The sequence below is a fragment of the Bubalus bubalis genome, chromosome 19 (assembly GCF_019923935.1).
Source record: "Bubalus bubalis isolate 160015118507 breed Murrah chromosome 19, NDDB_SH_1, whole genome shotgun sequence".
NCBI classification, from domain to species: domain Eukaryota; kingdom Metazoa; phylum Chordata; class Mammalia; order Artiodactyla; family Bovidae; genus Bubalus; species Bubalus bubalis.
Genome location: NC_059175.1, coordinates 37,705,870 through 37,808,976, shown reverse-complemented (window position 1 = coordinate 37,808,976; position 103,107 = coordinate 37,705,870). Strand labels below are relative to the sequence as shown.

General features: G+C 38.4%; 1 protein-coding gene across 2 annotated transcripts; it reads right to left on the bottom strand.

Moving 5' to 3' along the window:
- Positions 1–4,240: 4,240 nt before the first annotated feature.
- On the bottom strand, positions 4,241–62,715 carry RANBP3L (RAN binding protein 3 like). 2 transcript variants are annotated; one of them, XM_006074873.4, is made up of 14 exons: positions 61,909–62,710; positions 34,589–34,647; positions 33,883–33,922; positions 33,304–33,381; positions 24,122–24,193; positions 23,225–23,364; positions 18,807–18,910; positions 17,601–17,685; positions 14,750–14,852; positions 14,263–14,393; positions 12,323–12,443; positions 10,322–10,464; positions 6,369–6,558; positions 4,241–4,311 (listed from the first exon to the last, which is right to left on the bottom strand). In XM_006074873.4, the coding sequence occupies exons 1-14, from the start codon at positions 61,988–61,990 to the stop codon at positions 4,268–4,270; spliced, it is 1,392 nt and encodes a 463-aa protein (XP_006074935.3). In that variant the 5' UTR covers positions 61,991–62,710; the 3' UTR covers positions 4,241–4,267. The 2 variants fall into 2 exon arrangements, with proteins under 2 accessions (XP_006074935.3, XP_044788378.2); XM_044932443.2 differs by lacking the exons at positions 12,323–12,443; positions 14,263–14,393 and having other exon boundaries at positions 61,909–62,715.
- Between the last annotated feature and the right edge of the window lie 40,392 nt (positions 62,716–103,107).

Below are 103,107 nucleotides of genomic sequence, written 5' to 3'. Positions count from 1 at the left end.
GTACAATGGTAAAATTATACACAGGGTGTTATAGAAATTTGAAGGAACATGTCTTAGCTTAGCCTAAGAGGAGTTAGGGAAAGCTTTCTGGGAATGTCTCAAGCTAAGTCGTGAAGAATGAATTAGGTATTAGGCAGAATCAGCAAGAGTAAGAAAGGAATTCCACAGAGTAAACAGTGTGTGCAAAGGTATGAAGTAATAAAATAACAATTCTGAAAACCTAGAACATTTAGAGGGAGGCAGGCAATGGTGGGAGGTGAGGCTAGAGATTTAAGACAGAGGAAAGACATGAAATGTTATATCCATGCTTAGGAACTTGACATTTATCTTCTGTATGCTAGGAAGCCATTGCAAAGATTAGGAACAAATTTATTAGAAGAAATACAAGCAGTGAGTACATATCTAAAGGATCCTCAGCCTTATTAGAAATCAGAAAAATACAAATTAAGGTAATACTGAAATCGTCTTTTATGTCCATCAGATTGGCAGATAGCAAGAAGTTTTGGTGATCCACTGTTTGAAATTATTATATTATCAAGTATTTATTAGGCTAAACATTTGCCAGTTATTTCAGTAACTCCTCCAAAGCTGTAGTTTCCAAATATCATCTTAGAAATTTCAACTACGTTCAAGTATTCACATCTCTGAATTCCACGTATGATGTCAAAAATTACCATTGTGAATTCCACGTATGATGTCAAAAATTACCAGTCCTGTGGGTATAATCTGGCCATGCAAAACAAACTAAAGTGTTGGCATTTGTGGATTTAATATCAGTTTCAGCTACCCTCCCAATCATTACAACCCCTCCAGCTCACTTCATGTACATTCTAATTCTGAAAGATACATACCACCGCCCTCTGCTTTTTGAAACATGACATCCACATACTCTAATATAAGATATTAGTCCCTGACAACTAAGGGTTCCTGGTTTTGGCAGTAATGGATGTAACAAATTTGAGAATATTTTGCTGGTTTATAATTAAGCTGAATAACTTGGTATAAAATTACTCTTGAGGGGCTTCCCTGGTGGCTCAGTGGTAAAGAATTCACCTGCCAATGCAGGAGATATGAGTTCTAGCTCTGGTTCAGAAAGATCCCACACACCATAGCCCATGAGCCTGTCTTCCAGAGCCCGGTAGCCACAACTGCTGAGCCACACACCTAGAGCCCATGCTCCCCAACAAGAGAAGCCACTGCAGTGAGAAGCCCATGCACCTCAGCTAGAGAGTAGCCCCTGCTCCCCTCAACTAGAGAGAACCCAGGTAGCAATGAAGACCCAGCACAGCCAAAAAATTAAATAATTAAACAGTACTATTGATAGATAAGAATGTTTTCTACCAGAATGTTTAGATTAAAAGAAAAGAATTTGTATTTAGAAATCTAAATTTAGAAAATTTGGAAAAGAATGTTTAGATTAAATGTATAATTGGATATCATATTAAATATATCTAGAATATATTTAGAATAATTAATATTCTAAAATATATTTATCTAAGTAATTTTTAATAAAACCTGGTTCTATGAAAGAAGATGTGTGCTTTGGAGTCACCTACCTAATAACTTGTGAAAATAACTATCATTATATGATTGATCTCTTCACATTAAAGAGAAGGATGACAAAGGATACAGAAAAGTCAAAAAGAAGTAGGCTAGATGAAGATATCAGGGAGATCCCCCAGAGAAGGGAATGGCAACCCCCTCCAGTATTCTTGCCTGAAGAATTCCATGGACAGAGGAGCCTGGTGGGCTACAGTCCATGAGGTGGCTAAGAGTCAGACAGGACTGAGTGACTGACACTTTCACAGAGCAGAGATGAAGATATAGGACAAGGAGAAACTATAAGATGTCCCTATTTCTATTATCACCCCAAAATATTACTAAATATATGCATAGAGAGTATAAGGAGGAATAGCAGAGTGGAAATGGGTTGAAAATCATAAGGTAAATATGTTTCTACTTTTAATAGCCATGCCATAATCCTCAGATAAAACGTTTGAGGCATTGAGAAAGTTCCTCTTCACACTAAACACGGGGCAAGGAAGAACATGTGAGGAAGGTAAAGAAAATCTGTTTCTCTGCTTTACTTTAACAATTTAGTATAATCCTAGTGTTCCCATACCAGCTAAGATCTTAAAACCAATTCTTTAATATCTTTTCAGATGTCTCCCAATTTATGTTACGCTTCTAAAGAAAAATTTCCTCTGAATTCATTCTGCATCTGAGTCACTCTTTTAGAATTAAAAAAAAAAAAAAAAAAAACTTAAAATTCCTGATTTTCCATTCTTTTGACTTTTCCTTCATGTTAGAGCTCTTCTTTATTGTTTTTTTCCTTCTCTAGACATTTTCTCTCTTCCTCTCTCACATTAACTTCTCTTCAGTTCCTGAGTCATTGCTTAATTGAGAAGTAAAGGATTTTATTTACTGTATTTCTTCTATAGTCACTGGAAGAATAAATGAAAGTTAGATACTCTTAGTAGTTACAGAGTTACAGGGAAAAAGTAAAACTTGCAACAGTTGTAACATACTACCTAAATTATAGTCTAAAAGAGTAATTTAACTTTCATATGCTAAGCTTTCGAGCCTGAGTTCAGATTTGACAATAAATGCACATATATAATTGCTTTTACTATTATATATGGTACTATAATAAAATAATGTCGCTTTTTTTTAAAAAGTATATTCAAATGTATATTTCCAAATGAATATTATTCTCCAACAAAGAAATGAAGCTGTAATGTTATGCCAAATATGTTTGTTTAGAACATTTTAAGAAATAATTTTGTGAGTGTGAATTATTCCTTATTATGGACTAAATGTTTGTGTTCTTTCAAAATTCATCTGTTGAAGGCTACTTACAATGTGGTGATATTTGGAGATGGGGCTTTAGGAGGTAATTAGGGTTAGAAGAGATTATGAGGGTGGGGCCCTGGTCTAATGTGATCAGTGTTCTTGTAAAAAAAGACACCAAAGAACTTGCTCTCTTTTTCTCCCCACTCACTCTCTGTACTCCCACAAGAAAGAGGTCATGTGAGGTGGTAGACCCTACAAGCCAAGAGAAGAGGTCTCAGGATGAAACCAACCTGTCAGCGTCTTGATTTTAGACCTCCCAGCCTCTAAAACAGTGAAAAATAAATTTCCGTTGTCTAAGTCACCCAATTTGGTATTTTGTTATGGCAGCCTGAGTAGATTAAGATGCCTTTAAAGGAATATTGTTTAAGGGAGATAATCAGAAGTCATTTTGATGCCATGGGGTGATCATACTGGATTGAAAAGTAACATGTGGCCATAAGTAGTGATACTGATTTTCTTGTGTAACTCCTGAAGTGTCTCTGAAGCACATCTCAAAGGAGAAGCATCAAAATTCTGTTGTGTGCAATTATTGAAATTACTGTGGCTTACCTTAATAATGGCATTTAAGAGAAAAAATTAATTTGGCTACATATGATATATTTGTTTTTTAAAAGGTCTTTGTACAGCCACACCTACTAGAATATTAATGGAAATTTAATTATATAAGTAAAGCAAAGAACACATTAACATATTTCACTTTTTGTATACTTACTATTTTAATACATAGGTAATGTATTTTGCTCATTCTTCAACAAAAATTGGATACTGACCTTGAGCCAAGCATATATCAAAGTGCAATAGACATAAATGCACGAATAGATATTCTCTTTAAAAGAATTTACACCATGAATAAATAATCTTTTAGAATTAGGGAATCCAAAGGTTAAACAAAAACATACATTTCCCAGAAGAAAAAACATGATAGAACATGTTATCATGCAGTTATAATGTTTTTCAAAGAAATGACTCTGAAACTTTTGTAAAATATGTTTTATGGCCAGACAAAATATGACTGAAAAATAAATACCTTAGTGAGATATTTATCAAATCGCAATTTACTGTATTAACTATTGTATCCATCAATGTGATGAACAGTCCAAATTAGTAATCAAATCTTATTCTAAATTAACTTCTTTTAAAATAATAAATTTTGAACTTTCATAGGCCATGTGTTTCTTAAAGTCTGTCATTTTCTTCACAATAATCAAAATATAAAACCTCAGAATTATTACATTACATCAGAGAAACATTTTAATTGCAACAAATTATATTTCTTAAATTTTTCTGTTAAATTGTTCAAGGAATGAATAGGATCTTCTCATTTAGTGATTAGGATGGTCTAGTTTTTTTCAGTAAAGTGATTTTTTTCAGTGAGGTGTTTTCTTTGTAGATGTTGTCATGTTCATAGCAGTATTCATGAACAGGCAACCGACTGTCTGTGGGTCCGCCTATAAGAATCTGTGATATAAATGTAAAATTGAATACAACTGAACATGAATATTCATGAATATGCATGCTATCAAGGAAATGAAACATATAGAATCTATATTTTTAAGTAATATTTGGAAATGTTCCTAATTATAAACATAATATTTTCACATAATTAAACCTTCCCTTAATTCACAGGCAACAACGTTTAAAAAGTCAGACATTTTATTGCTTCCGTTACATTTAGCATTTGTGTGCAACACTCCTGGAGAAAGTGCTAGAAAAGTTAGCAAGAAAAGATGGGTTCATATGATTGACATTTACTTTCCCTTATTCCCACTGTTTCTCATTTTGTTTGAAGATAGTCACATATCACCCCTTTCCTGAAATGAAATATGGTAGAATACAGGATCTATTCATAAACATGACATTTGTTGATGAAATAACTTTGCCACTTAATCTTAATTACAAGTTAACATTTTTAATGGATCAGTTCAATCGTTCAGCCATGTGCAACTCTTTGCAACCCAATGGACTACAGCATGCCAGGCTCTGTCCATCACCAACTCCCAAATCGTGCTCAAACTCATGTCCATCGAGTTAGTGATGCCATCCAACCATCTCACCCTCTGTCATCCCCTTCTCCTGCCTTCAGTCTTTCCTACCATCAGGGTCTTTTCCAATGTGTCAATTCTTTGCATCAGATGGCCAAAGTTTTGGAGTTTAGCTTCAGCATCAGTCCTTCCAATGAATATTTAGGACTGATTTCCTTTAGGATGGGTTTCCCTGGTAGCTCACCTGGTAAAGAATCTGCCTGCAATGCAGGAGACCCCAGTTCAGTTCCTGGGTTGGGAAGATCCCCTGGAGAAGTGAATAGCTACCCACTCCAGTATTCTTGCCTGGAGAATTCCATGGACAGAGGAGCATGGCAGGTTACAATCCCTGGGATCACAATTGGATAAGACTGAGTGATTTTCACTTTCACTTTTAATGAATACCAGCTCATTTTCTAAAAGACCTCATTCTATTGTTGACAATATAAATGTTATAATGATTTTAATTTATAAATTTCATACAGTTAAAAAATAATTAAACCTTTTATTTGATAGTAACAAGAAAAGTCATATTCGCTTAGGTCTCTGGCTCACTGAGTCTAGCAGTTTATGACCCTGCTCTGCATGTTTCGTGTATTCTTCCTTTTGATTACATTTTTAGTACTAGGCCAAGGAAGCTATTTCATCAAGTTTTGCACATGTTCTTTGATAGATTCTTAAGTTATGTATGATTAAAATAGCTTTAAGATTTAAATGATCAAAAATTGGGGAAATGCCTGCTAATACACTATTTTTGTAAGTCCTTTGTCAGTCCTCCTTAAAGCAAAATTCAGGGCTAAATGAAACTATTACTGAAAATACTTGGATGACTTTATTGGAATAGCTATATCTGTATAATAAAGCTGGGCTTATTGTTTCCTTGACAAGGTTTTTCTCCAAATATAATGATGGATTTTAGTTTTAAATTCGCTCATCAGGACAAGCACTAAAACCTAAAAATCCATTAATCAGTGGTTCCACTGCTTGTTCAATTTACCAATCCTGATGTAATAAAAGAAACAGCACTTTTTGCCCCAAGTAAAGAAGGTCTTTGAAAATAAAACAGTCAAATTCTGGAAAGGGAATAAACAGGGTTTATCAGTCTTTCAAACCAGATTTGCCTGTTGGCTCCATTACTAGTATTTATAATTTCTCTTATAATGACCAATAATAGAAGAATGAGAACAAGTGAAGAGAAATATGAATATATAATTAGTTTCAGTATAGCAATGAATACTTAACATTGTAAATATGGTTTTTTATGAGATGTATATGCAGATGATATGCAGGTATTGCAATAAGACTGACTTCTGGTGAAATCCCAATACAGGCCTCTGTAGAAGTCTGATTTCAGATCTGCTTCTCAGATCCAAACATCTAGGGCTCTAACCCCCACCCACTTTGAACAGACAAGCTCCACTTTCTAAAAATCTGTTTCCTATAAAGGGTTGTGAATAAGATCTTCTTAAACCTCAAACCAACAGAAGAAAATACCTGATCTCGCTTTAGTGGCTTGGATGAGATCCTCTTCATCCTCATCACAGCTATCATAGTTACACTGTTGGAGGACTGTCTCTGACTGGCTTTCAGTTTGATTTGCATCTGTCTGCTTGTCGAAGCTTCGAAGTGCAACAAGACGGTGATGGATGGCTGCATGCATACGTCCTGTGTCTTTGGCACTGGCCTACAAGAGGTAAATTAAATTTGTTAAGAATATAAATAACTCAGTGATAGCCACACTTTACAAATTTGTAATCTTTCACTTTGAATAAGGAAAGAATTATATGACACAAATCTAGAATGTAAATAAGCCTAGAAACAAAAGGGTAAAGAGCCAATTCATCTTGAACAAAATTGAATCCTAACATAGATAATTGGATAAGAGGTCCCAATCTGTGCCTTTTAAACTGAGAAAATGAAATTTTGTGATTTGAAGTTTATATTTGAATTTGTTTGTTAAGACCATTCTTCCTCCAAACTATGTTACAGTGTAGAAAATTAGAGAGTTAGAGGGGGGAAAAAAAGACTTTCATTTCCTTTACATCACTTGCTTAGACAGCCCTGAAAGCTGCATTTGGTGGTTTAGTCACTAAGTCGCCCCCAGGCTCTTCTGTCCATGGGGTTTTCCAGTCAAGAATACTGGGGTGGGTTGTCATTTTCTTCTCCAGGGTATACAGGGGATCTTCCTGACCCAGGGTTGGGACCAGAGTCTCCTGCATTGCAGGCAGATTCTTTACTGACTGAGCCCCCTGGGAAGCAAGCTGCGTGGCTCCACAGAAAGCTCATTCAAATGGTCTATGATGTTGTACCATAAATACATCAGAGGTCGTTGCTTTCTACACTTTTCTATTTTTCCTTTTCAATACTTTTTCTATTTTTACTTTTGCTATTAATATAAAAAATAACGGTGAGAATAACATTGGTATAACATTCACTGTTGTTATATTTTTATTTTTTTCAATCCTTATAATAAAACTGTAGGTTAATTATTTAACAATAATTTATTTGCTAATTTTTATATTAATGAAAGCATATAGTACAGATATTAAATAAATACTTGTTTCGCTTTCCCTTTACAGATAAGAAAATTATGGCTCAGAAATGCACAGCTTGTCTGAATCTACACAGCTAGTTGACGGATTGGCTGGGACTTGGTTTTTGTCATCAAAGTCAGCACTCCTTAAGTTAACATGTCAGTGGCTTACATTTTTGGATCTTTTCACAGTTTCAAAGAAAATCTGGGAAAAGTTTTCTCTTTGCTAATCTTTCGAAGAGCTACCAAATATTTCAAAGCCAAGAACTGAGGAGTGAACCAACTACATGCCAACTTTTTGGGAGAAGAGTCTTAAATATAGTTTTTTGTTAGTATGTTGCTAAGCTGCCTTAATTATTTTTAGGGAAAAAGTACAAATGAAATAAAATACTTTTGTGTCTCATATTGATTTAGATATATAGCAGGTGTTGAGTAAATATTTGTTGACTTTTCACTAATTTAATTTTTTATATTACGTGAAGTGAAAGTCGCTCAGTCGTGTCCGACTCTTTGCAACCCCATGGACTGACTATACAGTTCATGGAATTCTCTAGGCCAGAATACTGGAATGGGTAGCCTTTCCCTTCTCCAGGGGATCTTCCCAACACAGGGATCGAACCCAGGTCTCCCTCACTGCAGGTGGCTTCTTTACCAGCTGAGCCACAAGGGAAGCCAAAGGTATAATTTTTCTTCAGTAAGTTAATTAACAAAAAATATTGAGAGAGTATTTGTAATTGAAACATAAATACTGTCCTGCTGCCTTGATTTTTTTTTTTACATTAAAATTTAAATGTCTTTCACTGGTGTAGAGTGTGTATATATACATATATATGCATATTGCCAAATTCATTCATGTATTTTCATTCAAGAAATTCAGAACAAGAAGTAAAAACACAATGATATATATTTTTTGAACAAATCTCCAAAGCTTAAAAAATTTTTCCAGGAAGTACCATAAGAAAATGCTAGTGAGAATGAAAATAGGTTCAGTCTTTATAGAGATAAATTTGTTAAGACAGTCAAAACCTTTTCCCAAGAAAAATAACATGTATGTACATAGAGGATTCTTTGCAGAATTTATAATAATGAACACATTGAATTACTTAAGTATTTAACAAAGCGGAATTAGTGGAAATAATTATGGCATATAATAGAATAAATTATTTTCACCTATAAAAGAATTCTTGAATGGACTACAATTTAATAACAGAAAACACTCATTTTCATTGATAAGTGAAAAAGTTACATATGTGTATTTCACAATCAAATGTTAGCTATTTAATCTTCTCCATCAGTTTATCAAGTACATTGTCTTCCATTGGCAGATGAGTAAAATCAGGCTGAGGACGGTTAAATTACTTGTCTGAAAGTCATACAGTATGTACAATATGGTACGCGTATATATAAATGTACCCACACATATATATATATTATAACATAAATACATATTATAAAACTAAAATATAATACAAGACCAAAATGTTAATAGTGACCATCTCTAGGAGTGGAATTTGGGGTGATTTTTATTGCATTTTGTTTGCTAATATCTAAAAATTACCCTACAGTTTAAAAAGTCAGAATAAGCCAGATATTGAGCAGCAGAATCTAGTCATAGTTTAATCTAATCTAATCATAGTCTCAGTATCAGACTTGGTCTCAGACAGGGTGCTTTAGCCATTCAAAGCCAGGGGCATCTGGTCTAGCAGAGTATCCAATATTATCTGCCTAAATGGTAAACAGGGTTTAGGCATTTTACTCTAAGATTTCAATACTCAACATCACTTATGCCTAACAGTGCACTAAAATCTTTGGTTTTTCACCAGTGGCCTCTTGCCAACTTTTTTTTACCATTATTATGTGGAAGCCAGTTTACTTGTATTATCATCTTCTACCTGAGTCACTTGGATACTCAGGCTTCTCACATCTTCTGATTCTCAGCATGCAGGGGATATCCAGCCTTTTTTCTCACCTGACTCATGTCAGCTTTGTCTTTTTTGCCTGGATCTTATATTTGAGGTCAAGCATTCCTGCTGCCAGGATAGCTTAAGCTGTTGTGAACCTGTTACCTTGGAGATTGACTCAAGTCCAGAATTGGAAATTGCTATTGGACTGGTTCTTTTAACTTGCTAGCCCTGTGTTTTTCCATTTCTCACTGGTTCCTTTCCAGTGATCTCAAAGCCTCAATTTCAGCACACAGTGTAAGCACTGGGGTGTGGATTATGCTGGCCTCCTAGGAGCCAATCCTGACAGTAGTATCTCTGGTAATTTAGTAAGATTCCTGACATAATTTTAACAGTAAAGAAAAATGGAGACATTTGAAAGCATATACCAATACAGCTGTCTTAAGACTAGTACCAATTGACTACTTTAAATTGATGTTAATCTCTAAACTTCATATCAAATTTAGGTCTGGTATAGACTGGCATGCTGCAGTCCATGGGGTCGCAAAGAGTTGGACACGACTGAACAACTGAACTGAACTGAACTGATTAGACTATGCTATGCTATGCTAAGTCACTTCAGTCGTGTCCGATTCTGTGTGACCCCATAGACGGCAGCCCACCAGGCTCCCCCATCCCTGGGATTCTCTAGGCAAGAACACTGGAGTGGGCTGCCATTTCCTTCTCCAATGCAGGAAAGTGAAAAGTGAAAGTGAAGTCGCTCAGTCGTGTCCGACTCTTAGCGACCCCATGGACTGCAGCCTAACAGGCTCCTCCGTCCATGGGATTTTCCAAGCAAGAGTACTGGAGTGGGGTGCCATTGCCTTCTCCGGATTAGACTATAAACAACCATAATAAATGGCTGATTTTTTGCCAGTGGTACAGGTTAGTACAATAAAATGAAAAAAAAATTAGTGACTGCAGAAATCTATAAATAATAGGATAATCCTCTATCACTGAAATTTGTCACTTACCTGAATTAAAAACACTTTGACGTTACAGTCTTCTAAATCAGTAGCTGTTATTTGTAAATTTTTGTGATTTGCTCTTTGAATCTCCATCTGAGCCCAGAGTTTGCTGTTGAGAATCAGCCTCAGGCTGCCTTGATTGCGCATAACTAAAATAGGAAGGTGAATTTATCAGGCTTTAGAACAGTTGATTCCTTAGCCTTTCAGAGGAATTTGCCATTATGAAAGCAAATAAATCTGGTAGTTGTTTTTCAGACTCTGTTTTCACTACTAAATTGAAATTTAATTGACTAGATTATAATTTGGTTTCCAAACTGAGCTTTTATTTTGTTGGAAGACTCTAGCTTAAGTGCTAAAAATGCAATATTCTTTCACTGTAATATTTTAAAATGGTTAAATTTTAGAATTCCATTGAGGACCTAATGGTGAGAAGAATATTTACCCAAGAATTGCTCACAATGGACAAAACTTGAAGCATTCAAAAAATGAAATTACTTAAATGATGGTACAGCTATTGAAGATATTATGACCTCATTAAGAATACTGAAAAAAGGTAATTATTAATGTGGAAAGATGACCATGGTATACTATATAAAAGAAAAAAATCAGAGAGGAATATAAACACCATGTATCACAAATTTTTCAATGTTGTGTATACATTAGTAGCAGTGTTAGTCACTCAATTGTGTCCAACTCTTTGTTACTCCATGGACTGTAGCCTGCCAGGCTCCTCTCTCCCTGGAATTCTCCAAGCAGAATACTGGAGTGGATTGTCATGCCCTTCTCCAGGGGATCTTCCCAACCCAGGGATTGAACCCAGGTCCCCTGCATTGCAGGCAGATTTTTTTACCATTTGAGCTACCCAGAGAGCCCCACATTCACTGTATACAAAGTCCTTAAGGATATATTTTGTTAGCAAAGGCTAGCTACTACAGGAAGACAGGCCTATGAGTAATTTAATTTTTTTTTTCCTTTTTGTCAGTCTATATTTTCTGTCTTCTGTAATGGACATGTATTACCAGTATAGTTTTTTTGTTTTTTTTTAAACTTTACATAATTGTATTAGTTTTGTTTTTAAAAAGTTGTTTTGTCCATTTTTTGGCAGGTAGTGGAAAGAGAGAAATTAAACCAGAGTAGAAAACAACTAATACCTGCCTTGGGAATTATACTTAGGTCATTTAGAAACCTGTTTCCCCATGATCCTACTCTCTTAGTCTGAATTCTATTTCTTACTCCCTTCTTGAGCTTGATATCTGAAACTCAACAAATATCCATTTACCAGCTTCTACTTGTAGTCTCCCCACAAGCTTTGACTGTTTAATATTGACCAGTAAACCCATCCCTGCCCAGATCTCTGCCTGTGCTCATTTTCAGTTTGGACCTCTGAACAATGCCCAGTGTGTCTCTTGGATGCCAGAAACCTCCTCAACCTTGCAGTGTGGCTGACCAGATTCTGACCAACACTCTGCCTACAAGATTCGATAACTACACACCTTTGTTTACTTAGAAATTGACCTTTCATCCCAACCCACATTCTGTACTTAGAATGCCAAGAATGAATTACAGGACAAATACTCTCTTTAGAAAAACTATTCCACTTCAAAACTAAATCCATCATATTCCTTTAAATAATAATGAGATCACTATTTAGGTGTGTGCTGGGCTGGTCAAAGGTGCTTTATGTGCATTTTCTCACTGAATTCTCACACTCACTCACTAATTCATGGACTTGCTGTTATCTGCATTTTTAACTGATGCAACTAGAGTAGAAGGAGATTAAGTAATTTATCCAAGGCCACTAGTTAGTAATGGAGCCAGACTTGGAAACGGTGTGGTCTGACGTCAGAGCCTCCTTTAAACAGGAAGCTCCTATAGTACCTTAAAAATAATATTGTGTTCAGCAGTCTAATCTATTGACACATAACACACCTCCAGAAAATGATGTGTATCTATATTGGGAAATCTTCCCTGAAAATTAGTGACTTGCTTTACAAAATGATTCCTTACTTAATCTTGACTGGAATGTTCCGCAATCACTGCGTGCTGTGTCATTCAGTCTCAAAGCTCCTCTGCCCCTTTCAGTCCAGGACTGTGTTGTTTTGTTGAATCTAAAAAGCTTGCAGTTGATCTAAAGGAAATTTTTTTTTAATGTCAAAATATGAAACATTTTTCAAAGTGATTTCTTTCCTATGCTATAACACTTTTATCTGATATCTTATCAGGATAGCCTTTGTTAATGATTTCTAAACCAGCTTTAAAATTTTATTTAGTTTCTAAAACAATAAAATTTTTGAATAGTTCAAACATTAAAAAGCAAAAAGATGTACAAAGTGAAAAGTAGCTCCACCAATACTAGTTCCCATCTACCAATTTTCACGCCCTACAACAGTTGATCACTGTTGCTAAATATTTTGTTTATCCTTCTAGAGATATTTGTATGTATATGCATGTCAATATGTATATATTTTCCTGTTTTTTTCTATAAATGGTAGAATACATATGTCTGCATCTTGCCTTTTCACTTAACGATTATCTATGTACACCAACTTTTAAATTAAACAGTGTTATTTGAATCAGGTAATTTATCTGAAAATTAAGAAATCATGGAACTATTTGTATGCTTTAAAAATTTTAATAAATATAGCATCAGAACTAGGATGTGATACCACAGAGTACCATACTATAATTTAATGCTTACCAGTGGCTCTCAAATACTACTGCGTACAAAAATCCCCTAGATGACTTGTTAAAAATATAACATGTCAGGGCGTCACCCCTAGTGACTACTTCAGTGAATCTGGGATTAATCTGATCTGAGAGTTATGCTGTGAGACACACTTGTACAGTAAATGTATCAGTAGATCAAGGGGGAAGAAAACAGGAATGAAGAGAGTTTGGGGTAAAGCAGATGGAGAAAGCCTAAGGGAAATCTGTGCTTTGTTGAACATGATTGAGGTGTAGTAATTACATTTCATATGCCAAGACTGATATCTACACCACTCATGGTTCAAATCCTATGCTGCTGCTACTAAGTCACTTCAGTCGTGTCCAACTCTGTGCAACCCCACAGACGGCAGCCCACCAGGCTCCCCCGTCCCTGGGATTCTCCAGGCAAGAACACTGGAGTGGGTTGCCATTTCCTTCTCCAATGCGTCAAAGTGAAAAGTGAAAGTGAAGTCGCTCAGTCATGTCCGACTCTTAGCAACCCCATGGACTGCAACCCACCAGGCTCCTCCATCCATGGGATTTTCCAGGTAAGAGTACTGGAGTGGGGTGCCATTGCCATCTCCTATGTGTGAGACTATATACCACATCTTTGAAATTCTTGATTCGTGTGCAATTCAAAACTTACTTAAAAGAACTTTTAGGATAAACAAGGTCCTACTATATAGCACAGAAAGAACTATAGTCAATATCCTGAGATAAACCATAATAGAAAATAATATAAAAAAGAAAATGTATATATGTATGAGTCACTTTTCTATACAGCAGAAATTACCTCCACATCGTAAACCAACTTTACTTCAATTTAAAAAAGAGCTTTTAAAGGAAAAAGAAAATTTTTATTATCTTGAACTGAAATCAGTTTATCTCTCTGCATTTTTAACGTTCAGTGTAAATAAAATTTTAAACCATTTGATAATAACTGATAAAAAGCTGATATGAAAAGTATAAAATATAGGTCTGGAGTTACTTTAAGACTGAGTCCTTGGCTGTCTTCTTTCTAAGGGACTAATATGAATGTGAAGCCTGTAATCCATTTTCCTGCAAATTACACACACAAATGTAAGAATACAACAAAATATTGGTTTAATATTTGAAAGCCTCAAACATTTTAATTTTAACAGCCAGGTCTTTATGAAAACTATACTTCTGCCTTTATCTTTAAAGTTGTCTCTGTTGAGGGTAACTTTATTCCAGAAAGAGCAATAACACAATATACAGACCTCTAACACATTGTGTTCTGCCTCCTCCCCTGTTATAACATCAATTTTCTCCAGCAAACATTTTGGTGATGGTTTAAAAGAGAAAGCAGTAGCTGATTCAATTAGGGATATATTTTCAATAGTGTCTGTTCCTAAGAGAAAATAGGGGGAAAGAACACGTAAAATGCCCCATTTTATCCACTGTGAAAGTTTTTTTTTTGCCCCTGTTAACATGCACGTCTCCTTAGCTTTTTATAACAATGACTGCTTCCAAAAAATCAAACTGCTCGTGTTTAGGCATATCTCTTCAATGATCCCCCATATCATGAAGTCCAAAAATTATGGAGGCTTTTATATCATGTAACCAAATTTATATGCTTTAATCTTCACCAAAGATTTTAAACAGTGGATTTTGGCTTTTGTATTTTACAGATATTAAACAAATGACATGGAAAAACAGGAAATATACTAGTTGAATCAGATGTTTTACAAATGAAATAATTCTTACTTGAGTTTGGAGAGTTGATAGGAATTTTTAGAGTGAATTTGAATGGTTTTTCCTTGATGTATAAATCACTTTCAAGTTGAGGCTGAGTGAGTTTTTGAGTACCCTAGGTGGAAGAAAAAGATGTCTTGCTTAATTTTATCTCCATATATTTGCAGTAACCCAAGAGATACTTTTGTTCTTCTGTCTCAATGTGGCAAACAAACCCAACAGCTCTGTTTTTGTTTTGGGATCCTCTTGTGCTGAATGGGAACTCCTCCCCATTGTTAGAAAACCTTGGTTCTGATCTAAGGAAACAATCTGGTTACCACCAGCCTGCTTCAGGTGGCATCTAGTTCCAGGGACAATGGGAAACTTTTCAGAGACCCACAAGGAGGTAGCAGCTGTTCCAAGCTAGCACTACGACAACCTAATGCCTTGAAGGAAGTGCAACTGATGTCACTCTTTCAAATTATTTCAGTATTCCCAACAGTTCCTTCTTTCTATCCATTTAATGTAAAAAATTAAAAAGTTGTCCAAAGAACCCACTAGCTGTCTCATCAGATCATCATTACAGAATGAATCCTAACTTTTCCTCTGACACAGCAATCGCTTTTAAGGCTGCACACCTGGGGCTTTTGCACATGTGTTGTAATGGACACCTGCGTGAAAAAAAAGACCAAGTAATTGCCAGGATATTTACAACCTCCCACACAGTGCTTGTATAGCTCCCTGCAGAACAGGGAGAATTGAAGGATACTTCAGAGCTTAGTTTTATATCTTTTCCCTTATGAATCAAGATTCTTTCATTTTCTTTAACTGGGCCTCAGGATAATCTGTTAAAATTGGTAGAGATGGGTATAATTATTTCCATTTTAAGAAAACAGAAACTAAAGCACAGAAAGTCTAATGACTCACTCTAAAAGCACATAACCAGCAAACAAATCAGGAGGCATCATGGCCTTCAAATCATAGGGCCACAGGATTACAGGATTAACTAAAGGACAAACACAGGTGATCTCTTATAGCTCCTGCCATCCTAGAATGTTATCCACTTAAGAAGACAGGAAGCTCAGGTTCCTTTGTAAGCCAGCCTTGAAGTGCTCATAGGGAATGCACACAGGTACCTACCTCCTCACGCCAAATTTATAATCCCCATCGTCGTTCATTTGTACTGGTATCTCTCTCTCTCCCTTCTAGACTGTAGACAACTCTAGAGGACAAGGTCTTCTTTAGCTTTGTGTAACCAGGTGGTTTTCAATCCTGGCTGTACGTTCAAATCACTTGACATCTGACCTCACCCACTGAGATCCTGATCTAATCGGTTTGGGGAGATGACCAGGCATAAAAAGTCCTCTGAAGGCTTACCAGATGATTGTAATATGCCACCAAACTTGAGACCAGTGCCAATGCTTTATGTACCATAAAAACACAGATGGTGTGTTAACCATGTGTTAAGTGAGTCAAATGTTAAAGTTGATCCCATGAGGTTTGAAGAGTATTGTATTTGTGTCTGTGACATCTTACAGAAGCTATGACTAATCTAGAATAAATGTGCTTAAACATACTGCCTGCAACTTCATTTTGGAAGTTGGTCCATTCTGGTTCAAACCCAAAGATGTGGGTCAACAGCTCTAGGATTGCTGGAGCCGACCTTCATCTTGGGAGTGACAGAAAGGCACTGCTAAGTTGAAGAAGTGTGATGCTTCTCTTGGAATTGGGGTTGAGCCTGAGGCAGGTATAGAATAAGTGAGATCTTAAAAGTGACTGGTTTGATTAAAATCTTGGAATAAACAGACCTCATGAGTTGGTCCTTTTGTTATTCTGAGTCATAGCACAGGTTTTAAAATCTGTGCATCTTCCATGGGATTCTTCATGTAGCTAAAGCCCTAAGACAAAATAGCATCCTTGTCTTATCTCAGCTAAGATTCTGGTCTGGATGAAAGTGCAAAGAGTATTAAGATGTGTTGGGCCAAATAAAACCATGGGCATACTTGCTCCACAGCTTCCATTTGACTGTATAATTCCCCACTCTACATCTTGCTCTGTTTTAGAAACACAGCCTGCGGAGGACAAAGTAGCAACTGCCTCACACAGGAGGATTGTTGTTGTTTAGTCGCTCAGTCGTGTCTGACTCTGCTGTCAGACTCTGCTGACCCCATGTACTGTAGCCTGCCAGGTTCCTCTGTCCTTGGAAATTTCCAGGCAAGAATACTGGAGTAGGTTGCCATTTCCTCCTCCAGGGGATCTTCCTGTCCCAGGGATCAAACTCATGTCTCCTGCATTGGCAGGTGGATTCTTTACCACATGGGATGCCCCATGTAGGAGGATGCTTAAGGAAGATGGTAGTAATAGTCAGGTGGTTCCACTTGGCAAGTATATTCCCGTAGGCAAGTAAAATACTATGATTCCCTCCTACAGCTAGCAAGAAAAAAATCTGTCAGTGTAAAAACTTGAAGGGGAAGGTTGTGATTAATGAGAAAAAATGCAAATCATTTTAAATCCATCTTGTTATGAAAATGCTATTGAAAAACTATATTAAAATATCATGACCAATTGAGCTTACTTAACCATTGCATATAATTCTAGGATTTCCTTGGGTTCCTTTGATTTAATGCAAATCAAAGAAGTATTTAATATTTCTTATCAGTAATAATGTTATAATTAGACAATTCCCTTCCTCTGTGGGCTCTTGTCTATTATTCTAACAACTAGAACTTGCTTCCCAGGAGAATCTCTCCAGTTAAAGATAGGAAAATGTGCCTTTGAACTCAGTAGTTAAAAAGTATGCTCCAGTTTAACATTGTTTTAATTAATTTGCCTTTAGAAGTGACAGCTCTCTATATAGTAATAGAAACATTTGCCAAAATCTTACCAAAACTCTTTCTACCATGTTTTCTCCAAAAACGAAATCAGAACTGCAGCTTTTCATAGAATATTTATCTTCATTTGGTTGACATCTATGGAAAAGAAGTAAGCATTTGCTATTTTAAATGTAGTAGCAATGGATATAGCCATATTAAACCTTAGTGAAATAATCAGATGATTTAATAGATTTATGTAAAGCATAAAAACATCTGCTAACTTTTGTCTATCTGAAGTTAATGAGAAATGAAGGAAAAGATGAAATAGGTACTTCTGATGATGAAAGTCAAAATATCTGACAGCTGTTACAACACTGGCCAAGACCAGTGCAGAGAGGCTGTGTGATCAGCCGGGGAGCTGCCCAGTCATTATCTTTGTGCTTTTCCAGCGCTGACTCTCTGGTCTCCAGTCTCCACTCTCCTCTTCCCCAACTGGCCAGTGCTTTTAGCCATGCAAGGTCTAAGGGCAACAGCAAAGGCAATCTCTCTTCTCGGTTACACTTGAGTGTGCAGTGGTTCAGTTCAATTTTTACCTCCCAGAAACTTGAATGTTTAAAATGTTTTGCATAACGACAAACTCAAAGACATGCAGCCCTCTGTTGGCAGACATGCTTCAGGATCCCTACTGCACCCACAGCATGCACAGTAGGTAAGTGCTGAGGTACCTGTATGGGCTCCGGTCATGAGACCAGTATGTCCACAGCTAGTTGCATTCCTCTCTCAGATCAAACATGCCCCCATCACTGGCAATGCTAATAAATATTCACTTTCACTTTGCATATTTCTACTGCTTTCTTTGTTGTCTGTCCGATTTATGTTAATACATAATAATGCCAGAAATAATTTAAAAGAGGGAAAGAGAGAATACCAGGGGAAGAGGAGGAAAGGCTAATTGAGTAGCCAGATATTTAATGCCTAACTAAATAAAAAGTTTAGCTCTACCTAATTGAAACATTCTTACCCAAGTCAATGAATATTGTCTTACCCAAGACAATGAATATTGTCTTACCCAAGACAATCCAATACCAGGACAATAATATACAAATACTAGAGACATTTTTAAAAGCATTTTAAACTTGTATTTTATAAAATCTCCTCTCAAGCAGAAATCTTAGCAATTTGTCTGTACAATGTCAGAAAATTATTTTCCGTAAATAATTTTATTGACAAAAGAAAGAAAATGAAAGAACATTTCCATTTCCTCGTCGTTAACTTACCGTAGTGATGTAGTACCTAAAGCATTCTGATTAGTAGACAGCTGGATTGAAATTCTGGCATTTGGTAAGTTTTCACTTAGCAAATAGGAGTTCCCCTCATAAATCTGAAAGAAAAAAAGTCCATCAAAAAGTTCATTTAAACTGCCTTTCTATATATAAGAGCATTAGACAAGGAAACAATAGCTATAGCTAAATTCTGTAGGCAAGAATACTGGAGTGGGTTGTCATATCCTTCTCCAGGGGATCTTCCCATCCCAGGGATCGAACCCAGATCTCCTGCATTGCAGGCATATGCTTTAACCTCTGAGCCACCAAGGAAGCCTTAGCTATAGTTAAATGAATAGAAAACTTACTATGTTCAAGTACAGTCCTAAACATATTCTATACACTATCTCATATACTCCTCAAAACAACTCTCTACACTTTGTACTTCTATTATCCACACTTCAGGTGAGCAGACTGACCTAATACGCTTAAATAACGGTCAGAACTGGGCAATCAGAAGAGGGCTGACATTCAAACATCGGTCTGCCTAAAACCAAGGATTGTGCACTAGCATTCAGAAATCCCAGCTTCTTTTGTTACTTTTACCTTTTTAGGCAGTGGACTTAAATCTCGTTTCTAGACTAGTAAATATGTGTTTCAGGACTATTTAGCCCATGGAAACCCCTAAGAGCTTCACCATCATTGCCACCCAATGTGAGGGGAAATTCCATCTCTTCCTCTAGAAACTTTTGGTGATCTAATTGGTCATTCCATCTGCTGTGTATATACATATGCACCTTATCTGCATTAATGTGTAAATGAAGGAGTGTGCAGTTTTAGAACTGGAAGGAACCCAGTAGTCTGATCTAGTGTCCTCAATGATTGTGGACATATCCCTTCCTCCACCAGGAATTTTCAAAGATGTTGCAAGGACGTTTAGTCTTTAAATAGGGTTGTTTCCACTTTAATTTTATATCAATCAAAAATAATTTTGAGTAGTTTTCCATATATAACAGAATTTGAAAGCTGAGAAATGTGTGTCAAGAGAGTATGTGTCATCGGTTAGCAAACAGCAAAGTACATGCTTATGACTCAGTCACTCAGATGATTTATCTGTCAACCAAAATGGTAGTTTTAAACTCTTTAGGTTGCTTAGAATAGTTTATTAGGAATTTGTTATCTACAACAAGTAACCACTGATTAATGACAGAATGAAATAAAATAGCTCTAATTTAATATACAAATTTAAAAGGAACATAAAAATAAGGATTCTACAAAATTTACCTGGAGATCATTTTCACTGTATCTATACATTATATCATTGTGTCAGAATTCTGACATAGTGTCTTATACATAGCTTACCTTTAGATCTTCAAAAATCATTATTAAACAGAAAAAATCAATGATGGGCATATCCAATTAGACTTTTCACCAATTAGGAATAAATTCTATTCATGCCCTAAATAAGTTATTTGAAAAGAAATTTTTGCAAATGATAGTCTAGTTATTTCTCTTATGTTTTATTATTGAGGAAGAAAATACAGGAAATATATTAATAAATTTTATTTTAAAACCATGCAATTTTGCAAGATCTTAAAAAAATCATGCCAAGGAATAAATATTAATCAGCTTTTGATATAATGTGTAAGTAAAAATTTTCATCTATAATTTATAGAACATGCTATTCCAAAATCAAATGCAATATAACATTTCAGAAATTAGTCAACACATCATAGTTTTTCTTATACACTTTAAAACAAATTAAACAACATGCATCACTTTTAAAATAGGTAAATAATTTATATAATACGGTGATTATTATACTTAAATGAAAATATTTAATAATATAGTGATTTGACATTTTTAAATATTTTAATTTAAAATCACATATATAACATAAATGATTAAGTGATTTTTATTTATTTATTATTAATTTATTTATTTTAATTGGAGGCTAAATACTTTATAATATTGTAATGGTTTTTGCCATACATTGACGTGAGTCAGCCATGGGTTTATATGTGTTCCCATCCTGAACCCCCCTCCCACCTCCCTTCCCATCCCATCCCTCTGGGTCATCCCTGTGCACCAGCCCTGAGCAACCTGTCTCATGCATCAATCCTGGACTGACGATCTCTTTCACATATGATATTATACATGTTTCAATGCCATTCTCCCAAACCATCCCATCCTCTCTCTCTCCCACAGGGTCCAAAAGACTGTTGCATACATCTGTGTCTCTTTTGCTGTCTTGCATACAGGGTTATCATTACCATCTTTCTAAATTCCATATATATGCATTAGTATACTGTATTGGTATTTTTCTTTCTGGCTTACTTCACTCTGTATAATAGGCTCCCGTTTCATCCACCTCATTAAAACTGATTCAAATGTATTCTTTTTAATGGCTGAGTAATACTCCATTGTGTGTATGTACCACAGCTTTCTTATCCATTGGTCTGCTGATGGACATCTAGGTTGCTTCCATGTCCTGGCTATTATAAACAGTGCTGCGATGAACACTGGGGTACACGTGTCTCTTTCAGTTCTGGTTTCCTCGGTGTGTATGCCCAGCAGTGGGATTGCTGGGCCGTATGGCAGTTCTATTTCCAATTTTTTAAGGAATCTCCACACTGTTCTCCATAGTGGCTGTACTAGTTTGCATTCCCACCAACAGTGTAAAAGGGTTCCCTTTTCTCCACATCCTCTCCAGCATTTATTGCTTGTAGACTTTTGGATAGCAGCCATTCTGACTGGCGTGAAATGGTACCTTATTATGGTTTTGATTTGCATTTCTCTGATAATGAGTGACGTGGAGCATCTTTTCATGTGTTTGTTAGCCATCTGTATGTCTTCTTTGAAGAACTGTCTGTTTAGTTCTTTGGCCCATTTTTTGATTGGGTCATTTATTTTTCTGGAATTGCACTGTAGGAGTTGCTTGTATATTTTTGAGATTAATTCTTTGCTTCGTTTAACGATTAATTCGTTGCTTCGTTTGCTATTATTTTCCCCCATCCTGAAGGCTATCTTTTCACTTTGCTTATAGTTTCCTTCATTGTGCTAAAGCTTTTAAGGTTAATTAGGTCCCATTTGTTTATTTTTGCTTTTATTTCCATTACTCTGGGAAGTGGGTCATAGAGGATCCTGCTGTGATTTATGTTGGAGAGTGTTTTGCCTATGTTTTCCGCTAGGAGTTTTATAGTTTCTGGTCTTACGTTTAGATCTTTAATCCATTTTGAGTTTATTTTTGTGTATAGTGTTAGAAAGTGTTCTAGTTTCATTCTTTTACAAATGGTTGACCAGTTTTCCCAGCACCACTGTTAAAGAGATTGTCTTTAATCCATTGTATATTCTTTCTCCATTGTATATTCTTGCCTCCTTTGTCAAAGATAAGGTGTCCATAGGTGAAATGATTTTTAAAATTCACAATGAGTCTCATGAAATCATAGCTTACAAATAAAAAGAATTGGAAATATAAAAATGTTGGCAAATGCTGACCAGATTCAACTCCCTTACTTCACTGATGAAAAACAGAAGGTTGGGAGCTTTGTCTAAGAATGTAAACACAGTAGATAGTGGTAGAGGTAGAATTAGTACTGATCTGATTTTTTTCAATGACTTGACTAAATGATTGGTATTTTAATACTTTCAGCTTAAAATGAGAACACTGTTCTCATGTTCAGTCCAGGAAAACAAAACCAACCTTGATCAACCCTCAGTAGTTTAGCTGGAAACGACTGGTGGCATAATTCAAATTCCAACCTATTGATCTGGTGTCCCCTTCCTCTCAAGTATCTGCTTCTGGAAGACACAGAACTATAGCAACAGAATATCCCCATACCCTTATCTGTATGGTGTTAGTAAAATGAGTGTCTCCTTGGAAAGGCCCACGAGGAGTGATTCAGTTGGAAGAGAAATTGGTTTCTGTCTCCAGGAGCTTCCCAAGCCCTCCCAGTTATACTGTGGAGAAAGTTCCTTGCTCCTGTTATCCATGAAGATGGGCTGGAGTGGATCCATAGTGTGATCTAAACTGGCAAGGCCACACCAGCATGTCTACCAGTTGGGGATACAAAAAAAAAATCCTTTTCCTTTTTCTGATTTCTGACTTCTGGCCCCTGACACCTCACTGCTCCCCTATTCTCATGTGGGGTCAGTGCACCAGATCAAGACCCCAAGGGTTCCCACCACACAGAACTCAGCTTTACAGCTTAGGAGAGACCACAAGACCTGCTCCTGGGAACAACCCTACAATTTAGGAGGACGAGTTTAGTACAGTCACTGAGGGCTCTTGGCTATCTTGTCCAGCTTTTTTTCCAGCCTGGTAGCTGCTTCAGCATCAGGTAGGCCAAAATTCTGGATGTGGGGACCCACAACAATCTATCAAAAGAAAGATGGGAAATTTAGATCAGTCCTACCATAGGAGGTTTTCTTACCTTACTTTTGTTTTTTTCTTTAACCTTACAGGATTCCAACACATTGTGTCCAAATGATTTTCTTACCTTTATATACCCTTGAGCTTGAGGTGGCTGCAAAATAGCAGGTCTTAGAACAAGCTCAGAATGTTTCACAGGACCTTAAAAGAACAGAATTAAAGGGTCAATATATCTTTAGTGAAATAATTTTCCTCTCAATTTCTTACTAATTTAATGCTTACTTTCTAAAGTCATGATTAAATGAAAGGTTAATGTCAACTGCCGCTGCTGCTGCTAAATCGCTTCAGTCATGTCTGACTCTTGCAACCCCATACACGGCAGACCATCAGGCTCCTCTGTCCCTGGGATTCTCCAGGCAAGAATACTGGAGTGGGTTGCCATTTCCTTCTCCAATGCATGCATGCATGCTAAGTCACTTCAGTCATGTCCGACTCTGTGTGACCCTATGGACGGCAGCCCACCAGGTTCCTCTGTCCATGGGATTCTCTAGGCAAGAATACTGGAGTGGGTTGCCATTTCCTTCTCCATAATGTCAACTAATCAAAGTCAAAATAGCCAGTGAGTTGCCTAGTACTGTCTTCCTGCCTAGCTTTTACCCAATAGACCTGGTTCAATCCCTGGGTTGGGAAGATCCCCTGGAAAAGGGAAAGGCTACCCACTCCTGTATTCTGGCCTGGAGCATTCCATGGACCACAGTCCGTCGGGTTGCAAAGAGTCAGACACAACAGAGCAACTTTGACGTTCACTTTCAATTTGATCATGGGACTTTGCTTACTAAATATATTCCTTCATGTTTTGTCACTCAACCCTACCACCATGCACGCACATACACATCAAGACATGGATGGTAAAACATAAAATTTCTTCAAGTTTCACTTAATAAAGGAAGCTACATACCTTGTTCTGCACTGTTCAGATCAGCATTCCTTTGCACAGAGTTTGATGTCATAAAAACATTGTTTTTCTTCACTGTAAAAAATATTTAGAATATTTTAAACCTGTGAACATGTCAGTTTCTACTGTTTTCACAGTATTGTACTGAACTCACCAGTAGATGTCGCTGTTGGCACTAATCATGCAAGCGCTGAGTCTACTTAAAAGTGCAAAAGCAAAATGAGTTTTGCTACGGTCTTTTTACTCTCAGAAAATAAGTGAAAATTAGATCGCTAATGAAATAGACAGTTTTATTCAGAATCATGAAATCGAATATTGAGAGAAATTCTACAGATAATAAAATCTGAATTGATAGTGAACCATCTATGTGCATTAATATATATTTCTTATAGAATGTTACAAAACTGTTAATAAATTCTGTCCCTTCCCCACTCTTTAATGATACCTGAAGAGAAAAGTAAAGATGACCATTATGCTAGGTTATCAACGTGAACTGATGGGTTAAGACTATGGTCTTGGCTGCAAGAATAGAATTACAGGCATACCAAAGAGATGTTGCTGATTGTGTTCCAGACCACTGTGATAAAGTGACTATCAGTAAATTGAGTCAGACACTCACTTCATTGGTTTCCCAGTGCATATAAAAGTTACATTTACACTATACCGTATTCTATTAAGTGTGCAATAATATGTAATTTAATTTAAAATACTTTATTGCCATGAAAAACAATATACCTACATTTAAAAATGCTTTATCACTGAAAATGCTAAACATCATCTGAGCCTTCAGCAAGTCTTAATGTTTCTGCTGGTGGAGGGTCTTGCTTTGATGTCAGTGGCTGCTGATTGATCTGGGTGGTGATTGCTGAAGGCTGGGGTGGCTGTGGCAGCTTCTTAAAATAACAATGAAGTTTTCATCATCAATTGACTTTTCCTTTCATGAATGATTTCACTGTAGCATGCAGTGCTGGTTGATAACATTTTACTCACAGAACTTCTTTCAAAATTAGAGTCAATCCTCTCAAGCCCTCCTGCTTTATGAATATTACATTTATGTAACATTCTAAAGCCCTTGTTGTCATTTCAACAGTCTTTACAGCACCTTCACCAGTAGATTCTGTCTCAGATAACAACTTTATTCATCCATAAGAAGCAACTCCTCATCTGTCAGGTTTCATCCTGAGATAGCAGCAATTCAGTCACATATTCAGGCTCCGCTTCTAATTCTAGTCCTCTTTCTATTTCCACCACATCTGCAGTTACTTCCTCCGCTAAAGTCCTGAACTCCTCAAACTCATCTGTAAGGACTGTAATCAACTTCTTTTATTTATTTATTTTTTTTTTCAACTTCTTTTAAATTCCTGTTAATGTTGATATTTTGACCTCTTTCCATGAATCGTAAATGTTCTTAGTGGTGTCGAGAATGATGAATACTTTCCAGGTTTTCAAGTGCCTTTGTCCAGGTCCCTCAGAGGAATCACTCTCTATGGCAGCTAAAAGCTTACAAAATGTACTTATTAAATAATTAGACTTGAAAATCAAAATGAGTCCTTGATCCATGGGCTGCAGAATAAATGTTGTGTTCTGTCTCTGTCTATGCTCAGTTGATCAGACATGTCCACTCTTAGGGACCCCATGGACTGTAGCTTGCCAGATTTCTCTGTCTGTGGGATTTCCCAGGCAAGAATACTGGGGTAGGTTGCCATTTCCTCCTCCAGGAGATCTTTCCAATCCAGGGACTGAACCCGCATCTCCTATGTCTCCTGTATTGGCAGGCAGATTCTTTACTGACCACTGAGCTACCTGGGAAGGTCAAATGTTGTGTTAGCTGGCATGAAAACAACATTAATCTCACTGTACATCTCCATCAGAACTTTTGGGTGACCAGATACAGTGTCAATGAACAGTAATATTTTGAAAGGAATCTTTTTCTGAGCAGTGGCTTGCAATGGTGGGGTTAAAGTACTCATCAAATCATGTTGTAAACAGATGTGATAACATCCAGGCTTTGTAGTTCCCTTTATTGAACACACAGAGTAGATTTATCATAATTCTTAGTGGCCCTAAACTTTCAGAATGGTAAACAAGCACTGGCTTCTATTCAATGTCTCCAGCTGCATTAGTCCCTAACAAAAGAGTCAGCTTATCCTTTGAAACTTTAAAGTCAAGCATTGACTTGTCCTCTCTAGCTATGAAAGTGCTAGATGGCATCTTCTTCCAGGATAAAGTTGTTCCATCTACGTTGAAAATCTGTGGTTTAGCTTAGCCACCTTCCTTAGTGATCTTAGCTAGATCATCTGGATAACTTGTCGCAGCTTCTACTTGCTGCTTCACCTTGTACTATGATGTCATAGAGACAGCTTCTTTCCTTAAACCGCATGAACCAGCCTCTGCTAGCTTCAGACTTTTCTTCTGCAGCTTCCTCACCTCTCTCAGCCTATACGGAACTGAAAAGAGTCAAGGCCTTGCTCTGGATTAGGCTGTGGCTTGAGGAAATATTGTGGCTGGTTTGATCTTCTATCCAGACCACTAGATCTTCCTTCATATCAGCAATAAGTCTGTTTCACCTTCTTATCATTCATGTGTTCAGTGGAGTAGCATTTTCAATTTCCTTTGGGGAGTTTTCCTTGGCATTTACATGTTTGCTAACCATTTGGTGCAGGAGCCCTAGCTTTTGACCTATCTTGGCTTTAGACATTCTTTCCTCACTAAACTTAATCATTTCTAACTTTTGATTTAAAGTGAGAGACATGCATAGAAATGAATGAAAATGAAAATACAACAACCCAAAACCTGTGGGACACTGTAAAAGCAGTCCTAAGGGGAAAGTTCATAGCAATACAGGCATACCTCAAGAAACAAGAAAAAAGTCAAATAAATAACCTAACTCTACACCTAAAGCAACTAGAAAAGGAAGAAATGAAGAACCCCAGGGTTAGTAGAAGGAGAGAAATCTTAAAAATTAGGGCAGAAATAAATGCAAAAGAAACAAAAGAGACCATAGCAAAAATCAACAAAGCCAAAAGCTGGTTCTTTGAAAGGATAAATAAAATTGACAAAGCATTAGCCAGACTCATCAAGAAACAAAGGGAGAAAAATCAAATCAATAAAATTAGAAATGAAAATGGAGAGATCACAACAGACAACACAGAAATACAAAGGATCATAAGAGACTACTATCAGCAATTATATGCCAATAAAATGGACAATGTGGAAGAAATGGACAAATTCTTAGAAAAGCACAACTTTCCAAAACTGGACCAGGAAGAAATAGAAAATCTTAACAGACCCATCACAAGCACGGAAATTGAAACTATAATCAGAAATCTTCCAGCAAACAAAAGCCCAGGTCCAGACGGCTTCACAGCTGAATGCTACCAAAAATTTAGAGAAGAGCTAACACCTATCCTACTCAAACTCTTCCAGAAAATAGCAGAGGAAGGTAAACTTCCAAACTCATTCTATGAGGCCACCATCACCCTAATACCAAAACCTGACAAAGATGCCACAAAAAAAGAAAACTACAGGCCAATATCACTGATGAACATAGATGCAAAAATCCTTAACAAAATTCTAGCAATCAGAATCCAACAACACATTGAAAAGATGATACACCATGACCAAGTGGGCTTTATCCCAGGGATGCAAGGATTCTTCAATATCCGCAAATCAATCAATGTAATACACCACATTAACAAATTGAAAAATAAAAACCATATGATTATCTCAATAGATGCAGAGAAAGCCTTTGACAAAATTCAACATCCATTTATGATAAAAACTCTCCAGAAAGCAGGAATAGAAGGAACATACCTCAACATAATAAAAGCTATATATGACAAACCCACAGCAAACATTATCCTCAATGGTGAAAAACTGAAAGCATTTCCTCTAAAGTCAGGAACAAGACAAGGGTGCCCACTTTCACCATTACTATTCAACATAGTTTTGGAAGTTTTAGCCACAGCAATCAGAGCAGAAAAAGAAATAAAAGGAATCCAAATTGGAACAGAAGAAGTAAAACTCTCACTGTTTGCAGATGACATGATCCTCTACATAGAAAACCCTAAAGACTCCACTAGAAAATCACTAGAACTAATCAATGAATATAGTAAAGTTGCAGGATATAAAATCAACACACAGAAATCCCTTGCATTCCTATACACTAATAATGAGAAAATAGAAAGAGAAATTAAGGAAACAATTCCATTCACCATTGCAACGAAAAGAATAAAATACTTAGGAATATATCTACCTAAAGAAACTAAAGACCTATATATAGAAAACTATAAATCACTGGTGAAAGAAATCAAAGAGGACACTAATAGATGGAGAAATATACCATGTTCATGGATCGGAAGAATCAATATAGTGAAAATGAGTATACTACCCAAAGCAATTTATAGATTCAATGCAATCCCTATCAAGCTACCAACAGCATTCTTCACAGAGCTAGAACAAATAATTTCACAATTTGTATGGAAATACAAAAAACCTCGAATAGCCAAAGCTATCTTGAGAAAGAAGAATGTGACTGGAGGAATCAACTTGCCTGACTTCAGGCTCTACTACAAAGCCACAGTTATCAAGACAGTATGGTACTGGCACAAAGACAGAAATATAGATCAATGGAACAAAATAGAAAGCCCAGAGATAAATCCACGCACATATGGACACCTTATCTTTGACAAAGGAGGCAAGAATATACAATGGATTAAAGACAATCTCTTTAACAAGTGGTGCTGGGAAATCTGGTCAACCACTTGTAAACGAATGAAACTAGAACACTTTCTAACACCATACACAAAAATAAACTCAAAATGGATTAAAGATCTAAACGTAAGACCAGAAACTATAAAACTCCTAGAGGAGAACATAGGCAAAACACTCTCTGACATACATCACAGCAGGATCTTCTATGACCCACCTCCCAGAATATTGGAAATAAAAGCAAAAATAAACAAATGGGACCTAATTAACCTTAAAAGCTTCTGCACAACAAAGGAAATTATAAGCAAGGTGAAAAGACAGCCTTCAGAATGGGAGAAGATAATAGCAAATGAAGTAACTGACAAAGAATTAATCTCAAAAATATACAAGCAGCTCCTACAGCGCAATTCCAGAAAAATAAATGACCCAATCAAAAAATGGGCCAAAGAACTACACAGACATTTCTCCAAAGAAGACATACAGATGGCTAACAAACACATGAAAAGATGCTCCACATCACTCATTATCAGAGAAATGCAAATCAAAACCTCTATGAGGTACCATTTCATGCCAGTCAGAATGGCTGTGATCCAAAAGTCTACAAGCAATAAATGCTGGAGAGAGTGTGGAGAAAAGGGAACCCTCTTACATTGTTAGTGGGAATGCAAACTAGTACAGCCACTATGGAGAACAGTGTGGAGATTCCTTACAAAACTGGAAATAGAACTGCCATACGACCCAGCAATCCCACTGCTGGGCATACACACTGAAGAAACCAGAACTGAAAGAGACACGTGTACCCCAGTGTTCATCGCAGCACTGTTTATAATAGCCAGGACATGGAAGCAACCTAGATATTCATCAGCAGACCAATGGATAAGAAAGCTGTGGTACATATACACAATGGAGTATTACTCAGCCATTAAAAAGAATACATTTGAATCAGTTCTAATGAGGTAGATGAAACTGGAGCCTATTATACAGAGTGAAGTAAGCCAGAAAGAAAAATACCAATACAGTATACTAATGCATATATATGGAATTTAGAAAGATGGTAACAATAACCCTGTGTACGAGACAGCAAAAGAGACACTGATGTATAGAACAGTCTTTTGGACCCTGTGGGAGAGGGAGAGGGTGGGATGATTTGGGAGAATGGCATTGAAATATGTATAATATCATATATGAAACGAGTCGCCAGTCCAGATTCAATGCACGATACTGGATGCTTGGGGCTGGTGCAGAGGGATGGTATGGGGAGGGAGGAGGGAGGAGGGTTCAGGATGGGGAACATATGTATACCTGTGGTGGATTCATTTTGATATATGGCAAAACCAATACAATATTGTAAAGTTAAAAAATAAAATTTAAAAAAAATAAAGTGAGAGACATGCAACTCTTTCTTTCACTTGAATACTTAGAGGCCACTGTAAGGCTATTGATTGGCCTAATTTCAATATTGTTTTATCTCATAGAATAGGGAGGCCTGAAGACAGTGAGAGAGATGAGGGAAGGGGCTAGCTGGTAGAGCAGTCAGAACATACACATTTATTAAATTTGCCATCTTACATGAGAGCAGTTTAAAGTGCCCCCCCAAATTACTATTACAATAGTAACATCTAAGATCACTGATCACAGATCACCATAAAAAGTATAATACTGAAAATTTTGAAATATTGCAAGAATTACCAAAATGTGACACAGAAACACAAAGTCAGCAAATGCTTTTAGAAAATGAAGCCCATAGACTTGCTTGAGGTGTGGTTGCCACAAACTTTCAATTTGTAAAAAATGTAATATCTGTGAAGCTCAAAAAAACAAGGTATGCCTGTACTACAAATCTCAAAGAGATTACCTCCTGGTGGCAAATTGCAAAGATAACAGCCTTTGAGAATTGGATTAATGGAGATAAGAAAAGAATAAGAATTGCTTTTTTGAAGTGTTATAACATTATATATGTTGGGGTACAATTGCTTCTCTAATTCAAAATTCAGTTACATAGTTTTTATGATCTTTATTGCTTCCCAGGTGGCTCAGTAGTAAAGAATCCACCTACCAGTGCAGGAGACCCAGGAGACATGAGTTTAATCCCTGGGTCAGAAAGATCCCCTGGAGAAGGAAACGGCAAACCACTCCAACATTCTTCCCTGAAAAATCCCAACAGAGGAGCCTGGGAGGCTACAGTCCATAGGGTCACAAAGAATCGGACATAACTGAGCGACTGAGCGCACACACACACACACACACACACACATGCATGATCTTTATAAGTGGAAAATAACATTGAATGAACCATTTAATTGTACTATTTGTCTCCTTCCAACACCACCAATATTCTGCACGACATAGAATGTGATGGTGCTTGGTAATATTTTATTCATCCTTTTCATATGTGCGTCTGATTTTTAGAAAATGATTTGAAGTGATTATCCAGATAATTTAAAGTCATCTCTTTGCTTTATGCACAAATAACACCAAAACAAATCCTCTGGTATTAGAGCCCCTATTCCTCTTAATGTCTATAACTTCTCAGGCAGGTACAGATGGGGCTTATTGAACTAGGATCTATCTCTTCTGTATCTGAAGGGTGTCTGATATATTGATTCCCAGTCACACTTGGCATTGTTAATAAGAATATAAATTCATTAGTTTCACGTGATTCCTGGGTAGAATCCATTAAAAGAAAGTGAATAGTTCGCATTTTCTGTTTCTTGTGGGTAAGCTTAACTTGGAAAAAGCAGTTTGTTGTTCAGTAAAAACAAAAATATGCAAGACTACAAATCATATTTCTTTTGGAACTAATGACAAAGAGACTTTAATTTTTCATTTTATACCTTCAGGTGCTATTTGAATTTGTTATTAAGGGTGGTTTTTTTAAAATGTAAAGATTAAATAGGTTGTAGAACAATGTGAATATACTTAATGCTTCTGAACTGCATACTTTCAAAAAAAGACACACAAAAAAATCATAATCTTGACATAGAGCATGTTTCAATCATTTCAAATATTTTATTATGATAAAATAATTTTACTTAGCAAAGCATTAAAATTTAAATAAAAAGAAGTAATATTTTAATTAGTGAAAAATTCAAAAGGAATGATATCCTAAACTTTAGAATATAAATTTAAAGCATAAAATTTAGAATGAGAATCTAAGCGTCATTATATATTTGAGTACTACAAATATTATAAACCATATAGATGGACAATAATAAGAAAAATAAAGCAAGTTATTTTACAGGGCTGTATTATATAAAAGAATGCTATCATAAACATGAAATCCTAAAGAACATTATAAAGTTTAAATTTTCTACCAAAATAAACAGATATACTGTGTGGATTTGTGGGGCTAGAATTCAGATGTCTTTGACAAGTGGCTTTGAAAAAAAATTATATACAAATTCTGAAATTGTACAGAGAATGTTTTTGGACGTATCCATGCATACTTTGCTAAGACCCCTATTTTATTTGCCACTAAAATGTCAATGTTTTACAGTAGCTGAAAAAGAAAGCCTATCATGAATGAGAATGGATCTTGAAAAGTCAGAGTGTCAGACTTGAGGTTCTAAGAAGTTCTTTATTATCTGGCCCAGAAGGAGGGAAGGCTGGGAGGTCCGTGAAGGATGACAATGTTAATCACTTCTGGGGCAAGGATGATGCTAAAAACAGATTGCAAACAAGTCAATAGGGTTTTGTTTATCTTTTCATTTGGATTTTTGCTGTTTTGGAAAATTTTCTTTGTCATCAGTTTAGAAAAATCTTTGCATCTTTATTGATTAAAGATAGTGTGCCTCTGGTGAGGATGATATCAATTTAGTAAATATTTCCATGCTCATCATGTACGAGACCCTCTGTCAGGCATGAAGATGACCTCAAGGAGCTCTTAGTGGAGGAGACAGACATGCATATAAACAGCTGCATGGCAAGAAGAGGGCCTGTGCTCCATCATAAAAGTGTGATCCATCATAAAAGGAGTCACCAGAATGCTTGGAGTGTAGACAGGCAAACTAAGTTACTGATTTATTCAAAACACAGCATATGATAAAGCTCTTAGAAAAAGTGTCTTTTTAAAAGGCAGACATATGTTTAAGGAGATGCTTACTTAGAAGGAAATAGCAGATTGCCCTAATTGTAAAGCTAATTCTGTAGCTAGATTCTGTAATGCAGAAACTTTGGGAACACAGCAAAATACAAAGGGATGGGGTGTTCAAATAACTTGTAATCCCATTTTATCTAAGATAACCATTGTTAACACTGTGGCTTATGTCCTTTCGGTCTTTTTTCCAATGTTGATAAGTTAAATTTTAAATAATAATTCACTGTATTCTATCGACTGCTGTTTTCACATAACAATATATTAGAAACACCATCCAATGGATATATTTTTAAACATTTACCTGTCTGAAAATTTCCTAGTAGTATCACACTCAGAGTACACATAGCAGTGAACACTCAACAGCCCAGACTATACCTACCTTCTTGGTTCTGAGAATCTGTAGTATGCCAAGTAGAAGATGAAGCCCGGACACGCTTTCTTGAAAATTCATTGCATTCTGTAAGAAATTCAATGTGAAGGGTAAAAGTGATTGCAATAACAAATTAGTTTCAATCCATGATATGAGAGGAGAAATATAATTTCCTTTTCTCTAGATATATCATTGTTTGACAACATGTTAATTCCTAAAACTCAGTTTTAAATATTGGGGTTAATAGCTTGGTCATTATAAACTGACAGGCATATCATCCTGCTGTGAAATAGTTAGAAACAAGTGGCTTTGACAAAAAATTATATACAAATTCTGAAATTGTATAGAGAATGTTTTTGGAAGGTTGGAGGACAAGCAGTGGAGAGTCATAGGCTTTTAGTATTGCTAACATAATATTCTCAGGGACCTATATGTCATCTTTCAAAACAAAAGCCAGTATATCTGTGTGCTTAAAAACAAGAAAAAATGGTTAGATTTTATATAGTCTGTGCCACATGCCAAAATGTTTTTGCCTACTTGTTTCTTGATAAAAATATTGCTTTTGAAATATAGGATACAAATCATTACCACGTTCTGCTGCTTCATATAGGATGTCTTCTGCAGGTCTCTGGAAGGAAACAAAGCTGCCAATGAGAGCTGAGTGTTTGCTATTTTCAAATCACATTTCCACCCTGTCACTTCATAAGAGAGTTCTCAAAAGCCAGGTCTTTTCAGCTAGGCTAGGAAAAGCAGCTCACTAAGGGTTGGGTTTTTCTTTAGTTTTGGGGGTTAGCAGGGTAAGTTGTCTCCATAAGCAATAATGAGTAACAACAAAATACTAGTTAAGCTACTAATACTATCATGTCTTTCAAAGCAAGTGCTTTTAGTTTGAGGCTGAAAAAAGCAAATGGAGTCCTTAAGATTTCTTTTGAGTCATATATTGAAGTTTAGAACTTATTTTATATCCATTTTAAGCTAGGTCAATGGTCAGGACCCATCATAAGCCTTAACTCTTCTAATCTCTTTCAGTCCCTCCCCCTTCCCAGTCAGTCCAAAAAAACAGATCATTTTGGTAAATATTATGTTATCCATAGTTTCAGGATAAAGTCTCTGGCTTCCCATTTCAGCCAAATTGCTATCGGTAAATCCCTACTATGTAAATATTCTCAGCTACAACTCTTGCTATGTGAAAAAATAAATTTATGCAACAGTGATATAATTTAGTACAGCTAGCTTCTCAAAATACAGTCTTCTTTGTCAAAGTAAAAATCAAAGAAAAGTAACTTGACTTTACCTTAGAAGTTTGTTCTCTCTTTTCAAAAACAAATATTGGTTGAGCAATGATAGATTTTTCTGTAAAAGAAAAAAAACATGCAAGAAATCAAACAACACATTGACATTTCTAACACCAACTAAAAATACTTGAAGATATTTTGGTTTTGTATTTTTCCCTGCCTTTGGGTAAACTCCAAACTGTTTTATATGAATGGTTTAATTGGCATATTTACAAATGATTCTAACAGTTAATTACAGAAAGAAATACTCGGGGAAAGTAATATGTTTCCATAAATAGAGAGATCACATCATTAAAGAAAATCCTTTAAGTGTTTAAGGAAAACAAAATACAATTACCTGCATTTAGAAACTCATCATGACACAGTGACTAACACTTTCAAAATAAACAATAAAATTTAAAAAATTTTTAACTTTTTAAATAAAAAATTTCAAAGGATGAAAAATCACATGTGAAAATAGTACTTCTACTTGGGTTGGATCTCAAATATAAATGGTATAGATATACTTAAATGATCCAGAATTAACTCATATTTCCTTGACTAGAGTAGATATATACCAAGTCATGTTTTCAATATTTAGACCAAGAATCTGTTTTAAACAGTGTTGTAAAGTAAGGAATTTGTCTTCAGCCCTTCCAACCTTATTAATCTTTCGTATTTTCCTATCCTAGGTAATGCTAGAAAGGAACTCATTCACTCTAGGGCATAAATGAGTGATGACTGCATTAAATATCAGCACTCTAAAATTCATAGGGGAGATCATATAGTTGTAAAAACTTGGGCTCTGGAGTTAGGGAAGTATGTGTTCAAATATAAGTTCCACCTGTAACTGACAATATACTTTTGGAAAAAATATGCCTGTACCTTTAGTTTTTTCCTCCCCCATCCCCCCCCAAAAAAGGTTATAACAGTACTTACTTATGAGCTTATGTGAAAATTAAATGGATTTTTAGATATAATTAGATTTTGACAAGACCCAAAAAAAGCCTGAAAGAAAGGATATTCAATACGTGGTGTGACACCAATCTTGATTCCAAAACTCACAGCTGACAGGCTAACTTATGACTGCACTTTCTGGATAAGCCTAAATATGACCTCAGAACTTTTCTCATTTTAGACTTCCCGCAGCCATTACTGATGTGTTGTCCTGGTATAGAAGCTGAGGTAATTTTCCATCACTGGCTGAATAAATAGAAGTCTAGCTGAAGAATTTCGAGGAACTACCAGATAATTATATCTTTTATATGCCAGAAAGGGACTCTCCAGTTACCCACAATCTTATCCCATAATAGTGTGTCAAAACTCTGCCAGACCACCCACTGCCAGCTCCTGGGCCCCTGTGAACTTGGGCGCCTTCTTTCAGTCCAGCGAGATAAGCTTCACCTTCTCTATACACGTGCTTCCGTGCTGTCTGCCCTTGGAGCCAAGTGAACCGCAGCAGAAAATGCTCAACAACACACTGGCATTGCCATCTAGAATAAACTGTAGCTCAAGTCTTGCTTCTTTCTTAGAAGAGCGTCCTTTTTCAGACAGTACATTGGATTGAAGAAGTGAGATCTCTAATGACTTTGAAAGAAAATAGTTTTTGTGAATGTGTAGTGGAATATTTATAAACTGGAATCCTAAGTGGGCCTCTTCTAAATTGGACTTAGGATAGTCATCCTTAAAGTAGTATGACTTGACCTAACTCTAAACAAATAACAAGTTGACTTTTCCTCTATCAAAAAGAGAAAAAAAAAAGAACTAAAAACAGGCAGAAGTGATCTTCAGTGGCAGCATTAAGTAGGAAATTATACAGGGTTACTTGTAGTTTGGAGGGCAAATGGTAAAGTAGGAAGGCAAATTTTATTCATCAGATCAACAAATATTTATTGATTATATATATATATATATATATATATACTTTTTTTTTTAAACTAGATACACATTGTCTGGCTGAAGGGTTATTAGCCTCACTGTAGCCATCTTCTCTCCCTAAACACTGTCCAGGCTCATTAGTTAGAAAGCAGGTTAGTTACCTGTTAGAAAGTTACCTGTTGGTTAGTTATCTATTAGTTAGAAAGGAGGTTAGTTATCTCCTCTCTCATCTAGATTCTCTTCCCCTCTCCCAAGGCAGTCCTTTGGCTCCAAAGACAAAGTTAAAAGTAAACACTTACCAAGCTGTTAGGTTCACAGCAATTTTCTAACCTGACCCAATAGGAAAACTTGAAAATAAGATCATGGTCCTTAAAGTGGTATATTTTAAACTTTATCCTTTTTTCTTTCTAATATGTTCATTGATCACTTGTTCATTAATCCACTTATATCCAAGACACTTTGCAAGGCAAGAGAGAGAAGACTGTGGTATAACATGAGGCTGAATATGAAAACGGAGTTTTGAAAAGCCTTGCAGTTTGTGCCAAGGAGTTTTGTTTTTATTCCAAGAAAGGCAGAAAGCCAATAAGAGATTTTAAGTGGGGGAGTGATTCACTCTGATATGTATTTTGTTTTTGAAGATCACTCTGCCTGCTGTGTGAAAAACGGCTTAGGGGGGAAAGAGTGAGGGAGAGGAAATAAGGAATCTAGGAGGCTGAATTCTAGAGGAGAACTGACAAGATTGCTCTTTATCTCTTTCTTAATCTCACATCCATGATTTTTTCAGGAAAATGGAATAAAAGTTTAAAATACAGTCTTCTGTTAAAGAGAATGAAAATAAGGAGATGGGGAAGAAAAATTTTAAAGACTTAACAAAATTTTGTTTTGCCTGTTTTAAGGTCCATGTAGCATTTAAAGAATGCCTATATTCATTGTTGTTTTCTAAAATGCTTTATTAAGAGAAGACATTCATTCATCCCACAAATGTTGTATTAAGTACTGGTAATGTAGAAGTGTGATGGTTTAGTCCCAAAGTTGTCTCCAACCCTTTGCGATCCCATGAGCTGTGTAGCCTGCCAGGCTCCTTTGTCCATGAAATTCTCCAGGCAAGACTACTGGAGTGGGTTGCCACTTCCTGCTCCAAGGGATCTTCCTGACTCAGGGGTTGAACCCGCATCTCCTGCTTGGTAGGCAGATTCTTTACCACTGAGCCCCCTGGGAAGCCTGTTACATTCAGGAGGGGCAGAGAAAGTACCATCTATGTAACTTAGTCGATCTCAGTTCACTTGTATTCTGCTCCACAATGGAGGAATACTGTGGCCAAGCACTTTTATCTGTCACTTTATCTAAATTAATTCTTTAAATTTATTTATGGATTAAATGTGGTTTCTACCATGTTTCCAGATACTTTCAGATGAGGAAACTGAGGCTCCGTTAAGCAACTTGCTCAAAGTCACACTAGTAGTAAGTGAGAAAAGCCTTTAAACCCAGAGAGTCCTCCTATAAGACCATTTTCTTAGCTCTCACAGGTCATACTAACATACCTACAACTCTACCAGCACAATGTTATGTTCTCAGTGTATAATACATACCATCCAGTACCACACCAGGGAAAAATCAGTATAAAATCAGAGCACTTACATTTTTTTAACCTTGTCAATGTTGATTGATTATGCATATGTATCTCTACTATGTCAGAAATCACAATGAAACAATAATAAAGGCTTGGGTAATTTTTTTTGGTTGGGGAACCAGAGAGCAGGGAGCAGGTACCACAAAGACAAGGAAAACTGAAGGCAAATAATAGTGACAGAATTTTGGAAGCTATAAAGTAGAAGAATAAGTGATACCCTTAAGCCAGCTGTGGGACTCCTAAAGAGGCAAGCTGGCTGAGTCCCCACAGAGCCACCAAAAGTCCAAGGATGGGTATCACTGAGTATTTCTGGAAGCAGAAGTGAAAACTGGCTGAAAATAGGAAGTAGTTTTGTCTATTTGAGAACCAAGCAACTGTCTCCCTCTCACTCAAGCAGAAGATTCAGGGGTTCCTCCCTAGAAAAGATGAAACAGCAGACAAAGCTTAAAGTGGAGGTTCTATAATGAAAAGATGGGCATTAGGTGAAAGTTTACATACTCTGTTAGTGTCCTGCTATTGCTATAGCAAATTAGGACACGCCTAGTTCTTTAAAACAATACAAATTTATAATCTTAAAGTTCTGGAGGCCAGAAGTCTACACTGGGCCAGCAGGTTTGTGTTCCTTCTGGAGGTTCGGGAAAGACTCCATGTCCTTTCCTTTTCTAGCTTCTAGAGGCCGCCTCATATCTTGACCTGTGGCCCTGCATCACCCCAACGTCTGCTTCTACTGTCCTGTCTCCTTCTGTGACTCTGACAGTCACCTCCTTCTTTGTCCTATGATGACCTTTGCGACGGCAGTGTGCCTATGCAAATCATCTAAGATAATCCCCCAGTCTCAGATCCTTAACATCTACTGGGTTTCTTTTGCCATATAAGGTACACATTTATAGGTTCTGGGCATTAGGATATTGACATCTTTAGGGGGCTGTTATTCTGCCTATCATGCATACAAAATATTAAAGTTCTGAGCAATCTCTACTCAGCTCACAGAATGGTAGCAGCCAGGTTTACTTCCTTTAGGCAGGAAATTATAAGATTTTTCTCTGGAGGGTCTGACTAATCCCAAAGAAGAGCAACAAAAGATACTGACAAAGGGATTTATTGGTGAAAGATCAAACCAGATGATGAGTCCCCAATTCAAGAGCACATAGCCGCCAATGAGCTTTTTAATGAGCACCCCTTTCTTAAATACAAGCAGGTAATCAAGGGTCACCAGACATAAAAATTCAGTGATTGAGTGAGTGAACAAGAGGAAAGGGAATTGGAAGGAAAAGACTAGACAGAAAGCTTAAGGTATATTTTATAAAATTATATGTATATAATTTATTTTCATACATAATATATATTTTAAAATTATATGTGTAATATGCATATAATTAATATTTTCACAAATATGAAACATCCATGAAGCAAAATCAGAATACTATTTTTTTAGAAAAAGCAACACAGAGCAAGAATAAGCTTTTAGAAATTTAGACTTTAAAATATGTATCAAAAGAATCAATACTGACTTAAAAAATCAATAGATTTGGAGAATATAATTGTGTAAATACCCCAGATAGCAGAGCAAAAGAACAGAAATGAAAAATATGAGAATATATAAGAAAACTCAGGTGATCAATCCAAGAACACTTCAATACCTAATAGAAGCTCTAGAGAAAGAGAATATTGGAAAAAGATGGGATGAAATCATCAACAAATAAGTCATTAAAATTCCCCCAAATCAAAAGACCTAAGTTTCCAGTTTGAAAGAGCCAATACAATACTTAGAACAATACATGAAGACAGAACAATACCTATGAAATCTTAGAACACTACAAAGAAAAGGTCCTACTGGCACGGCGAAGGGAGTAAAGTCACAAGGAGTCAGGTGTCAGAATGACTTTCGGAGTCACAACAACAATCCTGTAAAAAATTGGTATAGATGATTTTATTTACAAAGCAGAAATAGGGACACAGATGTAGGAATATGTATGGTTACCAAGGGAAAAAGGCAGGAGGATGGGATGAACTGGTCGACTGGGATTGACATATAAACACTTGGCAGTAGCGGTGTTAGTCGCTCAGTCCTGTCGGACTCTTTGTGACCTGGTGGACTGTAGCCCCGAGGCCTTTCTGTCCATGGGATTCTCCAGGCAAGAATACTGGAGTGGGTTGTCGTGCCTTTCTCCAGAGAAACACTTGATACTATGTATAAAATAGGTAACTAATGAGAACCTACTGTGCTGCACAGGGAACTCTACTCAATGCTCTGTGGTGACCTAAATGGGAAGGAAATGTTAAAAGCAGGGGATATATGTAGATGCACAGCTGATTCACTTTGCTGTACAGCAGAAACTAAAACAACATTGTAAAGCAACTATATTCCAATAAAAAATTTTAAAATAAGAAACCAAAGGAGCAATGCTTTTAACACTCTGAAAAGATTTCCAATCTAAAACTATGTGCTAATATAAAGTACTGGTTAAGTGTAATGACTTGATAAAAACATTTCCAACTGTAAACTCTCAAAATATGTATCCCATATACACCCAGTCTCAGGATGCCTCTAAAGGAGGTGCTTTACCAAAAAGAGCTGGTAAACTAAGGAACCAATAAACAGGGGCACCAACTCAAAAAGAGATGAAGGCAACCTCTAGGAAAATGGTAAAAAGATAGCCCAGAACGACCACAGTACACCAATGGCAGAGAAAAATCAGTCCACAGGGGGGGAGGTCCCTGAAGCAATGCTAGAAAAGAAGTCTCCAAAAAGATGGAGCTAAAGCAATTGAATATCTCGAGTAACTGAATATTTTGAAATGATATTTAGATCATTTGAAGAAAGTTTGGGGATTGACTGGCAACTAGTACGTGGAGAACTAAGAAAACAAAACAAAATGATGACACAATTATTAAATCCAGAGAAAACAAAAAGTTGAGCAGTAAAAGAAAAGTAATCAAAATATATTACACGGTTACAGTGATGTGAATACTGAATATTGATGTAATCAAACTTCTAATATAATGATTTTGGGAAGATGGGGGAATGAAAAGTATACATGTGTTGGTGGTAGTAGTTGAAGGGGTCAGAGAAATCTATGAAAGGAAACTAAATTCTTCCATAGTTTCAAACCACTAGCACCTAAACATAAATATAAAGAGGTATTAAAATTTTAAAAAGAGGTATTAAAAATAGAAGTATAAATATAAAGAGGTAGAACTAAATGCCTGGTACTTGGTTATAGGCCAGAATACTGGAGTGGGTAGCCTTTCCCTTCTCCGGGGGAATCTTCCCAACCCAGGGATCAAACCCATGTCTCCCACATTGCGGGCAGATTCTTTACCAGCTGAGCCACAAGGGAAGCCCAAGAACACTAGAATGGGTAGCCTATGCCTTCTCCAAGTTATCTTCCCAACCCAGGAATTGAACTGAGGTCTCCTGCATTGCAGACAGATTCTCTACCAAATGAGTTATCAGAAAAGCCCTGGTTATATGGAGGTTAATACAAAAGACGGCTGTGAGTTGGATGCTGTTACTTCTGGGGACCCAGAAAAAAGGCAGAGAAAGGAGCAAGGAGGAGATTGCAATTTTTTTTTTTCTAGAAAAGCTAGAAACTTTTTGTAGGACTATTTGGTTCCTTAAACCACATGGATATATATATATAAAACTTTGGAAAAAGAAAAACTAAATTTAAAAATAATTTTTTTCTACCATAGTGTCAAACACCCATGATTGAAGGACAATTCTCATGCTCCTGACCAATGATAGACTTCTTACTGAGTTATATTGCTTAACAAGCATCCAGTATCTTATTTCTTGGATCTAACTGTTCTTTGTATAGAAATATATGGAAATAAATGTGTGAGCAAGACGAATTCACTGGGTTCAGAGTGCAATAAAAACCTCTGAACGACTAAAGATCTGCTCTTCATAAAGCTGTCTGATCTATTGAAAGGTATTTTATGTATTTGTCCTTTACCTCCGTTCAAAACACTCCTTCACATCTCCAAACAAGAATGCAATCTTGTGCATGATGCCTAATGATGGAACTTTGTTCTTCAGGATTCTAAGGTAATGTATGCTGAGTGTTAACAGTAAATATACACTCTTTTTCTCCCCGTTCTAATGTGTACCATCATTTTCCTCAAAATTTTGGGTGAATTGTAAGGTCTTGTTTCTTCCTTTTTTCCCCCGATATATTTAATTAGCACTCAGTCTCTGACATGGAGAAGGAAATGGCAACCCACTCCAGTGTTCTTGCGTAGAGAATCCCAGGGATGGCGGAGCCTGGTGGGCTGCCATTTATGGGGTCGCACAGAATCAGACATGACTGAAGCGACTTAGCAGCAGCAGGAGTCTCTGACAAAAGGGCTTCTCTGGTGGCTCAGAGGTTAAAGCATCTGCCTTCAATGCAGGAGACCTGGCTTTGATCCCTGGGTTGGGAAGATCCCCTGGAGAAGGAAATGGCAACCCACTCCAGTATTCTTGTCTGGAGAATCCCATGGACGGAGGAGCCTGGTAGGCTACAGTCCATGGGGTCACAAAGAGTCGGAGAGGACTGAGCGACTCTGACAAAGCTATTTCATGTAGAAAAGTAAGTGGAGGATTTTCAGTCATCTCAAAGGAGGAGGTTTGAAAGTATCCACTGAGCCAAAAGCAGATCTGAAAGAGAAGCAAGAGGCAGAACGGAGTGCCTTTGGCTGAGAATCCCAGTGGGTACGGGGGCAGGCAGCTCCAGGGGCCCCAGGTTTCTGCTATATAGCTTCGCCCACCTAGAATCTGGCAGACTGCTTCATCTTGCTTGGTAGTTTAGAATAGTTAAGGTGAAAATCCAGTTGTCCAGATTGGATGCTGCTGCTGCTGCTGCTGCTGCTGCTGCTGCTGCTAAATCGCTTCAGTCGTGCCCGACTCTGTGCGACCCCATAGACGGCAGCCCACCAGGCTCCCCCATCCCTGGGATTCTCCAGGCAAGAACACTGGAGTGGGTTGCCATTTCCTCCTCCAGTGCATGGAAGTGAAAAGAGAAAGTGAAGTCGCTCAGTTTGTGTCCGACTCATAGTTCGTGTCTGACTCGTAGCGTTCCCATCTACTGCAGCCTACCAGGCTCCTCCGTCCATGGGATTTTTCCAGGCAAGAGTACTGGAGTGGGGTGCCAATAGAACCAGGCTAATGCAACTAGGGCCGAAAAGGTTGTGGAAACAATCTTGGCAGGAAAGACAGTGGCAACAATACCTCTGGGAGGACTGAGCATTGCCAAATAGGTCACCACTAATTGCTACTAGGGGAATTATCCACTTGGACTGGGGCCCTGCATTTTCCTCTCCCTTTCTTCCTGGATCTTCCCATGTGTCTCTGCCACATCCTCTTTTCTCATTTCTTCTCCTGTGCACAGTCTCACCCCAAACTCCAGTACTATCCTTTATGTCACTGTCCTCTTCTCCTCTTTCACTCGTATCTGGCTCTCTCAATTGCTCAAAGCATGGATTTTGGAGTTATGAAGTCAGATAATCCTAGAGATGTGCTTTAAAAAGAGAGACTTCCCTGGTGGCTCAGATGGTAAAAGCGTCTGCCTACAGTGTGGAAGACCAGGGTTCGATCCCTGGGTCGGGAAGGTCCCCTGGAGAAGAAAATGGCAACCCACTTCAGTACTCTTGCCTTGAAAATCCCATAGGTGGAGAAGCCTGGTAGGCTACAGTCCATGGGGTCACAAAGAGTTGGACACAACTGAACGACTTCATTTTCACAAGGCTTAGCTCTCTCATCTCTCTTGGTATATATTTTTGAAGGGTTATTATGAATGAAGAGTGAAGCAATGTGTGCATGTGTGACTACCTGGAACAGCTTCTTCAAACCTTTTTGGAGCAAGGCAGAATTTCTGTCCATCCATCTGCCATATATACACACATCTCTACACATATCTGCTTCCCTGGTGGCTCAGTCAGTAAAGAATCCGCCTGCAAAGCAGGAGATTCGGGTTAGATCCCTAGGTTGGGAGGATCCCTAGGAGAAGGAAATGGCAACCCACTCCAGTATTTTTGCCTGGGAAATCCCATGAACAGAGGAGCCTGGCGGACTACAGTCTGTGAAGTCGCAAGAGTCGGACATGACTGAGCGACTAAACCACCTACACATACCCTGGTATATACATCCATATGTATACATGCATGCCTAAACATATGGCAATACGTCAGAGCACAGATTGCACAGAAGACACTCAAGGTTAGCTTCCCTGCCCTCCTCCCCTCCAGTCCTATGACACTGCCATCACCTTGCTACCCTGTTAGCTCTGGGGAAATTTTCTCATTGTTCCGCGAAGTTCTTTCCTTTTCCTTTCACTTATCACCTTATTCTTATCCCTGGTTTTCGTCTCACTTCTCCTTGTTGCACTCCAATTTTTATTTTTTAATATCAGGAAGTTTCAGAATTTAGGCCATGGTCATGGTCCATTGCTAGTTTTAGAGGTCCTTGCTCCTCACAGTGTGGTCCACACAGAGCAGCAACATTGACTGGGACTTGCTAGAAATGCAGGCTCTTGGGCCCCATTCCAGACCTACTGCTTCAGAATCTGCATTTTTACAAAATCCACAGCTGGTTTGTGCTTATGTTTGAAGAAAAGTCCTCTTGAGCACCTCTAGGTGTCTGCCCACTGAGACCAAATCTAGGAAGATGGAAGTGGAGACTCTTGGAGTCTACAAGTCCTACAAGAGGTTTAGTGACTAAAGCTCCAGACATTTTGAATAACATGACAGTGAATGAGAAAATAATTACTAGTCAAACCACATACTATGATTATTTTGATTCAGTGTAAGATGAAGTCAAGGGCTACTCTGAAGACCTAAAAAGAAATGTCTGTAGTTAAGATATTGAAATCAGTCATTCAGATATTCTGCTTGAAACAATGAATGATTTCCTCTCTGATGCATTTTCTCTCTTCTGTTTTAGTAATATGTCTGAAATCTGAGTAAAGGAAATTTTTGTTTAGAAAATATTTTGGTTTGGGTTTATTAAATGTCCCAAATGTTAAAATGCTTATTTCTGCAAAGCAAAAATTTAGCCTGAAAGCATAAACTACATCAAAATCATTTTGTCAAAGATTTTTCAACAGGAACTTAAAATCTCTAAAGTCTCAACTATAAAAATATCTTGTAGAATAAAGATAAATTATGGCAGGTGATCTTTTTTTTTAATTTTATTTTATTTTTAAACTTTACATAATTGTATTAGTTTTGCCAAATATCAAAATGAATCCACCACAGGTATACATGCGTTCCCCATCCTGAACCCTCCTCCCTCCTCCCTCCCCATACCATCCCTCTGGGTCGTCTCAGTGCACCAGCCCCAAGCATCCAGTATCGTGCATCGAACCTGGACTGGCAACTCGTTTCATACATGATATTTTACATGTTTCAATGCCATTCTCCCAAATCTTCCCACCCTCTCCCTCTCCCACAGAGTCCATAAGACTGATCTATACATCAGTGTCTCTTTTGCTGTCTCGTACACAGGGTTATTGTTACCATCTTTCTAAATTCCATATATATGCGTTAGTATACTGTATTGGTGTTTTTCTTTCTGGCTTACTTCACTCTGTATAATAGGCTCCAGTTTCATCCACCTCATTAGAACTGATTCAAATGTATTCTTTTTAATGGCTGAGTAATACTCCATTGTGTATATGTACCACAGCTTTCTTATCCATTCATCTGCTGATGGACATCTAGGTTGCTTCCATGTCCTGGCTATTATAAACAGTGCTGCGATGAACACTGGGGTACACGTGTCTCTTTCCCTTCTGGTTTCCTCAGTGTGTATGCCCAGCAGTGGGATTGCTGGATCATAAGGCAGGTCTATTTCCAGTTTTTTAAGGAATCTCCACACTGTTCTCCATAGTGGCTGTACTAGTTTGCATTCCCACCAGCAGTGTAAGAGGGTTCCCTTTTCTCCACACCCTCTCCAGCATTTATTACTTGTAGACTTTTGGATCGCAGCCATTCTGACTGGTGTGAAATGGTACCTCATAGTGGTTTTGATTTGCATTTCTCTGATAATGAGGGATGTGGAGCATCTTTTCATGTGTTTGTTAGCCATCTGTATGTCTTCTTTGGAGAAATGTCTGTGTAGTTCTTTGGCCCATTTTTTGATTGGGTCATTTATTTTTCTGGAGTTGAGCTGTAGGAGTTGCTTGTATATTCTTGAGATTAGTTGTTTGTCAGTTGCTTCATTTGCTATTATCTTCTCCCATTCTGAAGGCTGTCTTTTCACCTTGCTAATAGTTTCCTTTGTTGTGCAGAAGCTTTTAAGGTTAATTAGGTCCCATTTGTTTATTTTTGCTTTTATTTCCAATATTATGGGAGGTGGGTCATAGAGGATCCTGCTGTGATGTATGTCAGAGAGTGTTTTGCCTATGTTCTCCTCTAGGAGTTTTATAGTTTCTGGTCTTATGTTTAGATCTTTAATCCATTTTGAGTTTATTTTTGTGTATGGTGTTAGAAAGTGTTCTAGTTTCATTCTTTTACAAGTGGTTGACCAGATTTCCCAGCACCACTTGTTAAAGAGATTGTCTTTAATCCATTGTATATTCTTGCCTCCTTTGTCAAAGATAAGGTGTCCATAGGTGCATGGATTTATCTCTGGAATTTCTATTTTGTTCCATTGATCTATATTTCTGTCTTTGTGCCAGTATATGGCAGGTGATCTTAATCTCTGTATGGAACCTCAGGAAGAAGAGGTGTAGAAAGTCTGAATCACAATCTTGATTTTAAAAAAGCTTCAAATCTATAAATATTAAATAAATTATTATAAGATAGTTTGAACAAATGACAACTTACAGCCCCAAAAGAAAAAGGAATCTGTGCCAATTCATGATGAAACTTTGTCATGAGACATTCTGTACTCATCTCTAGCTATCTACAGAGGAACTCTGTAAAATGCAAAAGCCATGAACTGAATAACAAATTACCCACCAAAATATTTTTTAAAATATGTCTTTATAAAAGGAGATGGTAAAGACACAATCATTGTTAACTATGATGGAACACTCTTGATTCTTCTTTATCAGATGCTTTGTACTGACTGACTTGAAGATAAAATAATCAGGACCCCAGGGGGAAACAGGCAGTTCATACCCGAAATTGCCAAGCTGAACCTCACAAAGCACCAGCTCAACTTGAGACACAAGAGAAATGGATGCTACTGGAACAATTCCAGGCTGGTCGTCCCTGCTAAAGTTACAGTCAATTGTGTACTATGAGTGCAAGCATGTTGTAATAAATACAGTATATGAAGTAAAAGGGAGCTTCCCTGGTGGCTCAGTTGGTAAAGAATCCACCTGCAATGCAGGAAACCCAGGTTTGATCCCTGGGTGGGGAACATCCTCTGGAGAAGGAAATGGCCACCTACTCCAATATTCTTGCCTGGAGAATCCATCAACAGAGGAGCCTGGTGGGCTACAGTCTATGGGGTCACAAAGAGTCAGACATGACTAAACATCTGAGTATATTATTATATCAAGTAAAAGGAGAAAATACTGGCTCTTTTCAACCCAATTGTGAATTTTTTGAACTATTCTAGACTTTTGTTGGAAATGGAGTTATAAACTGCCTGCTCTAAGAAATCTAACACTTTTTGATTCATTGTGAGCACACACTTGAGAAAAAGGAATAAAACAAAGGAAGCTATTCTTTTTCTCATCAATACCATGCTGATGAATGACTCATTTTCAGAATGGGGCATTCTAAAAAGGACATTGGAGAAGAAGATGAGAAAACTCTCTCTCAACCCACTGAAAACAACCATTACCACCAAGAACTTTGTCTAATCCATCCCACTTTCTGAATTCATCTGCTTTTATGCTGCTAATCTTCAAGAGATCTATTCACTATAAATTCCAAAGACTTTAGACTCTTTTCTCCACTGGTTTGTGTTGTTGCTGTTGTTCAGTCACTAAGTCATGTTTGACTTTTTGCGACCCCATGGACTGCAGCACGCTAGGCTTTCCTGTCCTTCACTATCTCCTGGAGTTTGTTCAAACTCATGTCCATTGAGTTGGTGGTGCTATCTAACCATCTCATCCTCTGCTGCCCCATTTTCCTGTTGCCTGGTTTGTATGTTGGTCTAAATATAGACACAGATCAGTTTTGAAAAACCAAGACATAAAAATAAAGTATCTGATATGAGCCAGAACCAAAAAGAACCAGAGATTGTATCACACAGAGACCTTACTACCCTTCTGGAGGTAGGCCTAAGGCCCTGAAACACCTCACCCCAACCTCAACACCAAATCATTCTGCTTAGTTTATAATCCAGTTATATGTGACAGTGGGCTATGGCCAGCGACTTGGTTTCATTTGCATTTTAGAATATGAAGATTTGCAGCAGAAACAATTCAGTTGAAGGCAAATTCTCATTTCTTTAAATCATTTACTTCACTATTGTCATTATAGGGCTTCCCTGGTAAAGGATCCATCTGCAGTGCAGAAGATGCGGGAGACACAAGACCCATCCCTGGGTCGGGAAGATCCTCTGGAGAAGGAAATGGCAAACCACTCCAGAATTCTTGCCTGGACAGAGGAGCCTGGCAGGCTACAGTCCATTGGGTCACAAAGACTTGGACACAATTGAGCATGCATGCATAATGTCATTATAAATATGGAAGTTCACAGATTTTAAAAAACAGAGAACATTCATTAGGTCATTTGATACAGAGCATCTGGCAATATCACTGTTGATCAAAATACAGTGATGACGGAGGAAACTGGCTTTACATTTTTGAGAGTTCTGTAATGGATCCCAAAAGACATGGTTGTCATGTGCAGTGTGCTTTATACTGGGGAATGATCAGTGAGTTGAATGGTTGCACGAAGACCTTCTTGTTTTCCAACAGATGTTTTCAACAGCCTACACAACATACTCCATTAAATTTTACTATTGTTTCACTGTCAAAACATGACTCTTTGAATTATTTCTTTTTCTTTCTTCTTAAAACAGTACCATATGGCATGCTTTTGCATATCATGACTATTTTTTAACCTTTTGCCTTTTGAAATATTTAGCTTTACATGACCTAAAAGTTAGACCTTGCTGATCTCCCATGGTGTTTCTTCTATGCATATGTGTAATGTGAAAATGTATGTTTGCATCACACTTCACCTGTTATAAAACATTTTTAAGTATATTAATCTTTGGTGACTAAGTAAATGGCTTCTGGTGGCAGGAAGTGTGTTTTAAAAACCTAAACTTTGCTAAAAACCAGACTGAATTAAATTTCCATCTCCTCAACTAACTGTGTGAGCTAAGGCAGGTCATTTGATCCTCTGAGCCCAAATTTATTCATCTGTAATTAAATAGGGATAGTAAGACTTGACAAAGTTGTAAGGATTAAATGAGGTAATGGAGGTAAAATGCTAAGCCCAGTACCTGGCATGTGAGAAATGCTCAGTAAACAGCAGCTCTTACATGATACAACCCTCAAGAGGTAAGTTATTAGACCCTTGGATCATGAGAGAACTAAGGTTTCAGAATTACAAAATGTACACAGGGTCACACAGCTAGTACTCAGAAATCTTAGACTAAAACACATGGGTGTGTGTGCGTGCTAAGCCACTTCAGTCGTGTCCGACTCTTTGCAACCCTATGGACCGTAGCCCACCAGGATCCTCTGTCCACGGACTTCTCTAGGCAAGAACACTGGAGTGGGTTGCCATGCCCTCTTCCAGGGAATCTTTCTGACCCAGGGATTGAACTTGGGTCTCTTATGTCTCCTGCATTGGCAGGCACATTCTTTACTACTAGCATCACCCAGGAAGCCCCAAAATACACGAGAGCCGACTCCAAACCTCTCGGTTTTTCCTCTAAGGAAGGCTCCCTCTTGGCTTAGTTAAATGTCTGCTTCACAGTTTTCCTTCTGATGCGGTGATGTACCTGGGCTGCAGTAGCCCTCCTGCTTCTGTAGTCTTTATGCGACGGGTCGATCTATCATCCCAGACTATGTGTATCTTCCTGCACTTCTGTTTTGCCAAAACTTGCAAGATGCTTCACTTACTCTTACCATTTTCTGTTTGTATTCTGACTTTTAAAAGGTTTGTTCGAGAATATGGGCAGGCAAATGGCATGGTGAGCCTAGCAATTTAAAACCTCCATGTCAATACTTTATTTTCAGCCACTGGCAAAAATGACTCAGAAGAATACATTACTTTTGGCAAAACATGCCCAATTTCTCCATAATTTGAAGGTGTTATTTTATCTATAAATATTACATAGAGAATATAGACTAAGTATGCTTTTGTGATCAGGTTACCTGTCATCTTCAATGACGTGAATGTGGTTGTCAGCAGCAAATGTGCGCCCTCTGGATTGACAAGGCCGGAAAGGGCTGCTGGCTCTTCCTCTCCACCCTTCCTTCCTTTTTGCCCTTGGGGTAATAAAGATGCAGAATGTGTCCTGCAATGTTCCTAGTCCACTCAGTGCCATTTGGAAATACATATTGCATTTGACAGCATTTATAAATCACATATTTTCCCCTCAGAATAACTTGCAGTGTGAAAATGCTTCCATATGTTAGAAGTGGGTCTCTCCATTTTACTGAGGGAGGAGGGAATGGAAATATAATCTGGGTTTCATGCCATGTTGAAGATAAATATTATACAGGTTTAAAATGGTGTCTGTTAATTTTAAGTAATTCTCTAGTGTTCTCTGCACTGCTAAAATTGAATAGGTGATTTTGACACTAAATATCATATTAGTAGTACTTAAATCACTCTTTACAAAGACTACTAATAGTCAACATGGCTGAAATGCCACTGCATAGATTGAATCTAGATAAACTGAAGCTGTTCCTTTTCAGTACAGAAGCACCCTATTTTTAAATTCCCCCATGGACTCTAAGACTGGATAGAGAGGCTTGACTGCTACTTCTTACAATTCCCAAACTCTTTTCCTTAAACGTACGTCTCTTTGCCCTAAGCCTTTGAGCTAGCAGGAGAAAAGGCTCGTTGTTTTCCCGTTTCACAGGAATAAATGGATCTTATTCCACTGAGAACAAGACCTCGGAGGCCTAACAAGAAAGGAGCAGAGCTGCCAGCCCGCTCACAAACCTGGAAGTTCCCGACCCCATTCTCCTCCTGGGAACTGGCAGAAGCATCCCCCGAGGTCAGCATTCACCTTCACCTTCCGCTGGTGAGAACTGAAGTGCCCTGTGACCCCTTGGGCACAGAAATGGAGCAGGGATACTGGGCTGCCTGTGGGTGGTTCAGCATTCAAGGTCTCACTGTACTGTATCAGAACAAGTTTGAGAGAAGTGAAGGCCAGGTAGCAATTTGTAAACCTTCCCAGAAACATTTGATCCTCGTGCTAAAGAAGATCACAGGAGAAAAACCTCCCACTTTTCAAATGCATATGATTTGCAAAAGTCTTAAAAGAAAAAAAAAAAAAACTGAGAACAATCTTTTACATGTATTCATTTTCTTTCCTTCAAGCTTTTATGATCATTGAGCTATTATGACAAGTCAAGATAAAAGGATGAGACGAAATATTATAATTATGTGACATTTTTTTAAAGCATTTTTATGGTGGGAAAATATACATAGCATAAATTTTACCATCTTAGTCATTTTAAATATAGTTCAGTGGCATTAGGTATTTTCAAAATATATTATTATCACCACCATACAGCTCAAGAAATTTTTCAGCATCCCAAATTGAGATTCCATATGTGTTAAATGCAAAGTCCCCATTCCACTGCCCCCACCAGCCTTTGGTAACCACTGTTCTACTTTCTGATTCTGTGGATCTGACTACACTAGGTACCTCATATAAGTGGAGTCACGCAAGCAAGATAACTATATCTTGAGCTTCAGCCTTAAAACGTGAGAAATGTTCACAATTATAGAAAGAAGTTTGCTGCGTCTATTATGGTCTTTTTTGGGTAAAATTTGTTTTCTCTTTTTCTTTCCTTATCTTTAAGTTTGTTTTCCACAAATCCCTCTAAACCCACTTTGCTTCACCACACTATCAAAACAATCACTTCTACTAATTAATTTTAGCTTACTCAATTTTCAAAAAGAAAAATGGCACATAATGCCAAAGATTGAGAATGAAGGTCCCTATAACAAAGTTGGTCTTGTGGTCTTATAGTCTGTGGCACTGGCATATGTCCTATCCATTCTCGGCTTATAAAAACACACATGCACAAATCTTTATCTGCAATTTCATCTCTTTGCAGACAACTAAGGTTTAGCCAATTATTCCTTTTTTAGCCAATTATTCTTGGCTAATATATAGAAATACTGACTTTTATCCTGTTATCCTGTGACCTCGTGAAGTCATTTATTCTAGTATTTTGGGGGGTAGAGGTAGATTCCCAAGGATTTTTCTACATGGACTATCACTTGTCTGTGAATAAAAAATGTTTTATCTCTTTCTTTCCAATATGTAAGCCTTTGTTTTCTTTTTAGCTTAGTACACTCTCTAGGACCTTCAGTATGATACTGAGTAGTAGGGATTACAATGGGTATCTTTGTTTTCTTCTGGTCTTAGCAGGAAGGTGTCCAGCCTTTCTCTTAAAAGTATGATGTTAGCTGTTGGTTTTTGTAAAGTTCTTTATTTGGTTGAAAAAGTTCCTTTCCATTCCAAATCCTTTTAAAATTTTTACATGATGTTGAATTTTTATTATGTTTTTTCTGCATCTTTTTTACATGATGTTGAATTTTGATTATGTTTTTTCTGCATCTTTTTGGCACGGTGTTGTTTATAATATTCCCTTATTATCCTTCTAATATTTGAAGGACCTATAAGGACAATCCATATCATTCTCGATATGTTTTTGTCTCTTTTTTATTGGTAAATCTAGTTAGGATTTTATTAGCTGTATTAATATTTTCAAAGAAATATCTTCTGGGAAGTGGAATATTTCCCCCTAACTTTGGTTTTAGAAGTAGAAAAATGAGTTGGTTTTTTTCATTTGTTTATTTTTACTTGCTTTTTTTTTTAAGTCTAACTTCAGAAATGTAATTAGGGATGGCTTTGAAAAGTCATAGTTTTTAAAAAAAATTGTGGTAAAATACACATACCATAAAATGTACCATCTTAACTGGTTTTAAGTATACAGTGCAGTAGTTTTAACTTTTTTCACATTGTTGTATAATCGATCTCCAGAATTCTTTCACCTTGCAAAGCTGAGACTGTCCTTAATGATGATCAGTTCAGTTCAGTGACTTCCCACTAACCCGTCCTCCTGCCACTGCCCAAGCCTCTGGCAATTCCTATTCTACTTTATGTCTTTATGAATTTAAACAACTCTACAAATCTCATATTAGTGGAATCATACAGTATTTGTCTTTTTGTGACTGGCTTATTTCACTTAGCATAATATCCTCAAGAATAATCTATGTTGTAGCAAGTATCAGAATTTGCTTCCTTTTTCAGTCTGAATAATAGTCCACAACATTATATAATAATCCACAATAACAATAATAATCCACAATAATCCAACAACAGGAGAAGACTCTACATATGGACATCACCAGATAGTCAATACCAAAATCGGATTGATTATATTCTTTGCAGCCAAAGATGGAGAAGCTCTATACAGTCAGCAAAAACAAGACTGGGAGCTGACTGTGGCTCAGATCATGAACTCCTTATTGCCAAATTCAGACTTAAATTGAAGAAAGTAGGGAAAACCACTAGACCACTCAGGTATGACCTAAATCAAATCCCTTATGATTATACAGTGGAAGTGACAAACAGATTCAAGGGATTAGATCTGATAGACAGAGTGCCTGAAGAACTATGGACAGAGGTTCACGACATTGTACAGGAGGCAGTGATTAAGACCATCCCCCCAAAAAAAGAAATGCAAAAAGGCAAAATAGTTTTCTGAGGAGGCCTTACAAATAGCTGAGAAAAGAAGAGAAGCAAAGGCAAGGGAGAAAAGGAAAGATATGCCCATTTGAATGCAGAGTTCCAAAGAATAGCAAGGAGAGATAAGAAAGCCTTTCTCAGTGACCACTGCAAAGAAATAGAGGAAAACAACAGAATGGGAAAGACTAGAGATCTCTTCAAGAAAATTAGAGATAACAAGGGAACATTTCATGCAAAAATGGGCACAATAAAGGACAGAAACTGTATGGACCTAACAGAAGCAGAAGATATTAGGAAAAGGTGGCAACAATACACAGAAGAATGATACAAAAAAGATCTTCATGACCCAGATAATCATGACGTTGTGATCACTGGACTAGAGCCAGACATCCTGGAATGTGAAGTCAAATGGGCCTTAGGAAGCCTCACTATGAACAAAGCTAGGGGAGGTGATGGAATTCAAGTTGAGCTATTTCAAATCCTAAAATATGATGCTGTGAAAGTGCTGCACTCAATATGCCAGCAAATTTGGAAAACTCAGCAGTGGCCACAGGACTGGAAAAGGTCAGTTTTCATTCCAATCCCAAACAAGTCAATGCCAAAGAATGCTCAAACTACCGCACAATTGCACTCATCTCACATGCTAGCAAAGTAATGCTCAAAATTCTCCAAGCCGGGATTCTACAGTATGTGAACCATGAACTTCCAGATGTTCAAGCTGGATTTAGAAAAAGCAGAAGAACCAGAGATCAAATTGCCAACATCAGTTGGATCATTGAAAAAGCAAGAGAGTTCCAGAAAAACATCCACTTCTGCTTTATTGACTATGCCAAAGCCTTTGACTGTGTGGATCACAACAAGCAGTGGAAAATTCTTCAAGAGATGGGAATACTAGACCACCTTATGTGCCTCCTGAGAAATCTGTATGCAGGTCAAGAAGCAACAGTTAGAACTGGATATGGAACAACAGACTGGTTCCAAATAGGAAAAGGAGTACGTCAAGGCTATATATTGTCACCCTGCTCATTTAACTTATATACAGAGTACATCAAGCGAAATGCTGGACTGAAGAAGCACAAGCTGGAATCAAGATTGCTGGGAGAAATATCAATAATATCAGATACACAGATGACACCATCCTTATGCAGAAAGCGAAGAAGAACTAAAGAACCTCTTGATGAAAGTGAAAGAGGAGAGTGAAAAAGTTGGCTTAAAGCTCAACATTCAGAAAACTAAGATCATGGCAACCAGTCCCATGACTTCATGGCAAATAGATAGGGAAACAGTGGAAACAGTGACTGACTATTTTTTGGGGCTCCAAAATCACTGCAGATGGTGACTGCAGCCATAAAATTGAAAGATGCTTACTCCTTGGAAGAAAAGCTATGGCCAACCTGGACAGCATATTAAAAAATAGAGATATTACTTTGCCAACAAAGGTCTGTCTAGTCAAAGCTATGGTTTTTCCAGTAGTCACGTATGGATGTGAGAGTTGGACCATAAAGAAAGCTGAGCACCAAAGCTTTGATGCTTTTGAACTGTGATGTTGGAGGAGACTCTTGAGAGTCCCTTGGACTGCAAGGAGATCCAACCAGTCCATCCGAAAGGAAATCAGTTGTGAATATTCTTTGGAAGGACTGATGCTGAAGCTGAAACTCCAATACTTTGGCCACCTGATGTGAAGTACTGACTCATTGGGAAAGACCCTGATGCTGGGAAAGATTGACGGTGGGAGGAGAAGGGGATGACAGAGGATGAGATGGTTGGATGGTATCACTGTCTGGATGGACATGAAATGGAGTAAGCTCCAGGAGTCGGTGATGGACAGGAAGGCCTGGCATGCTACAGTCCATGGGGTTGCAAAGAGTTGGATATAACTGAGGAACTGAACTGAACTGAATAACCCACTGTATGTATTTTGTTTATCCATTGATGTGTTGATGAACACATGGGCTGCCTATACCTTTTGGCTATTGTGTGAGCAAGTATCTGTTTGAGTCCCTGCTTTCCCATCTTTGACGTATATACCCAGAAGTAGAATTTCTGACTCATAGGATAATTCTATTTTAAAATTTCAAGGAACTACCATACTATTGTCCACAGCAGATGCATGATTTTACTTTCCCACCAACAGAGCATAAAGGTTCTAATTTCTCCACTCTTAACCACACTATTGTTTTCTGTTTTTTCTTTTTTTAAATAATAGCCATCCTAATGTGTATTAGGTGGGAAAAATGAAGTTAAAGTGACTACATTTATTTTCCAAATCCTCACATATGTGCCATCTATTAGGAAGGCTTATTATGGAAAAGATTTCTGTCCTGGGTGTGAGTTTGAACATGATAAATGAATAGAATATGAGTTTCCCCTTTCTGATAATTTTTAAATGGTCTATATTTGTTTCTATTAATACCAGTCTGTGACTTTAAAGGCTTTGCAGATAGAACAAAATTGTCTATTTGAAGTTCCTTTTTGGTGAAAGAAAAACAGAAATGTATGGAGGTCTTCTGGAGACTGAGTTTAATAATGATCAATAATGTAATCAACCATGCCCACTTTATGAAACCCTATATAAAAATTCCAGACACCAAGCTCAGTGGAGCTTCCTGGTCGTTGAACTTACTGATGTCCTGGGAGAGTGGTGCACCCATTCCTGTGCTCTGTATTTTGCACTGTGATATTGGAGAAGACTCTTGAGAGTCCAGATTCCTGTGCTCTGGACTTTCCTAACCTTGCCCTATGTATCTCTTCATTTGGCCGTTCATTTGTGTCCTTTATAATAAAATTGCAGTCATGAGTATAGAGCTCTCCTGAGTTCTGTGAATTGTTCTGCTGCTGCTGCTAAGTCGCTTCAGTCATGTCCGACTCTGTGTGACCCCATAGACAGCAGCCTACCAGGCTCCACCGTCCCTGGGATTCTCCAGGCAAGAACACTGGAGTGGGTTGCCATTTCCTTCACCAATGCATGAAAGTGAAAATTGAAAGTGAAAGTGAAGTCGTGTCCGACTCTTAGCGACCCCATGGACTGCAGCCCACCAGGCTCCTTCGTCCATGGGATTTTCCAGGCAAGAGTACTGGAGTGGGGTGCCAGAATTGTTCTAGCAAACTTTAAAACCTGAGAGGTTGTGAGAGACCTTGAATGTGTAGTGGGCCAGGCAGAAATGTAAGTATCTTGGAGACACCTGAAAGTTGTAACCAGTATTTGAAGGGGAGAAGTCTTGTGAGACTGAGCCCCTAACTCTTGATGTTTTTGCTAACTCTGAGTCATGTTAGAATTGAACTAAATTGTAGGACACCCTGCTGGTGTCAAAAAATTGGTATCAGAACATACAAAGAAAATCAGGAGGTATTCCAATGCCTCTTGGATCTGCAGAGGTTTTCTAATATGGACCAATGAAAAAAATTAATATTGTAATACTAGGAATTGTGAATTTTATAAGACAGTGACATAGAGCAAACAGTACATTGAACGTAGCTTTTAATAACCAGGTGACCTTGGAGAAATCACTTGACTTTGAAGATTCTCAGTTTCCACATCTTTAAAAATGAGGATAATGATGCTTTCCTGTAGCAGTTAATTTTGGGTCTACTTGGCTGCACCACAATGCCAGATAGTTGGTCAGACGTTATTCCCGATGTTTCTGTGAGAGTGTTTTGAACGAGACTTACTTTTAAACTGGTGAACTTTGAGTAAAGTAGATTGCCCTCCATAGTTTTGGTGGGCCTCATCCAATCAGCTGAAAGCCTGACTAAAACAAAAGATTGACCTCTCCTGGGGAAGAGGGGATTCTGCCAGCAGACAACCTTTGGACTTCAACTGAAACATTGGTTGGATCCTCACATTAGTCTCCAACCTGCTGACCCACACAACAGACTTTTGACTTGCCAGCCTCCATAATCGTGTGAGTCAGTCCCTTAAAAATAACCTCTCTCCCTCTCTCTATATCTGTGTCTTTCTATATCTACATCTACAAAAGTACAAAGTGGAAGTTGCTCAGTCGTGTCCGGCTCTTTGCGACCCCATGGACTATACAGTCCATAGAATTCTCCAGGCCAAAATACTGGAGTGGGTAGCTTTTCCCTTCTCCAGGGTATCTTCCCAACCCAGGGATCAAACCCAGGTCTTTCGCATTGCAGGAGGATTCTTTACCAGCTGAGTCACCAAGGAAGCCCATCTATATCTATATCTATATACAAATTTATTGATGGGGCTTCCCTGATGGCTCAGTAAAGAACCTGCCTGCCATGCAGGAGACCCTGCGATGTAGGAATCCTTGGGTCAGGAAGATCCCCTGGAGAAGGGAAAGGCTACCCACCCCAGTATTCTGGTCTGGAGCATTCCATTGACAGATGAGCACTGTGGGCTACAGTTTATGATGTCTCAGAGTTGGACACAACTGAGCAACCAACACACACATATACAAATATACACACACATATATACACATAGGGGCTTCCCCAGTGGCTGAGACAGTAAAGAATCTGCCTGCAATGTGGGAGACCTGGGTTCGATCCCTGGGTTGGGAAGATCCTCTGGAAGAGGGCAGCAACCCAGTCCAGTGTTCTTGCCTGGAGAATCCCCACAGACAGAGGAGCTTGGCAGGCTATAGTCCATGGAGTCGCAAAGAGTCGGACATGACTGAGCGACTAAGCACAGCACAGTATGTACACATAGAGTATGTATATATGTACATGCTTTGAGGTTAACAAAGTAGTTTCACAGACATTATCTTATTTAATTCTCATAATAATCAGGTGAGGTAGTGTATTGGTCAAGGTTCTTCAGAGAAACAGTACAATAAGATGTATACATACATGTGTACACACACATAGTCATACATGCCTGCATGTATACAGACATATTACATACATGTATACACATGTTTGTATATATACACATGTGTATAACTAAATAATGTCTGTGATGCTACTCTGTGAACTTCAAAGCACTGTAAAACTTATTCCCTCTAGGACATGTAATGTGTACTGAACCATACACATGTTTATATATATACACGTGTGTATAACTAAATAATGTCTGTGATGCTACTCTGTGAACTTCAGAGCACTGTAAAACTTATTCCCTCTAGGATATGTAATGTGTACTGAACGTTGTGTTGAGTCTTTATAGACATATAAATTAATGTCTATAAATGTGGTCTCAGATGGACGTTACAGACAGATGGATCTGAACTATCACAGAAGAAGTGACAGCAGAAAGAGTAGTTTTCTGGGCTTCCATTCTGGACTAGTATAGCACCTGTTTCCATGCAGTGGAAATAAAGTCTATGTGGACAGGAAGCACGTGGCTCAGTTAGCTTATTTCAGCATACTTCCCCAGCATCTGGCACAGCGTTCTGCATAGTCATTGTCCAGATAACTGCTGAAGAATAGGTGACTTTATTTATGTGATCACCGAAAAAAGCATGTTTTGTGAGTGACTAGGTAGAAAGCATTAAATACCTCAGACTTAACATAAAGATCTTTAGCCTCTAGCATGGAGGATTGGAAAGTGCATATGTGTTGAATCTGCTCATGCTGCAGAAGAGTTAAAGGTCCATTAATCCTAATCTGTATGCTGGAATCTTGGTCTGGCTGGGATAGGCCAAAGCCACTCACTCAGAATACCTCAGCAAATAAATCCACAGCCAGCCCTCACTCTGAAACAAATGGCTTTGCTTCCTTTGGCCTTTGCTGAATTTGCTTAAGAACAAGGTACAAATATAGCTTGATGGCAAAGTCAGAACCATTACACTGAATAAATGCTTATAAACTCCAGAACTATAACTGGAAGGCAAACTCTGCCCAGTATCTGCCCACTTGTCAACTCAGATCTCTAGACATTTCTTGTAGCAGTCAATGGCCAGTCTGAATTGAGCTAGCATGCTTCACAACTTTATGGATTGTGGTTTATGTGGGCAGATATCTTGAGACTCAGTTGTGGAAGAATATGGTTGCTTTCAAAATATTCTAGGCAAAAGCTTTGGTCTGAGAAATGAGACCAGACTTCTAATCTTGCTGATATTTTGGGAAGTATGTCATCACGGTGGTATTTCCAGGCTGCTCTGGATATGGCCAGTAAGGGAGAGACCATCAAGACAAACTGCCTTAAATTAAGACAACAGTGGGATCCTATTTTCCACTTACAAAATTGGAAAAAACAACTTGAAAATAATACCCAGTATTACTGAGACTATATCTCTACACTGCTGAATAGAAGGCCATTTATCCCCCTCCAAAAAAAAATCTTTAAAAATATGCACATCATTTGACTCCAAAATTCCACTTCTGAGAATGTTTTCCAAAAGAATAATCTCATCTCAGCAACAATTTATCCATTAGTGTATGTTAAACAAGTGTTTCTTGTAATAGTGAAAAATTGGAAATCACTGAACTATCCAGCAGTAGTGAATTACCTGAAAGAATTTACCTATATTCATGTGAAGGAATAGTATGCAACTGTTAAAAATAAGGTTGTAAAAGAATATATGATGATGTGGGAATTTGTTCATACTCAATTGTTGAGTTAAATAGTTTGCAAACTTTATGTACAAAATAAGTCTATATTTGCTTTTAAAAATTAAGTAAAAGAATAATCTATACATATGCATAGAAGAGAGGCTAGAAGACATACATTAAAATGTTAATAGCATCTGTTTAGGTTGTAATTTTTGTAGGTGATTTTTACCATCTCCTTTATGCTCCCCCTAGCAAGATTTCTGTAGTAAATATTACATCAACAATTGTGAGAGGTGGAAGGTAGCTTTCAACATCTCAAACAAAATGAGTAGCAAACAAAAAACCTAAAATGAATTAGAATTGTCCATTAATAGAGCAGCAAGTCCATTTTACAGTGCTGTGATTAAACCCTGGCACATCCTAAGGCAATTAGTTCAAAATGATTTATATGAGTCATGATGGTTCATAAGGGTCTTAAAATTTTTTGCTATTTTCACTTAATATGAAGTATTTTCTACCCACCCTGTGCTAAGCCTTGGACAGCATGAAGTCCAGGGGCTGAAGCAGGGAGGTAGCTTGACACATTCACGTGAATGCTAGCGCACAGATGCCACCTTACAAATGGGAAGTTTCAGCCCTTCAGACAACACACTCCATGCTACTGAAATCTAAAACTGTGTCTGTAGAAAAAGAAAGAGCTTGTAGCCAGATCCGTTTGCCTGTGAGGATATTGAGAAGTTAGAAATGTCTGGGGTAAATCCTTAACATCTGGATGGTGATGTCATCCATGACATCCAGCCTTTTCTACAACTGTCCTTGGTGTCCCTGACAGAATGGACTGAGGGATCTTCCTGTCTATTCATATCAACCATCTGCTGCTAATTGATGCAGCTGGCTGAGCAGTGGATCTGAAGTTTTAAGACTGATCGTGAAAATGGCTGCAAGGTAGACAGTTCAGTCTGAATGAGTGCCCATCTTGTGAAATGTGACACTTTCCCCTGTCTGTCTCCATTTGTTCCAGAGCCATAAGAGGGAAAGACCCAAGAATGTATTTATTTCGCCCATAAATGAATGAGCCGGAGATTTAGACAAGATTGGGCTCTAAATCCAAAAGGGTACCAGTAGTGGTCGGACAAGGGAAAATGTCCAGACTAACTTAAAGCCTTTCTTAGCAAATTCCCCCTGTAGATGATTCAGCCTTGCCTAGATAGGTGTTTTGAATTACACAAAATCCAGAATACTCTAGAAAAATGACAGTGGCTAGAAATGTAACCACATAAGTTTCAGAATGACAACTCCAAGGACTAGGCATTTTCTATGGTCTTCTGTAGCCCTTTAAAAACCAACAGTGAATGCAAGTAGACTCACCCTTAGGCGTCACTGTTATGTCTATTCTCAGAGTTTAAAAATGAAAGATTGCAAAGCATTTCACAACAGAGATTCACAACAGGTACTTCCCCAGCCCACCATCCTTCCAAGAATCCAAATGGACAGGAGGTCACAAAACACACCACCCATTAGCTTGACTGACTCACCTTGATGTTGCTGTTCCTGAGGAAGCTTCAGTCTACAGGTGTGCACATTGTTGAACAGGTGGCTACTGCCTTTTCTTTGCATGATAGACAAGGTACTGGCAGTATGGCTGCGGCTCCAGGATAGTAGGGTATCCCTTCTCTTGGCCTGTCACCTAGAACGGTGTCACACTTTACCCAGAACTACAGAGGTACAAGCAGATCCTGTCCTTGCCTGGAAAAACATTTACTTCTCTAATACATTTCCAAGTGCTTCCCAGTCATGATTCTTGAAATAAATATTTACCAACTTGTAGCTTCTCCTACACATGAAGGTTAAAAGTACAACTAATTCTTCTTTTATTTCAAAGCACATTGAAACTTCCCCTCTTACAGTGTAAAATCCTGTGAAGTAACCCTTTTTCTAACATATTATAGTTTTGCAATTATTGACTCCTTCTGCTGATGTGAATCTAATGTCCTGAGTATTTAGAGATGACTGCAGAGTAACACATACACAAAGGAAAGAAAAAGTGCTACTGAGTTAAATCAAGTGATTTCTAAGCCTGGTCTGACTTTCCCTCCGTGACAGCTGAAAGTGAACAGTTCTTAAGGGAGGCTGGAAGAAGGAGGAGCCGAGTGGGCTAGGCTGATTAGCATAAAGAGGCAGGCGAAAATGGCATTTAGAGTTGCTTTGAATGATAGTGACCAAAGCAGGATTCTAAAAAGATGCCCTGATGTTGCAGTAATCACATATCTGACTTCTGCTGCTTTGTTTGTAATTAAAAGGAAAGCTTAAAGCAGGAGTTTTTACTGCATGGCTATTCACTTGTGTACGTGAAATCTAAGAGAACTGCTAATGAGCTCATGGAAATGTACTGCTAGAACTTTTAACTTCTGTAAACACCTCTGAGTCTTCAGAAGGGGGCAGCTTTAGAGCCGCCTGCTGCCAAAGCAATTATTTGGAATTCGGGAAGAAAAATAAACACAGAAAACATTATCTTTCCACAGATCTGTTTCCCCTTAGATACTATTTTCAGATCATAAGACAAAGCTATTTCCAGTGTTTTCTTGTGCTTAAATAGCACACTTTACTGAAATGTTGAAAATCGTTTATATTATAGCATATAATAGCATATTTCATTACAGCTTGAAAACAAATCCTGAACACCCTTCATGGAACTTGGGAACTGCTACCCCTGAAATTTTAATGAATGCTGGTAGATCCTGCCCTTCAAGACTCACAGGTCTTATATATTCAGAAATGAGGTTGTGGGCCAGGACAAAGGAAAAAGCAGAGCTGTTTAGCCACAGAGTCTGGAACCTGCATCTTCCAGGGCACATTTGGAAACTGGTGCTAACAGCTAGGGTATCTAGTTGACACCCTAACTAGAAGTTTACCTCGTAGTCAGATCTTGGTGGGAATCCTCATTTTACTTTGAGGTACCTAAGAGCTTCCCAAGAGTACTCTGAGCTATGAAAGCTCTTACAGAATGTGTGATTGCTCTTTCATAATTCTTATGATTTTTATCAAGCTGCTTTTACTATGTATATATATAATTTCAATATATAATTCATCTATTGCAGTTTTTTAAGTAACTCAGAGTGTAACAGCTTATAGAAGTGCTTAGCTACACTGAAATAAAAGGATTCCTGTTACTAGAGAACCATAGTTTCTGCTTTAAATGGCTGGTATTTATTTCCTGCTTCACAATGATCATGGTAGGGGACTGAGGTATTGTTTGCTGAGTTACATAAAGCTATTGATATTCTATCAGATTATGGGTCTCACTAAACCTATTATTATATAAATAAATCAAATTCCCCACAAAACTACAAGCAAGCCCTTGGGAAAAATTAATATTTTTAAAAGTGTTTTATAATGAGAAATATTTTACCTACCTATCTATCTGAATAAGAAAAAAGAATATAGCATAATAAGTCCTATGCACGCATTGGTTAGAGTTAGTCATTAGTAGCTTATGCATAATCTTGTTGCAAATCTGTGTTTCATCACAACCCCCTTCCACCTCACTCCACCACTTGAAGCATCCCAGACATCATTGCATTCATACATATTTCAACATGTCTTCCTAAAATGCTAGGACTTTGAAAAATGGAACCGTAATAAAAGTGTCACCCCTTTAATAATTAAGCATGATTCCTTAGTGTAATTAAATATCCAGGTATTATTTTGTTCAAATTGGGACCCAAAAGTCCACACATTGTATTTGGTTGCTATGTCTCTTAAATGTTTTTCATTCTGTAGGTTTCTCACTGAGAAATGTTGCTTGGAGACTAGGATCTACATTTATCCTAATGTAAGGTTTAGTGTTTCAACGAAGTCTGCTTGATGCCTCCATCATTCTTACTCATGAATGGATGTAAAGCTGGAAAAAAGACAAGAAAAGGAATGCTCATCTGACCATAGAGGCTATCAGCCAGCTTTCTAGCCCTAGAGCTTGTACTGCGTAACCTTGAAACTGGTTTCTCCGTGTCCAACTGTCGTGCATCATTGAGTGAGTCCTGGGCAGTGGCTCTGCAATTGAGTCAAGAGCATGCTCTTACGCTGCGTGTTTAGTTACACTTCTGCTCTCAGAGGACTGTGTTTTGACTCTCCAATTTCCATTGGAAATAAGCCAGTGCAGCTGAAAGGAGCATGTCATAGGAGTACATGAAATAACGTCAGCTGTATCAGCCATATGCCCAGACACACCACCAGGTTAGTAATTCATAATGGGCATGTTGTACTTTGCTTTTTGCTTATAAGAAAAAGCAAGAGGTCAGAATGCAAAAGGTGAAATCTGGTTGGGTCAAGAAACAGGTGAATAATATTTGGCATTTTTGCTTGCAGATTGTTTAAAAATGAATTAGAATCCTCTGAAAGCCAAGCTTCTTCATTTATCAGCTCTCTCTGATGCCACAATGGTGCTACCAGTTTCCTTGATTTAGGTTCTTCTCTCCCATATCCTTTCTGCCTATCCTGTGGCTTTGTACTCCCAGAAGAATAGAGTAGAATGGCATGTCACACTTAGACAGTTGATCTTGTCAGTCTTATCAGACAGTTGATCTTATTGCTTTGGGGTGATACTGGAAAAATTGATATTTTATGATTAGAATTCTCAGAAAGCTATGAATTCTAATAATAAAATATCAGTTTTATAATCTAAGTGGTTCTCAGTTTACAGGAGAAATTTCCTTATTCTTCTTTCAATTGAACCACGTTTAAAAAGCATCATACATTATACATTAGCTCACAAGTGAGTTACTTGTTTAATAATAATCTGCCTTGTTTCAAAAGTATGTATGATATCTAGTTGACAGGTTTACCTACTCTATGAGGGTCTTTAGACTGTTCTGACAGAGAAGGCACTGGCAACCCACTCCAGTACTCTTGCCTGGAAAATCCCATGGACGGAGGAGCCTGGTAGGCTGCAGTCCGTGGGGTAGCTAAGAGTCGGGCACGACTGAGCGACTTTACTTTTACTTTTCACTTTCATGCATTGGAGAAGGAAATGGCAACCCACTCCAGTGTTCTTGCCTGGAGAATCCCAGGGATGGGGGAGCCTGGTGGGCTGTTGTCTACAGGGTTGCACAGAGTCAGACACAACTGACATGACTTAGCAGCAGCAGCAGCAGCAGACTGTTCTGAAGCACAAGTATTATATAAATACAAAGCCGTAGTATTCATCACTCTCATTGCCAGAGCATAAGACTCAAGGCCCTTGATATGATAGAATGCAGACACAGAAAACTATGAGACACAGAAACCTTAATGCAATTCAATCTGAACTAGTGTTAAGACTTTAGATTTTCTATGCTTTTAAATAACAGATCCTTGCTCCTTTATATCAGCCAGTGGTAGTTTTTTTTTTCCCCCCCAAATAACTCTTCCTTCCACCAAAGATATTGTGTGGATGAGAATGTTGAGTTTCAGAATCTCACAATGGCTTATTTAACATGTATATCCAAGAATCTGCCTGCAATGCAGGAGACCAGGGTTTGGTCCCTGGGTCGGGAAGATCCTCTGGAGAAAGGAATGGCAATCCACTCCAGTACTCTTGCCTAGAGAATCCATGGACAGAGACGCCTGGTGGGCTACAGTCCGTGAGGTCGCAAAGAGTCGAACATGACTGAGCGACTAACACACACACCCTAATGTACCATCAAGGCAGTATTTTGAAGCAGTTCAGAGTCGTGTTACTCTAAGTTACTGCACGTCTTTAGCGCAAAGAATTTCCCAAGTAATACAGTTGGCTGGACCCTGTGATTGCTATTTAGAAAAACAAAAGAGAGGCAAATGGTTGTATTAGAGATTGTTATGCTTGAATACTTGCTCCTGTCAATAGGTTCATGAGGCTACACTGGCATGGCACCAGATTGCTTACTTAAGTTGCTTGCTATTCTAAAATTGCTACTATTGAATGCCAACATGTGAGTTTAGGTTATCAGAAATGTTGCCACACTCCATAAATATTGCCTTGGTAATTCAAACTAATTTTGACCTTTCATGGGTGAGTCTCAGATTTGACTGCCATAGGGCTCCCTCTAGAGGTCAGCAGAGTCCAAGGTCAATTAGTAAAACTCGCCTTTGCCTCAGGATAAACCCATGTGTTTTTACCCAGTGACCACAAGAATGGGGTCCTTTATTTGTGAACTGAGGGAATGATTACCTGTATCTGAGACTATAGGAAGGTTACCTGATTATGGATGTGATTTTAGCCAAAATGAAAACACAACAAAATAAAGCCATAGGTAGAGAAATACTGAGTTTTATTTTGTTTGTTTATTAAGTGGCAAGGAAACTCAGAGTGCAATGGTTCTGGTTCCATGTTGTCCACCATTCTAGGTAACAGCGCATACTCCTACAGAGTCTGAATTCCATCTAAATTCCATCTAAACACAGGCATCAGGGTCAGTGGGTTCTCAGCAGAACTGAACTCTTTGAAGGTAAATACTCATTAATTGGGATCATTTCCAAATTAAAGCAAACTAACTTGCACCAGATCAAACTCTTGTTATTCGTTTGAATTTACATTTGCAAGAATAAAATAATAAACAAACTATGCTTTCATCCTCTCCCTCCCTCCTTTCTTTCTTCATTCATTTTCTCTTTTTCTTTCTCAATTTCCCTTTCACTCATTTTTTTATGTTATGTGGAGTATAATATAATTTAATTAAAATTTTTATATGTGGGATTTGTCTCAAAATAATTTAGACGAGAGATATGGGGGTAGAGATGAAATAAAATTGATCATAAATTGATAATCATTAAAACTCAGTGATGGGTACATGGGATTTATTGCACTTTCATGCCTATTTTTTTTTTTTTACATTTCCACTATAAAAAGTTTTAAAGTATAATTACTGAATGAATCTAATTAAAAGGTACAATAAATAGGCAATGTGCTAAATTTATTAGGATGTAGAAAGAAATTCTTCAAATTTCCCATTCAGTCTTTTATTCCACATTTTATAAAACATACACAAATAGGGGAAATGTTAATATTCATAATGTATTTATATGGCAGTACATGAATACAATTTATAAACAATGGTAACCATACTGGGGTCCAGTCTCAAGTATCTGGGCCATGATCATCAAGAGACCTCTATGGCAGAGAAAGAAGGCAGCTGCTGCTGCTGCTAAGTCACATCAGTCGTGTCCGACTCTGCAGGACCCCATAGATGGCAGCCCACCAGGTCCCGGTCCCTGGGATTCTCCAGGCAAGAACACTGGAGTGGGTTGCCATTTCCTTCTCCAATGCATGAAAGTGAAAAGTGAAAGTGAAGTCGCTCAGTCATGTCAGACTCTTAGCAACCCCATGGACTGCAGCCCACCAGGCTCCTCCATCCATGGGATTTTCCAGGCAAGACTACTAGAGCGGGTTGCCATTGCCTTCTCCTGAAAGAAGGCTAGATTTATGTAAAAATGACACTCTCATTTAAAGAGAACCAAAGAGTCATTTTACTCATGACTTCTCAACTGTATACTTCCCTTCTATACCAGTTTTTTATTTCTATTTCTAAAAATTCAGGTAGATTGTGTCTTAGCTTTGGCTGCTAAAATAAAGCATCATAGACCAGTGGCTTAAACACAACAGAAATCTCTTGTCACAATTCTGGGAGCTAGACTTCCAAGATCATGGTGCTAGGATGTTTAGAGTCCAGTGAGTGTCCTCTTCCAGGTTGCAGACAACTGACTTCCCACTGTGTCCTCATGTGGTGGGAAGAGGGGAAGAGGGCCCTCAGGGGTCTTGTTTATGAGGTCACTAGTCCCATTCATCCTGGAGGAGGCAGCCCACTCCAGAATTCTTGCCTGGAAAATCTCATAGACAGAGGATCCTCTTGGGCTACAGTCCATGGGAGCCACATGGACTTCCAAAAGAGTCCAAAAGAGTTGGACACAACTTAGTGACTGAGCACACACAAAATCCCATTTATAAGGGCTCCCCATTGGTCCTACTTCTATCACCATCATACTAAGGGGATTACAGCATATGAACTTGGGAAAAGACAAATATTCCTTCCATCACAGGTTGTGTTTGCAATGATGGAAGAGAGTTTTCATCCAAATTCAGCTCCTCAGTGAGGCACTGAGGAAAAATGTCTATGAACTCTTTGTATTCCTACATGTATGACTTCAGAGGCCTGGCCACAGTATTCAGTGGATATCAACTAACTTCTTACTGTAGAACCCCAACCACTTCTTGCCTCCCACCAGAGAGAACCATGAGTGTGGAGCACAGAGACTAGAGATGGCCGTGAATTTCATCGGAAGGATAATGAATTCATGAAATCACACTAGGGTCTGAGCCTAACTGCTGAGACTGACATCAACAGCAGAACCCAGAAGTCCTTGCCAAGTTTTTCTCTGATGACGTCTTTTTAAAACCTGCATAATATCACGTTGGAAAGAAGTAGGGCTTCGTTCTTCTTGACTTTCCTTAGTGCAAGGAAATCTTTGTCAGCTCGGTGGCTGAGACAGCCAGCTTTGCGGCTGTGAGAATTTTCCGATTGCATGAGAGAGCTTCATTAGAAATCATCTCCACTCTCACCCTCCAGAGGAAAATAAAAAGAAATGATGACTCCAAACAACAGATATTTTTTTCTTTTTATTTTCCTGGCTCTATTTTCATGGGTTATTAAATTGTATGTTTAAAATTATGTAACTTTTTATCATTTATTAAAAATACTGTTTACAGTTACACAAAGCACAAAAGATGCTAACTAAATATGATGGAAAGATGGAGATAGCTGGCCAGTCTGAACACAAGAGGAGAAACCCTGCTGGGAGCTGACTAATGATTTGTTTAGTCAGCATTTGGCAGCCCAGTGAAGGACAAACATAGCAGATACCAAGAGGAAATATCTGTACTGCATGTCAGAGAGTCAGCCAGGCTTCCTATGACAGACAACTTTATTTGAGGGAATTATCAATAGAATTATGAAATAAAGTGAAGTATGTATATGTAAGAACTGTCTAAAAGCAATTAAGTAAATATATATGGCTTCCCCCTCTAAGGGGAATTTATAACTTCTAAGGGGGAAGTTATTTCCCCAATAACTCAGTGGTAAAGAATCTGCCTGCAGTGCAGGAGATGCAGGAGACATGGGTTTGATCTCCCTGTCAGGAAGATCCCCTGGAGAAGGGCATGGCAACCCACTCCAGTATGCTTGCCTGAAAAATTCCATGGACAGAGGAACCTGGTGGGCTACAGTCCATGGAGATGCAAAGAGGCAGACAGGACTGAGCACAGGCACACCCTTTCTAAAATTCCTTTGAAACAAACTATAAACCTTTGAGTTTCTAAGTAGGCAAGCATTTAGTAGTTTAAAAAGGCCTGAGTAGGCCTTAAATTCCAAAAAGCTGACAGATAATTAAGATGTATGAATTGTCTAGCAGAACATGGCAGAGATTTGGTTTCATAATTGATTCAAATGAAATATTACATTTTGAAAAAGTCTGTGTGTGGTTTGAGAAGCTGCTTTATAGGCTTTGGAGTCCACCTGGTGTTATATTCTAGGCCAACACAAAGCATGGAAGTCATGAAAGAAGTGATCTTCCCCACCACCCAATGTGATACAAAGCCTGGTCCACCACGGTCAGCTGGTGAACAAGCCTTGGATGGATTCATGATAGCATAGGAGGGCCCTCATAGACCTCCAGTGACTGAAAGAACTCACCAAGCAAACAGCCCTGTAACAGAGCCTGTCCACATTTTTAAAGGAATTCAGTCTGCTGGGTTAGAGCACAGGCCATGGAGAACAGTAGCAGGAGATATGCATTCATTCAGAATCATTTTTTATCTCCTATGTCCAGTTCAGTTCAGTTCAGTTGCTCAGTCGTGTCTGACTCTTTGCAACCCCATGAACTGCAGCACGCCAGGCCTCCCTGTCCATCACCAACCTCCTATGTCAGTAGTTCTCAATTCTGACTGCCCCTTAGAATCCCCTGGGGAATTACAAAGCATTCTGGTGCTTGGGCCCTGCCCCCTGAAAATGTGAATAGATTGGTTTGGGGTGGAACTTGGGAGCAAATATTTTTCAAGAGCTCTCCAAAATGATTCTAATTAATAGCTAGGATTTTAAAACATGGTGCCAGATGGTAAACTCCTTGAGGGCATGTTTAGTACCAACACTCATCATCTACAGTAATGCCTGGTCCATAGCACATGATAAATATTGTTGGGAAAAGTGAAACAGAATAAAAACAAAGGACTCTCTTCTAACCCAAGATCAGTAGTGCTGCTGCCAGCTCTCCTTTATGTTTATGTCTGCACCTGATGCAAACCTGTGGATCCCATAGCAGTCGTTAGTACAGTACCTTACCTAGACCTGGCAGTGTGGGGCCCATACTTTGGAGGGACTTCCTCAAAATTTCTAAGTCTCTTCCAGTGCCTGTTATCAACCGGGAATGGCAGTGCCCTCTTGGCATGGTGCCCTGTGCCCAGAGCCAAACCTTGGTTTCTGCACTCTCTATTTTGCCTGTGTGCTCAACCAGATATCTCCAGGAGCTTCTAATCAGGAGAGAGGGGTTTTACAGGCAGAAATTTCTACAGTCCTGGTGTCCCCACAGATATTGAAGCAGATGAAAAGTACAATTTCTCAACCTTATGTTTCAAAAGTGAGCATTATCATAATGCCACAGGGATAAAAAATTATATTCAGCTATTTTTGTCTTCAATCCTACCGAATAGATGCTCGGGAAAAGCAAAGATTCTCAACTTCTGATTTTTCAGAACAGAATTTGTATTTAAATGATACATGCTTTGTTATTAGGGTTTCTCTTCCAGTCCTTTCGGTTTCTGAATGTCTTAATTTGTGGTACATACAGGGAAGATTCCTGCTAGCAGCAAGATTGCAATGTAGAGAACAGATTTTCCTAGGGAGTGTTAAGGGATCCTTTCACTTAAACAAATAGAAACAAAGTATCATGTTTAAAAGTATCCTTCCAGGAGTTTTATGGGAGGGTGGGTTTTATAACATCAGAGGCCATGATTGACTCAGAGCGGTCAACCAGTTGGATTGACTTTTCAAAGTTATTTTGGGGAGCTAAAACTATCCATTTTTACCTCCCCTCCTATTACCACCAAAGAGAGGTAGTGGAGAAGTTGATAATCTGTTCATTGTGATGATAGGTTGAGAGGTCAATTCACAGAAGTAAGACATCAGTCTTACTTTTTTCCCTTTGCTACAACAAAACTCTCCCTGGGTCAGAGAACAGACATAAATACAGATGTATAGATAGACTGAATAAGGACCAATAACGTATGAGACAAAAACATTGGCTGGGGGCAGGGAGTATCGGAGAAGGCAATGGCAACCCACTTCAGTACTCTTGCCTGGAAAATCCCATGGACGGAGGAGCCTGGTGGGCTGCAGTCCATGGAGTCGCTAGGAGTTGGACACAACTGAGCAACTTCACTTTCACTTTTCACTTTCTTGCATTGGAGAAGGAAATGGCAACCCACTCCAGTGTTCTTGCCTGGAGAATCCCAGGGATGGGGGAGCCTAGTGGGCTGCCGTCTCTGGGGTCGCACAGAGTCGGACACGACTGAACTGACTTAGCAGCAGCAGCAGCAGCAGGGTGTATCAGAAGTCAATTAGATACCCTACTCCACCTAGAACAGTGGTCCCCACCCCTTTTGGCACCAGTTTTGTAGAAGACAATTTTTCCGTGGATGGGGATGGGGTGGGGTGGGAGTGGGTGGATGGTATCGTTCAGGCAGTAATGCGATCGATGGGGAGTGGCAGATGAAGCTACATTCTCCCAACTCTCCCAGCACTCACCTCTTCCTCCTGTGCGGCCGGGTTCCTAACAGGCTGCAGACTAATCCACAGCCCAGGGATTGGAAACCCTGACCTAGAGGATGATCTGTGGAGCTACTGGAGGGAAAGGCCAGGGTGACTTCTTGAAGAAACCTTGGATTCTTAGAGTTGGAACACTTATTCTTTTCATACTCTCTCTTCAGAAAGGAGATCACTTGCCATGATTTCTGATAAAGAGGATCTGCAAAGAAGATCCTGTGAAATTCAGCGGGACACCTGAATGTAGGGACTGGGTGAATGGCAGAACCCCCTGGCATGTCTAGGGCTGCCAAGGCACAGGCAGAAGATATCAGATGGACAGAGGGAGAGGGCATCAGCAAGGGGCGGAACAAGCCAGGAGAGGCTATAAATCACCTCCCAGTTTTCCCACAGAGCCAAGGTGGTTGTAATGGTAAGTGTAAGCTTCCCAGGGCCCCAGCAATCACATAAGATGATTAGAAGCATATGTCAGCTTGCTAAGCTATACCCCATTCCCAGATACACATGCAGCCAAGGGCCTCCCCAGTGGCTCAGACAGTAAAGAATCCGCCTACAATGCAGGAGACCCAGGTTCAATCCCTGGATGGGGAAGATCCCCTGGAGAAGGGAATGGTAATCCACTCCAGTATTTTTGCCTGGAGAATTCCATGGACAGAGGAGCCTGGCAGAATACAGTCCATGGGGTCACCAAGAGTTGAACATGACTGAGTGACTAACATTTTCTACTTTCAAGCGGTCAGTACCAGCCTTACTTTGTCCCTGGCAAGAGAGGTCCGTGTCCTGGACCCCATGCCTGAGGGGGCTCTGCATACCGCCAACAAATACATTTGCCAAGAAACACATGGTGATGCTGCCACCGGGGATCTGAGACCAGAGCTGGCACAGACCAACCTACAACCCTAAACACTTTTGCTCTGACTGACTCTGTTTAGGCTGCAAGGAAAGCTTCTCCACTGGTTTAGACTCTGAACAAAAGGCAGTTGTGTCCAAAGCCCTGAAGGTTTGTGGTGTGGGCTGTGCTTTTGCAGTGTCTGCCTGGGAGTGTGAGGAGGGTTTTAGCAGTGGATTCGGTGAAAATGCTTCAGGGAGAAAAAAGACAAATTAATTATATTATAAACCCTTTCTCTCAAATAGTGTGAATGCAGAAGATTCCTTTATGATGAGATATTCGTTCCCTCACAGGGCTGACTGTGCATTTTCCTCTTCCTCTTTCTGTTTTAGTTTGTACTTCCAGAGGTGCTGGTGAATTTGCCCCCTATTGTCGATGATTAATCTGATAAGTGAAAAACAATTAGGGCTTTCCAAATGCTGCTAGTGGTGAAGAACCCACCTGTCAATACAGGAGACATAAGAGACCTGAGTTCCATCCCTGGGTTGGGAAGATTCCTCTGGAGGAGGGCAACTCGCTCCAGTATTGTTGCCTGGAGAATCCCATGGACAGAGGAATGTGACGGGCTACAGGACACAGGATCGCAAAGAGTCAGACACAACTGAAGCAACTTATCGCACACAAGAAACAATTGCCTTATTGTTCATGTAATCGTTAAACGTGTACAAATGCAGGCCTAGTTGTAATGTGCATGAAACATGATTCCTTCCCTTTATACTGGCAATTTCATGGGCATTAAATTCCAGAATTACAAATAGTTTGGCTTTTTAAAAGTATTTCATAAGATTTAATTTAAATGTTTAAAAATTTTTAATTTTCATCTTTAGTTAAATCATTTTGACTTAAAATTGGGTGAAAACCATACACAAAAATAAACTCAAAATGGATTAAAGATCTAAATGTAAGACCAGAAACTATAAAACTCCTAGAGGAGAACATAGGCAAAACACTCTCTGACATACATCACAGCAGGATCCTCTATGACCCACCTCCCAGAACATTGGAAATAAAAGCAAAAATAAACAAATGGGACCTAATTAACCTTAAAAGCTTCTGCACATCAAAGGAAACTATTAGCAAGGTGAAAAGACAGCCTTCAGAATGGGAGAAAATAATAGCAAATGAAGCAACTGACAAACAACTAATCTCGAGAATATACAAGCAACTCCTACAGCTCAACTCCAGAAAAATAAATGACCCAATCAAAAAATGGGCCAAAGAACTAAATAGACATTTCTCCAAGAAGACATACAGATGGCTAACAAACACATGAAAAGATGCTCCACATCACTCATTATCAGAGAAATGCAAATCAAAACCACTATGAGGTACCATTTCACACCAGTCAGAATGGCTGCGATCCAAAAGTCTACAAGTAATAAATGCTGGAGAGGGTGTGGAGAAAAGGGAACCCTCTTACACTGTTGGTGGGAATGCAAACTAGTACAGCCACTATGGAGAACAGTGTGGAGATTCCTTAAAAAACTGGAAATAGACCTGCCTTATGATCCAGCAATCCCACTGCTGGGCATACACACTGAGGAAACCAGAAGGGAAAGAGACACGTGTACCCCAGTGTTCATCGCAGCACTGTTTATAATAGCCAGGACATGGAAGCAACCTAGATGTCCATCAGCAGATGAATGGATAAGAAAGCTGTGGTACATATACACAATGGAGTATTACTCAGCCATTAAAAAGACTTCATTTGAATCAGTTCTAATGAGGTGGATGAAACTGGAGCCTATTACACAGAGTGAAGTAAGCCAGAAAGAAAAACACCAATACAGTATACTAACGCATATATATGGAATTTAGAAAGATGGTAACAATAACCCTGTGTACGAGACAGCAAAAGAGACACTGATGTATAGATCAGTCTTATGGACTCTGTGGGAGAGGGAGAGGGTGGGATGATTTGGGAGAATGGCATTGAAACATGTAAAATATCATGTATGAAACGAGTTGCCAGTCCAGGTTCGATGCACGATACTGGATGCTTGGGGCTGGTGCACGGGACGACCCAGAGGGATGGTATGGGGAGGGAGGAGGGAGGAGGGTTCAGGATGGGGAACACATGTATACCTGTGGCGGATTCATTTTGATATTTGGCAAAACTAATACAATTATGTAAAGTTTAAAAATAAATAAAATTTAAAAAAAATAATAAAAATAAAACAATGTTATACAGAGTGAAGTAAGCCAGAAAGAAAAACACCAATATGGTATACTAACACATATATATGGAATTTAGAAAGATGGTAATGACAGCCCTGTATGCGAGACAGCAAAAGAGACACAGATGTATAGAACAGTCTTTTGGATTCTGTGGGAGAGGACAGGGGGAATGATTTGGGAGAATGGCATTAAAATACGTATAATATCATATAAGAAATGAATCGCCAGTCCAGGTTCGTTGCAGGATACAGGAAGCTTGGGGCTGGTGCACTGGGATGACCCAGAGGGATGGTATGGGGAGGGAGGTGGGAGGAGGGTTCAGGATGGGGAACACGTGTACATCTGTGGCAGATGCATGTTGATGTATGGCAAAACCAATACAACATTGTAAAGTAAAAAAAAAAAAAGTTATTAATTTGTTGAATAAACTTGATAATTTGACTTGCAAAAAAAAATTGGGTGAAAAATTGAATCGATACATTATACTTTGTAGTTTGCCTTTTAATAAATAATTCTAAAATTTAAAAAGAAATCTGGCTTATTTTAAAATTAGCAAAAAATAAGGATTTCTCTAGTGGTCCAGTGGTTAAGACTGCACGCTTCCACTGCAGGAAGCACAGGTTTGATCCTGGTCAAGGAACCCACACACTGTGCTGTGCTGCCAATTTTTTTTTAAATAGATAAAATTGGGAAAAAATAGTTTTATTTGCTAACATCTATTTGAAATTTTCTTAAAATTAATCCAAATTTTATATTTAAATATAATTGTACTTTCAATTGATTTGATCATTACAGACATAAGAATACAAGTTATGTGTGAAAATTTTGATTGTATCAACATAATTAGTGATTTTACTTGATACCAGGGCCAAAAATTTAGATTCTAGGGAACAAACATGTACCAATTTCTAATTGATCACTCACCCAAACATCAGTTCAGTTCAGCCACTCAGTCATATCCAATTCTTTGTGACCCCATGGACTGCAGCAGGCCAGGCTTCCCTGTCCATTACCAACTCCTGGAGCTTGCTCAAACTCGTCCATCGAGTTAGTGATGCCATCCAACCATCTCATCCTCTGTCATTGCCTTCTCCTCCTGCCTTCAATCATTCCCAGCATCAGGGTCTTTTCCAAGGAGTTTTTCACATCAGGTGGCCAAAGTATCGGAGTTTCAGCTTCAGCATCAGTCCTTCCAATGAATATTCAGGATTGATTTCCTTTAGGATTGACTGGCTGGATCTCCTTACAGCCCAAGGGACTCTCAAGAGTCCTCTACAGCATCACAATACAAAATCATCAATTCTTCAGTGCTCAGCTTTCTTCACAGTCCAACTCTCACATCCATACATGACTACTGAAAAAACCATAGCCTTGACTAGATGAACCTTTGTTGGCAAAGTAATGTCTCTGTTTTTTAATATGCTGTCTAGGTTTGTCATAGCTTTTCTTCCAAAGAGCAAGCATCTTTTAATTTCATGGCTGCAGTCACCATCTGCAGTGATTTTGGAGCACCCACCTCAAAAAAAAATCTGTCACTGTTTCCATTGTCTCCCCATCTATTTGCCATGAAGTGATAGGACCAGATGCCATGATTTTAGTTTTCTGAATGTTGAGTTTTAAGCCAGATTTTTCACTGTCCTCTTTCACTTTCAAGAGGCTCTTTAGTTCTTCCCTTTCTGCCATAAGGGTGATGTCATCTATGTATCTGAGGTTATTGATATTTCTCCCAGCAATCTTGATTCCAGCTTGTGCTTCATCAAGCCTGGCATTTTGCATGATGTACTCTGCATATAAGTTAAATAAGCATATTTAACTTTATGCAAACCCAAACATAGCCAGCCCATTGAAAGAATGCCTAGGCATATATAATGCAAATTAAATTTAATTGATATTTTGCTAACTCTAAGCTTTGTATATATTTTTCTGACTTGTTCTTACAAAGTGTATTTTCAGCTTAAGACAATAGAATCTATTTCATTTAGCACTTAGTTAACTTGATTTGTAATTCTTAAATATATAGACTTAAGGTATGTGGGCCTCCATTTGCCTCAGGACTTGTAAAGATTGGGTGTGTGCATGCTCTGTGGCTAAGTCATGTCTGACTCTTTGCAACCCAGTGGACTGTAGCCCACCAGCCTCCTCTGTCCATGGAATTTATCAGGCAAGAATACTGGAGTGGGTTGCTATTTCCTCCTCCAGGGGATCTTCCTGACCCAGGGATGGAACCCACATTTCCTGCATTTGGAGGAAGATTCTTTACTGCTGAACCACCTGGGAACCAGTAAAGGTTAGATAGGTGGGAAGAAATTCCACCAAGAGGTCATGGCAGACCACCTCTCTGGGAATGAAGCAGAAGTGAACCTCAGGACTGCTGGGAGCATATAAGGATTCCTCTACCAACAGCAACATAACTGCTACCAGACTGGGTGCTGACAGTGGCAGCTAGAATCAGCAGAGCAGTGACTGCCCAGCTTTTCAGTTTCCTGCCCACTGACCTGGGGGCAGTGAGTGAGTTAGCTCACTCATTCTGATCTTCACTTCTTCCTAAAGCCTTCACAAAAGTCAAGCATGAGATCCCTTCTCTGGAATTTGAGTAAGCATAGGGAGGGAAGGCAGTTTGGAGAAAGAATTCTGAACTGGATAGTGATTGAAATAATAGTAGATATATCTGTAAATAATACAGATATGCAGGAGATGCAAGAGATGTGGGTTTGATTCTGGTTCAGGAAGATCCCTTAGAGAAGAAGATGGCAACCCATTCCAGTATTCTTGCCTGAAAGTCCCATGGACATAGGAGCCTGACGGGTTACAGTTTATAGAGTCACAAAGAGTTGGACATGACTGAGCAACTGAGCTCAGCTCATACTAAATCAGGTGGAACTTACCTGATTGTGCTATAGTTTATTTTCCTGCTGTAGAACAGAAATCTGCTGTGAACCTGTGAAAGTCACTCAGTCGTGTCCGACTCTTTGTGACCCCATGGACTATATCCTGCGAGGCTCCCCTGTCCATGGAATTCTCCAGGCCAGAATACCAAAGTGGGTAGCCATTCTCTTCTCCAGGGGATCTTCCCAACCCAGGGAGTCAAACCCAGATCTTTTGCATTGCAGGTGGATTCTTTACCATCTGAGTCACCACGGAAGACAGAAATGGGAGCTTGTAAATGGAAAAGGGGCATCAATACAAAATAGAGTTTCATATTTGCCAACATCTGATTTTCACTCTTACAGTGCATACCTCTTACTAGAAGCACCTTACTGGAGACTAGAACACTTTTAAATGGTAGAGATCAGCAAACATTGAAATATGGGAGATTATTGATTTCTTGGCTTGTCACAGTAATTTGTAACCCTAGGTGTACACAAAAATTACCTATAGACTTCAAAAATATGCCAATTTACTCACTCCATCTCAGATTAATTGAATCTTAATCTCTGGATTTAGGACTTAGTATTTGTATGTTGTAAAAGCAACTCAAGTGACTCTATTCATCATAAGTGGCCAGTGTTATAACTCACAGGACAGGTGTTTGCCTGGTCCACTCTTTGCCAGTTTTATATCTGTCCTCAAATCATGTCAGGTTCACCAGCCAATGCTGCACTCTTTCTTTTCTCCCTATCTGTGTTGTCATGGTGAAAAATCCTGCCAACTGATTAGGTCCTTTGCCTCAGGTGCCTTGCACAACAGCTTGTTTACTGAGGAGTGTGTGACAGTCACAGCAGTGACCTGGGAAATAAGCCTGTGTCAAAGCCAATTAGTTTTCCTGTTTCTATTTTAATGAAGCAAATCAATTAAGAGGGCTGTAACTGGAAAATTCCTGGCTCTGCCAGACCAGCAGTGCTTGGGTATTATGTGATTAGGCACCAAATTCATTTGTTCATTCATTCAGTCATTCAACAAGCATATATTGAGCACCAACTATATGCTAGACACTGGAAATAAAATGCTGAATAAAGATATAATCTTAACCTTCAAAGAACTGTTTTTCCATTTGTCAATTCAGAAAGCAATTATTCCTCAGCCACCTGGAGCTGACCTGTTCTTACTCCCCAGATTTATCACTCCTTTCTAGACTATGGGATTTGATAGGCCTGTACTTTATTTGGAAAAGTCTCCAATTTTTAATTTTACAAGGTAAAAAAGAAATCAAATGGAAGTAATATTTAGCAAGTAATTCATCTTAGCATAAGGAACTGCCATTTAAATTAAACAAATTTAGCTTCATGAAAAACTCGACACTATTTTTTTTCTAATTTTTCTACCTCCCAGCAACCTGTATCCACAACATTTGGTTAAAACTAAATAACTGATTTTCTTTTTCCTTTCTTTCCTGATAGTGAATAGTACCCATTAAATTTCTCTAAATAAATATTCTAGGAGCTAAATTATACTTCTGACCAAGATGGAATAACAGGACCAGATTTATTCTCCCACCTTAAGCAATCAATAAATAAAGTGAAAGTGAAAGTCACTCAGTCGTGTCTCTTTGCGAACCCATGGACCATAGAGTCCATGGAATTCTCCAGGCCAGAATACTGGAGTGGGTAGTCTTTCCCTTCTCCAGGGGATCTTCCCAACCCAGGGATTGAACCCAGGCCTCCCACATTGCAGGCGAATTCTTTACCAGCTGAGCCACAAGGAAGTCCAGTCAATAAATAAAGAAAATATTATATGAAACAATAGTTGTCAAGATACTTGATATCATATATTCCTAAAAGAAAGGAGATAAATGAGGTGAGCCCTCTATTTATCTTTGTTTGCTATCTTAAGAGAGATTCCAGTCTGTAATGCAGAAAAGGGCAAACCGAGGTGGAGCCTGAACTTTTCTCTGACTTGAGATGGAGTTGAAAGCCTGGGGTGAACAAGGTGACTAGAGTTCATAGGAAAGAACACTGAGAAAGAAAGAGCTGTACAAAGATATCTGAAAATCTGAAGCGTTTCCCTTGACTCTTCAGTTGAGCGCTGACGCATATGCCTGTGAGGAAACTACCTTAGACCAGGCACATAATGGCCTGGAATGGGTATAGGAAGAGTGCCTGGCACTCATACAGGGTCATAATCATTCTTATAGTCGGAAATCACACTGGAAAATCTCCTGATTCACGGCACAGAGCGTGAAGTACTCAAAGGGTGCTATCCTGGTAGTGGGAAATAAGTATTAATAGCTCTATACAGAGGACTGTTCTGATCCCACCTAATAAATTGTAGAGCAAGATCTGAAAAAACAAAATTCTTTCCACATAACATAACTGTATCCCAGAACAAGGCGCAGGAACATTTATATAAGCATTGTAAAACATGCAACAAGGTGAAATTGACAATGACTGGCACCTCATAAAAAATTACCAGGCATACAAATAATTACTAGGGATCAAGAAATAATCAATCAATCAAAATAAACTCAGAATTAGGTAGATGTTAGGATTAGCAGACAAGAATATCAAAATGGGCTTCCCTGGTGGCTCACTGGAAAAGAATCTGCTTGCCAACGCAGGAGATTCGAGTTTGATCCCTGGGTTGAGAAGATCCCCAGAGGAGGAAATGGCAACCCACTCCAGTATTCTTACCAGAAAATCCCATGGACAGAGAAACATGGTGGGCTACAGCCCATGGGGTTATGACTTAGTGACTAAACAACAATGACAAATATCAAAATAGTGATTAAAACTATATTCCATATGTTCAAAAAGTTAAACTGAGACTTTTATGAAAGATATAAAAATATACCCAAGTAGAAATAAAATACCTAAAACAAACAAAAAATATATACTGGGTGTAATTAGCATAAGATTGAATACTGGAGGTAAAAAAATTAGTCAATTTTCAAGTAGACTAACAGATATTATTGAAAATGTATAGAAAAAAAGAGATTTAAAAATAAATGAACAGATTATCTGTGAGCTGTTGGGCTAACTTCAAGTGAACTAATATATGTGTATTAATCATTTGAGCTAGCAAGAGGTGTGAGAGATGAAGGCAGGAAAAAATATTTGAAAAAATAATAACCAAAACTTTTCCAAGTTTGATGAAAATTATAAACCCACAAATTCAAGCACAAGAAAAATGAAACTACATCAAGGCACATCATAATCAAAACCAATGGTAAAGGGAACATTTTTTTAAGCAGTCAGCAAACACGGGTATATATCACATGATATATGCAGAATGCAGAAAAACAAAGAAAGAATAATAGAAGATTCAACACTGGAAACAATACAACTAATTAGACAATGAAGCAATGTCTTTAAAATACTAAAAAAAAAAAAAAACACTTTCAACCTAAAATTCTACTACAGGCAAAAATATTGTTCAAACTAAAGGCAAAATAAATAATATTTTAAACACAAAAACCTGAAAAGAACTAATTATCAGCATACTTTAACTATTAGAAAAATAATAGTTAAAATTGGAACTATTTGGAAAATTATATTAATTATATTGGAAATATGGATCTATACAAAGGAATGATTACCACTGGAGATGTTAATTACATGGGTAAATATATAAGATTTTTTTTCATTATTTGAATACATTTAAACTGCACTCATCTCACATGCTAGTAAAGTAATGCTCAAAATTCTCCAAGCCAGGTTTCAGCAATACGTGAACCGTGAACTTCCAGCTGTTCAAGCTGGTTTTAGAAAAGGCAGAGGAACCAGAGATCAAATTGCCAACATCCGCTGGATCATCAAAAAAGCAAGAGTTCCAGAAAAACATCTACTTCTGCTTTATTGACGGCCGGGAGCCGGCGACAGGCACTCCACTCATGGCAAAGGTCATGAGGAAGGAGGCTCGGCATATGCAAAGGCGGGATCGAGCCTCAGGAGTCCCCCTGGATATTCTCGAGCATCTACCCCCCAAAAACCAGAGTCTCCATACTTTATTGCTTTGTGCTATCACCTATGACTTTACTGGGGGCTGTCCCCCACCACCATCTCGCTCTCTCTGACAAAGAGTTAACTTACAGCTCCAATTAATAAAGTTCCTGGGCATTAGGAGTGTTTAAATCTAAACCCCTCAGATAGCTCTCTAACTCGCCTGACAAGTTTACCCGGACTCCTACAGCTATGCATACGATTGTTTACAGTCTCCCAGCCTCAAGAGGCACGGGAAGCTTAAGATATTCAAATAGCTTAGAGCCTCTCAGAGAGTTAGAAACTGTCAGAATAAAACTAGTAAAAGATTTCATTGATGAGCCAATGCTTGCTGCCAAGTTTCCACATCCCCTGTATCATATCCTTGAATGTGTATTAATATAGTTGGTATGTAGAAAAAATAAGTAGTGGCCTTGGTGTTAGCAACTTTAGACCCTTAAGGTAATAAATTCTTTCCTTTGTTGTAAACCCACTGCACCTCTGCCCTATAGGAATGCAACTTTATCTAACACCTCTGGAGGATGGCGCCAAATCTTAAAATAATTACTCTTAGAGAAAATAAGTCTTACGGTTGACAAACCTTTGTCAAGAGTCATAAAATGTTAATAGGCCTTCTGGCCAGAAGATGATGTAAATCACCTAAACCATTTGTATATGATAAATTTACAGGAGGGAAACCCTGGTTTTTGATAAGGATCAAAGACTGCTGACTTTGCACGATTTTACAACCCCTATTATCCTCTATGTGTAACTTAGGGTATAAAAGCCCGGTTTGAAAATAAAGCTATGGGCCTTGCTCACCAAAGCTTGGTCTCCCCATGTCATTCTTTCTTTTCACATTCCGGCTGAAGTTTCCATCTGGAGCGTGGAGGACCTCTGCAATCATTTATTTGCCTGGGCTTCTAAGACCCACTCGAGAAGGTGTCTAAGGTGGGGCACCTTCCGCTATTTGAGAGGGCACCAGCGGCCTCCGTGGTCAGAGCTAACTTGGTGTAACAGGTTATATTGATTTTCTGCATAAACCAAGCTACTCAGCCTCTTTTCTCCACTGAATTTTCCTACTGAGCTATCCTCATTCTATTACTCTTTATATCTTTGATGAATATTTAAATAAGTCGCTGACGCCATCTCCCCTTCAAATACCCTGGATCAGCCGGGGTTGGACCTCAGCAATTGACTATACCAAAGCTTTTGACTGTGTGGATCACAATAAACTGTGGAAAATTCTGAAAGAGATGGGAATACCAGACCACCTGACCTACCTCTTGAGAAACCTGTATGCAGGTCAAGAAGCAACAGTTAGAACTGGACATGGAACAACAGACAGGTTCCAAATAGGAAAAGGAGTATGTCAAGGCTGTATATTGTCACCCTGCTTATTTAACTTATATGCAGAGTACATCATGAGAAATGCTGGGCTGGAAGAAGCACAGGCTGGAATCAAGATTGCCAGGAGACTACATATGTTGTCTACAAGAGACCCACCTCAAAACAGGGGACACATACAGACTGAAAGTCAAGGGCTGGAAAAAGATTTTCCATGCAAATAGAGACCAAAAGAAAGCAGGAGTAGCAATACTCATATCAGATAAAATAGACTTTAAAACAAAGGCTGTGAAAAGAGACAAAGACAGTCACTACATAATGATCAAAGGATCAATCCAAGAAGAAGATATAACATTATAAATATATATGCACCCAACATAGGAGCACCGCAATATGTAAGACAAATGCTAACAAGTATGAAAGGAGAAATTAACAATAACACAATAATAGTGGGAGACTTTAATACCCCACTCACACCTATGGATAGATCAACTAAACAGAAAATTAACAAGGAAACAAACTTTAAACGATACAATAGACCAGTTAGACCTAATTGATATCTATAGGACATTTCATCCCAAAACAATGAATTTCACCTTTTTCTCAAGCGCACACGGAACCTTCTCCAGGATAGATCACTTCCTGGGCCACAAATCTAGCCTTGGTAAATTCAGAAAAATTGAAATCATTCCAAGCATCTTTTCTGACCACAATGCAGTAAGATTAGATCTCAATTACAGGAGAAAAACTATTAAAAATGCCAACATATGGAGGCTGAACAACACGCTGCTGAATAACCAACAAATCACAGAAGAAATCAAAAAAGAAATAAAAATTTGCATAGAAATGAATGAAAATGAAAACACAACAACCCAAAACCTGTGGGACACTGTAAAAGCAGTCCTAAGGGGGAAGTTCATAGCAATACAGGCACACCTCAAGAACAAGAAAAAAGTCAAATAAATAACCTAACTCTACACCTAAAGCAACTAGAAAAGGAAGAAATGAAGAACCGCAGGGTTAATAGAAGAAAAGAAACCTTAAAAATTAGGGCAGAAATAAATGCAAAAGAAACAAAAGAGACCATAGCAAAAATCAACAAAGCCAAAAGCTGGTTCTTTGAAAGGATAAATAAAATTGACAAACCATTAGCTAGACTCATCAAGAAACAAAAGGAGAAAAATCAAATCAATAAAATTAGAAATGAAAATGGAGAGATCACAACAGACAACACAGAAATACAAAGGATCCTAAGAGACTACTATCAGCAATTATATGCCAATAAAATGGACAATGTGGAAGAAATGGACAAATTCTTAGAAAAGCACAACTTTCCAAAACTGGACCAGGAAGAAATAGAAAATCTTAATAGACGCATCACAAGCATGGAAATTGAAACTGTAATCAGAAATCTTCCAGCAAACAAAAGCGCAGGTCCAGACGGCTTCACAGCTGAATTCTACCAAAAATTTAGAGAAGAGCTAACACCTATCCCACTCAAACGCTTCCAGAAAATTGCAGAGGAAGGTAAACTTCCAAACTCATTCTATGAGGCCACCATCACCCTAATACCAAAACCTGACAAAGATCCCACAAAAAAAGAAAACTACAGGCCAATATCACTGATGAACATAGATGCAAAAATCCTTAACAAAATTCTAGCAATCAGAATCCAACAACACACTGAAAAGATCATACACCATGACCAAGTGGGCTTTATCCCAGGGATGCAAGGATTCTTCAATATCCACATATCAATCAATGTAATACACCACATTAACAAATTGAAAAATAAAAATCATATGATTATCTCAATAGATGCAGAGAAAGCCTTTGACAAAATTCAACATCCATTTATGATAAAAACTCTCCAGAAAGCAGGAATAGAAGGAACATACCTCAACATAATAAAAGCTATATATGACAAACCCACAGCAAACATTATCCTCAATGGTGAAAAACTGAAAGCATTTCCTCTAAAGTAAGGAACAAGACAAGAGTCCCCACTTTCACCATTACTATTCAACATAGTTTTGGAAGTTTTGACCACAGCAATCAGAGCAGAAAAAGAAATAAAAGGAATCCAAATTGGAAAAGAAGAAGTAAAACTCTCACTGTTTGCAGATGACATGATCCTCTATATAGAAAACCCTAAAGACTCCACCAGAAAATCACTAGAACTAATCAATGACTATAGTAAAGTTGCAGGACATAAAATCAACACACAGAAATCCCTTGCATTCCTATACACTAATAATGAGAAAATAGAAAGAGAAATTAAGGAAACAATTCCATTCACCATTGCAACGGAAAGAATAAAATACTTAGGAATACATCTACCTAAAGAAACTAAAGACCTATATATAGAAAACTTTAAAACACTGGTGAAAGAAATCAAAGAGGACACTAAGAGATGGAGAAATATACCATGTTCATGGATCAGAAGAATCAATATAGTGAAAATGAGTATACTACCCAAAGCAATTTATAGATTCAATGCAATCCCCATCAAGCTACCAACGGTATTCTTCACAGAGCTAGAACAAATAATTTCACAATTTGTATGGAAATACAAAAAACCTCAAATAGCCAAAGCAATCTTGAGAAAGAAGAATGGAACTGGAGGAATCAAGCTGCCTGACTTCAGGCTCTACTACAAAGCCACAGTCATCAAGACAGTATGGTACTGGCACAAAGACAGAAATATAGAGCAATGGAACAAAATAGAAAGCCCAGAGATAAATCCACGCACATATGGACACCTTATCTTTGACAAAGGATGCAAGAATATACAATGGATTAAAGACAATCTCTTTAACAAGTGGTGCTGGGAAATCTGGTCAACCACTTGTAAAAGAATGAAACTAGAACACTTTCTAACACCATACACAAAAATAAACTCAAAATGGATTAAGGATCTAAACATAAGACCAGAAACTATAAAACTCCTAGAGGAGAACATAGGCAAAGCACTCTCTGACATACATCACAGCAGGATCCTCTATGACCCACCTCCCAGAATATTGGAAATAAAAGCAAAAATAAACAAATGGGACCTAATTAAACTTAAAAGCTTCTGCACAACAAAGGAAATTATAAGCAAGGTGAAAAGACAGCCTTCAGAATGGGAGAAAATAATAGCAAATGAAGCAACTGACAAAGAATTAATCTCAAAAAGATACAAGCAACTCCTACAGCTCAATTCTAGAAAAATAAACGACCCAATCAAAAAATGGGCCAAAGAACTACACAGACATTTCTCCAAAGAAGACATACAGATGGCTAAAAAACACATGAAAAGATGCTCCACATCACTCATTATCAGAGAAATGCAAATCAAAACCACTATGAGGTACCATTTCATGCCAGTCAGAATGGCTGTGATCCAAAAGTCTACAAGCAATAAATGCTGGAGAGGGTGTGGAGAAAAGGGAACCCTCTTACACTGTTGGTGGGAATGCACACTAGTACAGCCACTATGGAGAACAGTGTGGAGATTCCTTAAAAAACTGGAAATAGAACTGCCTTATGATCCAGCAATCCCACTGCTGGGCATACACACCGAGGAAACCAGAATTGAAAGAGACACGTGTACCCCAGTGTTCATCGCAGCACTGTTTATAATAGCCAGGACATGGAAGCAACCTAGATGTCCATCAGCAGATGAATGGATAAGAAAGCTGTGGTACGTATACACAATGGAGTATTACTCAGCCATTAAAAAGAATACATTTGAATCAGTTCTAATGAGGTGGATGAAACTGGAGCCTGTTATACAGAATGAAGTAAGCCAGAAAGAAAAACACCAATACAATATACTAACGCATATACATGGAATTTAGAAAGATGGTAACAATAACCCTGTATGTGAGACAGCAAAAGAGACACTGATGTATAGAACAGTCTTTTGGATTCTGTGGGAGAGAGAGAGGGTGAGATGATTTGGGAGAATGGCATTGAAACATGTATAATATCATATATGAAATGAGTTGCCAGTCCAGGTTTGATGCACAATACTAGATGCTTGGGGCTGGTGCACTGGGACAACCCAGAGGGATGATATGGGGAGGGAGGAGGGAGGAGGGTTCAGGATGGGGAACACCTGTATACCTGTGATGGATTCATTTTGATATATAGCAAAACCAATACAGTATTGTAAAGTTAAAAAATAAAATAAAAAAATTTTTTTAATTTTTTTAAAAGTGAAAAAAAAAAAAAGATTGCCGGGAGAAATATCAATAACCTGAGATATGCAGATAACACCACCCTTATGGCAGAAAGCGAAGAGGAACTAAAAAGCTTCTTGATTAAAGTGAAAGAGGAGAATGAAAAAGTTGGCTTAAAGCTCAACATTCAGAAAACAAAGATCATGGCATCTGGTCCCATCACTTCATGGCAAATAGGTGGGGAAACAGTGGAAACAGTGTCAGACTTTATTTTTTGGGGCTCCAAAATCACTGCAGATGGTGATTTCAGCCATGAAATTAAAAGATGCTTGCTCCTTGGAAGGAAAGTTATGACCAACCTAGATAGCATATTCAAAAGCAGAAGCATTACTTTGCCAACAAAGGTCCATCTAGTCAAGGCTATGGTTTTTCCAGTAGTCATGTATGGATGTGAGAGTTGGACTGTGAATAAAGCTGAGTGCCGAAGAATTGATGCTTTTGAACTGTGGTGTTAGAGAAGACTCTTGAGAGTCCATGGACTGCAAGGAGATCCAACCAGTCCATTCTAAAAGAGATCAGTCCTGGGTGTTCTTTGGAAGGAATGATGCTAAAGCTGAAACTCCAGTACTTTGGCCACCTCATGCAAAGAGTTGACTCATTGGAAAAGACTCTGATGCTGGGAGGGATTGGGGGCAGGAGAAGGGGACGGCAGAGGATGAGATGGCTGGATGGCATCACTGACTCGATGGACGTGAGTTTGAGTGAACTCCGAGAGTTAATGATGGACAGGGAGGCCTGGCGTGCTGCTATTCATGGGGTCGCAAAGAGTCAGACATGACTGAGCAACTGAACTGAACTGACTGAAAGGACAGTTTTAAAAAATAGTAACAAAAAAAATAGTAACAGTATGTGTGAGGTTTAGTATTTTAAAAAATAAAATCTGTGACAACAATGGCTCAAGTATCCAGAGGGAAGAAGTAAAAGTATATTATCATATAAGATTCTCATAGTATAAGTGATAAAATATACTTAAGGGTTTTAAGCTGTGATAAGGGAAAGGTGTAGCTTATAAACCATAAAGAAACTATTGAAATAAAACAAAAATTTATAGCAAATAAACCAAAAAAGGAGGTAAAATGTAATAATAATAAAATACTTCAAGAGAATGAGAAGACAAGCCAAAGACTGGGAGAAGATATTTCAAAAATATATCTGTTATCTAACACCATAAACAAAAATAAACTCAAAATGGATTGAAGAGCTAAATGTAAGGCCAGAAACTATAAAGGAAGTCTATGCCTAGGAACTATGTCTAGGAACTATGTCTTCCTAGAGGAAGACATAGGCAAAACACTCTCCCACATAAATCACAGCAGGATCCTCTATGACCCACCTCCAAGAATATTGGAAATAAAAGCAAAAATAAACAAGTGGGACCTAATTAAAATTAAAAGCTTTTGCACAACGAAGGAAACTATAAGCAAGGTGAAAAGACAGCCTTCAGAATGGGAGAAAATAATAGCAAATGAAGCAACTGACAAAGAATTAATCTCAAAAAGATACAAGCAACTCCTACAGCTCAATTCTAGAAAAATAAACGACCCAATCAAAAAATGGGCCAAAGAACTACACAGACATTTCTCCAAAGAAGACATACAGATGGCTAAAAAACACATGAAAAGATGCTCCACATCACTCATTATCAGAGAAATGCAAATCAAAACCACTATGAGGTACCATTTCACGCCAGCCAGAATGGCTGCGATCCAAAAGTCTACAAGCAATAAATGCTGGAGAGGGTGTGGAGAAAAGGGAACCCTCTTACACTGTTGGTGGGAATGCATACTAGTACAGCCACTATGGAGAATAGTGTGGAGATTCCTTTAAAAACTGGAAATAGAACTGCCATACGACCCAGCAATCCCACTGCTGGGCATACACACCGAGGAAACCAGAATTGAAAAAGACACGTGTACCCCAGTGTTCATCACAGCACTGTTTATAATAGCCAGGACATGGAAGCAACCTAGATGTCCATCAGCAGATGAATGGATAAGAAAGCTGTGGTACATATACACAATGGAATATTACTCAGCCATTAAAAAGACTTCATTTGAATCAGTTCTAATGAGGTGGATGAAACTGGAACCTATTATACAGAGTGAAGTAAGCCAGAAAGAAAAACACCAATACAGTATACTAATGCATATATATGGAATTTAGAAAGATGGTAACGATAACCCTGTATGTGAGACAGCAAAAGAGACACTGATGTATAGAACAGTCTTTTGGACTCTGTGGGAGAGGGCGAGGGTGGGATGGTTTGGGAGAATGGCATTGAGACATGTATATTATCATATGTGAAACGGATCGCCAGTTCAGGTTCGATGCATGACACAGGGTGCTCGGGGCTGGTGCACTGGGATGACCCAGAGGGATGGGATGCAGAGGGAGGTGGTAGGGGGGTTCAGGATGGCGAACACATGTACATCTGTGACTGATTCATGTCAATGTATGGCAAAACCAACACAATATTATAAAGTAATTAGCCTCCAAAAAATAAATTAAAAAATATATATATCTGTTAAAAGACTGTTAACTGAAAGATATAAAGAGTGCTTAAAACTCAATAATAAATGACCTACATGTAAACCCCCCAAATTGTAAAACTTCTAGTGGAAAATACAGGAAAAATATCTTTGTGACCTTGGGTTAGGCAAAGATTTCATAGGATATGAGAGGCTCACAGGTATGAGTCATAAAATAAATGATATGATGTTATGACACATAAACATGAGTCATAAAAGGAAAATTTGATATATTCAACTGTCAAAATGAAAAACTTGTGCTCCTCAAAGGACACTGTTAGGAAACTAAAAAGACAAACTAAAAACTGGAAGAAAAATTAAAAATAATGTATCAATAAAGGACTCAATTCCAGAAGAGAACAAACTCTCAAAAGTTAATTGCTTTAGAATCAATTTTGAAAAACAAATCTTTTAAAAATATCATTAGGAAAAGACATAATTTGCAAATTTATAAATTATAAAAACAAAATTTATAACCAGAATTTCTATGAGATAAATTCTACCTTGGTTTCCAAAACACTGTGGCTATAAAAGACCGATATATATATATATATAAAAAACAAGAATTGGGACTAAAACTAAATAAACAAATAGATAGTTACTCACTAAAATAAAACTCAGCCAAGTCAGTAGCAAAGAGGTACGCAGAATACTGATAGAATGAGTTGGATCTTAAGATATACTCAACAGTGTCTTATGCTCTTGGCTACTTAATAACCTGATGCAAAAAAATTTTTTAAGAGTAGAGGACAACAGACGGACTGCATATCATGCTTATTTTTTTCTTTAATTGGAGTGTAATTGTTTTACAGTGTTGTCTTGGTTTTTGCCACACAGCCATAACTTATATATATATCCCCTCTTTCTGGAGCCTTCCTCCCACTTCCATTCCCTCCCACCTCCATTCCCTCCCCACACCCTAGGTCACCACAGAGCACCAGGCTGGGCTCCCTGTGTTTTCACAATGCTCTTACTACCTATTCATGAAAACATAAAGGTCATCTCCTGAGAGCTGGGGAAGGAAAGATGTCAGTCATCAATTCAATTCAGTTCAGTCGCTCAGTCCTGTCTGACTCTTTGCGACCCCATGAATAGCAGCACGCCAGGCCTCCCTGTCCATCACCAACTCCCGGAGTTCGCTCAGACTCACGTCCATCGAGTCAGTGATGCCATCCAGCCATCTCATCCTCTGTCATCCCCTTCTCCTCCTGCCCTCAATCCCTCCCAGCATCAGAGTCTTTTCCAATGAGTCAACTCTTCACATGAGGTGGCCAAAGTACTGGAGTTTCAGCTTTAGCATCATTCCTTCCAAAGAAATCCCAGGGCTGATCTCCTTTAGAATGGACTGGCTGGATCTCCTTGCAGTCCAAGGGACTCTTGAGAGTCTTCTCCAACACCACAGTTCAAAAGCATCAATTCTTCGGCACTCAGCTTTCTTCACAGTCTAACTCTCACATCCATACATGACCACTGGAAAAACCATAGCCTTGACTAGATGGAAATTTGTTGGCAAAGTAATGCTTCTGCTTTTGAATATGCTCTCTAGGTTGGTCATAACTTTCCTTCCAAGGAGTAAGCATCCATGGGGAAGTGGAAAATATAGAGAAGGCTGGAATCATCAAATGTTATACATAGAAATAAATTTCAAACATTCCAGCACATACTGCATTCTAAGTTGCCTTGGCATAGACTCAAGTCTTTACATACACCAGTAACCTGCAGCCAAGTTTTTAATCTCACAGACCTTGAAATGAAAAGAGAGATTTGAAATGAAAATTTTTTCACTCTCTTCCTGTTTCCCAGACCATCAGATTATTTAGAAGTTGGAGCACTAAAACAAAAGTTAAGCAAAAGACTATAATTAAAAATCTATTTCAGCAATTGCTGCCTAGTTTTTGTCCCATTTCCTTACTTTCAAGTTGTGATTAAGAAATGAGATTAGAGAGAGACAGTATGCAAGACTGCAAACTAGTCAATATTTAGATGCAGGAATCCAGCAGCTTAAACACTGAAATCTACACAGTTATTTGAAAAAAAAAAAGAAACACACACACATTTAGAAATCACCCTGGTGGCTCAGACGGTAAAGAATCTACCTGCAATGTAGGGGACCCGGGTTTGATACCTGGGTTAGGGAGATTCCCCTGGAGAAGGGAATGGCAACCCACTCCAGTATTATTGCCTGAAAAATCCCATGGACAGAGGAGCCTGGTGGGCTACAGTCCACAGGGTTGCAAAGTCAGAGACAACTGAGCGACTAACACTTGTAGAGATTACTAGACTTGTAAAAATCCAAATTAAAAATATTTTAATCTTATCTTCTTAAGCCAATGAGAAATAGCTTAAAATTGCACTTTCTTGACATTTAAATTCAGTCTTCCAAATTGCCTCCTGAGTCTAGAAATGAGATAAACGTCCTTGTTGAGCTGGTCTTCTCTCTCTCACTGTTACTCTCTTATGTTCTTGTGACAGGGGTGAAAATGTGTTCAATATATAGCTAAGAAATCCTCAAGATAGTGAAACATAGTCCAAAAGCCAAAAATCAACAACTTCAAGGGTAGATCTTTACTGAGAATAATTTGGCATAATCACCCATTCTTTGCGTTCTTTGTATTATTTTATGATGATAAAAACCCTAAGGCAATCTAAATATACATATCAAGTACCCATACAGTATAAACAAAGAAGTCAAAAATCTAATTGTCTAGCCAGAACTGATGACTGCTTAGGGCATCCATGATAAGTTGTAATCTTCAATTAATGGACTAAGTGGTCTAGAGGGTCTTGTTTCTCTTGTGCTTTTCAGTGACACAAGGACTTTTTAAGACTTCCATCAACTGTTTTATTGATGAAGCTTCTAGAGTTTCACACAGATCATGCTTGTGTATCTCAGAAGCAGTATGTAGGAATAGCAAGCTATTGGACTCAGAATTGAATCATTATTGGGTAAAGGAGAGAAGTGAAGTGAAAGTTGCTCAGTCGTGTCTGACTCTTTGCAACCCCATGGACTATACAGTCCGTGGAACTCTCCAGGCCAGAATACTGGAGTGGGTAGTCATTCTCTTCTCCAGGGGATCATCCCAACCCAGGGATCGAATCCAGGTCTCCATCTTTCCAACCCAGGGATAGAACCCAGGTGTCCCACATTGCAGGCAGATTCTTTACCAGCTGAGCTACCAATGCTCCCAAAAGAAGATATGGAAATGTAAAGAGTTTTGGAAGCAGAAAGTAGGACAACTTTTAACTTTTGGCTAATTCGTATGACAAGACAATCACAAACCCATGAAGGACCCTACACTGTCAATTCTACTGGAAAGAATATGTTTTAAAATATTAAGCCCTTTGTGCCATCCTAAAAAGCACCCCATGTACTGTTTGGAGGGCTTCCCTGATGGCTCAGTAAGTAAAGAATCTGCCTGCAACGCGGGAGACACAGGAGTCATGGGTTTGATTCCTGGATTGGGAAGATCCCCTGGAGAAGGGCATGGCAACCCACTCCAATATCTTGCCTGGAGAAGCCCCATGGACAGAGGAGCCTGGCAGGCTACAGTCCATAGGATTGCAAAGAGTCGGACACGACTGAGTGACTAAGCGTACATGCATGTACCTATTCAGACCTGAATGCTACCAGTTTTAGTTAATACTAAATAGTCAAATTTTGATAACCAAAGAATTTTAATTAATACTTTTTTCATTATGCCTTTAAGTATACTTTCTCCATATGTTTTCTTCTCCTGGAAAAATAAGCATAATTTTTGCCTTTGTCTTATTTTATTAAGATTAAGTGCAAGCCTGTATAATATGCCAGTTTTGCTACTGTTGCATTATCTGCAAACACAATGAATTGGATCCTGAGTAATAAACTAAGAAATAGTGGAAGAATATAAACTTTACATAGCTTAAAATACCCAGCATCCTCTGCTTGGGAAGTGACCACATCTTTTTCTTCATCTTTTTTGGCTGCTGACCAGAACCGAGAAATACAGATGTACATGAAAATTGTTTTAATTTAAAAATTAACTAACTTTTAATGCCTAAGGAAGGGACTACACAAATGGCTTGAAGGTCTTATTAATATTTTTGACCAAATTAATCCTCATTTTATTTAAGAAAGTTTCTCTCACACCTTCTCAAAGAAGTCTCTAAAAAAACCATTCTAGGAGAAGTAATATCAACATACTCAGTTATAAATAATCTCTGAAGATGAAGTATTTGGATGAATCATGACTTTATGGTTTTTTGTTTTATGAAGTTTATATTGTTATTTTGATAGTTCCTTTGTCCAGAATCAAAGACATGACAGCATTCTAATGAGCCATTTGCAAGTTTCCTTTGCTCTTTATATATATCACAACCTCTGTTCTTTTAAACTTATACAGAAATTTATCAGTGGTTACCAGAATTAAGCTTTTATCAAATTAAGAGTGTTTATACCAGAAATAAAAATAATAAAGCTAATCGGAAGACCATGATCTTTGTACTATTTTTCCAGCTGTCCCTCTTAGAACTTACTGCCTGGTGCGTGGAACAACATTTTCCTTCCTGCCTGTGAAACCCTGAGATGTTGGACTTGGTGTTTGTTCTTTCATTCAAAACATCAAGAATTACATCTCTGGGCAATTTAAAAACTGAGGACAGGAGTGAGCAAACAAAGTCCCTGTTCTTATCGCTGTGCTGGAGGCAGACTGCGCAGTGGAAGTGGAAGTAAGGAATTGGAGGTTAGACAGTGATCCTTGACCGTTCGTTTCCTATCTTAGGGAGCCTTGTAAAGTGGAAAGATCCAGGGCTCTTGGGAATCTGGCAGGCAAACTCTTGATGAATTGGACTTAGGCTGATGTCTCACCATGCTCAGTGCTGTTTCTATTCCTGAGGTTTGACCATGACATGGACCATCTGGGCTCCTCCTCTCAGACTCTTCTAAAAAGACTCTAATGTGTTTTAGCTTCATTTCTTTCTACCAGCCCTTGCCTACTTAACTGAAGTACAACTTCTCTTTTTTTTTTTATTCTTCATTTCCCTATTCATTTCATTTTATTAAGCCTACTGATGACTTTTGAACATAATAAGAATAACACAGTTTATTAAGCCCAAGTAAAAACTGTGGTTTGAAATAAAATGAGCTAAAATTAATAAAGGGCTCCTCTTGCTGGCTCATCAGTAAAGAATCTGCCTGCAATGCAGGAGACACATGTTTAATCCCTGGGACAGGACGATCTCATGGAGAAGGAATGGCAACCCACTCCAGTATTCTTGCCTGGAAAATTCCATGGACTGGGGATCCTGGTGGGCTACAATTCATGGGGTCGCAAAGAGGTGGACATGACTGAGTGTGCACATGAAATTAATAAACAGTGACAGCAACCTAGCTATAAAGCCCTCACAATTCAGTCGCTCTGTCATATCCAACTCTTTGTGACCCCATGGACTGCAGCACACCAGGCCTCCATGTCCATCACCAACTCCCAGAGTTTACGCAAACTCATGTCAATTGAGTCAGTGATGCCATCCAACCATCTCATCCTCTGTTGTCCCCTTCTCCTCCTGCCTTCAATCTTTCCCAGCATCAGGGTCTTTTCAAATGAGTCCTCTCTTCGCATCAGGTGGCCAAAGTATTGGAGTTTCATCTTCAGCATCAGTTCTTCCAATGACTATTCAGAACTGATTCCCTTTAGGATTAATTGGTTTGATCTCCTTACAGTCCAAGGGTCTCTCAAGAGTCTTCTCCAACACCACAGTTCAAAAGCATCAATTCTTCAGTGCTCAGCTTTCTTCATGGTCCAACTCTCACATCCATACATGACTACTGGAAAAACCATAGCTTTGACTACATGGACCTTTGTTAGCAATGTAATGTCTCTGCTTTTTAATATGCTGTCTATGTTGGTCATAACTTATCTTCCAACGAGCAAGCATCTTTTAATTTCTAAGTCCTCACAGGCACTTAGAATTCTCCTTTAGGAAGTCTGCATCTGCCTTCACATCATAATTTAACGAACTGTGCCTCTCAATGTTCCCCTGTTCTTTGAGCTGGACCACTTAAATTAACCGTGGTTGGAGTTACACCTTCTCCAGTTCAGAACATGACCAATTGACCAATGTGACCATAGATGGACAAGATGTAAGGAATTTCAGCCATGCTTCTCCTAAAAGTCATTTTTATGGCAAATGAGAGTAAATGGCACTAGGCTGAGGTCTGAGAACATAGTTCCAAGGCATACCTCAGTTTATGAGCTATTGTTACAAAGAATGTCTCTCAGGATGAGACTCCAAATGAACTAGACCAGAATCACAAGCTGTATTTCTTTAAAAATCCAGTTTCCTAGGCCTCATATCATATTGTTCAAAATCTCTAGAGTTGGGATCTCCCTATTCATTTCAGATATGTACTCCGGTTTCAGATCCTTATAGGTCCCAGAAAATAGTTAAAATACATTTGTATGTTTACATACATTATTTTTTAGACTTGCCATTTTGTTTCTCTGAGTAAATTGGACCAGAGGAAATAGATTTAAAGAAATTGCTTTAAAAAAGTCACTCTTTAAAAGAATTAGTATTGTGAAAGTTTGCATTCATGTGATTGGAACTTTAAGGATGTATCTTTTCCACATCAGATCAGATCAGATCAGATCAGTCGCTCAGTCGTGTCTGACTCTTTGCGACCCCATGAATCACAGCACGCCAGGCCTCCCTGTCCATCAGCAACTCCCGGAGTTCCCTGAGACTTAACGTCCATCGAGTCAGTGATGCCATCCAGCCATCTCATCCTCTGTCATATGCATAATTAATTCAAGTCCTTCTTCATACCTAAACTTCTTGTTGTTGCTTGGACACTAAATTGTGTCCAACTCTTTTGTGACCCCAAGGACTGTAAGCCAACAGGCTCCTCTATCCATGGGATTTCCCAGACAAGAATACTGGAGTGAGTTGCCATTCCCTTCTCCAGGGGATCATACCAACTTGGGGATTGAACCTGTGTCTCCTGCATTGGCAGGCAGATTCTTTACCATTGAGCCACCTGGGAAGCCCTCATACCTAAACTTAAACTTTGTTATTTCATTTCTACCTGATTCTACTGAGCAATTACTCATGTATTTACTCAGCAGACAATTGTTGAGGGTCTTCTATGGGCCCAGCACTGTACTGGGATTGAAGATGCCTTTAAGGACTTACCAGTTGAGAAGTGTGGCGATGGAATGTTGAAATCAAATAAGTAACTAGGAAGTCATGATACAATAGGGCAAGCATCATGATGAGATGTGCACAATACCCAAGTGAAATAAACTATAAAAATGAGCAATTTTAACCACAGTACTAATTTCCTGACTTCTGCACCTGTGGAGTCACCCAGCCATGGGCAGGGGCTGTGGTTTTCTGCAACCAATAGATGCTCAATTCAGCATCTCTTTTAATAAGGCTTCAGAAAAAGGAGTGTTGATACTTACCCAAAAGAAAAGCAGTCTAGACACAATTGTAACTGGAATAAAATATCCCCAACCTTAAAGGACGTTTTTTGAACAGGAAAAGTAAAAATGTTTCTACTGATCTTTTACTTTAAAAAAATTCATGGGTATTATAACTGCTCAAAAATCAAATAAAGATATGCTAAAGAAATGTTTGTAGATTCTTTATATTGCTAGGGGTGAAGTCTTGATGTAATTGGCCCATTGCTTGGCAGAACAGCTTAATCAGAATCTGGATTTGCAGATTCCCTGATCCTGGTTTGGTTGGCTTGGTTTGGAGTTAGATCAGGGTTTCTCAGTGTTCACAGAGCTGACATTTTAGGCTGGCTAGTTCTTTGTTATGGGCATTTGTCCTGTACAGTGTAAGATATTTAGCAGCCTCCATGGTCGCCTGGGAAGCAGGCTTCCCAGGCAGTGCTAGTGGTAAAGAACCTGCCTGCCAGCGCAGGAGACATAAGAGAGGCAGGTTCAATCCCTGGGTTGGGAAGATCCCCTGGAGAAGGGAATGGCAACCCACTCCAGTATTCTTGCCTGGAGAATCCCATGGACAGAGGAACCTGTCAGGCTAACAGCCCATAGGATCGTGAAGAGTTGGACATGACAGAAGCGACTTAACCCAGCACACGGCCTCTACCCATTAGATGCCAGGAGAATTACTCACTGCTAAGTCATGACAATCAAAAGTCTCCCAATATTGACAAATGTCCCCTGAGGCAGGGAAGGCAAAACTGTCCCCAGTGAAGAACCCCTGGCTTGTTAGATACATAAATTGCTTTGAACTAGAAAGTAGAAGCAACTTGGGATATTAAGCTGACATCTAGGAAGAGAAAAAAAGGAGAAGCAGCTCCTAGCAGCATAGCGGCAGGCCTGGGTTGGGAAACTACCAGGGATAATAAAGACATTGAACTTATAAGAGTAATGTCTAATATTGTTTCCTGTTTGGGGCTGAACTGAAATTTCTCTTCTTTTTCTTTTTCTCTTAAACCCATGAACATCCAGTAAAATTCAACTGCATAATCATAAGGGAATTGTAGCCTCCTCCACCTGACAACCCATCCTCTAGTAAAATCAGTTGGCATTGCATCCCAGAATTCTTGGCCATGACCAAGAGTGGAGTGAATAGAGCCCAAGATGACCCTAGGAGCAATGGAGAAGGCTGCACAGGCTTACTTAGATGTAGACTTGAAACATACTTCCCTTTCCCCAAATATGGCAGGAAAGAAGGCAACCATTGTCAGGGAAGAGATAGGCAGACACAGAAGGAATAACTGATAGAAGTAAATCATGTCTTTCCCTTTCTTGAAAATAACTACAGTAGCAGGTGAACATATTTCAGATGGATTAAGTACCATATTTTCTGTATGTGTGGGAAAGATTAGATAACCTCTTGGAAGATATTTCTAAACTGATGATTTTAAAGCAAGACACGAATATCAAAACAATGGAAACTAGATAATTTTTATTTTAATTATTTTTTTAAATGAATGACTCAGGTAAAATTTTTAAATTTTTATTTACTGAGAAGAAACTCAAAGCATACAAAAGAAATCCTTAGATTTCTTTCTCCTTGTTGAATTAGGATGGTGAGGATATGAATAATCCTTTCTTTTTGTGCTGTGTGTGCTAAGTTGCTTCAGTCGTGTCCAACTCTGTGTGACCCTGTGGACTGTAGTCCACCAGGCTTCTCTGTGCATGGGATTCTCCAGGCAAGAATACTGGAGTGGGTTGCCATGCCCCCTCCAAGGGGGATCTTCCCGAACCAGGGATCGAACCCTTTTCTCTTATGTCTCCTGCGTTGGCAGATGGGTTCTTTACCACTAGTACCATTATTTTTCATATGTGGTTACTATCATTTTAGAAAAAAATACATATATATGTGTATATATATTTGTTATATGAATATATCAGCATGTTATGCATGAGTGCTAAGTTACTTCAGCTGTGTCCAACTCTTTGTGACCCTGTGGACTGTAAGTCGTCAGGCTCCACTGTCCATGGGATTCTGTAGGCAAGCGTACTGGAGTGGGTTGCCATGCCCTCCTCCAGGGGATCTTCCCAACCCAGGGAGCATACCCAAGTCTCCTGGGACTCTTGCATCGCAGGCAGGTTCTTTACCACTGAGCCACCAGGGGAGCTTATAATGAAACTATAATGAAATACAATTTACATACCAGAGTATGTGTGTGTGTGTGTACAGACACACACCAGTAGAGGATAGAAAATATATTTTTCACCCTGTGTCATAGTCAATACCACAAAGCCACTGCCTGTATCGTGCTTTTCGAAATAAATGAAGAAATGAAATTTTTAAAATGCTTCAGATTCTACCATCTTAAAATAAAATAAATTATTTTTCCAGTTCATGCTGGAATACATACCTAATTTTAACTTAGTTGTAGTCATAGCAGAAACACAATTTATGTTCTGGGGAGGTAGTATGTTTTTAGGTTGCTACTTAATTTTTGCCATCATCACTTTTAATGACTGCATCATGAAACTGGTAATTTCTCATGCATAATTTACCTTATTACCTGTCAGGTTGCTTTCCATTTTTCATAGTTCTATAATGAATACCTTTAGATTTTAGCCTGTTCTTTTCTTGGAATTTTGATTATTATGTCAAATGGTACAAATGTTTCATGATTCTTTAGATGTATTGCCAAATAGTTTATTTTTAAACTTTTTTTAATTGAAGTATAGCTGGTTTCGGAGAAGGCAATGGCACCCCACTCCAGTACTCTTGCCTGGAAAATCCCATGGATGGAGGAGCCGGGAAGGCTGGAGTCCATGGGGTCGCTAAGGGTCGGACACGACTGAGCGACTTCCCTTTCACTTTTCACTTTCATGCATTGGAGAAGGAAATGGCAACCCACTCCAGTGTTCTTGCCTGGAGAATCCCAGGGACGGGGGAGCCTGGTGGGCTGCCATCTATAGGGTCGCACAGAGTTGGACACGACTGAAGCGACTTAGCAGCAGCAGCAGCAGCAGCATAGCTGATTTACAATGTTGTGTTAGTTTCTGGTATACAGCAAAGTAATTTCATTATACATATATGTGTATGTATATGTATATTCTTTTTTATAGTCTTTCTTTATGGCTTATTACAGGATATTGAATATAGTTTCCTATGCTATATAGTATGGCCTTGTTGTTTATCTGTTTTATATATAGTAGCTTGTGTCTATTAATCCCAAACTCCTAATTTATCCCTTTCCCACCCCCTTTCCCTTTTGGTAACCATAGTTTGTTTTCTATGTCTGTGAGTCTGTTTCTTTTTTGTAAATAAGTTTATTTGTATCATATTTTAGATCCTACATATAAGTGATAGCACATGATATTTGTCTTTCTCTGTCTGACTTACTTCATTTGTATTATAATCTCTAGGTCCTTCCATGTTGCTGCAAACAGCATGACTTCATTCTTTTTTATGGTTGAGTAGTATTCCATTGTATATATACAATGAATATATACTCTGTGTGTGTGTGTGTGTGTGTGTGTGTGTATGATATACAAGCACCAGACTCAGCTAAGGAGGGACCACAACCAGATGCAGAACCACCTCCCATCACCAACATTCAGCCAGATGCCCTGAGGTCTCACCCTTTACCTCTCTGAGGCCAAGGCTGCCAGGAATTGTCAGGAGGAGGACTATGGAAGTTTAAAGTTCAGACATAAGGAAGTGGTGAGTAAAAGACTTGAGACAGAATGGCACTAGATGAAAATCAATAACAGTACTAATAATCCTTGGATTTGACAGAATACAAATCCCTGGAGACAGAATATGTTTTAGTTAAAAGAAACTAAAAAAGTTACAGGACTGATCTGAACTATTTTGAATTTAGTTTTCTTGTTGCAGGAAAATATGGGGGCTGATCAAAGGAATACACACAGAGATGTGAAAATACAATGAGATTCATGTTTGCACATCACTGCTTTGTGAATTTCCAATTCACACACCACATAGAAAACTCTAGGATGAATATGCTTTTAAATCTAGCATTATCTTTCAAAGGTGATATTTAGACATGGCAAGTGTTTGCCATGTCTGTTAATGCCACACAATTTTATGTAGGTTGATTGAATCCTGCCTGAATTCAGACCTGTTCTATTGATTTTGAAACCTTCCCAGTGGAGAAATGGTTGGAGGGCAGTTAGAAAAAGAGAAGAGAATGGAGTAATTATTAGTAATTCTGTGTTAAGATTCCTAACTTCTGCTTTTTAGAGGGACAATTTAACCACAGCTGTATGGGATATTTTCAGGAGAGATAATATTATATGCATAGTGTCCAGAATACTGGTAGTACCAGGAAATAGTATTAATACTTACATCTGTTCTTTGCAGATGCATCATCTTTCATTGTATCATCACTGCTAAGTGACTATCTTTTAAAGTGGCTCAATAGACTTCACATCTGAGTTTCTGAAAGGCAGCAGGGACAGCTGATAGACCTTCCACATGTGCAGGGCATTGCTCTGGGTGTCTGGGTTGATGCCTCATGCTTTTGGCCCATCGTCTGTGTTTGGGCACAGCCAGTCATGCTGCCTGCATTTTCTCCTACGAAATTCCTAGCATGTGCTAGGAATAGGGCAGTTTGCTTTCCAGCATTTTGACACTATGAGACTTTTTCTTTTTCATTAATTTTTGACTCCTTATTCTAGAACTCTTGCACCAAGTAACCAGTACTCATGGATACTTACCGGTTGGCTTTATGTGTTTCTCATGATAGATAATCTACTTGGGACAGGTGGTTTGATTTTCCTTTCCTTAAGGTCAGCCAGTGCATAAAGAGCCCAGGAGAAAGAGTTCAGGGCCTTTTTAAACATAAATTAACTTTTCTCTTAGGACTGTGTACTGTGAGCCTTTTTAGCAGTAGAGCTGGAGTATAGATCAAAGATAAGTTACTCTCTAGATAAAAAATATTCCAGCAACTACCATTTATTGAACATAGCTGTGTAGTCTCTAATGGCCCCAGTGGTCCTCTAGGATGAAGTTATTTTTCTCATTTTGCCCCACAGGTTGAGAGGATGAAGTGTCTTGTTCAAGGCCACCCAGCTAGTAAATGGCTTTGAACCCAGTTCATCTGACTCCAGAGCCCACATTCTTGTGTCTGTGCCAGACTGCCTCAGAGATGTCCTTGGCCAAAGAAATAACATTCATTGGTTGAAAGAAGGATTTCTGCTAACCTCAGCAATCTACCTTCTCTTATCAAAACAAAAACGAAAAACAGGATAATGTGCCTTAGTTGAAGTGGAGAGAAGGGGGTCTTTGAGAGGAATAGCAGTTAACTAGGTGAAGAAGTTAATAGCCATATATGTGGAATAAATGTTCACCATTATTTTTACTGATAAGGATAAGTAATGAAAAATGTTTAGAAAGCAGTGCTCTAGAGAAAAACTTCAAAACTCTCCATAAAGAATAGACAATTGAAG

Coding starts and splice junctions, on each gene's coding strand:
- RANBP3L (XM_006074873.4), bottom strand. CDS start 61,990: ATGCAAAGAAAAGGCAGTAGCCACCTGTTCAACAATGTGCACACCTGT. Junction 33,923..34,588: donor AGAGAGAACAAACTTCTAAG/GTAAAGTCAAGT, acceptor GTTTCCTTCCAG/AGACCTGCAGAAGACATCCT. Junction 14,394..14,749: donor TATCAACTCTCCAAACTCAA/GTAAGAATTATT, acceptor ATTTTCTCTTAG/GAACAGACACTATTGAAAAT.